Raw genomic sequence first — 141724 nt, 5'->3', positions numbered from 1 at the left:
TCGAAGATCCTGCATGCCACAACTAAGATCTAGTGCAGCCAAATACATAAATAAATACTTATTTTAAAAAACAGCTGATGGTTATAAACTGACATTCCTGTCTCAGTTATAATTCCCAGCCAGACTGAATTTTAAAACCTAAAGTATCTAGTCTTCTGTTTGCTCAGCCATTTCAGTTATAATGCCCAGCCAGAGCCAGATCTGAATGAAAGAGCTTGGAGCTTACAATTTTCTGCTTCTTCTATGCCATGGTATCTCTATCACAGCAATATTGACACTTGGGGTCCCAAAATTATTTGTGGTCAGAAGCTGTCCTCTGCATTAAAGGCATTGAGCAGCATCCACCCACTAGATCCCAGTAGCATCCCCACTCAAGGCCATGAGTGACCTCCAGAAATGTCTCCAGCCATTGCCAGTGTCCCCAGGAGGCAAAACCACCCTAAGTCGATAAACACTGCTCTCCATGACAACAAGGAATTTGGACTCTGATCCCCCTAAAGAGCAAATGAACTCATCAGAGAACATGAAGTGTATGATTTCAGACCTTCTAGATGCAAAGTTACCCACCTTACCTGCCGACTTCTCCACACTTTCATTCTTGGTTCCAACAATAACTTCTCTTTATGTCTTTTTCAGAAATCACCCCCTCAAAGACAACCAACAGCACAAAAGAGGTGAGTGGAAGCTGAGTCCTGGAACCTAGACAGGTAACAAATATTTACAAATCTCAAAGCTAGCAAATGGAGGTGAATACTATATATGTGTGCTATATGTCATATATCATATGCTTGATAATATAAAATACTTGATATGATTATGACAAATATTGTGAAGTGAAGTGAAGTGAAGTGAAGTCGCTCAGTCGTGTCCGACTCTTTGCGACCCCATGGACTGTAGCCTACCAGGCTCCATCCATGAGATTTTCCAGGCAAGAATACTGGAGTGGGTTGCCATTTCCTTCTCCAGAGGATCTTCCCAACCCAGGGATCAAACCCGGGTCTCCCGCATTGCAGGCAGACAATTTACCGTCTGAGCCACCAGGTATTAAACTATTATATTTTGATATATAATATGTATTGTATAACTGTGATATATATATATATATCATTATGTTTATCACTATATATCTCACTATAGAGACAAATGATAGATCAATACAGTGTGTATGTATATATGGGGGTGTGTGTATGATTGTGGGTGTGTGTGTGAGTGTGTGTGTGTGTGTGTGTGTGTACTACCCCCTGAAGACAGGATCTATCCCAGACCAAGAAAGAGACTAAGTAAGACTGTATTAGGATTCGCTGAGCTGCTGCAACAAAGAGACCCAAATATCCAATGGCTTTAAAAATATGGATATTTATTACTTTCTGAGTTATTAGTCCAGAGGTGAGCAATCCAGGCTGGTGAAGGAATTCTGCTCCATAAGGTCATTCGGGTACCCACGTTCTTTCCATACTGCTGCTCCAGCATCCCCTGGCATCTTGTCCTCAACTGCATAGTCAAAGCTGGGTTGCTGCATGCTGTATTCATACTGGTGGGTAGAAGGGAGGGGGAATCCAGGGCAAGCTATCTGTTGTACAAGGTGAAGGGGGAGAGTGGAGAGAGGGCCTCTCTCCTCATCTACTCACTATACAAAGTGCTAATAAGGTCAGGAGAACTTCTTTGGAAACATGTCTTACGGTGACAATCCAGAAGTTGCATATATCACAGTAAAATCTAGCTGCAAAGGAAGCTGGGACAATACTATCTATGATTGGGTGGCACAGCCCAGATAAAATTTGAGAAATTTATTCAATTATTAAAAATAGGAGGATAGAACTTCCCTGGTGGTCCAGTGGTTAAGAGTCTACCTGCCAATGTAGGAAACATGGCTTCTATCCCTGGTCTGGGGAGATTCCACATGCTGTGGGACAACTAAGCTTGCATGCCTTAGAGCCCGTTCTCAGCAGCAAGAGAAGTGACCCCCAATGAGAAGCCCGCACACTGAAACTAGAGTGTAGCCCCCCACTTGCTACAACTAGAGAAAACCCAGGTCAGCAATGAAGACCTAGTGCAGCAAAAAAAAAAAAAAAGCACAGGAAGGGAAAATGGATATTGTAGGATAATTAAGAGAGACCAAGAAAATGATTATAGGTAGTAATCATTAGTGTCCGTAAATTGACTCTGAACTTTAGCAAAGAGAATGATACATGTCTCTCAGGATCTATTGTCTAACAGAATGAGCTCATCCCTCCCTCTCGCCACTCCCCAACTTCACCCTTCTCTACTCCCAAGGGACTCTTCATGCCTTGCCCTCCCAAGCTCCACGTCTCAGATACACACCATTCTCTCTACCTAAAACTCCTCTTTCCAGTTCCTCACCTGGCTGCCTCCTTCCACTCTTCTTTACTCAAGACCCAGTTCAGGTGTCACCTCCTTCTGGATGGCCTCCATCACTCCCTCCATCTGAGTTAATATTCCCCCAATATGTTCTTATTTATTTATTTATTTGGCTGCACTGGCAAGAAATGGCAACCCACTCCAGTATTCTTGCCTGGAAAATTCCATGGACAGAGGAGGCTAATGGGCCAGTTCATGGGGTCACAAAGGGTCAGACACAACTGAGCAGCTGAGCACACACACACCGGGTCTTAGTTGAGGCCGCTGGGATCTTTAGTGGTGGTGTGTGAAGTCTTAGTTGAGAGAACTCTTGGTTGCAGCGTGTGCGATCTAGTTCCCTAATCAAGGATCAAACCCAGACCCCCTGCACTGGGTGAGCAGAGTCTTAGCCACTGGACCACCAGGGAAGTCCCCACCAGACTATGCTCTTATGGTAGGGATTTCAAATCCTAATACCGCAGTGGCAAGTGACTTGGGCAAGATGATGACCTCACAGCATTAGGGTTCTCCAGAGAAACAGAACCAATAGGAGATAAGCTGTAAAGAGAGCTGTTATAAAGAATTGGCTGACAGGTCCCAAAATCTGCAGTCAACAGGCTGGAGACCCAGAACAGTTGACAATATAGTTCCAATTTGAATCCAGAGATCTGAGACCAACCCAGGAAGAGCTGATGTTTCAATGTGAGTTTGAAGGAAAACAAGAATGTCCCAAAATTGGGTCGTTTGTAGAGATGCAGATGGACTTAAAGAGTCATACAGAGTGAAGTAAGTCAGAAAGAGCAAAACAAATATTCATGTATTATATGTGGAATCTTAAAAAAAAAAATGATACCAATGAATCTATTTGCAGGGCAGGAATAGAGACATAAATATAGAGAACAGATGTTCAGACATAGCGGGGTAAGGGGTGGGTGGGATGAATTGGGAGATTAGGTTTGACATAAATACACTACCATGTGTAAAATAGATAGCTAGTGGGAAGTTGCTGTACAGCACAGGGAGCTCAGCTTGGTGCTCTGTGATACCCTACAGGTAGGTTGGGTGGGCAGAGGGAGGTTCAAGAGGGAAAGGATATATGTTAGAAATAGCTGATTCACTTCATTGCACAGCAGCAACTAACAACATTGTAAAGCAATCACACTCCAATAAAATTTAAAAACAATGTCCAATTAAAATAAATAATTTTTTTTTTAAATAAAGCTAAAAAGCAGTGTCCCAGCTCAAGGCTGGCACAGGCAGTCAGGCAGGAGGAAATTCCCCCTTACTCAGACTTCTTGTTCTAATCAGACCCCCAAACTGACTGGATAAGCCCCAACCACATCAGGAAGGGCAAGCCGCTTTACTTCCTCCATCCATTCAGATGTTAATTTTATGTCAGACCCAGAATGACGCTTGGCCAAACATCTAGGTAACCCATGACTCAGTCTAGCTGACACATAAAATTAACCATCACACTTTTTAAGAACAATTTACTCATCTTTAAGATGAGGGTGGTGATGACACCCTTGGATAATGAGCAGGTTAAATGAGATAATACATGTATATATTCAGCACAGTGCTGAGTCCAGAGTACACATTCCATCCATGTTATCTATTGTTTTTTTTCTTTTTTTTTCTTTCTTTATTTATTTTTTTTAATTTTATTTTATTTTTAAACTTTACATAATTGTATTAGTTTTGCCAAATATCAAAATGAATCCGCCACAGGTATACATGTGTTCCCCATCCTGAACCCTCCTCCCTCCTCCCTCTATGTTATCTATTGTTATCTCCTCCAGACTGATGACATTTAAGTGGTGTGCTGTCACTCGCTAGACAGGGAGCTTCTTGAGGAGGGGAATCAGACCAAGCAAGCCTTGGGAGTTCAACATCTGTTCATTGCAGTAATGAACAAATAATCGTGTTATCAAAAGGAACATTTATTTCATTATAAAAGTCACTGTCAGGGTTCTCAAAAAATTAAACATAAAATTATCAGGTGACTCTACAATTATCTGAGCTTCCCTGGTGGCTCAGACGGTAAAGCGTCTATCTGCAATACAGGAGACCCGGGTTCCATCCCTGGGTTATGAAGATCCCCTGGAGAAGGAAACGGCAGCCCACTCCAGTAGTCTTACCTGAAAAATCCCATGGACGGAGGAACCTGGTGGGCTACAGTCCATGGGGTCGCATAGAGTCGGACACGACTGAGCGACTTCACTTTCTTTCACTTTCTACAATTCTACTTCTAGGAATAAACCCAAGTGAATTGAAAGCAGGGACCCAAACATATACCTGGACAAAAGTAGAATTCAAAAAGATACATGCATCCCTATATTCATAGCAGAACTGTTCACAATAGCCAAGACATGGTAACAACCTAAATGTCCATTGACAGATGAATAGATAAAGAAGATGTGGTACATGTATATGATGGACTATTACTAAGTCACTTTAGTTGTGTCTGACTCTGTGTGACTCAGTGGATTGTAGCCTGCCAGGCTCCTCTGTCCATGGGATTCTCCAGGCAAGAATACTGGAATTGGTTGCCATGCCTTCCTCCAGGGGATCTTCCCAACCCAGGGACTGAACCCTCATTTTTTATGTCTCCTGCATTAGTAAGCAGGTTCTTTACCACTAGCACCACCTAGGAAGCCCAATGAGATATTATTCAGGCATAAAAAATGTTGAAATAATGTCATTTGCAGCAACATGGATGAAGCTCGAGATTATCATACTAAGTGAAGTAAGTCAGAAAGTGAAAGACACGTGCCATACGATGTTGTGTATGTGAAATCTAAAATATGACACAAGTGAACTTAGTTACAAAACAGGCTCACATACGTAGAGAACAGACTTGTAATTGCCAAGGGGTCAGGGGTCAGGGAGGATTGGACTGGGAGTTTGGGATTAGCAGATGTGAACTATTATATGTAGACTAGATAAACAACAAGGTCCTACTTATAGCACAGGAAGTTCCATTCAATATCCTGTGATGATGAAAAAAATATGAAAATGTGTATATAAAACTGAATCACTTTGCTGTACAGCAGAAATCAATACAACACTGTAAATCAACTCTACTTCAGTAAAATAAATTTTTTAAAAAAGAGAGAGAGAACAGGGACCCAAATATATACTTGTACAACTATGCTCTTGGCAGTCCTATTCACAATAGCCAAAAGACAGAAACAGCCCAAATGTCCACTAATTGATGACAGGATGAATAAAATGTGGTATACCTATACAGTGGAATATTATTCAGCCATAAGAAATGAAGTTCTGATTCCCAATACAATATGGATGAACCTCAAAAACATTATGCTCAGTGAAAGAAGTCAGACACAAAAGATTACACTGTATATGATTCCACTTACATAAAATGTCCAAAATAGGCAATCCAGGGAAACAGAAAGCAGATTTGTGCTTTCCAGAGGCTGGGGGAGTGGAGAATGGGAAGTAACTGTTTAATGGGTTTTATTTGGAAATGATGGAAATGTTATACAACATGATGGACATTCTAAATTATCACTGACTTGTATACTTTAAAAGGATGAGGAACTTCCCTGTGGTTAGGACTCCATGCTTCCAACTGCAGGGGGTGTGGGTTTGATCCCTGGTTGGAGAACTAAGATCCCACATCCTATGTGGCCAAAAAAAAAAAAACTACTTTAAAAAAAGGATGTATTTTATTTTACTTGAATTTCACTTCAAAAAAACAAAATGCATTGCCAAAGAAAGACAGGTACAAAGTCATCACGTTAGATCAGACACTAAAACAGCAATTCTGACGACCCAATACTCTGGCACCTACTCTGTACAAATGAGTTTAAACCAAGAAGACTTCTGCTGCCATTTAGAAGAGAGAGAGGCGTTTTACATCAGGTGTGGCTGAGGAGGGAGCTGCCCTTTCACTAGAAAACTCAGCTCAGAATTTCCACTAACACTGGTTAGACTGAAAGAGTAGACCATTAAAAAGGCTTATTTGAACCTGATTCTGAAAGTCCCTCCAATCCTTCTTTGCATATTACTCTGCTTATAACTCTTTAGCATGATATTTTCCTATTAAAAACATCCATTTAACCCATGAACACTTACTGAGCCCCTGCTATTCACCAAAGGGGCCTCCCAGGTGGCACAGTGGTAAAGAATCCACCTGCAATGCAGGAGAGACAGGAGATGCTGGTTCAATCCCTGGGTCAGGAAAATCCCCTGGAGGAGGGCATGGCAACCCACTGTAATATTCTTGCCTGGAGAATCCCATGGACAGAGGAGCCTGGTGGACTGTAGTCCATAGAGTCGCAAAGAGTCAGAAACGACTGAAGCCACATAGCACTATTCATCAAGGACTGTTCTAGGTGCTAGGAAATAGCCGTGAAGACAAAACTCCTATCCCAATGGGACTTACAGTCTAGTACTTTGTGTGCTGTGCTTAGTCATTCAGTCGTGTCTGACTCTTTGCAACCCCATGGACTGTAGCCTGCCAGGCTCCTCAGTCCATGGGGGTTCTCCAGGCAAGAATACTGGAGTGGGTTGCCATGCCCTCCTCCAGGGGATCTTCCCAACCCAGGGATTAAACCCAGGTCTCCCACATTACAGGCAGATTGTTTACCGTCTGAACCACTAGGGAAGCCTATGAATACAGGAAAGGGTAGTCAATCTTCTCAAGGGGATCTTCCCCACCCAGGAATCAAATTGGGGTCTCCTGCATTGCAGGCAGATTCTTTACCACCTGAGCTACCAGGAAAGCCCCCTAGTACTTTGCTGCTGCTGCTGCTAAGTCGCTTCAGTCGTGTCCGACTCTGTGTGACCCCATAGATGGCAGCCCACCAGGCTCCCCCATCCCTGGGATTCTCAAGGCAAGAACACTGGAGTGGGTTGCCATTTCCTTCTCTAATGCATGAAAGGGAAAATTGAAAGTGAAGTCGCTCGGTCATGTCCGACTCCTAGCGACCCCATGGACTGCAGCCCTCCAGGCTCCTCCATCCATGGGATTTTCCAGGCAAGAGTACTGGAGTGGGTGCCATTGCCTTCTCCACCCTAGTACTTTAACATACCACAAATCCCTTAGAAGCTTGTTAAAGTGCAGGTTTGGATTCAGAATATGTGGACCGGGACCTAAGAGTCTAAATTCCTAATAAGCTCCCATGTGATGCTGATACTGCTTGTCTGAGGACTATACTTTGAGTAAAAGCATGTAGAGATCAAAATAATAATTTTTCAAATCACATATACTACAATTTTTATTGAAGCATAGTTTTTTTTAATTAGAGTGCAATTGCTTTACAATGTTGTGTTAGTTTCTGCTGTACAACAGCGTGAATCAGCTATGAGTATACGTATACCCCCTCCCTCTTACCGCTTCTTCCCTCATACCGCCCACATCCAACCCCTCTAGGTCATCACGGGGCACCAAGCTGAGCTCCCTGTGCTACACAGCAGCTTCCCACTAGCCATCTATTTTACACGGGGTAGTGTATATATGTCAGTGATACTCTCGCAATTTGACGTACAGTTATTTTACTGTTTCGGTGTACAGCAAAGTGATTCAGCTATATATAATCTTTTTCAGATTTTTTCCATTATAATTTATTACAAGATATGGGAATATACATTCCTGTGCTATACTGTAGGTCTCTGTTGTTTACCTATTTTATATATAGTAATGTGCATCTGTTAATCCCATATTTCTAATTAATCCCTCCTTGCCCTTTCTCTCTATGGTAACCATGAATTTGTTTTCTATAACAACAGTTTTAAAACTTCACCTTGACCCTTCAGTCTTCTTCAGCCACTGGCCCACCTTTTTTGCTATTTTTCATAGAACCACTATATTGTATGGCTGAAACTAACATAGTATTGTAAATCAACTATACTTCAGTAAATCGGTAAGATGGATAGATAGATAAAATGAGTTTAATATAGCTTTTAAAAAAACATACATTTCTTGATACAAAAAGGCCAGTTAGAGTTCCTTCTGAGCTATGATACTACTAAATGATTTCTCAACTTTGGCCCTATTGACATTTGAGACTGTGTCATTCTCTGCTGTGGGGGCTGTCACATGCATTATACGATGTTGAGTAACATATCTGGCCTAATTATCAGTAGAAATAGCAATCCACAGTGGTGACAATCCAAATGTCTTCCCATCTGGGGAACGAAAATTGCCCCCAGCTGAAAACCACTGGTCTATTTCTAGAAATCTTACTACTTTCCTGTTGGTAAAAGATGCTCACAGTACTAACACTTATATGATGTTTGAGCTTGCCTGGTGGCTCAGTGGTAAAGAATCTGCCTGCAATGCAAGAGACCCAGGTTCAATCCCTGGGTCAGGAAGATCCCCTGAAGAAGGAAATGGCAACCCACTCCAGTATTCTTGCTTGGAGAATCCCATGGACAGAGGATCCTTGTGGGCTACAGTTCATGGGTCGCAAAGAGTCAGACACAACTGAGCGACTAACGTTTCTGTGGTGTTTACCAGGCTAACACTGTTCTAAAAATAAAATGTCTCTTCATTCATTTAATCTTCCCCCAAACTTTATGGGGTCTTAGTACCATCCTCATCCTAAATGGAGAACCTGAAGCACAGAGTGACTGAGTGACTTTCCCAAGGTTGCTCAGCCAGTGAGAGGTGGAGTCAGTATTTGAACCAGTCGTCTGACCCCACCGCCTTCTTTCTTGGGTTTTCTTCTGACCCTTGGGATGTGGGACCTATTGATTGGAGTTTTTCTTAATTCTTTCTCTCTTCAAAGATGCAACGGGTTGTTGAGAAAATCGAATCTCATCTCACCGGTAAGACTGTATTGGGAGTGGAGAGAAACTTCACATCCTCGGTCACAGCCTTTCTCCAGAAAGTGGAATCAGATGTTCTAAAAACTGCCTTGGAAGCCCCAGACCAGAAAATCCAGAAAGTCCAATACAGCACCGTGGGTAAGAAGACAGTAAAACCTGAGACACACAGTGGGGTGGTTACTAACTGGGGTCCACGTGAAGCAATGAGAGGAGTAAATAAGGACTGTGTTTGTCCCATTTATAGGGCTTCCCAGGTGGCACTAGTGGTAAAGAACCCGCCTGCCAATGCAGGAGACATAAGAGACGTGGGTTCAATCCCTGAGTCGAGAAGACCCCCTGGAGGTGGGTATGGCAACCCACTCCAATATTCTTGCCTGGAGAATCCCCATGGATAGAGGAGCCTGGGGGGCTACAGTCCTTAGGATCACCAAGAGTCGGACATGACCGAAATGACTGAACGCACATGAACACATCCATTTATATAAAATTCTAGAAAATGCAAACTAATTTCTAGTGACACAGAGGGTAGAGTCAGTGAAGGGATGGAAAAGGGATGTAAGAAAATCTGGATAAATTGTTGGTGGTGACAGAAATGTTGTCTACCTTGACTATGATGGTGGTTTTACAGAGGTACACACGCGATGAAACCCATCCAGTTGTACACTTTAATATGTGAGATTTGCTGTACCTCAATTACACCTGCATAGAGCTATTTTTAAAAATTGCCAATGGGGGAATTCCCTAGTGGTCCAGTGGTTAGGACTTGGCATTTTCACTGCTGAGGTCTGAGCGTGTCCGGGAACTAATAATATTCCACAAGCCTCCTGATGTGACCAAAAATTTTTTTTAATAAAAATGATATTTTGTTGTTGTTCAGTCACTCAGTCATGTCCCACTCTTTGCAACCCCATGGACAGCAGCATGCCAGGCTTCCCTGTCCTTCACCATCTCCCAGAGCTTGCTCAAACTCATGTCCATTGAGTCAGTAATGAAATCCATTGAACCATCTCATCCTCTGTCATCCCCTTCTCCTCCTGCCTTCAAATCTTTCCCAGTCTTTGGGTCTTTTCTTATGAGTCAGCTTTTTTAATCAGGTGACCAAAATATTTGAGCTTCAGCTTCAGCATCAGTCCTTCCAATGAATATTCAGGATTGATTTCCTTTAGGACTTATTGGTTTGATCTTCTTGCAGTCTAAGGGACTCTCGAGAGTCTTCTCCAACACCACAGTTCAAAAGCATCAGTTCTTTGGCAATCAACTTTCTTTAAGGTCCACACTCACATCTATACATGACTACTGGAAAAGCCATAGCTTTGACTAGGTGGACCTTTGTTGGCAAAATAATGTCTCTGCTTTTTAATATGCTGTCTAGATTTGTCATAGCTTTTCTTCCAAGGAGCAAACGTCTTCTAATTTCATGGGTGAAGTCACCATCTGCAGTGATTTTGGAGCCCAAGAAAATTAGTCTGTCACTGTTTCTATTGTTTCCCCATCTATTTACCATGAGGGGATGGAACTGGCATGCTGCAATCCATGGGGTCGCAAAGAGTCAGACACAATTGAGCAACTGAACTGAACTGAACTGATGGGACTGGATGCCATGATCTTAGTTTTTTGAATGCTGAGTTTTAAGCCAGTGTTTTCACTCTCCTCTTTCACTTTCATCAAGAGGCTCTTTAGTTCCTCTTCACTTTTTGCCATAAGGGTGGTGTCATCTGCATATCTGAGGTTATTGATATTTCTCCTGGCAATCATGATTCCAGTTTGTGCTTCACCCAGCCCAGCATTTCTCATGAGGTACTCTGCATAAAAGTTATATAAGCAGGGTGACAATATACAGCCTTGTCATACTCCTTTCCCAATTTGGAACCAGTCAGTTGTTCCATGTCCAGTTCTAACCGTTGCTTCTTGACCTGCATACAGGTTTCTCAGGGGGCAGGTCAGGTGGTCTGGTATTCCCAACTCTTGGAGAGTTTTCCACAGTTTGTTGTGATAATATTTAGAATTAAATAAATACCTGCATGCTAAGTCACTTCAGTCATGTCTGACTCTTTGTCACCCTATGGACTGTAGCCCTCCAGGCTTCTCTGTCCATGGGATTCTCCAGGCAAGAATACTGGAGTGGGTTGCCATGCCCTCCTCCAGGGGAATTTCCCAACCCAGGGATCAAATCCACATCTCTCATGGCAGGTGGGTTCTTTACCACCAGTGCCACCTGGAAAGCCCAAATAAATACATGAATAAACAAAAATTGTCAATGGTTTCTAATCCTGAGTCTAGGATTCTGGCTTAAAGGTAGTTTTATTTTTTTCTTTTTTTTTAAATGATTCAGTGTTCACAGAACCTAACAGCACATGTCACGGTGATGTGACTTAAACCACCCCAGAAGGAACATCTTACTACATATTTTTTAAATAGAAATACTTTTTTTTAAGGAACTGAAAGCAAACTTTTATTTAAAGACCTCTTCAGGTCATGGTCATTTGGACTCATGGCCTCAATTTGCTGCTCAACTCTCTGGTGATTCAGATAGTAAAGAATCTGCCCGAGACTCAGGTTCAATTCCTAGGTCCAGAAGACCCCATGGAGAAGGGAATGGCAACCCATTTCAGCATTCTTGCATGGAGAATTCCATGGACAGAGGACCCTGGGGAACTATAGGCTGTGGGGTCACAAATAGTTGGACATGACTGAGTGACTTTCACTTTTGCTAGCAGAGCTCTGGCAACAGTGAAACAAATGTGCTGAATTCTTTCTAAAACAGAAATAATTTTATTAAGGAATCCCCTAGCTGTCCAGTGGTTGATGCTCAGCACTTTCACTGCCTTGGGTCTGGGTTCAGTTCCTGGTTGGGGAACTAAGATCTCACAAGCCACGTGGCATAGCCATCCCCCCCAAAAAATTTTATTATACCTGTCATATATAGTCATTATATATCCGTGTGCTGCAGATATGTCAGTTAGCTTGACTGCAGTAATCATTTAACTATGTATATGTGTGTCAGACACAACTGAGCAACTGAGCACACACACATGCACACATGTGTCAAGTCTTCATATTGGACACCTTAAATATATTTACTTTTTGTTTTTGAAAATAAAAAATAAAATGCCATAGCAAAGCCAAGTATTAAATTTTTAATTAGGAAAAAACACATACACAAAACTAAACTGAGTCCAGCAAAATCTGCCACAATTCAGTGCTCCAATCCCATACCCGTGTAGGTACATGTCTGATGAAGAAACACATATTTGTTAGGTATGTTACACTTATATATGCATGCCAAATTGCTTTCTCACTCATTACGTGACTAACATCTTTCCATGTACGTCATATATATCATCAGCTATGTTATTGTCTTCAATGGTTTATATAGTTGCCTTGAACATATAATTTATTTACACGATAATTTATTTCCCTATTCTGAGAAATGTGGGTAGTTACAAAACAACCCTGTGACAAAGACCATTAAAGTTTTATCTGTATCTATTCGTTAAATGTTTTCTTAGGATAAATTCATAGAAGAGGAATTGTTAGATCAAAAGGAAGAAAGCATTCTATGAACTTTTGATACATATCACTATTTTGGCCTCCAGAAATGCTGTTTACTGTGCTTTTTATTAGTATTCAGCTCAGAGATGCTAATGTATTTGTGTGTGCCTAACTAATCATTTCATTTTACCAACTTTCATGATAAAATACTTCATAAAAATAATCATTTTTTATAGTCTTTAATAAGATAAAATCCAGTGCCTAAACTTCTCAGGAAACCAGAATCTGGACACTTTTATTTAAAATTAAACCACATTACAAGTAATTCTTATATTTTCTGATTTGGCCAATTCCTAATTGATTTTTTGGTTTGGTTTGGTTTGGTTTTTGGCCAAGCCAGGAGTCATGTGGGATGTTAGTTCCCTGACCAGGGGTCAAACCTGCAGCCCCTGCATTGGAAGGGCACAGTCTTAACCACTGGACTACCAGGGAAGTCCCCCTCATTGTTTAATCAATGATATAAAGTACCCTTTCTTCAGTGAGCTTTCATCACCTCACCTGTAAAACGAGATCGTAATGCTGCACTCAACGCACTTAGAACCAAGGCTGGTAATTGTCATAACTTTCTGCTCTTTATAACTGCTTTCTTTAATTTTTTTAACACACTCAAAAGGAGACATAATAAGACTACTGCACCCCTCACCTACCCTCAATAATTTCCAACTCATGACCAGTCTCATATCTTCTGATTTTTAAGATAAATATTTTCATGAACTTATTGTTTGTTATTCTGTGACTTCATTTTTACTGGAAGCACGGTTCCCCATTATAGAGATAAACCATAAGTCATTTAACCAATTTCTTCTTAAACTTTAGGTCATTTCACCTTTATCATCTTTACTGCCATGGACTTTCTCGTAGCCAATTCTGCCCTCTTAGTCATTATTGTTTTCCAAGAATAAATTCCTAGAAACAGAATCGTTGCTTCAAAGACAATGTGCTAAAGAATGTTAGTTAAGAATACGGTTTCAGGGGATGTTCTTGGCAGTCCAGTGGTTAAGACTTCACCTTCCAATGCAGGGGCTGTGAGTTCAATCCCTGGTCAGGAAACTAAGATATCACATGCCTCTCAGCCAAAAAACAAAAACATAAAAAACAGAATCAATATTGTAATAAATTCAATAAAGAATTTTAAAATGGTCCACAGTAAAAAAGAAGTCTTTAAAAAAAGAACACAGAGTTCAGTAAGTTCCTACTCTTTGCCACCCCCATGGAGCCTGCCAGGCTCCTCTGTCATGAGATTTTCTCAGCAAGTATACAGGAGTTAGAGTCCTACTTAAATTCTGAATTTCAGTTTGCTTTTCTGACAGGTCCTTCATTGTGTTACATGAGGCTGCTATAAGATGGCAATGTATCAATGTAAGGCTCTTAGCCCAGTGCCTGGCACATTCTAGACCCTCAGTAAAGTTAAGCTGTTCATGTAACTACGCACATTTTTAAAACTTATAATAATGGCAAGTTTGCCCTTTGTTCTTCTTATCAGCTGTTGAAACTCAAGTTGTTACAGACAACTGCTCCAAGGAAGTCACCTTAAGCTTGAACGCCCAAGTGAACTCCATGGAAATCCATTGCAGTGATGTCATCCAGAGAAACATAAAAGGTACGTGGGGTGGCTGCTTTCAGAATCCCTAAGACATGCAGAGCAGCATCACTGTGTGAGTAGTGAGGAAAATGTCCCCCAGTAGGCTTCTCTCTAATGGGTCTGTTACCCTAATGTTACTGAACCCAGGTCCAGCTACTCGCTGCTCAAAAGTCATTAAAGAGGCTAGGTTAGTGGAAAGGAAAGTTTGCTTTATTTTGGGTGCTAGTGACCAGGGAGGAGGGTCACTAGCATCCAAACCTGTCCAAAGGCCAACAGCCCCCACCGCAACAACCCGGGGGCTAGAGCTTTTATAGACAGAGAGAGAGGGCTACATGCAGAAACAGCACAGTAGCTCAGACAGTCATCTTGAAATTGGTCACTGGTGGTCAGTTCTAAGCACAGTTAGTCTTGGTTCCAGGGTTGGTTTGTTCCCATTTCCTTGAGGCCAGTTCTTGGAACTGCGACAGTTTACGTCATGGCTACAGTCTGGTAATCATGTAGTTAATTTTTCCACCTGGTGGGGGTCTCTATCTATAAGACAGCTCAAAGGATATAGCTCAGAATATTACCTATTCTGAGAAGGAACTAAAGGTCCTTGACTTTGCTTACTGACTAAACTATTATCATTTGATCTCCTTTAACTATATTCCTTTGTTTCTTTATGTTCTCACTTCTCTGATTGAACTAACTTTTGGCTAAAGTTTTCCCACAGACAAAAGGTGGGCTGAGGACTTGGGAAACAAGAACTATAGGGTTCTGCTCCATTTCACTAAGACTGTGCCATTTGAGTCTTTCCTTAAAAAAAAAAAAAAAAAATTTTTTTAATTACAAAAAAGACATATTCCTACCTAAAATGGAGGTTTTTTGTTCTTCAGCATGAAAGAGAGACTTCTTTGTAATTTAGGGGTTGTTCTATCTGGTTCTCAGTTTGGGTTCCCTTAGAAGTAGTGCATGGATAAGTGTAAGGAGAACAAGAGTGATGATTTTATATGGGAGATGATCCCAGAAAGAATCAGTAAGCGTATTAATCGGGATTCTCCAGAGAAACAGAACCAATAGGCTGTGTATATGTAGAGAAAGAGAAACAGAGATAGAGAGAGATGGGCAGGGACAGAGAGAGATTTAAGAAGAATTTTGCTCATGCGATTGTGGAGGGCAGCAAATCTAAAATCTAGCCAGCAAGCTGAAAGACCCAGGGAAAAGCTGTTGCTGCCTGAGTCCAAAGGCAGTCTCTTCCTCAGGGGGAGCTCAGTCTTTTTCTTAACACCTTCCACTCATTAGATGAGGCCCACCAACATTAGGAACTGTAATCTGCTTTATTCAAAATCTACTGATTTAAATTTAATCTCATCTAAAAATATCCTCACAGCAATATCCAGACTGGTCTTTGACCAAATATCTGGGTCCTAAAGCCTATCCAAGTTGACACATAAAATTAATCATCCCAACAGGGAAAACAGGAAGTGAGACAAGGAAGAGAGGGCAGCCCATACAGGGATTATTATGTTAGTGAGCAGGTTACTGCTGGTGGTGACTGGGGTTCAATCCCACTAAGTTACCCCATTCAAAGAGAAGTAGCCAGAGGACTTCCCTGGCGGTCCAGTGGTTAAGATTCTGCACTTCCAATGCAGGGGGAAGGGGTTCAGTCCCTGGTCAGGGAACTAAGATCCCACATGCCACTTGACATGGTTCAAAAAAAATTTTTTTTATAATAAAGGGGGCTTCCCTTGTGGCCCAGTGGCTACGACTCTGCACTACTAATACAGGAGACCTGGATTCGATACCTAGTCAGGGAACTAGATCTCACATGCTGCAGTGAAGATCCTGAATTCCAAAACTAAAATAATAATAACAGGGAGAGGGAGCTGAGCTGAGCTCTTTATCCACCTGCTCTGATCCATCACTGGTTAAGAGCCCTTCTGGGAGTTGCAGGCAGAAGTGAACGTCTAAGCTTTTACAGCCTGCCCTGTGTACAGATCAAACATGTTCACTCCAGGGAAAGCTCCCAGACAGAGAGTCGCAGCTGCTTGCAGTAGAATCCATCAGCATGTTAAAAAAAAAAAAAAAAAAACAGAAGTGCCAAAGGAATAAAGCTATGCTGCCTACAGCATCTGCTACAGCCTGTGTAGAAAGAGAAATTGTTACTATTAACTATCCCAGCATTGCCAGACTGTCTGATTTTTCAAGAGAAACCAAACTTTGGGTTGCCTGCATGAACACCTCCAATATTTTTTTTCATTTGGCAGGAAGACTTCTGTTATAACTGCCATATGTTACAATTGCTGTAGCACAATAAATGAGGGCCTTAAAATCCAATTACATGAATGTGGGGTCTGTACAGACAGCTGGTCTGTGCTATCACCCAAAGTTCCAAAGAAAAGATGATAAAATGCAGGCAACTAAGCACATGCTGAACTGAGAAAGTCTCATGTGGCAATTAGTTTCTCACTTCCTCTCCTCCCCCAAGATGAGAACTTGAATCTGCCTTCACTGGAGGATGGGCCAGGAGGAGGATGGAAGCCAAATTCCAACCCTGTGATTTCATGCTTGCGTGCTCACCAGGTTCCCCCATTACTCACAGTGTGGAGAGGGAGACTGCAAGCTTCCAAACGTATCTGCAGTCCAGTTTGTTCCTTGGTCACATTCTGGGGTACTAGGGATTAGGAAGTCAACAATTTTTTTTTTATTTTTTTATCAGGATGTAATTGCTTTACAATGTTGTGTTAGTCTCTGCTGTACAACATCATGAACCAGCTGTATACATATGCCTCCTCCCTCTGAAGCCTCCCACCCACCACCCCGCATCCCACCCGTCTTGGTCATCACAGAGCACTGAGCTGAGCTCCCTGTGCTATACAGCAGCTTCCCACTACTTACACATATGGTGATGTATATGCTTCAGTGCTATTCTCTCAATTTGTCCCATCCTCTCCTTCACTCTGTGTTCACACATCTCTTCTCTATTTCTGTGCCTCTATTCCTGCCCTGCAAAACGGTTCATCTGTACCATTTTTCTAGACTTCATATATATGCTTTAATATGCAATATCTGTTTTTCTTTTTCTGACTTGCCTCACTCTGTATGACAGGCTCTAGTTTCATCTACAAAGAGGTATGACCTCATGCGGGCCAGAATGGCCATAACCAAAAAATCTGCAAACAACAGATGCTGGAGAGGGTGTGGAGAAAAGGGAACTCTCTTACACTGTTTGTGGTAATGTACATTGGTACAGACACTCTGGAGAACAGTATGGAGGTTCCTTAAAAAAACTAAACGTAGAACTGCCATCTGACCCAGCAATTCCATGACTGGACATACACACTGAGAAAACCATAACTGAACATATGAATTTGAGGAGAACAGAACTCAGTCCATAACAACTGTCTAGGCTGAATTGTCTACAGGAACTGCACACCTCATAATGTAAATGCATGTGTCTCGGGGAGCACTTGGCATAGACATGCCCGTGCATTCGTGCATGCTCAGTGGTGTCTGACTCTGTGACCCTATAGCCCACAAGCCTCCTCTGTCCATGGAATTTCCTAGGCAAGAATACTGGAGTGGGTTGCCATTTCCTCCTCCAGGGGATCATCCAGGCCCAGGGTTAAAATCTGCATCTCCTGCGTTGGCAGGCAGATTCTTTACCACTGAGCCACCAGGGAAGCACCATAGACATGCCCAGCAGCAGACTATTTATCTTTCCTAATGACCCTTGCGGTTTCATCTTGAAGCATTGCACTGGCTGTCCCTCTGCCAGTAATGTTAACCAACACTCCACAGGGTGGACTTTTATTCTTTCAACACAGCTCAACTTTTTCCTCCTCCATGAAGCCTCCCAGGACTGCCTATTTCCATCACAGCACTAGAGTCAGGCTTTCCCTCTCCTGTGCTCCTCCAGCACTTTGAACTTACCTTATCCTGGCATCTAATGTGTTAACATCTGTTCATCGACATGTCCCCTCCCCCACCTCGCCTCCCCCCCAGGGAGGTAAATTAGTACTTTACCAGCAGAGAATTGGAGAACAGAAATGGTCATCGAATTAAATCCACATCTAGGTTGAGGACTGAACATTCCTAAAGAAAGAAAAGAACACATTGATGGATTCATGACGAACTCATAAAGGGACATTTTTGTGTCCCTCAGGTTCTGTCTTGGACTGGATCATTCTTCATTGTAGGGAGTCATCCTGTGCCCAGTAGGATGTTGAACAACATCCCTGGCCTTAGACTAGACGTCTATAGCAGTTCCCCAGTTGTGACAACCAAAACTTCCTCCAGACACCACCCAGTGTCAGCTGAGGTGAGAGAGCAGGATAGCCTGCAGTTGAGAACCTCTGGTCTAAAGCAACCTTATAATTTATCTCCAAAAGGTGGATAATTTTAATACCAGAAGGGATCCTATTAAGTTACACCATGACACCAGGTGTGAACTGGGACTGTCACAGGTAACCCAAGACATAGAATCACATGATTCCTCTCCCTATAAACTATCTCAGAGAGCAAACCCTGGCCACAGAGGTCAACCTTGGAAACCTCAATAACCATTCTTTTCTTTTCTACTTGTGATTTGCTCTTACACCAGAATATTTCAGCTCAAAAACAAGCAATTTCCGAGCATCAGATCAGGTAGGCTGATCACCTGCTGATGCCTTCCAACCACCCACCTTTGTTTCTTTCTGATGAACAGAAACTGCCATCAACTCAGAGAAGCAGAAGTGAATCTCCTACTTCTCATCCCTCGAGAGAAGCCAGAAAAACCTGGTTAGAGACACCTGCTAGGGGATTTATTCCAGTAGGATGAACCACACAGCTTGTTTCTTATTGTTGTTCAGTCGCTAAATTGTGCTCTTTGTGACCCCCATGGACTGTAGCCCTCCAGACTCCTCTGTCCATGGGAATTCTCCAGGCAAGAATACTGGAGTGAGTTGCCATGCCCTCCTCCAGGGAATCTTCCCAACCCAGGATCGAACCCAGGTCTCCTGCATTGCAGGCGGATTCTTTACCAGCTAAGCTACCAGGGAAGCCCATGTTATATGCTAGGCTGTCATAAAATACCAGACTGGTGGCTTAAACAATAGAAATTTATTTTCCCACAGTTATAGAGGCTAGAGATACAAGATGAAGATGTTGGCCAGATTGGTCTCTCCAGAGGCCTCTCTCCTTGGCTTGAACATGGCCATCTTCACACTATGTCCTCATACGGCCTTTCCTCTGTGTGCATGGGTCCCTAGTCTCTTTTCATGCGTCCAAATTTCCTCTTATATGGACACCAGGGAGGCTGGATAAGGCCCACCCTAACATTCTCATTTTAACTTCATCACCTCTTTGAAAGCCCTATCTTCGAATACAGTCACACTGGGAAGTACCATTAAGACTTCAACATACGAATTTTGGGGAGGAACACAATTCAGCCCATAACACTATTGATATAGAAAATGTCTGCTACATATAAATCTTCAAGGTGGGAACCTGCATTCCACCAGCATCAGGCAGGAGTGAAACTGCAGCTCGTTCTCCAGCTCCTATTGCTGAAGATCCTTCAGCTCCATCATCTCACTTCCTCTCCCTCCTCCAGTCAGTAACTCTTCTTGCCTGTTCACTCGATGCCAGCCCCTGCATGTCAGCTATTGTCTTGTACTACTCTACTTTTCGAGGTACTATACTGTAAGATTTAAAATGTTTCTTTTATTTTCTGTTTGTTTTTTATATATTATTCATGTGAAAAGTATTAGAAACTTATTACAGTATGACGCAGCTGATCGTGTTAGTTGGGTAGCTAGGCTAATCTTGTTGGACTTAGGAACAAATCGGACTTGCAAACATGCTCTCCGAACAGAACTTGTTTATATGTAGGGGACTTACTGTAAGTTATGTGCATGCCTTAATATGTAATAAAATTATAAATGTATAATATAAACATATCATGTGCATATATATTTTTAGCCTATCAAACTGTTAAATTATGCCATTCCCTTGCTTAAAACCCTCCAACAGTTTTCCCACTGGCTTAAAATAAAAGCAAAATTCTCCCCCAGGCCCTACAAGGTCAACCCCCACCATGCCCTCACTTCCTCCCACTGCCCCCTCACTCACTCTGCTTCAGCCATACTGGCCTCCTTGCTGATGGGCACAGTCATGTCTCTGGGGGGGTTTTCTCTGCTATTTTCTCTTCCTAGAGCACTCTCCTCTCAGATATCCTCCTTCCTTTCACCCTGCTGCCAGAAAACTGTCTAAAATAGCATCCTCCACCTCTTGCTGTCCCCTAGCATGAGTGCTAAGTCACTTCAATCGTGTCTGACTCTTTGCAACCCCATAGACTGTAGCCCACCAGGCTCCTCTGTTCATGGGATTTTCCAGGCAAGAATAATGGAGCAGATTGCCATGTCCTCCTCCAGGGGATCTTCCTGACCCAGGGATCAAACCCACATCTCCTGCACTGGCAGGCAGCTTCTTTACCACTAGGGCCACCTGGGAAGCCCCACTGTCCCCTACTTTACTTAATTTTCTCCATAGAATTGAGCACTAATCCTATATCAGAGCAAGGTGTCTTTGATATATACCTTTGTTGAGTGGGCTCCCAACACTTGGAAATGAATTGTCCAAGGAGACCTGTGCTTGGACAGCAAGAGACTTTATTGGAAAGTGGTCCCCAGGCAGAGAGCAGCAGGAAAAGTGCTTTGCCACATGGCTCACTGTCTCAGGCTTTATGGTAATGCGATTAGTTTCTAGGTTGTCTCTGGTCAGTCATCACCCCTGGCCCATAGTCTGAGTCAGGGTCCTTCCTGGTGGCCCGAGCATCTCTCAGCCAAGACGGATTCCAGTGCAAAGGATTCTGGGAGGATGGTTGTCCCCTCCCTCTTTTGGCCCCTCCCAAATTCTCCCGGTTAGTTTTCAGGTGGTAGTACCAAGTTCCTCATTGGGACCTCCTGTTGTGAGACAACTCACCCAAGTGGTTATCATCATGCCTGGCCAAGGTGGGCGGCTTCAGTCGACGATTATCTAACACCTTTATTTGCTTATTTATGTTTGTTTCCTGCACCAGAAAGTAAGATCAATAAGAAGAGAAATTCAGGCTATTTTGTCCCCCACTGTATCCCCAGAATAATGTCTGGACACAGTAGGCACTAGAAAAAGATGGATAGGTAGATAAATAGATAGATAGAGGGCTTCCCTGATGGCTCAGCAGGTAAAGAATCTGCCTGCAATGCAGGGGACACAGGTTCAATCCCAGGGTGGGGAAGAGCCCCTGGAGGAGGAAATGGCAACCCACGCCAGTATTCTTGCCTGGGAAATCCCATGGACAGAGCAGCCTGGAGGGTTACAGTCCATAGGGTCGCCAAGAGTTGGACACAACAGAGCGAGTAAGCACATAGGTAATGATTTCCGTATATGTTATCTATATCTGGTTTATACTATATAATATATACCAGTTCAGTTCAGTCGCTCAGTCATGTCCAACTCTTTGAAACCCCATGGACTGCAGAGCATGCCAGGCTTCCCCATCCATCACTAACTCCCAGAGCTTGCTCAAATTCATGTCCATTAAGTCAATGATGCCATCCAACCATCTCATTCTCTGCCGTCCCCTTCTCCTCTTGTAACTTTATTATATATATAATATATATGGAAAAGAAATAATTAGATTTCTATCTAAAGAGATTGAAATACTTGTACCAACTACAAATGGATTTCCTTGGGTCCAGCCTCAACATTTTGTTTCATGCAAAAGAAACACAAAACCAGTTCTAAAGGTCTTGCAAAACAAGTTAGTCATTACTGAAGTCTTCAAGAGACAGCAGAGGAAGTGGAATGATATCACACAAGACTTACCCAATTTCCTTTTATAGCTGTCCTTTAGTCTCCAAGAGGGATTGGTTCCTGGACCCTCCAGACATGAAAATCCACGAACGCTCAAGTCCCTATATAAAATGGTTTATCAATAGTATTTGACATAGATGTGCATATAACCTTATGCACATGCTCCCTTATATTTTATTTTTTTTTCCCCTTATATTTTAAATCATCTCTAGATTATTTATAATACTTAATACAATGCAAAAGCTAAGAAAATAGTTGCGGATGCAAAGCAAATTCAAGTTTTGCTTTCTGAGACTTTCTCGAATTTTTTATGTTTATTTATTTATTTGGCTGCACTGGGTCTTAGTTGTGGCACGTGGGATCTAGTTCCCTGACCAGGGATTGAACCTGGGCCCCCTGCCTTGAGAACGCAGAGTCTTAGCAACTGAAGCACCCTGGGATTCCCTGGGAAGTCCCTGGGATTTTTAAAAATATTTTCAATCCAAGGTTCATAGAATCTGTGGATACAGAACCTGCAGATATAGACGGTTAACTTTACTTTCCTTTTCCTCTTTATGGCTGACCCAGTCTCTTTCCTCTCCTTCCAAATTCCACCTGCCTCTTCTCTGCCCCTCCCTCCCAATTGTTATACTGTTCATGGAGTTCCCCGGGCAGGAATACTGGAGTGGATTGCCATTTCCTCCTCCAGATAGTGGAGATAGTGGAGGACAGAGGAGCCTGGAGTGCTGTAGTCCATGGGGTCGCAGAGAGTCAAACAGCACTTAGCGGCTGAAAAACAACAATAACACAATTTTTTTTTATTTAAGTATAATTGCTTTACAGTATTGCATTGGTTTCTACCAAATATCAACAGGAATCAGCCATAGACAGCCCAGCCTTTATATCTTTTTCTCCTAAGGGTAGATTTATATCCCTTCTTATGTAAATCAGTTTAGCCTCTCTTAGTTTTTCCAGTTTCTCTTGTCTCTCTAGTCTTACCCTATTCAATACAACAAAGGATTCAGGTCCAGAAATACTTTGTATGCCTCAGAATATGAGAGGAGACACTGAAATCTTTTATTTTGACCCTCATATATGCGAGTAAGCGTGCCTATGTGCGTGTATATACGTTTGTGTTTTTGTGTGTGTATGTGTATACATCTATACCATTTTCAAAGAGATACATAATGAAAAGGTAAATACCATTTTCAAATATAAATGAAGGTACATCAAAGATCATATGAACTCCTAGGACATCCCTGGTGGTCCAGCGGTTAAGACTTCACCTTCCAATGCAGGGGGTGCAGATTCCATCCCTGGTCTGTGAGCTGAGATCCCACATGCCTTGGGATGGCCAAAAGACCAAAACATAAAAAACAGAAACAGTGTTGTAACAAATTCAATAAAGGCTTTTTCAAAGTCATGAAAAAAATTCCATCAGCTCATTAATTGATGAGGGAATCTATGAAATGTTAAGACATGCTCAGAGGCAATTCAAAGAGCAGATACACATGTATACAAACATATTGCTATATAAATCAGTCACAAATTCTGAAATGATATGCTAACTAATGCAAAAGCTGGTTAATATGCTATAGGGCGATACTACAATGCAATGTTCAGAACTATATTTTCTATAACAGAAAACTACATGTCTACCAGACAAAATGCATCTTTGTCTAGGGAAAGAGCCATTTCCACTACTATCAAGTTTCTTCATGTTATCTTCTATGCCTACAGAGTTGTGAAATTGCTTGGCAATAGAAAGTCCATAAAAGGTGAATCGCAACGCCCCATAGAATCAGATAATCCTTGATACTTAGCTCTCCATAAAAGGAAACTCGGTCACATTGTTACTGAGTCCAGGCTCGCTCTGCTTACCACACAACCAGCCAATAAATTTGAGAGATGAGGTGTTGAGACAAGGAAAATCACTTTATTTGAAAGCTGGTTTATTGAGAAAATGGCACACTGATGTCTCAAAATAACTATCAGGGTCTAGATTCCAGGTTCCTTTATAGAATAGAGATGTCGGATGGGGGTAAGGAAGCAAAGAAGAAAGCCCATTGCGTGTGTGTCTGCTCAGTGCAGGCTCCTCTATCCATGGGATTTCCCAGGCAAGAACACCAGAGTGGGTTGCCATTTCCTCCTTCAGGGGATCTTCGCAACCCAGGCATCGAAGCAATGTCTCCTGCAATGCAGGCAGAGTCTTTTACCACTGAGCCATCAGGGAAGCCCTACAAAGTCCATTACTCTGACAAATATCTCCTGGAGGATGTCTGTAGCCATCCACAGGTGGACAAGGTCTTGAACAAAGGACACTTTAGTTTAATATTCAGGCAGTAGGGCAGGGTTCCCTGTGGCAGGCCATTATGTACAAGCAGTGAACAAAAGCAACAGGAAGCAAAGGTTAAAGTAACAGATCCAACCTGGAGTCAGAATGGGCTCTTCCTTGCAACATTTTGTCCATTAACAAATCTTGGACATGAGGTGTATTTGGATGCAATATATATATACCTAGAAAAAAAATCCGTAACTTAAACAGCAGTTATCTCTAGGTGTGTATTTTTATTAAAATTTCACTTTCTTTTTTGTCCTTTTCTCATCAAAATTGCATCATTTATGTTTCCAAGAAATAAATTGTGGCATTGTTGCAGAAACCAGTACTCGAGAAACCAAGCACCACACTCGGAGAGTTGGAGAGCTCAGGTTTATTACGCTGGCGGGCCCAGAGGAGTTAACACTCCAAGCTCTGAGCCCCGAACAAAGGGATTACAGAGTTTTTATAGACAGACTATAGTGGGAAACACTAGCTGTTAATAGGCTGGTTTAAACCAAGGGGTTTTGTGTACTCAGGAACATTGGTCACGATGGGGAGGGGGATGCCTGACCTGGACAGGCATGATTAAGCAGGTTTGCAGGGGCTGGGCAACTGCAAAGAGCAGGACAAGGGTGAGTGAGACAAACTCCAGCTCCTAGTATTGCCAGTCCCCACTTTCTGAGACTATGTGACCTACGTGACCTAGACTTTGCAAGGGGCAAGCTGAGTTACAGAGGCAGAAGGAGCAGGAGGTTACGTCAAAATTTAACTTTTCCTCTTCAGCATAACATATAACGTGATGCTCGACATCACATTAATTGAATTCAACAAACTAAATATATATGTATTAATATGACTAAGGGCTTCCCTGGTGGCTCAGTGGTAAAGAACCTGCCTATAATGCAGGAGACACAGGTTCAATCCCTAGGTCAGGAAGATCCCCTGGAGAAGGAAATGGCAACCCACTCCAGTATTCTTGCCTGGAAAATCCCACGGACAGAGGAGCCTGGTGGGCTACAGTCCATGGGGTCACAAAGAATCAGACACAGATGAGCGACTGAGCCTGCACCACGAGTGTGTATATGTCAATCCCAATCTCCATTATTCTGTTTCCTCAGGTACTAGTGCAGTTGCCTTCGTTTCATACTCTTCTCTTGGAAACATCATAAATGCAACTTTTTTTGAAGAGATGAATGAGAAAGATCAAGTTTACCTGAACTCACATGTAGTAAGTGCTGCTATTGAACCCAAAAAGAACACACCTCTCTCCCAGCCTGTGATTCTAAATTTTCAGCACATGAAGGTGAGTCAAAGCTGCAATTTGTACTTGCTTGGGTTTCATGGATGTTAGGCCAAACAATTGCATATACTCCCTGTCGATGGTTCTGGACCTGCACTGTCCAGTGTCATAACCAGGAGCCAACTAGATTTATTGAGCATTTGAAGTATGTGAGTCTGAATTGAGATTTTTGAAGGGTTAGCATTTCCAGATTTAGAATTAGTATTTCCAGACTTTGAAGACTTTGTAAGAAAAACAATGTGTTAAGCATCTCAATAATTTTATAGTGATTACATATGTTGATTTATATTGACACATTCAGTTCAGTTCAGTCGCTCAGTTGTGTCCGACTCTTTACGACCCCATTAACTGCAGCACTCGGGCCTCCCTGTCCATCACTAACTCCTGGAGTCCACCCAAACCCATGTCCATTGAGTCAGTGATGCCATCCAACCATCTCATCCTCTGTTGTCCCCTTCTCCTCCTGCCCTCAATCTTTCCCAGCATCAGGGTCTTTTCAAATGAGTCAGCTCTTTGCATCAGGTGGCAGAAGTATTGGAGTATCAGCTTCAACATCAGTCCTTCCAATGAACACCCAGGACTGATCACCTTTAGGATGGACTGGTTGGATCTCCTTTCAGTCCAAGGGACTCTCAAGAGTCTTCTCCAACACCACAGTTCAAAAGCATCAATTTTTCGGCGCTCAGCTTTCTTTATAGTCCAACTCTCACATCCATACATGACCACTGGGAAAACCACTGACTAGACGGACCTTTGTTGGCAAAGTAATGTTTCTGCTTTTTAATATGCTGTCTAGGTTGGTCATAACTTTGCTTCCAAGGAGCAAGCATCTTTTAATTTCATGGCTGCAGTCACCATCTGCAGTGATTTTGGAGCCCCCAAAAATAAAGTCTGACACTGTTTCCACTGTTTCCCCATCTATTTGCCATGAATTGATGGGACCAGATGCCATGATCTTAGTTTTCTGAATGTTGAGCTTTAAGCCAACTTTTTCACTCTCCTCTTTCACTTTCATCAAGAGGCTCTTTAGTTCTGACACATTCAGTTCAGTTCAGTTCAGTCGCTCAGTCGTGTCCGACTCTTTGCGACCCCATGAATCGCAGCACACCAGGCCTCCCTGTCCATCACCAACTCCCGGAGTTCACTCAGACTCACGTCCATCGAGTCAGTGATGCCATCCAGCCATCTCATCCTCTGTCGTCCCCTTCTCCTCCTGCCCCCAATCCCTCCCAGCATCAGAGTCTTTTCCAGTGAGTCAACTCTTCACATGAGGTGGCCAAAGTACTGGAGTATCAGCTTTAACATCAGTCCCTCCAATGAACACCCAGTACTGATCACCTTTAGGATGGACTGATTGGATCTCCTTTCAGTCCAAGGGACTCTCAAGAGTCTTCTCCAACACCACAGTTCAAAAGCATCAATTCTTCAGCGCTCAGCCTTCTTCACAGTCCAACTCTCACATCCATACATGACCACAGGAAAAACCATAGCCTTGACTAGATGAACCTTTGTTGGCAAAGTAATGTCTCTGCTTTTCAATATGCTATCTAGGTTGGTCATAACTTTCCTTCCAAGGAGTAAGCGTCTTTTAATTTCATGGCTGCAGTCACCATCTGCAGTGATTTTAGAGCCCAAAAAAATAAAGTCTGACACTGTTTCCACTGTTTCCCCATCTATTTTCCATGAAGTGATGGGACCGGATGCCATGATCTTCATTTTCTGAATGTTGAGCTTTAAGCCAACTTGTTCACTCTCCACTTTCACTTTCATCTAGAGGCTTTTTAGTTCCTCTTCACTTTCTGCCATAAGGGTGCTATCATCTGCATATCTGAGGTTACTGATATTTCTCCCAGCAATCTTGATTCCAGCTTGTGTTTCTTCCAGTCCAGCGTTTCTCGTGATGTACTCTGCATATAAGTTAAATAAGCAGGGTGACAATATACAGCTTTGACGTACTCCTTTTCCTATTTGGAACCAGTCTGTTGTTCCATGTCCAGTTCTAACTGTTGCTTCCAAAATGATATTATTTTGAATATGCATACATGCATGCTAAGTCACTTCAGTCATGTCTGACTGTTTGTGACACTATGGACTGTATCCCTCCAGGCTCCTCTGTCAATGGGATTCTCCAGGCAAGTATACTGGAGTGGGTTGCCATGCCCTCCTTCAGGGGATCTTCCCGACCCAGGGATCGAACCTATGTCTCTTTTGTCTCCTGCATTGGCAGGCAGGTTCTTTACCACTAGTGAAACCTGGAAAGCCCTATTTTGAATATAGGGGGCTAAATAAAATAGGTTCCTAAAATTGATTTGATCTGTTTCTTTTCCTTTTTTAATGTGGTAGAAAATTTCAAGTTATTAATACATAAGTGATTTACATGATATTTCTCTTGTGCAGTGTCATTTTAGTACATGGAATTATTTTAGTTGCAGGTACCTCCTACATCTGTGAAATCTGAATTGAGACATAGTGTTTATTCTTGCATAGACACATGGAATTAATTACTAAGACTACATAATTCAATTAGAAGGAAAATTTTTATATAATCCATTGCCTTCTTGCATTCCCTGCCCAAACTCTTAAAGGAAGGAGGGTTAATAGCCAGACATAGCCACCTCCATTTAGAAAGTAAGAGTTGCAAGAAATCCTGCCATTGTTTCACAACATAGATGAACCTTGAGGGCATTATGGCTAACTGAAGTAAGTCAGACACAGAAAGAAATATCAAATGATCTCATCTATACGTGGAATCTGAGAAAACCAAGCTCACAGAAACAAAGGACAGATTGGTGGTTGCCAGGGATGGCAGGTGGGAGAAACAGGTAAAAATGATCAAAGGTTACAGCTTCCAGTTATAGATGAATGAGTTCTGGGGATGTGATGGAGAGAAGGATGACTCCAATTTAACAATACTGTATTGTATATTTGAAAGTTGCTGACAGAGTAGCTTTTAAAAGTTCTCACCACAAAATGCAAATTGTAATTATGTGAAGTGATGGACATTAACTACCTTATTGCAATAATTATTTTGCAGTAGATACATATATCAATCATTACATTGTATACCTTAAACTTATACAATGCTATATACCAAATCACAATAAAACTAGAAAAAATAATATTTTTTACATTTTAAGAAAACAAGAATGAAGTGAGGGAAGATGAAGAAACATAGGTTTTCTCCATCTGATGCATGAAATCTAGGTATGAAATTTTTGATGTAGGGCATGGGACAGCAGGCATGGAGTGAGATATCTAGGGATGGTCTGGCGGATTATCAAAGGAGATATGGCCCCCAAACAGGAGAACATCTAGCTCATCTCCTTGGCCCAATTAAATGATGCTCTGGACATCCTTGAGACCAAAAAAAGAGAGAGAGAAACTTAAGGCTGACTTTCTTCTCTCTCCTGGTGATGTCTCTTCCCTACACTAGCCCTGTCATCGCAAGAGCAATTACTGTGTTGTAAGAGGTCAAGGCAGAATTGATATAGAAATCAAGGAAATTTGACTTAGAGAGTACTTGGAAGAAAACTTTCAGTTCAGTTCAGTTCAGCCGCTCAGTCATGTCCGACTCTTTGCAACCCTATGAATCGCAGTACGCCAGGCCTCCCTGTCCATCACCAACTCCTGGAGTTCACTCAGACTCACGTCCATTGAGTCAGTGATGCCATCCAGCCATCTCATCCTCTGTCGTCCCCTTCTCCTCCTGCCCCCAATCCCTCCCAGCATCAGAGTCTTTTCCAATGAGTCAACTCTTCACATGAGGTGGCCAAAGTACTGGAGTTTCAGCTTTAGCATCATTCCTTCCAAAGAAATCCCAGGGCTGATCTCCTTAAGAATGGATTGGTTGGGTCTCTTTGCAGTCCAAGGGACTCTCAAGAGTCTTCTCCAACACCACAGTTCAAAAGCATCAATTCTTCAGCACTCAGCCTTCTTCACAGTCCAACTCTCACATCCATACATGACCACAGGAAAAACCATAGCCTTGACTAGATGAACCTTTGTTGGCAAAGTAATGTCTCTGCTTTTCAATATGCTATCTAGGTTGGTCATAACTTTCCTTCCAAGGAGTAAGTGTCTTTTAATTTCATGGCTGCAGTCACCATCTGCAGTGATTTTAGAGCCCAAAAAAATAAAGTCTGACACTGTTTCCACTGTTTCCCCATCTATTTTCCATGAAGTGATGGGACCGGATGCCATGATCTTCATTTTCTGAATGTTGAGCTTTAAGCCAACTTGTTCACTCTCCACTTTCACTTTCATCAAGAGGCTTTTTAGTTCCTCTTCACTTTCTGCCATAAGGGTGGTGTCATCTGCATATCTGAGGTTATTGATATTTCTCCTGGCAATCTTGATTCCAGCTTGTGCTTCTTCCAGCCCAGCATTTCTCATGATGTACTCTGCATATAAGTTAAATAAGCAGGGTGACAATATACAGCCTTGACGAACTCCTTTTCCTATTTGTGTGGGTCTTATACTCTTTTTTCTATTTGACCCCCATGGTGGAGGACAAAGTCCTGAAACCAGTAACATCTTGCAAAATTCTGACTCCCAGAGAGAGAGATGAGCTTGTTTTCTGTTATGTGGAATCCCAGTAGAACTGGGATTCTGGGGGCAGGTATATGGTGGTCATCTTCTTCACTTAAAATAGAAATCAGCTGATCCTCTTTAACCCATGGTGTCACCAGCCAAGGCTGACATGTAGAGTTGTCCGTCCCAAGGAACGACATGAGGAGCCTGTTCTATTTTCAGGTGAAGCCCGGGGTCAAGAAGATCTTCTGCGTCTACTGGAAAGACACAAAGGAGGGCGGCCACTGGTCCAAGGATGGCTGTGCTCTGGAACAAGCGAACAAGACTCACACGATATGCAGCTCCACTCACCTGTCCAGTTTCGCTGTTCTCATGGCCTTGCATGGCCAGGTAGGATGTAACTATTGAATTCCTCTCGCTAACCCCTTTTGAGGCCCTGCTAGGTGGCCCTATGGTAAAGAACCTGCCTGCCAGTGCAGGAGATGTAACAGACGTGGGTTTGATCCCTGGGTTGGGAAGATCCCCTAGAGAAGGAAATGGCAACCCACTCCAATTCTTGCCTGGAAAACCCTATGGACAGAGGAGCCTGGCGGGCTACAGTCCACAGGATCACAAAGAGTCAGACACAGCTGAGCAACTCACACTACTACACTACTGGGTGGCCATCACTGCTATAAAGAAAAGTTTAACAGATCAAGTCTGGAGTGATAGGAGAAGCATACTGCTTTAGACAGAGTGATCGGAGGAGAATGAGCTATTCAAGCTGAAATCTGAATATTAAGTCAGCAGTGTTACAACGTGGATGAATCTCAAAAATACCACGCTGAGTGAAAGATGTTAGACACAAAGGACCATATACTGTAGCGTTCCACTTACATGAAATGTCTAGGATAGGCAAATCTGGCCTTCCCTGGTGGTCAGTGGTTAAGGATCTGCCTTATACAAGGGACACCCTTGGGTATAAGACATTCTTACACAGGGTTTGATCCCTGGTCTGGGAGGATCCCACATGCTGAGGAGCAACTGAGCTTGTGCTCTGGAGCCTACTAGCCGCAACTACTGAGCCCACGTGTCACGAGTACTAAAGCCGACTCGCCCTAGAGCCTGTGCTCTGCAATAAGGGAAGCCGCCACAGTAAGAAGCCCTCACACAGCAACAAGAGAGTCGCCCCCACCCGCCACAACTAGAGAAAGCCCACAAGCAGCAATGAAGACCCAGCACAGCCAAATATAAAATAAACTTTAAAAATAAATATTTGGAATAGGAAATCCATGAGACAGAGCACACAAACCCAGTGGGTTCTAGAAAGAATAGAGTGAATGAGAGGGAAGTGGGAAAAGTCAGGTTTGGAGAGAAGGGAGCAGAGGAAAAGTGTCAGACCACAAATGCCATAGTCAGGAGTTTAGATTTCATTCAAATTGCAGTGGAGAGACAATAGAGGATGTGCATCAGGGATGCTACAGATTTATGTTATTAGAAAGTATCTCTGGCTCCTGAGTCAAGAATGGTCAGCAGTGCAGCAGAAGTAGCCCGGCAGAGAGATGATGGTGCTCAGGATTTGGATGGCAGCTGCAGAGTTGGTGGGAAAAGGTCACCTATATATATATATCCTAAAGGTGGGTTCAGAGGACTTATTGATGACATCGGCTGGGTGACAGCACACAGGAAGTCTGCACCCCTCCCCTCATTGCAGAGATATAGGTGGTCTGCCTATTTTGGGATGCCAAATTCCAAGGGGTGGGAGAATATAATCCCAGGGCAGGAAAGCATGACTGTGGTCCCCTCTCTGCTGGGTCCCAGGAGGAGGATCCCGCACTGACTGTGATCACCTACGTGGGGCTGAGCCTCTCCCTGCTCTGCCTCCTCCTGGCGGCCCTCACCTTCTTGCTGTGCAAAGCCATCCAGAACACCAGCACCTCGCTCCACCTGCAGCTCTCGCTCTGCCTCTTCCTGGCCCACCTGCTCTTCCTCACAGCCATCGACAGAACTGAGAACAAGGTACTTATACTGTCCCAGAATGTGCCTGCCTCAGGGGATCCTGAATTCATGGGGCCATGCTGCCTCGGACCCCTCAATAAAATAGCCTAGGGTCCTAGATGGAGGATGCATGGTGAGGTGAGCAGTGCTGGCATTATCAACCATCTTTACTTTCAACGACCATGATCTAATAGCAGTGCTTCTGAACTCAATGCCAGTATTAAGGAGAGGTCCTGGGGCCATTCTCCACCCTAACAGACCCTCCTGGTGACACCTTCCTCCTCCCCCAGGTGCTGTGCGCCATCATCGCAGGTGCCTTACACTATCTCTACCTGGCCTCCTTCACCTGGATGCTGCTGGAGGGTCTGCACCTCTTCCTCACTGCACGCAACCTGACGGTGGTCAACTACTCCAGTATCAACAGACTCATGAAGTGGCTTATGTTCCCAGTGGGCTATGGAGTCCCAGCTGTGATTGTGGCCATTTCTGCAGCCTCCAGGCCTCATCTTTATGGAACACCTGATCGGTAAGATTGACTCTCACCCTCTGCCATGGACAGATTTGAGGGCAGTGTTATTGGCAATGATTCGGATAAACACAACAAATGCACTCTACTTTCCCTTTGAGTGTAAGGGCTCTAACTTCTTTCCCAGTGAGGCAGGGAAAGATGATGTGGAAAATTTTGCAGTTAGGTCCCAGCTTTATCCTTCCCATAATTTGTGACCTCAAGTCCTCAAGTCTCATGCTCAGTTGCTAAGTCATGTCCAACTCTGTGATCCCATGAACTGTAGCCTGCCAGGCTCCTCTGTCCATGGCATTTCCCAAGCAGCAATACTGGAGTGGGTTGGCATTTTCTCCTTCAGGGGATCTTCCCAACCCAGGGATCAAACCCATGGCTTCTGCCATGTATCCTGCATTGCAGGCGGATTCTTTACCCCTGGGCCACCTGGAAAGCCCCCTCGAGTCTCAGTGCCCTTGTTACTGAAACGGGGATAATAGTCATCTCCATGGTTCACCACCCTCGAAATACTGGTATTAAAATTCAACAGGTCTGTGCTTGTAAACTGTTTCATGTAGCAGTAACACATGGAAGCAAACAATCAAAGCCTGCATTGTCATCAGCTGACATTTTCAAGAAACATTGGGAAAGTTCTCTGTTATAAAAAGATGTCATTTCGTGTCCATTTCATGTGCTTTCTTTGATCTCCCTTCGTGTTCCTTTTCCCATTGTTCCCAGATGCTGGCTTCACCTGGACCAGAAATTCATCTGGGCTTTCCTTGGACCTGTCTGTGCCATTATCTGTGTGAGTGAATACGTGGCTCCAGTGTTCCTGACCTAAGCAGAAGCACCAGACATGCTGGGTGCAGAATAGAACAGGGACACGCATTTTCTCAATTATATGGTTTGATTTTTCCACCTGCTACCAATTCAAACCCATGTGCTGGGAGGTAGGGGTCGTGTGCAATCTACAGCAGACATGGTACATTTTGTTTAATGGCTTTTCAATTTTTTTTCAGTATAGTTGTTTTACAATGTTTTGTTAACTTCTACTGCACAGCAAAAGGAATCAGCCATACATATATGTATATATGTCCCTTCCATTTTGGGTTTCCCTCCCATTTAGAAGACCACATTGTGCTCTACAGTATGTTACCACAAATTGAATAGACACAGTACATTTTAACTTGTATTCTCCATGGTCTGTGTCACTCTTGCAGGTGAATTTTGTATTTTTTGTCATGGTTTTTTGGATTTTGAAAAGAAAACTTTCCTCTCTCAACAGTGAAGTGTCAACCATCCGGAACGTAAAGTAAGTTAAGGTATTTTCTAAATAAAATGGTATTTTCTAACCCCCTTTTCTTCTACTCACTTCTTACTGGTCCCTCCTACATATCCACAGAGACATAGATGCACAGTCAGCCTCTAGGAACTAGCAAGATCACTGCCGCCTTCCACTGCCACAATGAGAAGCTATATTCAATTACCGGGACTCAAAAAAAGAAAGTGAGATAGATATTATACATGTTATAAAATTTTTAAAAAATTAATTAAAAAAAAAAGTGAGATAGAAGTTTATATTACTCTCATGCCACAGAACAGAGCTCCACAGAGCGATCCAGGACTCAAGCTCTTTCTATTTTTGTTCCTCCGCCAGCCCGTAGGATGTTATATCCCATCCATGGGAAGGAAGTGACATGCAATTTGCCAAGTTCCATATTTACTCATACCCCATTGGTTAGACTTTGGTCATGTGGTGACACCTAGCTGCAAAGGAGGCTGGGAAATGTAGTTCCTAACTGGGCATGCATGTGTCCTTGATGAATCTCAGAAAGGAAAGAGATCTAACACTAAAAACAAGAGGAGGGACTTCCCTGCTGCAAAACACAAGAGGCAATAGTTCAGGAAAGATTTAGGTTAAAATATATTTTGTATAATACTGTTTCCAAAAATTGGGGACTATGAGTATTTTTTTTATTTTGCAGCATCCATCTTTTTTTTAATTTATTTTTAAGTGGAGACAATTGCTCTTCAGTGTTGTGTTGCTTTCTTCCATACAACAATGTGAATCAGCCATGAATATACATATATCCCTCCCTCTTGAACCTCCCTCAACCCCCCGCATCCCACCTCTCTAGGTCATCACATTGAGCTGATCTCCCTGTGCTATACAACAGCTTCCCATTAACTATCTTACCCATGGTAATGTATATGTTTCAATGCTACTCTCTCATTTGTCCCACCCTCTCTCTCCTTCCCCTGCTGTGTCCACAGATCTATTCTCTATGTCTCTGTCTCTATTCCTGCCTAGCAAATAGGTTCATCAGCACCATTTTTCTAGATTCTATATATATGCCTTAATATATGATATTTATTTATTTGTTTGTTTTTCCCTTTCTGACTTACTTCACTCTGTATAACAGGCTCTAGGTTCATCCACTTCAGTTCAGCTGACTCTCATTTGTTCCTTTTTCTTGCTGAGTAATATTTCATTGTACTTTTGTTATGTATGTACCACAAATTGTTTATCTATCCATCTGTCAACAGGTTGCTTCCATGTCCTGGCTATTGTAAATAGTGTGCACCATCCGTCTTAATTTGAACTTGTAGTTTGCTGAGGTTTTCATTGTAATCACAAAAACAGCACATTTGTTACTTGTTTATTATTTGTCAAAAGTTTTCAAAATATATAAAGTTAAAAGTGACAGCCCCTTGCTCCCAGTTTTCCTACTACTTTACCTACCAGAAAATCCAGAGGTAAGAAACTGTATGATATGATGTATCTGATATTTTCCCAGGCCTTTTTCTGTGCATTTTCTATAGAACAGAGCATACATACAATAGCATCACACTACACAAATTGTTCCTCAACTAGCTTTTCTCAGTTACATACTATATTTTAAAATTAGAGATATATAGATATATAAATAAGGTGACCTTGCATCTCAGTTTTCCTGGAATGGTCCCAGTTTATGTTTGCTGATGCATTATGTTTTAATAACATCCCTTTTTTATTGAAGCATAGTTAATTTAAAATGTTCTGTTAGTTTCATGTGTACCACAAAATGATTTGGTTGCACACACACACATATATATTATATATTCTTTTTCAGATTCTTTTCTATTATAGCTTGTTACAAGATAATGAATATAGTTCCCCTGAATTGCACCCCTTGTGATCTCAAAAGCCTTCCTGCTTGAATAACAAACTATAAGACCTTCCCATCTATAAGTGATATAGACAGAATGAGACAAAGAACTTTATAGTTTTAGAATGTTCTGCATGTGTATGGTACTAATTTGGGTGGCGCTAGTGGTAAAGAACCCACCTGCCAATGCAGGAGACACAGGTGATGCGGATTCGATCCCTGTGTCAGGAAGATCCCCTGGAATAGGAAATGGTAACCCACTCCAATATTCTTGCCTAGAGAATCCCATGGACAGAGGAGCCTGATGGGCTACAGTCCATGGGGTTACAAAGAGTCGGACATGACTGAAGCAACTTTGCATGCACAATTTTGTTCTACGTGCTGTCCTAAATATGTCCCATATGTTAAGTCTCAATATTTTCAGCAACCCTATGAAATAGGACTATTACAAATATTAGAGAACTGAGTTACAGGAAAGTAGGAAAATTCCCCCGCAGTGCAGGGGTTAGGACTCATCGCTTTCACTGCGATGGCCCAGCTTTGACCCCTGATCAGGGAACTAAGATCTCCCAAGCTGCATGATATGGCCAAAAAAAAGGTGGGAGGGGTGGAAAGAAAGCCAGAAAGTAACTTTCCCAAGGTCACAAAGTTAGTTAGTGCTGGCTTGGATTTAAAACACAGGCATTTTAGCTCCAGAGTTGCTCACCATTAACAACTATGTTGTAGGAATGGTCACAATCATTATCAGGTTTCTTTACATTATCAATTATTCCTACCCAGGATGCTGACACTCAAAGCCACAGCTCAGCTCTTCATCTTGGGATGCACGTGGTTTCTGGGACTCCTGCAGGTGGGACCGGCTGCCCGCGTCATGGCTTACCTCTTCACCATCATCAACAGCCTGCAGGGCGTCTTCATCTTCCTGGTGTACTGCCTCCTCAGCCAGCAGGTAAACAGTGGCCTCTTTCTTTGTATATATATAAATTAGTTCTGTCTGTTCATTTTTCTAAGTCTATTTATTTTTGGCTGCATTGGGTCTTCACTGCTTTGTGTGTATGGGTGTGTGCGGGCTTTCTCTAGTTGCAGAGAGCTGGGCACACTCTACACTGGAGGAGTTCCTCATCACGGTGGCGTCTCTCATTGTGGAGCACAGGCTCTAGGGTGCTCGGGCTTCAGTACTTGCAGTACGTCGGCTCAGTCGCTCCATGGCACGTGGAATCTTCCCAGACCAGGAACTGAACTGATGTCCCCTGTATGGGCAGGTGGATTCCCATCCACTGTACCACCAGGGAAGTCCAGCAGATGCTGCTGATGGCCCCCTCATAGCCCTTTGGCATTCTATTCTACATGCCCATGATTGTTTATTATAAACACCTGTGCCAGTGCCAGTGGGCTTCTTACTGCCCACAAGACATGCCTGGTTCATGTGCAGGGAAAACTGGTATTTTCAGAGAATAGTGACCCTTGAAAGCAGCCTCAACCAATGACTGATGGGTGCTAGTAGACGGATGCCCCAGCTCCCTTGTCTCTGAGGTGAATAACCCTGAAGTATGTCCTATGCTCTCTCCAGAACCCCACCCCCCCCGTGACACTGAACCCCAGCTGTCCACAGTGGAAACACAGAATGAAGGGTTATACATCTTTTATTAGCTGTCTTTCTTTCCCTGTCTCACTTTTGCACAGATCTACTGGTGTTTCTTGGGTGTACCTGTGTGCTCAGTTGTTCAGTTGTGTCTGACTCTTTGCAACCCCATGGACAGTAGCCCACCAAGTTCCTCTGTCCATGGGATTATCCCAGCAAGAATACTGGAGTGGGTTGCTATCTACTCCTCCAGCAGATCTCCCAACCCAGGTATCAAACCTGCATTGACAGGTGGATTCTTTACCACTTAGCCACCTGGGAAGCTCCTCTGGGTGTTCGTGTTCATGTTCAGTTGTTCAGCTGTGTCTGACTCTTTGGAACCCTATGGACTGTAGCCTACCAGGCTCTTCTGTCCATAGGATTTTCCAGGCAAGAATACTAGAGCACGTTGCCATTTCCTACTCCAGGGGATCTTCCCAATCCAGGAATCAAACCCGTGACTCTAGTGTCTCCTGCATCGGCAGGTAGATTCTTTACCACTAGTGCCATCTGAGAAGCCCTGAGAGCTAGATTGAGGAATTTTCTTCCTCAATTTTCTTCTATCTTATTCCTTTGCATATGCACATTTTGTTAATTTTCTATGACAAATGTGTATCCTGTAATATGAAAAAAATTATTGTGGTAAATTATACATAACAAAATTTGTCATTTTAACCTTGTTAATTGTACAGATCAGTAGCATTAGGTACATTGACATTGTCATGCAACCATCACCACCATCCATTCTAGAACTTTTTGATCATCCCAAACTGAAACCTCGTATCCCTTAAACAATAATGCTGTATTCTCCCCTGCCAAGCTCCTGGTAACCACTACTCTACTTTCTATCCCAGTTAATTTGACTATTACAGGTTCTCAACATGTGGAATCATACAGTAGTTGTCCTTTGGTGTCTGGCTTATATATTTCCTGATGGCTCAAATGATAAAGAATCTGCCCTCAGTGCAGAAGACCTGGGTTCAACCCGTGAGTTGGGAAGATCCCCTGGAGAAGGAAATGGCTACCTACTCCAGTATTCTTGCCTGGAAAATCCCGTGGACAGAGGAGACTGGCGAGCTACAGTCCATGCGGTCTCAAAGAGTCAGACACAACTGAGTGACTAACAGTTTTTTTAACACATACATTTCACTCAGTGTAATGTCTCCAAGGTTTATCCATGTTGTAGCCTGTTTCAGAATTTTATTCCTTTTTAAGGCTAAATTACATTCCATTGTATGCATATATCACATTTTGTAGGAAAAGGTTTTTCATAATGTTCCCATCCTCTTCCTAACTCACTGACTTTTCTCTTCTCCAACATTAACAAAAATAATCCTGGTATTTTCTTCGATGTTCCAGGTCCAAAAGTGGTTTGGTGAGATCATCAAATCTAAATCTGAGTCTGAGGCTTACACACTTTCCAGCAGGTTTGGTGCTGACTCAAAACCCAGTGAGGTAAGACTTGGGGTTTATTCTAATGTGCCACGCCTTGACACACCAAACTTCCTTTCCCTTGTCTTAGAACAAGCTCCCTTTCATGCCGAGTGTGGGGAGGAGTCCTTTTCCTGATGACTTGGTTTGCATTCCTCATTCCCATCATATTGTTTCTCACTGTTTCTTTCTTGCTCACTAATAGTGCCTAACCTGGCTGTTGTATGAATATATATTCTCATCATTCCAAGTGGGGGATAGTTAGGGAATTTGAGACTGACATGTACACACTGCTGTATTTAAAATGGATAACTAACAAGGATCTACTTATTATACAGGGAACTCTGATCGATGTTATGTAATAACCTAAATGGGAAAATGATTTGAAAAAGAATAGATACATTCATATATGTAACTGAATCACTTTGTTGTACCCCCGAAACTAACACAGCATTGCCAATCAACTATGGTAGTGGTGGTGGTTTAGGGGCTAAGTCATGTCCGACCCTTTGTGGCCCCTTGAACTCTAGACTGCCAGGCTCCCCTGTCCATGGGATTTCCTAGGCAAGAATACTGGAGTGGATTGCCCTTTCCTTCTCCAGTTGATCTTCCCAACCCAAGGATTGAACCTGTGTCTCCTGCTTGGCAGGTGAATTCTTTACCACTGAGCTGCCTGGGAAGCCCCAATATAAAAATAAAAGCTTTTTAAAAAATAAATAAAATAGATAACTAATAAGAACCTGCTGTATAGCACAAGGAACTCTACCCAATACTCTGTAATGATTTATGGGAATAGAATCTAAAACAGTGGATACAGGGACTTCCCTGGCGGTCCAGTGGTTAAGACTCCATGTTTCCAATGCAGGGGCCATAGATTCGATCCCTGGTCAAAGAACTAAGATCCTGCATGCCGCATGGCATGGCCAAATTTTTTTTTTAAGTGGATATGCTGAACAGGACAAATAAACACAACATTGTAAATGAACTATAGTCCAATAAAAATTAATTTTTTTTAAAGTATGGGTAAAACATATCACCAGCACCACTACCATCTAAAGTAGACTCCTTTAGGGGGAGACTTACAATCACAGACATAGCAGAGTGGTCATCATCCCTCGAAATATGGCTGTTTCAAAAAGAGGTGGACTTGAGCCCCATGGAAGTAGTGGATACTACAGAAAGGGATCCAGAAGAGGAAGCCCACCCCAAATGTTCTACATAATTATAGAGGAGGAGTGCATGTAATAATGGGACCTTCCTGGGAGAGGAAATGGTCCTGTTAGAAAGAGAACCTCTCTGGAACTTGGTTGTTGGTTTTGTTTGTTCTTTCATTGAGCTAACTCAGGATTGATGGCATCAAGGAATGCGCTCCAAGTACTACCTGAGACTTCTCTCCACAGTTGTCCCCTAACTGATCTTTTATAGAAATGAGAGGACATACTTGTAAGAAGGTATGTCACTAGACAGGCTCCAAAGATTCTAATCCATAAAAATTCTCCCAATCTCATTTGGCTTTATGTCTTCCATGTACATGCCTACCACATCTGCTAACCAAAAAGCCTTAGAATGTGTTACTTTTAAGCGAACCAAAATTGAGAAATTTCTGAAACACTGTTTCTACATTTCTTGAGAAAATATGGAATTTTCTTCAGCAGTGGAAATATTGAGGTCACTGAAGAAACAGTGACCTCCAAATTCTTTCTTGGGGGAAGGGAAGGGGAATTCATTCTAAACCTTTCCAAAAGGACCAAGAAGAAAATGGAACCAGGAAAAAGTGTTAGGGCAGGCATGTCAAATGATCAGAACATTTCTTTTTGGAAAAATTTTTTATAAATATTAAGCTTACAGAGAATAGAGCCAATCAAGTCATAAGAAAAAATATTAAGTTTAATATTCTCAATAAGAGTAAAATTGTTATAGCTGCTAACCACTGGCTGTGACCTTTGAAATGTTTCCCAGATAACCCAAAAGAATTCCTAAAGCTGCCAGCACTCCAACTACTAGTTTCCCACAATGAATAAGGATACGTTGTTGTTATTATTATTATTGCTTAACACTATGGAAATTGAATGAGTGTATCTTTAAAAAAGAAAGGATACATGATATATTTACATATTATATATTTATGATATATTTTATATGTAGCTACATTTAAGAAATATAATTGCTTTAATTAGAAGAATTTCTGAAGTTTTTCCTTTTTTTATGCAGAGAGTATGAGTAAAAAGCTAACAAAACCCTTTGTCCTTTATAGACAAACTTGATCTTGGGTTAACTTTCTAGCTCTGCTCCCCACAAACTTGATAACATTGGAAGGTCGGTTGTATAACCAGGGAATACTGCTTATGGGAAAGTCTTGCTCAAGCACAAGAAATTCTGCAAATGAACAATAAATACCAGGAGGGAAGGCATAGCTTTGGACTTCCTGTAATAACAATCAGGAATCCTATCTTCGTGGGCAGCTGTAGGGAGATACTTGTGGAGCCTGAAACTTCTAAACCAAGCTACAACTTGTAGGCGGCAAAGAGAATATTTATTGAGTTCTAGAATATGTCCAACAGTAAAGGAGAAAAGGAAAGATATAAACATCTGAATGCAGAGTTCCAAAGAACAGCAAGAAGAGATAAGAAAGCCTTCTTCAGTGATCAATGCAAAGAAATAGAGGAAAACAACAGAATGGGAAAGACTAGAGATCTCTTCAAGAAAATCAGATATACCAAAGGAACATTTCATGCAAAGATGGGCTCGATAAAGGACAGAAATGGTATGGACCTGACAGAAGCAGAAGATATTAAGAAGAGATGGCAAGAATACACAGAATAACTGTACAAAAAAGATCTTCATGACCCAGATAATCATGATGGTGTGATCACTGACCTAAAGCCAGACATCCCGGAATGTGAAGTCAGGTGGGCCTTAGAAAGCATCACTATGAACAAAGCTAGTGGAGATGACAAAAGTCCAGTTGAGCTATTCCAAATCCTGAAAGATGATGCTGTGAATATGCCAGCAAATTTGGAAAACTCAGCAGTGGCCACAGGACTGGAAAAGGTCAGTTTTCATTCCAATCCCAAAGAAAGGCAATGCCAAAGAATGCTCAAACTACCGTACAATTGCACTCATCTCACACGCTAGTAAAGTAATGCTTAAAATTCTCCAAGCCAGGCTTCAGCAATATGTGAACTGTGAACTACCTGATGTTCAAGTTGGTTTTAGAAAAGGCAGAGGAACCAGAGATCAAATTGCCAACATCTGCTGAATCATCGAAAAAGCAAGAGAGTTCCAGAAAAACATCTATTTCTGCTTTATTAACTAAGCCAAAGCCTTTGACTATGTGGATCACAATAAACTGTGGAAAATTCTGAAAGAGATGGGAATACCAGACCACCTGATCTGCCTCTTGAGAAATTTGTATGCAGGTCAGGAAGCAACAGTTAGAACTGGACATGGAGCAACAGACTGGTTCCAAATAGGAAAAGGAGTTCGTCAAGGATGTATATTGTCACCCTGTTTATTTAACTTACATGCAGAGTACATCATGAGAAACGCTGGACTGGAAGAAACATAAGCTGGAATCAAGATTGCCAGGAGAAATATCAATAACCTCAGATATGCAGATGACACCACTCTTATGGCAGAAAGTGAAGAGGAACTAAAAAGCCTCTTGAGGAAAGTGAAAGTGGAGAGTGAACAAGTTGGCTTAAAGCTCAACATTCAGAAAATGAAGATCATGGCATCCGGTCCCATCACTTCATGGGAAATAGATGGGGAAACAGTGTCAGACTTTATTTTGGGGGGCTCCAAAATCACTGCAGATAGTGACTGCAGCCATGAAATTAAAAGACGCTTACTCCTTGGAAGGAAAGTTATAACCAACCTAGATAGCATATTGAAAAGCAGAGACATTACTTTGCCAACAAAGGTTCATCTAGTCAAGGCTATGGTTTTTCCTGTGGTCATGTATGGATGTGAGAGTTGGACTGTGAAGAAGGCTGAGCACCAAAGAATTGATGCTTTTGAACTGTGGTGTTGGAGAAGACTCTTGAGAGTCCCTTGGACTGCAAGGAGATTCAACCAGTCCTTTCTGAAGGAGATCAGCCCTGGGATTTCTTTGGAAGGAATGATGCTAAAGCTGAAACTCCAGTACTCTGGCCACCTCATGCGAAGAGTTGACTCATTGGAAAAGACTCTGATGCTGGGAGGGATTGGGGGCAAGAGGAGAAGAGGACGACAGAGGATGAGATGGCTGGATGGCATCATTGACTCGATGGATCTGAGTCTGAGTGAACTCCGGGAGTTGGTGATGGACAGGGAGGCCTGGCGTGCTGTGATTCACGGGGTCACAAAGAGTCAGACACGACTGAGCGACTGATCTGATCTGATGGTAAGCCAGGAACATACAAAATTCAACAATACCAACACAGTAGCTGCCTTCAAGGAACTTAGAGTCTAGCCCTTCTTTATGGACAAAAAAACCAACATCCCAGGGGTTGAAATTCTAGAGTGGGATACTATAGCCACACTTTTTTTTTTCCAAAAAAAGAATTCTTCATCCTGTAGAAGGGGAATCTAGGGGAGAATGGATACATGTATATGTGTGGCTGAATCTCTTCACTGTTCTCTGGAAACTATCACAACATTTTTAATCAGCTATACCCCAATACAAAATGAAAAGTTAAAATTAAAAAAAAAATAGTAAGTGAATCTGGGTAAAAGATTTTATTTTTTTTTAGCCCCGGCCCGGCCCCCGCGCCCGCCCCCGCGGCCCGGCCGGGGACCCCGCCCCGCGCTTCCGGGAGGGGTAGGAGGCTCGCGGCCGCCCGGAGCCCTAGGCCGCAGCCGCCCTCGCCGCCGGCCGGGCCGGGTGGAGGTAAAAGATTTTAAAAAAGAATTCTTCACCCTGGATTTTTGAGAAGTCCTCCCACTATAATCTAAAGACGTGCAAAATGCTAGGATTTCAAGCCATCCTTGCCTGCTGAATGGAGCTTTCTGGCTTTAACCCACTCCAACTGTTCCTGTCTGTTTTGTTGTTCATTTCTTTGTTTTTTATCCTGACACCTAGCTTTAATCTAAACATCTTTGGGGTGGGATGTTTTCTAGGCCAAGTGAAGAGAAAATACTATAAGTGGAACATTCAGCTCTACACGTCATGCATGTGGATCTGGTTGGTATCATGAAGAATGAAGGTGCAGACAAGGAGAATCATTATACATGTCATTCCTGGAGAGGAAAAGTTTGACCTTTACTTCCTGAAGTGTTTGTTCTGCATAATGGAATCTCAATAAATGTGCATTCAATTGGATTTCTCTTCACTACTGTTTTCAATCAATGCTTATTCCTGGATACCCAAATCATGACCATTGCAAATACTCCATGGACTTTTTGTGAATGAGGGAGCCCTTGTCAAGGCCTTTTTCTCAAGTTCTTTCTCTTATCCTAAACGTGCTTTTTAAACTCAAACCATCAGCTTCTTCCGAACCATCACCTCTACCTCCTTTCTTATCCAGGCTAAATCTCATGATCACCCAAGTCGAATGATTCTCCCTCATACTTTCAACACCTTTGCTTCCTCATTCTGATTCCTTACTTAGTTTTGCTATTCAGTCCCCAAGTGGTGTCTGACTTTTTGCAACCCCATGACTGCAGCACTCTAGGCTCCTCTGTCCTCCACTGTCTCCTGGAGTTTGCTCAAATTCATGTCCATTGAGTTGGTGATGCTATTGAACCATCTCATTCTCTGTCACCCCCTTCTCCATTTGTCTTCAATCTTTCCCAGCACCAGGGTCTTTTCCAATGAGTCAGCTCTTCACATCAAGTGGCCAAAGTATTGGAGCTTCATCATCAGTCCTTACAATGAATATCCAGGGTTTATTTCTTTTAGGATTGACTGGTTCGATCTCCATGTAGTCGAAGAGACTCTCATGAGTCTTCTCTAGCACCATAGTTCAAAAGCACCAATTTTTCAGCACTCAGCTTTCTTTATGGTCCAACTCTCATATCCATACATGACTACTGGAAAAACCATAGCTTTGACTATATGTACCTTTGTCAGTAATGTGATGTCTCTGGTTTTTAACACACTGTCTAAAGAATGTTCAAACTACCAGACAATTGCACTCACTTCCCATGATGGTAAAGTTATGGTCAAAATCCTTCTAGCTAGGTCTCAGCAGTAGATGAACCAAGAACTTTTAGATATACAAGCTGGGTTTAGAAAAGGCAGAATAACCAAATTACCAATATTCGCTGAATCATAGAGAAAGCAAGGGAATTCCAGAAAAACATCTACCTCTGTGCAAAAGCCTTTGACTGTGTGGCTCATAATAAACTGTGGAAAACTGTTAAAGAGATGGGAATACCAGACCATCTTACCTGTCTCCTGAGAAACCTATATGCTAGTCAAGAAGCAACAGTTAGAATCTTATATGGGACAACTGACTGGTTCAAAATTGAGAAAGGAGTATGACAAGGCTGTATGCTGTCATTTTGTTTATTTAAACTTATACAAGGAACACATCATGCAAAATGCTAGGCTGGATGAGCTACAAGCTGGAATCAAGATTGCCAGGATAAATATCAACAACCTTAGATATGCAGATGATACCACACTAATGGTGGAAAGCAAAGAGGAACTAAAGAGCCTCTTGATGAGGATGAAAAAGGAGAGTGAGAAAGCTGACTTAAAACTCAATATTAAAAACTTAGATCATGGCATCCTGTCCCATAACTTCATGGCAAATAGAAGGGGGAAAGGTGGAAGTGACAGATTTCCTCTTCTGGGGCTCTAAAATCACTGCAGATAGTGACTGCAGCCTTGAAATTAGAAGACAATTGCTTCTTGGAAGGAAAGCTATGACAAACCTAGACTGTGCTAAAAAGCAAAGACTTCACCTTACCGACAAAGGTCCACATAGTCAAGTCTATGGTCTTTCCAGTAGTCATGTACGGATGTGAGAGTTGGACCATAAAGGAGGCAGAGTACTGAAGAATTGATGTTTTCAAACTGTGGTGCTGGAGAAAACTATTGAGAGCTCCTTGAACAGCAAGATCAAACCTGTCCATCTAAAAGGAAATCAACCCTCAATACTTTTTCAAAGGACTGTCGCTGAAGCTGAAACCCTAATACTTTGGCTACCCGATGCGAACAGTCAACTCATTATAAAAGACCCTGAAGCTGGTAAAGATTGAAGGCAGAAGGAGAAGAGAGCAACAGAGGGTGAGATGGTTGGATGGCATCACCTATTCAATGGACATGAACTTGGGCAAACTCTGGGAGATAGTGAGGGACAGGGAGGCCTGGTGTGCTGCAGTCCGTGGGGTCACAAAGAGTTGGATACGCCTTGGCAACTAAACAACAACTAGTTTTGTCATAGCTTTCCTTCCAAGGAGCAAACATCTTTTAATTTCGTGGGTGCAGTCACCATCTGCAGTGATTTTGGAGCACAAGAAAATAAAATCTGTCACTACTGCCACTTTTTTCCCTTCTATTTGCCATGAAGTAATGGGACCAGATGCTATGATCTTAGTTTTTTAGTGTTGAGTTTCAAGTCAGCTTTTTCACTCTCCTCTTTCACCCTCATCAAGAGACAATTTTCTCTTCACTTTCTGCCATAAGGATGCTGTCATCTGCACCCAGGACTGATCCAATCATAGGAGGCACTGTGGATTATTGCCATCATTACATGTTCCTTTTTAATAGAACCTTGATTATTTTAATATTTAGGACAGCAACATACCTGGTCCCAAGGGTCAGTAGAGATTGATTTCAGCCCAGTGATTCTGAACTGGAGATGATTTATCCCCACCATTAGCGACATATGGCAATGTCTGGAGACATTTTTGATTGCAGTAACTTGGGCAAGGGGGGATGATACCGGCATCTAAGCAATAGATGTCAGGGATGCTGCTAAACAGCTGCTAGACAGCACTCACATACACAGCAGAGTTATCCATCCCTAAATATCAGTAGTGATGAGGTTGAGAAACCCTAGTATAAACTAGCCATAGTGATGTCCTTCCCATTTGCTAGAAATTGGTTTAGGACCATTTGGACCAGTTCTAGCCACTGAAATGTAAGAGACACCTACTGGAACATACTTTTTCTCCTTGATAAAAAACAGACACTTTCCTGGAGTCCCAAGCAAGGTGTGGGAAGGAAGAAGGGATCCAAGTCAGAGCCCCGGGGCTCCGTGGGGCCCGACCCACTGTCTGGAGTCCGCCTTTCCAGACCATGTCCGGGCCCACCTGGCTCCCCCTGAAGCAGCCGGAGCCAGCTCGAACCCCTCTGGGAGAGCACTCCCTCGAGGGGCCGAGGGGCCTCCCCCGCCCACCGAGCAGTGCTCCAGCCCCACCCCTGGGTCAGTTTTTGCCCCCTCCCATCTGAGCAGTGTTACCAGACCCCCGGGGGACCGGAGGACCGGGGGCTGGCCTGGCTGGGGTGCCACGGAGCACCCCAGCACTCGCAGGGCCTCCTCCCAGACAGGGGAGGCTTGCGCCCGGGAAGTCTGGATGCTGAGATAGACTCCCTGACCAGCATGCTGGCTGAGTTGGACGGGGGTCGAGGTCACGCCCGTGGCAGCCTGAACGGCAGGCTTACGAGCCCCCTGAACCCCCTGCCTACCGCTCAGGGTCAGGCCCCTTGAGGCCGAATGGAGGGGCGCTTCCTCCCCCGCCGCTCCCAGGGTCCCCCTATGGGGGCCCCACTCCGGCCTCCTATGCTACGGCCAGCACCCCCGCCGGCCCTGCCTTCCCTGTGCAAGTCAAAGTGGCACAACCCCTGAGAGGCTGCGGCCCTCCCAGGCGGGGGGCCTCTCAGGCCTCCGGGCCCTCCCCGGGCCCCCATTTTCCTCTCCCAGGCCGAGGTGAAGTCTGGGGGGCTGGCTACAAGAGCCACCGCGAGCCAGGGCGGGGGGTTAAGGAGGAGGCCCCGGGGGTCTCCGGCCCTGCAGGCGAAAGAGGAGGCTGGTATGGGTCCCAGGTCCCTCTGAGCCAGCCTCCCGAGAAGGAGCTTGAGAGGCTGACCAAGAAGCTGGTGCACGACATGAACCACCCGCCCAGCTGGGAGTACTTCGGCCGCTGTGGTGGCTGCGGAGAAGACGTGGTCGGGGACGGGGTCGGGGCCGTGGCCCTGGATCGCGTCTTCCACGTGGGCTGCTTTGTGTGTTCTGCGTGCGGGGCCCAGCTCCGGGGCCAGCATTTCTACGCCGTGGAGAGGAGGGCGTATTGTGAGAGCTGCTATGTGGCCACCCTGGAGAAGTGCTCCACGTGCTCCCAGCCCATCCTGGACCAGATTCTGCGGGCTATGGGGAAGGCCTACCACCCGGGCTGCTTCACCTGTGTGGTGTGACACCGCGGCTTGGACGGCATTCCTTTCACTGTGGATGCCACGAGCCAGATCCACTGCATCGAGGACTTCCACAGGAAGTTTGCCCCAAGATGCTCAGTATGTGGTGGGGCCGTCATGCCTGAGCCAGGTCAGGAGGAGACCCTGCGAATCGTAGCTCTGGATCTCAGTTTTCACATTGGCTGTTACAAGTGTGAGGAGGGTGGGCTGCTGCTGTCCTCTGAGGGTGAGTGTCAGGGCTGCTACCCACTGGATGGGCACATCTTGTGCAAGACCTGCACTGCCTGGCAGATCCAGGAGCTCTCGGCCACCGTCACCACCGACTGCTGAGTCTCCCCAGGAGCACCTGCTGTGCCCTCCCTTCCCATCCACCACCTTCCCCAACAACTACCTTTATAACTTTGTCACCAAATGTTGTCTCCTCGTTCTGCAGTCATGAAATAACAACCCTGCCAGAGTTTACAAAAAAAAAGACAAATTCAAGGAGAGCTTGCCAATTACTACCTAGTTTTAGCTGCTATCATATAATAATATGATGCTTACAAAGGAGATAGCATGGAAATCCTAAGGATGGAAGAGTGGAAAGTCAGAATTAAGTTGGGCCTTATGATGTTGTTAGGTTATGACTGTAACCAACCCTTGAACTTTTCAATATGTAAGACAAATGAACTCCTTTTGTTAAGTCACTTTGGGTCAGGTAATCTGTTACTTGTAGCCTAAAGCATTTTTCCTTATGAACCAACCATTTTTCTTCTCCACTCTCCATCAAAGCAGTGAGATCCCAGAATCATTCATCTAGGAGCCATTACAAATGTGTGCTTTCTGGGCTAAACGAGACCTCTCAGGCTACCTGGAACTCACTCTTCCTATCCCTCGTCAACTTCCCCATGTGTGGAGTTCCAGTTTTTCAGTTCTTTCTTCAATCTGCATCCCCTTTCTCTATATAAGGTTAGAGACCTCATTTCCTACTTCTCAGAGAAAATAAACAACAGCTGATGGAAATTCCCTCAGCCTTCTGACATCTCTTACAGATATACCTACATCCATACTCATCTTTGATTCCTTCCCCCATTGATGCTCATCATCTCCTCTCTTCTTCCACAATGGCAGAGGGGTCCCTCCTCTTGTTTAAAACTAACCTCCCCCTCTGTGCTTTGGATCTTGTTCCCCTGATGCCTCTTTGGGAACCTCTCTCCACCGATTATCTCCCCCCTCTCCTGAGTCTTTCACCTTTCTCACATCCTCACCTTCCTCGGGTGAGGAAAGATGCTCTTTGCTCATGCTAAAGATGGATGAGCAAACTTTTTCTAGATTTTTCAGGCTAAATCCAGTGATAGATAGATGATATACTTGTGCTCTGTTGCTTCAGTCTTGTCTGACTCTTTGCAACCCTATGGACTGTAGCCCGCCAGGCTCCTCTGTCCATGGAATTTTCTAGACAAGAATACTGGAGAGGGTTGCCATGCCCTCCTCCAGGAGATCTTCTCGACCCAGGGAAGAGACCTGTGTCTCTTGCGTCTCCTGCATTGCAGGCGGGTTCTTTACCACTGAGCCACTGGGGGATCCCAGAGGATAGCATAGACAGTCACAGATCCATTTGTGTGATGTATGTATAAAGGGTTATATGTGTACATCTCTTTAGAAACGCAAAGACTTTCTCTAGCTCAATGACCATATAAAAACAGGTTGTGGGAAGGATTTGACAGCCCCATCCCAAGCTATGGGCTTCCCTGGTGGCTCAGACGGTAAAGAATCTGCCTGAAATGCAGGAGACCTGGGTTCAATCCCTGAGTCAGAAAGATCCCTGAAGAAGGGCTGCTGCTGCTAAGTCACTTCAGTCGTGCCTGACTCTTAGTGACCTCATGGACCCCAGCCTACCAGGCTTCTCCATCCATGGGATTTTCCAGGCAAGAGTACTGGAGTGGGGTGCCATCGCCTTCTCTGCTGGAGAAGGGAATGGCAACCAATTTCAGTACTCTTGCCTGGAGAATCCCATGGACAGAGGCTACAGTCCATGGGGTCACAAAGAATCAGACATGACTGAGTGATGAATGTTTTCACTTTCACACTTTCCCAGGCTATAGCTTGCTGGACCCCATGATAAAGAGAGAAAGATGGCAAATTATAGGAAAATGGCCACCTGCACCTGTCTCAGTTCCCCTTCACTCTCTACCTTAATATATCTGCCTCTTTGAACCCAAAATCTGCTGGGACCCATAGCAGATGGGTGGGCATGAGAGAGATATCTCGGGGGGAAGCCCCAAAGGGAAATCTGGGGTTGAAATGTCTTCCCCATGCACCAGGTGGAAAGTTTCAAGATAAACTGAAGAGAACTCTGGGTGAAAATTAGACATAGTTCATCCTATGAAGAGTTTGACTCCTCAGGGTCCATGAACCTCCTGGATAAGGTCAGCATCATTCGTGTGTGTGTGTGTGTGTGTGTGTGTGTGTATCTCTGATCCATCTGGATCCCAAGAACTTCAAGAGGAGCTCTGCTCCTGAATCTAGAAGCAAGCAAGGAGATTGGGGAGCATGGAGGCGCCTCTGCACACCTGCCTAGTATACATATGGACCCCCTTGGGTGAAGAATCCATCTTCTTTCATCACTTGGGAAACTGTCACCACTCAGAGTTCTCAATTCCCAAGTCTGAGTCCCTAAGAAAAATGACAGCCCTTGAAAAGACTCAATAGGTGGAAAGAGTATGGTCAACATAATTGTCACCCAGCAAAGTTGAGCTGCTGGAGTAGACAGAAAACAACTTTAAAAAATAATAATAGGGCTTCCCTAGTAGTTCAGTGGAGAAGGCAACGGCACCCCACTCCAGTACTCTTGCCTGGAAAATCCCATGGATGGAGGAGCCTGGAAGGCTGCAGTCCATGGGGTCGCTGAGGGTCAGACACGACTGAGCGACTTCACTTTGACTTTTCACTTTCATGCATTGGAGAAGGAAATGGCAACCCACTCCAGTGTTCTTGCCTGGAGAATCCCAGGAATGGGGGAGCCTGGTGGGCTGCCGTCTATGGGGTCACACAGAGTCGGACACGACTGAAGTGACTTGGCAGCAGCAGTAGTTCAGTGGTAAAGAATCCACCTGCCAATTAGGGAGACACAGGTTTGATACCTGACCCGGGAGGCCCATGTGCCGCAGAGCAACTAAGCCGGAGCACCACAACTCCTGAGCCTGTGCCCTAGAGCCTAGGCCCATACTCCACAGAGGAGAAGCCTCTGCAATGGAAGCCCATACACCACAACTGGAGAGAAGCCCCCACTCCCCACAACTAGAGAAAAGTCTGAGCAGCAACAAAGACCCAGCACAGGCAAAAATAAAATATGTAAGTGAATCAAATTTTTTTTTAAAGAATGATAAAAAAGAAGGATGCAAAGAGATTCAAGTTCAGCACCAAATGTTCTATGGAAATAAATAGAATAAATAAAAAGAGTCATTTTACTGGATGAATCAAAGAAGATGATCACTGTTAAGAGACAAATTAATGAGTTAAAAGACCATGTGGAAGAAGCATTTCAAAAAAAAAACAGAGCACAATTCCAAAAGATGAAAACCATGAAGGGAAAAAATCAGCCTTGAAGACCCAGGAGATCTGCTACGGGAATAAGTGGGGGTAGGGGCTGGAAGAGTATGGAGCACCCATGTTCAGGTCTCTTCTACCCCCAGAAGTTCTCTCTGCTACAATAACATTCTAGTTCTCTTCATAGCCAAAATTGTAGAAAAACTGTTTACACACTGCTGTCCCCACTTCCTCCTACCCCCTCACTGCTCAGCCCACTGTAGTCGGATTTCTGTCCCCAATACATCCAAGAATGGCTCAATGTCCCAAATGCTCCTTCAGTACCAAGTCCACTGACTGCTTCTCAATTTTTCTAACTTGACCTTTGGGTCACATCTCACTCTGTTCACCCTCATTTCTACTTTCTTTTTTGACAACCAAATATTTTAGGGGTTTTTTCCAGCTTTATTGAGATTTACTTAACAAATAAAATTTGTATATATTTAAGATGTACAATATGATGTTTTATCTATATATGCATTATCCCCTTTCTTTTTTTTTTTTTGTTTTTTGTTTTTGCTTTTGTTTGTGGCTGTGCTGGATTGTTGTTGCTGCCCACAGGCTTTCTCTAGTTGCAACGAGTGTGGGCTACTCTCTCGTTGCGGTGCATGAGCTTCTCATTTCAGTGGCTTCCCTTGGTACAGGTCACAGGCTCTAGGTGCACAGGCTTCAGTAATTAATTGTGCCTCTTGAGCTGTAGAGCTTGGGCTGAGTAGTTGTGACACACCAATTTAGTTGCCCCACAGCTTGTGGGATCCTACTTCCCAGACCAGGGATCAAACCCATGTCCCCTGCATTGGCAGGCAGATTCCTGACCACTGGACCACCAGGGAAGTCCCCCCTTTCCTTCTGGAAGCACTCTCTTCTCTTGGCTTCCCAAACACGACGGTGGTCAACCTATCCCAGCTTGCCCAGGACTTCGCCACCTCTGGCACAGAAAGTCCTGCATCCCACGAAGCACTCAGTTCCAGGAAAACCAGAAACATGTTGCAAACTCATCTTTCTCCTTTCCCATGGTGTCTTAGTTTGGGCTCTCCCAAGAGAAAACTCTGAGACGAGGATTCTAGTGCAAGTAATTTATTTTGGAGGTGATCCTGGGAAATACCAGCAGGGGTGCAAAGAAGTGGATCAGGGGCAAAAAGACAGCAGGTACAAGGTGGGGGCTTAATCCCAGCAGGGACCGCTGGGCAATAACTGGGACAAGGATCTCAGAGTCATCTCACCTGAGAGGTGAGGGAGCTGGGACATGTGTACACCAAGTTCAAGGTTTTGGTTGAGGGTTGTTCCAGGAAGCGTTTTCCCCCAACACTTCTCACCTGCCATCTGCCAAATAAGGACTCCAGTGGCAGCTGCTGGCCATCGGAAGTCACTGAAAATGTGAGGACCAAGGATGTAAGTTGGATGTGACCACACCTGCTACACACAGGATTGTATCCTTGGGGTTTCCCTGGTGTCTCAGTGGTAGAGAATCCCCCCACTGATGCAGGAGATGTAGGCTCCATCCCTGGTCCCCGAAGGTCCCACAAGCCCTGGAGCAGCTCAGCCTGTGCTCTAGATCCAGGGAGCTGAAACTGCAGAGCCCATGTGCCACAACTACTGAAGCCTGAGCCCCCTAAAGTCCATGCTCCACAACAAGAAACACCACCATGAGAAAAGCACATGACAGTTAGAGAGTAACCCCTGCTCTCTGCAACTAGAGAAGAGCCCTCACAGCAACAAAGATCCAGCACAGCCACAGAAATAAATATCTAAATAAAAAAAATTTTTTTAAGATTCTACCCTTGACCCAAGAGAGGTTCTTAGAATCTGGCAGAAGTTCACAAACCACCTAAATGTAAATGTGTTGTTTGCATGAGCATTTTTTCTTCCCCATCTCTAGTAACAGTAACTCCTTCTTTTCCATGATTTGAGCGGAAAACCTTGGAGTCATTCTTCACCCTGCTCTTTCTCTCACACCGAGCGTACAGTTCATCAGCAATCCCACTAGCTGTATCTTCAGATGTAGAGTTCTTCCTGCTTTTGCCATTAGCTCCCGGGTCCCCATCACCCCTCACCCGCATTATTATAACAGCCCCAGAAGGGCCACAGAGGACCATCAACAGAGCCAGAGCCCAGTTCCTTTTCTCCTACCCCAATCCAGGATGTCTGTTCTACCACATCACATTGTTCCTTTCCTAGAACTGCAGTCTGAGGCAAGAGCTACAAGGTTAGAGTTTTCAGGGATAATTCAGGTTTGTAGACAGCCCTTTGAAAGGCAGAAAGTGATATAGAAAAAAATCAACCATGCAAGGCACATTGCTTTGCCAACAAAGGTCCGTCTAGTCAAAGCTATAGTTTTTCCAGTAGTCATGTATGGATATGAGAGTTGGACCATAAAGAAAGCTAAGCACTGAAAAATTGATGCTTTCGAACTGTGGTGCTAGAGAAGACTCATGAGAGTCTCTTTGACTACACGGAGATCAAACCAGTCAATCCTAAAAGAAATCAACCCTGGATATTCATTGGAAGGACTGACGCTGAAGCTGAAGCTCCAATACTTTGGCCACCTGATTCGAAGATCTGACTCACTGGAAAAGACCCTGATGCTGGGAAAGATTGAAGGCGGGAGGAGAAGGAGACAACAGAGGATGAGACGGTTAGATGGCATCACAGACTTAATGAACATGAATCTGATCAAACTCTGGGAGATAGTTGAAGGACAGAAAGCCTGGCATGCTGCAGTATATGGGGTTGTAAAGAGTCGGACATGACTGAGTGACTGAACAACAACAAGAAATGCAGAATCCAAATCCCAGCTCTGCTCCTTATCCACTAAATGACGATTGACAAGCCATGAGCCCCCTCTGAGCCTCAGTTTTCCCAGCTATAAAATAGGGCTGGTGATTATTCCAAACTCAAAGAACCATCATGAAGATTAAATGAAAGCTACTCCATCTATCTAGTGCACAATATATGCTTGATAAATCATGGCTTTTTTATGGCTGGTTTGCTTTTTTATGGCTGGTTTGCATTTTTGTGTGGCAGAAACCAACACAATACTATGAAGCAATTTGCCTCCAATTAAAACCTATGGCTTATTCATGTTGATGTTTGGCAGAAAACAACAAAATTCTGTAAAGCAATTATCCTTCAATTTTAAAATAAATAATTTTATTTTAATTGTGGCTTTTTTTTAACCACCAAGAATGCCCAACCTTTGGTCCCCTGGACCCAAAGTGTTAAAGAAGACCTCCTTCATGTTGTCCTCACTACCTGAAATTGGACAATGGTGAGAGATGCAGAAGGGAGATAGTTCCACTGTGAACCACTCCCCAACAGTGTGACTCAGAAAAGTGACCACAGCCCCCTTGTTTCCCCATTTCTCAACACACGTTTTGGAAGAAACTGGACCTTCCTCTTCTGAGATGGGCGAACTTTCCCTGACCCCAGGTAAACAGTTGCTTGGGCCAATGGTCCCCTGGGTGGAGAGCTTAGAACAGGATGCCCACCCACTCTGAAGTCCTGGGCTGTTGTTGTTCAGTCGCTAAGGTGTGTCCGACTCTTTACAACCCCATGGACTACAGCACGCCAGCTTTCCCTGTCCTCCACTGTCTCCTGGAGTTCAAGTTCATGTCCACTGAGTTGGTGATGCTATCTAACCATCTCATCCTCTCCCGCCCTCTTTTCCTTTTGTCTTCAGTCTTTCCCTACATCGGGGTCTTTTCCAATAAGTCACTTTTCGAATCAGGTGGCCAACGTATTGGAGCTTCAGCTTCAGCAACAGTCCTTCCAATGAATATTCCTTTAGGATTGACTGGTTTGATCTCCTTGCAGTCCAAGGGACTCTCAAGAGTCTTCTCCAGCCTCAGAGTTCGAAAGTATCAATTCTTTGGCGCTCAGCCTTTTTAATGGTCCAACTCTAAGGGCTGTGTAGAGCATTAATTTTGATACTGATGAGCTAGGGGCAGGTGTGAAAATGGGAGGAGACAAGTACAGAGGGAATAGGAAGTGAAGTGAATGCCAGTCCCCTACCCGCTACTTCCCCTGCTCAGAATCTGCTTGCCTTAATCACTTGCTCTTAGTCATAACAGGAATGATTGTGCTAACTCAGGGCACTTGTTGACCAATACATTGATTGGTTTATACCCACCCCGATACAGGGACTATCTGAAGAGATTGATGTATTGAGCTGTGCTCAGCTAGGGGTAGTACCAGCTCTCTGGGGGAGGGGGGCTGATTGCCACAGTGACTAGGAGGGGCACCTCTGGAATTTAATGGGTGTCACAGGCTGAATTGGGTCACCCCGAATTCACTTGTTAAAGTCCCAACCCCCGACATCTCAGAATGTTAAAACATTGGAGATAGTGTTCAAAGAGATAATTAAATTAAAAGAAGTCATCAGGGTGTGTTCTAATCCAGTATGACTGGGGTCCTTAAAGGAAGAAGAGATTATGACACAGAATTTATAAAGGGAAGACCTCCTGTAGACATAAAAGACAGCCACAGACCAGCCATGGAGAGAGGGCTCACCAGAAATCAACCATGCCAACACCTTGATCTCAGACTTCCAGCCTCCACAACCGTGGAACTTCCCTGGTGGTCCAGTGGTTAAGAATCCACCTTCCAATGCAGGAGACTCGGGTTCAATCCCTGGTCAGGGAACTAAGATCCCACGTGCCTCTGGGCTACTAAGTCTGACTGCAGCTACAGAGCCTGTACACTCTAGAGCTGGTACATTGCAACAAGAGAGATGCCCACGTTCAGCAACGAAGACCCAGTGCAGCCAAAGATTTTTAAAAATAAAAATACATTTCTGTTGTTTAAGTCAGTTTATGACACTTTATTATGACAGTCCCAGCAAACTGACACAGTAGGCAAGGACCTCACAATGAACCGATAGTTTGAAAAGATCTAACACTGCAAGAGGGCTTCCCTGGTGACTCAATGGGAAAGAATCCACCTGCCAATGCAGAAGATTCGGGTTCAATCCCTGGATAGGGAAGGTTCCCTGGAGAAGGAAATGGCAACCCACTCCAGTATTTCTTGGGAAATCCCATGGACAGAGGAGCCTGGCGGCCTACAATCCATAGGGTCACAAAGAGTCAGAGATGACTTAGCAACTAAACAAAAACATTGCAAGAGCTATTGGAGACAGTAGCATGGAAACATATATATTCCCATATGTAAAATATGTCAGCGGGAATTTGCTGTATGATGCTGGTGCTCTGTGACAACAGAGGGGTGGGATGAGGTAGGAGGTGGGAGGGAGGGCCATGAAGGAGGGGAAATATATATGCCTATGGCTGATTCATGCTGATATATGGCAGAAACCAATACAATATTATAAAGCAATTATCCTTCAATTAAAAATAAATAATTTTTTTAAAGAGATAATAGTCCAAGAAGATCCATCCATAGTAAAATGAATTACTTCATCAAAGAGCTTCACAAACCACCTAAAGGCACAAGAGGGTAGGAAGATGTCTCCATTATTGTCCTGAGGATCTCACAAAGTCATGGCCTGGCCTGGGTGAGGAATTTTGACTTTCAGCTGGTCTGCCTTTCTAGAAGTTCCACAGCTCAAGTCTTGGCAGAGGTCTGATTCCACCAACTAGGTTGGGCAAACCTCACTCAGGACATGGAAACAGCTGCATGTCAGGAATTATTGCCCTTATGCTTCCTAGAGGGAAATGGTAAACCAGTCCAGTACTCTTGCCTGGAGAATCCCATGGACAGGGGATTCTGCAGAGTCAGACACGACTGAGCATTGAGCATGGCACAGCTTCCCAGAAGTTGGTTCACATCAGGTAGACAGCAAAGGGTCCGAGTCCCATCACATTATGATCATGGTCCAAAGGAGCCATAGTGCTTTCAGTCCCAGCTCAAATAATGTCAGACCTGGAGCTCCTGAAGTCCATACGGTTTCCTAAGAGCCATGATCAGGGACCCAGTGAGTGTCCTCCAGACCCCAGAACTGAGAGACCATTACTAAGACCTGGTGTCGCTCCTGCTCATCTACTCTGGACGGAGTTGTGTCCCACCAACCCCGCCCCCCCAAAAAAAAACTTCCATGTTAAATCCCAAACCCCAATGTGATGCTATTAGGAGGTAGGGCCTTAGGGGTGATTAGGTCTTGGGGTAGGTGGAGCCTTCATGAAAGGGATTAGTGTCTTTAAAAAAGGGACCTCAATATGATTATGACAGCCCTTGTATGCAGAATCTAATAAGAAATGATGCAAATGAACTTACAGAACAGGAAGAGACTCACAGACTTAGAGAATGACCTTAAGGCTGCCTGGGAGAAGGATGCAGGGGAGGGAGAGTTAGGGAGTTTGGGATGGACGTGTACACTCTGCTCTATTTAAAATGGATAACCAACAAGGACCTACTGTAGAGCACAGGGAACTCTGCTCAATGTTATGTGGCAGCCTGGATGGGAGGGGAGTTTGGGGGAGAATGGATACAAGTGTATGTATGGCTGAGTCCCTTCGCTGTTCACCTGAAACTATCACAGCATTGTTAATCGGCTATACCCCAATACAAAGTAAAAAGTCTTTAAAAAATAAAAATGGACCCCAGAGAGTTCTCACCCCTCCCAGCATGTGAGGACACAGTGAGAAGATGACATCCATGAGCCAGGAAGCAGGTCATCACTAAACACTGTATCTCCCTGAGCCTTGATCCTGGGCTTGTCAGCTTCCAAAACTTTGAGAAAAAAAAATGTCTGTTATGTATAAGCCCTCCAGTGTACAATATTTTGTAACAGCAGCCTGAACAGACTAACACAATGCGACTGAACACGCCCCCAAGTCCTCACCCCAGAAATGATCTGACTTGCACCCCAGAGACCTTGCTGCATCCAGGCTGCTGATTCCACCTTTGGTGCTGTCAGTTCCCACTGTTCGCATCAGAAGGGCAGGAGGTTCTCACCTCCAAGAGCCGAGGGGCATGGGGTACGGATGGACCTCCACCCAGCCTCAACTCTGGGGTTCAACAGGAACATTTCCGCTCACAAATCCAATATGTAGTTTTGTCACAGGAGAGGTCATTCCAGGTGCCACCTTTGTTCATGCTGGCACAGTTCTCATTATTATAGAGGTTGTTGGGTTCCTGTGGGTCCCAAAAGCTGGATAAAGGAGAAAGTGGATATAGGGTGAGGTGAATAAATGGAGCACAGCGGATTTTTCAAGGCAGTGAAACTACAGTTCTATATAATACTGTGATGGTAGATACATGACATCATGAGTTTGTCAAAACCCATAGAATTTTGGGAAGGTCCGATGGCTCAGCAGGTAAAGAATCCACCGGCAGTGCAGGAGCTGCAGGAGACATGGGTTCGATCCCTGAGTCAGGAAAATTCCTTGGAGGGGTATGGGCAACCCACTCCAGTATTCTTGCCTGAAAAATGCCATGGACAGAGGAGACTGGTGGGCTACAGTCCAGAGGGTTCCAAAGAGTCGGACACTACTAAGCAAGCATAGTATTTTACAGCACTAAGTGTGAACCTTAATCTGACCTATGGACTTAGGTTCATAATAATGTGTCTATATTGGTTCATCAATTGTAACAAAACTATGCTAATGCAAGATGTTAATAATGGGGGGAAAATGTGTGCAGGAGAAAAGGGATGTGGGAAACAGCGCTCTGCACCTTCTGCTCAATTTTTCTAAAAAATAACGCACTACTCAGCCATAAAAAGAATGAAATTTTGCCATTTGCAACCACACGGGTGGACTTGGAGGATATTATGCTAAGTGAAGTAAGTCAGAGAAAGACAAAGACTATACGATATCACTTAATGTGGAATCTGAAAAATACAACAAAATAGTGACTACAGCAACAAAGAGGCAGACTCACAGCTGTAGAGCACAAACTAGCGGTTACCAGTGGGGAGAGGAAGGGAGAGAGGGGCGATATAGGATTAGGCGGGAAAGTGGTGAAAAGTATTAAGTATAAAATAAGGTACAAGGTCCTTGTTGGTAGCACAGGGACCTCTCCTCAATATTCTGTAATAATCTAAATGAGAAAAGAATTTAAAAAAGAATAGGTATACTTATATGTATAACTGAACCACTTTGTGATACACCTGGAAAGCAAATGTAAAGCAACTATACTCCAATATAAAATAAAAGTTATTGGGGACTTCCCTGGCAGTCCAGTGGTTAAGACTTCACCTTCCAATTCAGGGAGTGTGGGTTCGATCCCTGGTCAGGAAGCTAAGACACCACATGCCTCAGTGGCCAAAACACAAATCAGAAGCAATATTGTAACAAGTTCAATAAAGACTTCAAAAATGATCCACACCAAAAAAAAAAAAAAAATCTTTAAAATTAAATAAAAATTACTTTTTAAAAGTAAACAATTTTTAAAATAATAAAATTTAAAAATAGCTTTAAGGATATATTGTACAACATAGGGAATATATCCAAGATTTTATAACTTTAAATGGAGTATAACTTTAATAATTGCAAATCACTATGTTGTACGCCTGTGACATATAATACTGTTTATCAACTATACTTCAACTTAAAAATAGCGATAAAAGGAAACATAAAGTCTATTAATTTAAAAAATATATATCAGAAAAAAGAACAAGAAAAGCCTTAATGGCTCAGGGCTCTTTCTTCCACCGAATCATTCCTTCAGCCTTTCAGAATTACATGAAAATGCTGTGCTGTCCCCGTAACCCCAGCAGCTTGTCTGTGCTAACTCAGCCCCATCTTCCTGTTCACCAGGAATTCTCCAGGTTCCTGAATCAGTTTCCTGCATCTGGTCAGTTTCTGTTCTCTTCCAAAAAACATTTTTGTGAAACCACGTCCCTCTCAACCTTCCAAGTAATGTAGTGTTTTAGGTCATGTTCCCTTTTTTTTTTAATTGGAGTATGATTGCTTTACAGTGCTGTGTTGTTTCTGCTGTACAGTGAAGTCAATCAGTTATATGTACACATATATCCCCTCCCTCTTGGACCTTCCTCCCACGCTATCCCCCGTCCCACTCGTTCAGGTCATCAGAGGGCACACAGCAGAGCTTCCTGTGCTTTATAGCAAGTTCCCACTAGCTATCTGTTTTACACGTGCCAGTGTATACATGTCATTTGTTTGGTTTGTTTTGTTCTGCTTTTATCTCACAATTTGTTCCACCCTCCCCTTCCCCTCAACCACCACTGTGTCCACAGAGCCAAATTTGGCAATTCAGGTGCATGGGATTTATTAAAGGGTGTTCTCAGGAGAGGGGGATGGAAAGAAGAAGGATGAGGCAGGGGATAGAAGTGAGCAAGGGTATGGGTTTAGCCTGGTCTAGACTCCGCCTGAACCCACAGGGAGCTCTGGAATTTAAATAGCACAACAGAGTTTTTCCAACTTGAAACAAGGGGTCCAGGCAGCTCTTAGCCTGTCATTGTCTGTGGCATGACTTCAGTGGGAGTGGAGTAACCTTCTAGCTGAACAGGCTTCCATTCAGCTGAGGTCACCTCTCTGGAGAAAGTGTAACTGTGAGCCTTTAGCAGCCAATGCCCCCTGCTGGGGGGTGCCTGCACCAGCCCCCAAAAGGGATCTGAGCTGAGGACCTGCAGTGACACACCATCCCATGCCATCTCTATTTACAGAATTCTACCCCGCTCCAGGAATCTTCAATAAAAAAATAAAACCCACAGACAAAACACTAATATCTCTAATATATAAAGAGTTCCCCGAAATCAATAAGAAAAAGACCAAAACTCCAATATAAAAAACACACAAAAATCTTTCCATGTGCTGCAAGGAAAGATCCCATGTGCCACAACTAAGACTCAACAAAGACCAATAAATAAATATTTATTTAAAATACACAAAAGATATGAATAGATAATTCACAGAAAAGGTAATACATATGGCTATCAAACATATGAAAAGACACTCAACCTCAAGCATAACAGAAATGCAAATTAATACTACATTGGCCTCTCAGTACCCTGTAATGACCAATATGGGAAAAGAATCTTAAAAAGAGTTAATATACATAAATGTATAACTGATTCACTTGCTGTACAGCAGAAACTAACACAACATTGTAAATCAACTATACTCCAATAAAAATTAATTTTAAAAAATACTGCATTAGTATTCCATTTTTCACCTATGATTAAAACAACAAAATTCCAAAAGTTTGATGAGCGTGTGGGGAAAAAAAAAAAATGTAAGTCAAGCTGGTGAGAGAATAAATTGGTATAATCATATGGGGGACAATTTGTTAATATTTACTTAAAATACAAATACAGACATGGCTGTATTTATATTTTAAATAAATACAAATTTAATACATACAGTATAAATAAATACAAATTTTCCCTGGTGGCTCAGTGGTAAAGAATCTGCTTGCCAGTGAAGGACACATGGGTTCGGTCCCTGGTCTAGAAAGATCCCATATGTTGGGGAGCAGCTAAGCCCGTGCACCACGCCTACTGAGCCTGTGTTCTAGAGCCCAGGAGCCACAACTACTGAAGCCCTCACCCCCAGAGCCTGTGCTCCGAAACGAAAGAAGCCAGTACAATAAGAAGCAGGCGGACTGCAACTAGAGAATAGCCCCCACTTGCCACAACTAGAGAAATCCCGCAGGCAGCAACAAAGACCCAGCACAGCCAAAAATTAATTTGTTAATCAATTAAATTATTTTAATAAATAAAATTAAGTACAAATACATATTCTCCTTAAGAAGATAAAGCATGATGGCTGACAGCATGGACTCTGAAGCCCGGGTGCGTGGCACTACCACCTGCCAGGTGTCTGACCTTGGGACGATCACGTAACCTGTCTGTGCCTCTGTTTCCATGTCTTTAAATGGAGAGGATAACAGTACTTTCCTTATAGAATTACTAAGAAAATTAAATAAATCAGTTAATATAAAGAATGCTTCCACAAATGAGATCCTGCTCATTCTTTTGGCAAATCAAAAATCTTCCTCTTGGGACTTCTCCAGTGGTCAAGACTCTGAGCTTCCACTGCAGGGAGCACGGGTTTGGTCCTTGGCCAGGGAACTAAGACTCCAAATGCCATGTGGCATAGCCAAAAATAAATAAATGAAAGATCTTTAAAATAAAATTAAAAAGCATGCATCTTTAAAAAAAATAATCTTCCTCTTCCTCTTGTCCTATAGCCATGGCATGTTTTCTCTCTTTTTTTCCCCTCAACCATTGGTCTGGGGACTCGATATGTTTGAGCAGTTGTGCTAAAAGGCTGAGATGTTTTAAGGAGGAAAAAAATGTTCAGGCACCAGAAACCCTACCAGAAAAAAAGCACCCTTGTGCTTCCCTTGTCCAGCTGTGCCTGGGATGTGTGTGTGTGTGTGTGTGTGTGTGATTGCTTTTGTTTACTGTTTTAATTTTTAAATTTATTTTTAATTGGAGGATAATTGCTTTACAATATTGTGTTGGTCTCTGCCATATATCAGCATGAATAAGCCACAGGCATACATATGTCCCCTCCCTCTTGAACCTCCCTCCCACCTCCCGCCCCATCCCACTCCTCTAGGTTGTCACAGGGCACCAGGTCTGAGTTCCCTGAGTCACAGAGCAAATTCCCACTGGCTAGCTATCTTACATACGGTAATGTATATGTTTCTACACTGCTTTCTCAGTTCATCCCACCCTCTCCATCCCCCACTGCCTCCTCAAGTCTGTTCCCTATGTCTGCATCTCCATTGCCGCCCTGCAGATAGGTTCATCAGTTCCATCTCTCTAGATTCCATATATATGCATTGATACATGAAATTTGGTTTTCTCTTTCTGACTTACTTCACTAGGTATAACAGACTCTAGGTTCATCCACCTCATTAGGACTGGCTCAGATGTGTCCTTTCTTATGGCTGAGTAATATTCCACTGTGTATATGTACCACAATTTTTATTGAGTGTAGTTACTTTACAATGTGTTAATTTCTACTGTACAGCAAAATACATCAGCTATACATATACATATATCCCCACTTTTTTGGATTTCTTTCCCATGAGGTCACCACAGAGCACTGAGTTCCCTGTACTGTGAAGTAGGTTCTCATTAGTTATCGATGTTATACATAATATCAATCCCAATCTCCCAGTTCATCCCACGACCCCTTTCCCCCTTGGTATCTGTACATTTGTTCTCTACATTTGTGTCTCTATTTCTGCTCTGTAAAATAAGATCATCTATATTAAGTTTTTCAGATTCCACATAAATGCGTTAACATATGAATTTGTTTTTCTCTTTCTGATTTACTTCACTCTGTATGACAGTCTCTAGGTCCATCCACATCTCTACAAATGACCCAATTTCGTTCCTTTTTATTCAACCTGGGATTCTAAAGAATCTGCTGGTTTAGACTTCACAAAGACCTACAAGGAAGAGAGACCCAATAAGCCCTGGATACTTGCCTCAGTGTGACAGGTGACCCATCCAGCCACCTCCAGTCCCCTTCGACATTTCTGTCATTCAGCCCCAGCCAGTACACCCGTGGAGATCCGTGAGCCTTGGCCACAAAGTCCTGCAAGTACAAATAGCATTCAGCTGTCAGTTCTTCTACGTATACCCTGCTTGTCTCACATATATTCAGGGCTTGTGAATGCCACCCCAGTACCCATCCCAAATCCCCATGGCATACAGAACAAGATCAAAACCTTCCTCCCACTTGAGCACCTGCAGTGGGAATAGTCATGCTGCTTTTTTGAAAAACCTATGAGCCACTCTGTGCCTCAGTTTCCGCCTCGGTAAAATGGGATAATAGTAGCTACCTCCTTATAGAGTTATTGAGAGGATTGAATGGATTAATATGCATAAAGAATTCAAAACAGTGTCTGACATGCTGCAAGTCCTGTGACATCTTATTTCATGGGAGTATAGTAGATTTTCAACGTTGTGTTAGTTTCTCCTGTACAACAGTGAATCAGCTATATGTATACATATATCCCTTCCCTCTTGAGCCTCCCTCCCACCACCTCCATCCCACCCTTCACAGAGCAGTGAGCTGAGCCCCCTGGGCTCCCTGTGCTGTACAGCAGCTTCCCACTAGCTAGCTGTTTTACACACGGGGGTGTATATATGTCAATGCTACGTTCTCAGTTCATTGCACCCTCTCCTCCCCACCCTGTGACCGCAAGTCCGTTCTCTATGTCTGCATCTCTATTCTTGCCCTGCAAATAGGTTTGTCACTACTATTTTTCTGTATTCCATACAGTACTGCAACATCTTAACATTTAACATATATTTAAGGAACAATTCTAATAATAATAACTGATATCTTGGATTTCCTGGTACTTTCACACTCCCAACCCCTGCAGTCCTAAGCGACATCCAGGCAGAAAAGGAATTCATTGCTTCAGAAAAAGAACGTGGAGGAGGGGAGAAATAGGAGATTCCCAGCTTTTGTATTTCATAAGCCCAGGCCTTTGGGAAGAAAGAAAGGACTTGGATCAAAGACGAGAAGAAAACATCATGATTTAAAGCAACTCCTGGAGTTCCCTGATGGTACAGTGGGTAAGAACCCGCCTGCCAACATAAGGGACATAGTTCGATCCCCGGTCCAGGAAGACCCCCACCTGCCGCAGAGCAGCTAAAGTCCATGTGCCACAACTACTGAGCCTGCATACTGCAACTACAGAAACCCGCGCACACAGAGCCCGTGCTCCACAACAAGAGAAGCTCCCGCGATGAGAAGCCCCCGCGCACACAGAGCCCGTGCTCCACAACTAGACGCTCTCGCGATGAGAAGCCCAAACGTCACAACGAAGAGTGGCCCCTGCTCGCTGAAACCAGAGAAACCCCACATGCTGCCATTTGCTGGAACGTGAATGGACCTAGAGAGTGTCATACTGAGTGAAGTCAGACAGAAAAGGAGCAAGATCGTATGACATCTCTTATACATGGAATCCGTAAAGAAATGATACAAATGAACTTACAAAACTAGAGACTCACAGACTTAGAAAAGGAACTTATGGTTGCCAAAGGGAAGTGACAGTTCAGGAGTTTGGGAAGGTGATGTATACCCTGCTATATTTAAAGTGGTAATCAACAAGGACCTACTGTATAGCACAGGGAACTCTACTCGATGTCATGTGCCAGCCTGGATGGAAGAGGGGCTTGGGGGAGAATGGACACATGTATACGTATGGCTGAGTCCTCTCACTGTTCCTTGCACCTGAAATTATCATGCCATTGCTAATCGGTTATACCCCAATACAAAATAAAAAATTAAAAGTTTGAAATAAATCCATAAATTTTTTGAAGAGAACCAACATAGCCAAAAATAAATAAATAAAAGTTGAAAAATAAAGCAACTCCTCTCCAGGCAAACTGATCTATGGTAAGGAAACCAGATGTGTCAGTTTCCTGGGATAGGCGGGGGTGACTGGAAGATGGCATGAGAGAACTCCCTGGGCTGTGGAAACATTCTAAATCTTGGCTGGGTTGACAGTTACACAGATGCCTACATATGCCAAAACTCAGTGAATGTACACTTAAGATCTGTGCATTTTACTCCATGCAAATCATATCTCACTCACTCAATCTTATTCAAGACCAAGATTTCCTAAAAGGTAAAGACAAAAGATGGCAATGGGAAAGAAGCTATGGAGATGTAGGCGTGGTGGGTGCCAGGAAGAGGGCTCTGCATTTCATTCTCTAGTAGAGCCCGAGGTGATGGCCAAAACCCCAGATGGATATGAAAACTCTAAAAATTAGAGGGACTCTGGACCTTGTTTCTTGGGTAAAACCCCAGAGAAGTATCAGGAAATCAGAAAGAGCAAAGTGCTGCTCAGCCCATCAAATCATCATAGTGCCCTGAAGCTGAAATTCCAATACTTTGGCCACCTGATGTGAAGAGCCAGCTCTTTGAAAAAGACCTGATGCTGGGAAGGATTGAGGGCAAGGGGAGAAGCAAGCAGCAGGAGGTGAGATGGTTGGATGGCATCACTGACTCAATGGACATGAGTTTGAGTAAACTCCGGGAGGTAGTGGAGGACAGAGGAGCCTGGCATGCTGCAGTCCATGAGGTCACAAAGAGTCGGACGTGACTTAGTGACAAGATAACAACGACAACTAGCACATAGGAGGTGTTCAAGAAATGTTGATTGAAATAACAAGTTAATAAGTGACCTACACAGGCTCCCCAGGTGGCTCAGCAGTAAAGAATCCACCTGCAAATGCAGGAAACACAGATTCAATCCCTAAGTCAAGAAGATATCCTGGAAAAGGAAATGGCAACTCTCTCCAGTATTCTTGCCTGGAAAATCCCATAGACAAAGGAACCTGGTGGGCTACAATCCATGGGGTCACAAAAGAGTCGGACATGACTTAATGACTAAAAAATGAGCTACACACTTTGTATAGGTCATCTCATTTGATCTTCATGGTAACCCACTGAAGCAAGGATTGTTAACCCCATTTTACAGATGGGAAAATTGAGGCACAGAGCAGTTAAGTAATTTGTCCAGGATCATTCACCCAGTGGATGTCCCAGTGGATACCAGCTTGGAACAAAGATGTTGAGGACCAGATATGCACTCCCCTCCACCTTGACCCCATATAAGCCATCCCTACTCAGAAGAAAAACAGATAATCCCAACTGATTGAGATGAAATCTCCACCACCTTGGTATAATAGGAGCTCAAAGAGGAAGGAAATGAGTTATTTAAAGCAAAGTTATATTTCTTAACTACCTGAGTTTAGTTGTTGTTTAGTTGGAATATGACTTACACCTGCCCCATTCACATCATCTAATCTAATCTCCAAAAAAAAACCCTGTATTTATTCAATACAAATGATGCTATGAAACAGAAGGATTTTTTTAAAACAGAGAAGATACAGAGGGAAAAAATAAGATGGTAGCCTAAATCCAACCAAATCAATAATTACATTAAATGTAAATGATCTTTTGCTGGGTCATAGAGAGTTGGACTGTGAAGAAGGCTGAGTGCCGAAGAATTGATGCTTTTGAACTGTGCTGTTGGAGAAGACTCTTGAGAGTCCCTTGGACTGCAAGGAGATCCAACCAGTCCATTCTGAATATCAGCCCGGGATTTCTTTGGAAGGAATGATGCTAAAGCTGAAGCTCCAGTACTTTGGCCACCTCATGCGAAGAGTTGACTCATTGGAAAAGACTCTGATACTGGGAGGGATTGGGGGTAGGAGGAGAAGGGGATGACAGAGGATGAGATGGCTGGATGGCATCAGTGACTCCATGGACGTGAGTCTGAGTGAACTCCAAGAGTTGGTGATGGACAGGTAGGCCTGGCATGCTGCGATTCATGGGGTCACAAAGAGTCGGACACGACTGAGCGACTGAACTGAACTGACTGATGGCAGTTTTTCCTTTTTTTCTCTTTTTTTAATATTTAATATTTTTATTTATTTATTTGGCTGTGCCAGATCACAGTTGTGGCATGTGGGAATCTCCAGTTGCAGCATGTAGGATTCAGTTCCCAAACCAGGGCTTGAACCCAGGCCCGTTGCATTGATAGCATGGAGGTACCACCAGGAAAGTGAAAGTCACTCAGTCATGTCTGACTCTTTGCCACCCCATGGACTATACAGTCCGTGGAATTCTCCAGGCCAGAATACTGGAGTGGTAGCCTTTCCCTTCTCCAGGGGATCTTCCCAACCCAGAGATCAAACCCAGGTCTCCCTCTTTGCAGTCAGATTCTTTACCAGCTGAGCCACCTGGGAAGCCCAAGAATACTGGAGTGGGTAGAAGTTCCCATATGGTAGTTTTAGTCCTAGTTTTTTAAGGACTTGCCACGTGTGTGAATGCTCAGGCATGTCCAACTCTTTGCAACCCCATGGACTATAGACTGCCAGGCTCCTCTGCCCATGGGATTTCCCACGCAAGAATATTGGAACAGGTTGCCGTTTCCTACTCCAGGGGATCTTCCCGACCCATGGATCAAACCTTCGTCTCCTATGCCTCCTGCATTGGCAGGCGGATTTTTTTTTTTTAATTTAAATTAAATTTAAATTTTAATTTAATTAAATGAATTTAAATTTAATTTAAATTTTAATTTAAAATTCCCACTGAGCCACCTGGGAATTGCCATACTATTCTCCATAGTGGTTGTATCAGTTTACACTCGCATCAATATTGTAGATAAATGGATAAAGACAATGTGGTACATATGTACAATAGAATATTACTCAGCCATAAAAAGAATGAATTTGAGTCAGTTGCAGTGAGGTGGATGAACAAAGAGTGAAGTAAGTCAGAAAGAGAAAAACAAATATCATATATTAATGCATATATATGGACTCTAGAAAAATGGTACTGATGAACGTATTTGCAAGGAAGGAATGGAGACATAAATGTAGAGAATGGACTGTGGACACAGCTGGGGAGCAGAGGGTAGGACAAACAGAGAAGGTAGCATTGACATATATACACTATCGCACGTAAGACAGTGAGAAGTTGCTGTGTAACACAGGGAGCCCAACCTAGAGCTCTGTGACAACCGAGAGGGGTAGGATGGGAAGGGAGAGCGAGGCCCAAGAGGGAGGGATATATTCATATAGTTATGACTGATCTGGGCTGCCCTGATAGCTCAGTCGGTAAAGAATACGCCTGCAATGCGGGAGACCTGGGTTCAATCCCTACAGAACCAACACAACATTGTAAGGCAATTATCTTCTAATTAACAAATTTTTAATATCTGTAAATGATCTTATAATACCAATTAAAAGCCAGAGATTCAAAGATTGAATTAAAAAAAAAATAAGACCCCACTATATGCTGTCAACAAGAAATCTTAAAATAATGACATAGGTTGAAATTAAAAGGATAGGGGAAAATAAACCTGGCAAACACTAATAATCAAATAGTGCTGTGAGTTTTATGGTCAAGAACAAAACTAGCTTCCTGGGCTCCAACCCCAGCTCTGACATTTACTAGTTGTAACACGCAAGCTGCTTGAGTGAAACAAGCCTCAGCTTTGTTCTCTGTGAAGTGCTGATAGGTAATGATATGCACAGCTTTGGTAGTATTAAGTCATTAAAGTTATCTACACTTATTTCAATTCTCCTCGTACATACACACAGATGAAACTGTCTCTTTCTATAACTTTAAAACATAACAGTGCCCATCTGACTTTCTTTGTGAGTGCGTGTAGGTAGAAATTTTGCCTCATACACTTCCACCATTGAGCTATAGGGACTGGCTGTCATTTTAACGTAACATAGCCTCTCCTGACCCTCACCTAATTTATAGGTCTGTTGTTAGAATTATGTTAATGCGTGTAAAATATCTGGAATACAGCCTAGAGAATAGAAAGTGCTACCAAAGAGATAGCCATTATTATACCTCCATGTAAGAGAGGAAACTGAGGCTCAGATTGGATAAGTCAACACAATCGGGATTTGAACTCAAGCAGTAACCTCAGTACTAAAAGTTCTAGTGATTCAAAAGCAATTCCAGTTTCTTTACATTCAGGCCAGGGAAGGATGTGTAAATCCTAGGAGAGAGGCAGGCTGGCCCTGCTGGTTCTCAAGGGTGTGGAGGGGACAGCTCACCTGTTCATCAGAGTTACTGATGATGACCAAGTGAGAGTAATTCTCCTGGCAGAACTTCCGGGCTTCATCCCATGACTTGGTGCTTGGAGAGAAGTAGTAACACTTACCCTGAAAAGGGAGCCAGCCTTCAGGACAGGTGACCCTGGTACAGTCTGGGGACAGGATAGGATTCTGTCAGAGTGGCCCCAGAACCAGAGTAATGTACATGGTATGCCATGTACAGGTGTTCAGGCTGGGCACTGCTCAACTCTAGCGGGGGTTGGGAAGGAACCATTCACATAGATTGCACTGAGAATCACTCCCAAGGATTTGTGCTCTGTACCGGCTCCACCATGCTCCCCCCCCCAACTCAGGGAAGTTCCCCAAGTCCCACTTACCTAATAAGCCCCGAAGTTCTAGCAGGGACTGGTTGGTGTCAGCTCTTATGCGCTCAATGTCCTTCTTCAGGCCAGCTAACCCCATCATGCCAGTCACTGTTAGCAGGAATGGGCTGAACGGTTAGAGACCCAAACCCCCATCTACCCACCTACCAATCACTGACTGCAGACACACCAGACAGAGGCAAGAGTTGTGCTCCCCACCACACCCATGTTCTAGTGGGTGAAACTCAAAAACAACATGGTCAGTGCCCAAGAGGAGTCCTAGAGTTACTCAGAGGAGAGATTAATTCCTGAGGCTTGAGGGAGAGTAGAGATGGTGGACTTCCTGGAGCAGATGGGTTTTAAAGGGAAATGGTGGTTCTGTATTAGTGAGGAGGCTCAATAGTCAGGGGTCACCTTGCCACCTTGGAAGCAAAGATCCAGAGGCAAGCATGTTGAGAAAGGCTTGTACAGTAAAAGTCAAGGAGAATCTCACAGGAGCTTGAGCTCCAAGTGCAACGAGGTCTGGCATCTGGGTCCTTGAATGCCAAGCCAAAAGTTTTGCATTGGACTCTGGGCAGTGAGAAGCTGATGGTTTCTGAGTGTAAGAGTGGCTTGGTCTGAAGTGTGGGGTTAGGGAGTGTGGAATGGAGCAATTTTCAGACATCACCAATCATAGTGAAGGCCTCTTCTACAACTACTGTGTTCCCACTACTCTCAACAAATTGGCCCTCCGCCAATACTCCCCAGGGCCATCAACAGATGATGCTTCAATTAGACAAAATAGAAATATTAGATAGATAACTCAATAGGTAGGTAGATAGATGATCTATAGATGATTGATAGATAGGTAATAGATAGATGCTGCTGCTGCTAAGTCGCTTCAGTCGTGTCCGACTCTGTGCGACCCAATAGACGGCAGCCCACCAGGCTTCCCCGTCCCTGGGATTCTCCAGGCAGGAACACTGGAGTGGGGTGCCATTTCCTTCTCCAATAATCTATCTGTCAATCATCTATCTATTATCTATTTATCAATTGTCTATCATCTACCTATCTAGTTTTCTATCATCAATTATCTATTTCTTCATCATCAATAGATAGATGATTGATGAAGAAATAGATAATTGACAATAGAAAACTAGATAAGTAGATGATAGACAATTGATAAATAGATAATAGATAGATGATTGACAGATAGATAATAGTAGACAGATAGATAACATATATGTTATCCTTGACACTCTTTCCTCGCACCCACCACCATTCCCACTCACCCATCCCCAGGGTCAGTCAATTTTACCTCCTAAACCTTTCTACTCTACCTACTTCTCTTCAACCCCACAACCACAACCCTCAGCTAAGCAACCATTCTCTCTCAACTACCCACCCTCCTCCCTGTACTTAAATGTTGCCTCCTACTACAGGACCTCTGCATATGCCTGAGATTCTCAACTCCTTACCTAGTTAATTCCGTATTTCCTGAGTCTAACGGATTCACTGCATTCCCTGCCCTCATTGGCCATAAGGTTCCTGATGAAGCAGACAGTTCATCACATAACTGACTTATGATAAATGTCATGAAACAGAAATTCAAGAGGAAGGAGAGACCATAACAGGGTCTGAGCCTCAACTGGAGGTGTGGAAAGGCTGCCCTCGCTATGGTAAGTTAAAGACGGCTGCAAATTCTTTGCCCTTCCCCCAAGGAGTGACAGGATTACCTACCCTCCTTCTGAATCTAGGCTGGTCCTGTGACTAATTCTGACCAACAGAGTGCAGTGGACCTGTGGCTGTGTAATTTCTGAAGCTGAGCCCTAACACCACCATGCTATGAGGAAGCTCAAGTTACACATGTGGGTAGAGGCACAGCCAGGCACCAGCCACATGAGTTAAGCTTTCTGGGACCTTCCAGCCCAGCCCAGCTACCCAGTGACCCCAGCTCACCCCACAAAGAGTGGATGTACCATGCTGAGCTGTTCTGAATTCCTTCCTTGTAGATTTGCTGGGACTATAAGTGACAACGCTGGGAGGAAATAAAATCCAAGTTTCTTTGCAACCACCCCCCAGAAAAATGACCACATTTCCAGCACTTGACAACCACAGTGACTCCTGGCCACCATATTGGAAAACAGTGGAGGTCTAGATACACGCATGTACACGCACACACACACACTCCACAGGGACAGGGACTCTGTCTGTTGTGTTCACCCCCCTATGTACCCATCCCCCACCCTGGGACCTAGCACAGTGCCTGGCAAACATGGGGTTGGGGTTGGTGATGAAGCTGGATTTGACAGTCATGTTGGTGCTCAACGTGGCTTGAAGGGATGATTGACACCACTCACCATTCGCTCGCCATGCCATCTGCTGAAAGGTCAACATCCTCAGCTCTTCCACCACCTCCTGGTCTATGAGAAGGAGTCCAGCTTGAGCCCAAGTTGGACTACATATCCTCCCATTTGTTGTTGTTGTTCTTGTTTAGTCACTAAATCATGTCCGACTCTTTTGCGACCCCATGGACTGTGGCCCCCAGGTCCTCCCATACCCCTTTCCCAGTTTCTCTGCAAGCCCCTTTCTCGCCTTACTCACACTTGATCAGGGTCACAACCAGACCGGTGCAGCCCATGAGCAGTGACACCACCACCAGCAGACACAGGCACACCATCAGTCTCTCCTGGTAACACCTAAGACCTCCGAACTTCTGACTGATCCAGGGCACTGGAGTTGCTGTGGGGTGGAGACGGGGACAGGGACACTGACGCTGATACTTCAGTGAGGAAAGGACCCTTGAACTTTTCTCCAAGAGTGGGGATGGGGTGGAAGGGGGCAAAAGATTAGGGTCATGGCTATATCATCAGGTGGGGTCAGCAAGAGAATGTCAAACACAGCAAACCCTGAAGAAGCCCGGAACGTTTGTGGAATACAGTCTATGGGCCCAGCATTCTGTCACACCCTTACTATCTTCTTGAATCCTCACCCTTATGACAGAGCTTTAATTGCTCCCAGTAAACTGAAGGCTTAGAGAGGTTGTGCATAACCTGGACCCAGTTCTCTTTTTCATCCTTTTTTTAAATTGGGGTATAACTGCTTTACAATGTTGTGTTAGTTTTCTGCTGTACAGTGAAGTGAATCGGCTATACACACAGATCAGTATATGTACAGTATATACATCTCCCTTCTCTTGAGCACCCCCCACCCCCCATCCCCACCCCTCTAGGTCATCACAGAGCACCGGGCCGAGATCCCAGTGCTATACAGCAGCTTCCCACTAGCTGTCTATTTACACAGGGTAGTGTATACACGGCAGTGCTATCGCTCAATTCATCCCACCCTCTCCTTCCTCCACTGTGTCCACGTGTCCATCTTCTACACCTGCGTCTTTATTCCTGCCCTGCATATATCTGTACCATTTTTCTAGATTCCATGTATATGTGTTAATATGCAGTATTTGTCCTTCTCTTTCTGATTTACTTCACTCTGTATGACAGACCCTAGCTCCACCCACATCACTACAGATGACCCAGTTTCATTCCTTTTTATGGCTAAGTAATATTCCAGGATATATATGTACCACACCTGCATTATCCATTCATCTGTTGATGGACATTTAGGTTGCTTCCATGTCCTGGCTATTGTAAATAGTACCCAGCTCTTCTCTTTAACATTTAGGATGTATCGTCTTTTATGCTCCAGCAGCCCCCCACCCAAGTTGCTCTGCAGGGGCCCAAACTATGGACACTTGCATCCCCTAACTTACATGCAAACAGGAGGTAGGGCTCGAGGAGTAACTGGTAGCCATCCTGGGTCCCTATGGGTCTGGTCTAGACTTAAAAAGGCGGAGCTTCAGAGAGGAAATGTTTCTCTCCCAGGGTCTAACTCCAGAGCTCACACACACTGGCCACCGTGGGAGGGGAGACAGAGGCACACCCAAAGGACTTACTGGCTACGGGCGGCTGGGATGCAGGATGCATCAGATCAGTGCCTAGGAGAAAGGCAAGAGACGTTTATTCAGAAGTTACTGAAAGACTTTGTCTTCCAAGATTAACAACCTCCCCCAAGCCCTCTGATTTGCTCTTTGGTTAGAATTGGGGAATGGAGGGGACTTCCCTGGTGGCACAGTGGTTGAGAATCCGGCTGCCAACGCAGGGGACATCGGTTCTATCCCTGGTCTGGGAAGATCCCACATGCCTCGGAACAACTAAGCCCGTGCACCACAACTACTGAGCCCATCTCTAGAGCCCAGGAGCCACAACTATTGAGTCCGAGTGTGCCAGCTCCTGAAGCCCACGCACCCTGGAGCCCATGCTCCAGGGCAACAAGGGAAGCCCACCCATCTCAACTAGAGAGTAGCGCCCGCTCGCGACAACTAGAGAAAAGCCTGGGCAGCAAAGAAGACCCAGCTGAAAGACTTTGTCTCCCAAGATCAACAGCCTCCCCGCCAAGCCCTCTGATCTGTTCTCTGGTCAGAATTGGGGGCTGGAGTAAGGACTTCCAAGTGCCCCTCTAGGACATCGTAATGGGTATTCCTATGGCTTACCCAGATGAGGAGTCAAGCTGGTGACAGGGGTGACGTTCAGGCCTGGAAGGGATCAGAAAGACAGCAGTCAGGCATATCAGGACCTCAGCCAAGGGAACAGGATGCTCCCGGCCCTGGATCCTCACCCGTGTTCTTCGGGAGCTTACAGGGAAGTGGGGGTCTCTCCGATTTCTTTCCTGAGGAGGGAGGAACGGTTGCTCAGGCTCAGAGCAGGACCAAGCCAGCACTGGGTCTCTGATACCCCCAGCCCCAGCTCACCTGCCCTGGGAGGTCTTGGTGGAGCCATCCAACCTGGAGAAGAGAAGCTCAGAGTCAGGGCTGGTCCAAGGATGGGAATGGGGTGGAAGTCAGTGATGCAAACAGGAGTGAGATTGCAGTGGAGGGTTAGGGATGGGGTTGTGCATGAGAATGGCTCTGGACTTAGGGATGGGGACAGGGTTAAGATGCAGTGACCAGGGACTTCCTTTGTGGTTCTCCCAATGCAGGGGGCCCGGGTTCGATTCCTGGTCAGGAAACTAGATCCCATAAAAGAAAGAAAAAGGTGAAAGTGTTAGTTGATCAGTCATGTCTGACTCTTGAGACCCCATGGACTGTAGCCCACCAGGCTCTTCTGTCCATGGAATTCTCCAGGCAAGAATACTGGAGTGGGTAGCCATCCCCTTCCCCAGGGGATCTTCCTGACCAAGGGATTGAACTCGAGTCTCCTACATTGAAGGCGAATTCTTTACTGTCTGAGGCACCAGGGGAACCCACAAAGATTTGGCTTGATGAAACTAAAGAAAGATCCCCTGTGCCACAATTAAGACCTGGTGGAGCCAAAAAAAAAGAAAAAGATACAATGACCAGCCATTCTGAATTACTAGGATGTTCCTAATTTTAAAGCTGGAAGTCCCAGATTCCAGGAAATCTTTCATCCCTGGATAAACTGGGACAAACTTGATTACTCTAAGTTATAGACACAGGTGAGGTTGAATATGGGAATAGAGTAAGGTTAAGGTTGGGGGTCTTCCTTGGTGGTCCAACAGCTAAGACTCCATGCTGCCAATGCAGGGGGCCAAGGTTCAATCCCTGGTCCGGGAACTAGATCCTGCATGCCACAGCTAACTGTCACATGCCGAAACTAAAGATCCCATGTGCTGCAACTAAGACCTACTGCAGCCAAATAGATAAATAATTCTTTTTTTTTAAGGTTAGGGGACTTCCCTGGAGGTCCAGTGGTTGAGAATCTGCCTCCCAATGCAGGGGATACAGGTTAGATCCCTGGTCAGGGAACTGAGATCCCACATGGGGCAGCTAAGCCCACAGACTCTAGAGCCTGAGCACCACAAGGAAGAGACCCGCATGCCTCAACTAAGACCCAACTTGGCCAAATAAATTAATTAAAAAAAAAAAAAGGTTAGGATTGAGATGAGGGTTTGGATTGAAATGAGGATGGGGCTGAAAGAAGGCTCATGGGAGTAGGGTGATCATGATTCAGGATGTGGTTGGGGGGAAGAATGCAGTTGTAGCTGCATTTGGGTAGGGGAGAAGCTGAAGCTGGTTTGTAGTTGTGTGGGGACTGGTGACAGCTTTGGATCTGGACATAGAGATGGGACGGAGCCAGGCCTGATTTTGGAGATGATGGGGTCTAAATCTGGGGAAGAGGTGACCCTGAAGACAAGGATGGGGGACTTCCCTGGCAGTCCATTGACTGTGATTCTGCACTTCCACTGCAGGGGGTGAGGGTTCAATCCCTGGTCAGGGAACTAAGACCCCCCTATGCCACATGGCACAGCCAAAACAAATAAATGCATTTTTTAATTAAAAAAAAGACAGGTATGGGTTGGGGGGCATGGAGTTGGGCTTGGAGATCATCTTGGGACCAGGCTGGAGTTGAAGACGGACAGTAAAGAGCCAAGCCCAGGGCACCTCCCAACTCCTACTGAGCCCATGGTGCTCTGGGACCTCCCAGGCTGACTGCCCTCTGGACTCATAAGTGGGGGACGTGGATCCACCTGGAATGCCAGCCGACCCCCACCCCATCCAAGGACATTCAGGGGCCCTGGTAGGAGTTGCTTCAGGGAAACCTCAAAGCCTCCACTTCATTTTTTTTTTTTTTTTTTTGACTGCACTACGTAGCCTTCAGGGCTTCCCTGGTGGCTCATCGGTAAAGAATTCATCTGCCAATGCAGGAGATGCAGGTTCAATCCCTGAGTTGAGAAGATACCTTAGAGAAGGAAATGGCAACCCTCCTCAGTATTCTTGCCTGGGAAAATACATGGACAGAGGAGCCTGGCAGGCTACAGTCTGTGGGGTCACACAGAGTCAGACACGACTAAGCGACTGAGCACACGTACGCGTAGCTTTCAGGATCTTAGTTTCCCAACCAGGAATTGAACCCAGGCCAAAGCACCAAGTCCTTACCACCACACTGCCAGGGCCTAAAGCCTCCACTTTTATATACACTTATCAGACTCTTATTGAATCCCCAGCCGGGTGTGGATCACTCAAGTCTAATTTGGGTCCTGGGTGTGAATGCAAAGAGATTGGAAAAATACTGGTCCCTGCACAGCTTCTAAAACCCTGGCACTCATGTCTCAGGGCTTTGCATCCACCAGTTCTTTTGGGAGCTTCTTTCCTTAACAAACTCCTATTCACTCCTCAAGTCTCACTCCAATGACCCTCGTCTGACCCCCAATCCTCCCACTAATGCAGGCAGAGCCCTCAGTTACCCTCAGGATTTCCCCAATTTCCTACTCCCTCCCCTCTCTGACTTGCTCACCGAAGACTGTACACAGAACTGAGGGTGTGTGTGTTAGTTGCTCAGTCGTGTCTGACTCTCAGCGACCCCATGGACTGTAGCCCACCAGGCTCCTCTGTCCATGGAATTCTCCAGGCAAGAATACTGGAGAGGGTTGCCATTCCCTTCTTCAGGGGATCTTCCTCGCCCAGGGATAGAACCCAGGTCTCCCGCACTGCAGGCAGATTCTTTACCATCTGAGCCACCAGGGAGACCCCTGTGCACAGAACTGCCTCCCCTGTCAGACTGAGAGACCCTCAAGATGGAGGCATGGACGCTCCCACCATTGCGGTGCCCAGCGTGAACAGGCTGACTGTGTGTGTCTGCTATGCCCAGCTAACTTCCCCTGGGGAGTCTGCTCCTCGCGCTTCATCCCTCAGGCTGCACATCTCTTCAGCCGGCCTCAGAGAGGTCCTCTTACCTGGCTTGGGAGGAAGGTCCTTGTAGGGTGGCGTCATGTTCTCATAGTCATCGTCATCATCTTCTTCCCTGGACCCTTCTAGAGGAAAGGCACGTGAGAGCCCAGCCCACCCTCTCCTCTGTCCCTCACACCCTGGTCTCCAGCCCCAAGGTGGGGACACTGCAACCTGGGTCCTGACCACCCCCGGCCCCCACTCCACGCCTGGCCAGGGCCCTACCTGGCAGGTCCCGGCACCCGGCGTTAGTATACAGGGCGCACATGGCTGCAGCTAGCGCCAGGAGCCTGACGGAGCAGGCAAAGCCTGACAGCTTCTGCTCCTTGTGTCCCCAGATCAGGTGTCTGGGGCTTTTCTCAGTTCCTTTTTTCTTTTTCTTTAATAGTCAAGAACATGCAAATCCATCTGGAGGGAAACACCCCAGACCACACACACACACACACACATACACACACACTTGTATTTCCCCCCAGTTTGAATTCATGCATAGAAGTAACAATGACAACAGCCCCTGCATTTGAGTTCCCACAGAGCACCAAGCCCTGGGTGAAAAAGATGGAGAAGCTCCTTTCTACATGGAACCATCAGTTGAGACAGGAAAGACGATACACCTGTAAAGAAATACAGAAATAAGCGATACAGTTTGTTTTTTCATTTTATTTCCAGTAGTAATAAAGTATTATTTTAACATAACATAAAATAGGGTCAAGGGATGGGATGGGGGCTAAAGTAGAGAGGTGATCAGGGAAGGCCTCCCGGAAGCAGTGACATTTGCAACAAGATGTTAAAGTGATCGGTGCTAAGTACTCCCACATTCCACAGTGAAGTTCTAGGCTCCCTATTGCTACAAAAGACATAACCCCAAAACTTCATGACTGGGCTTCCCTGGTGACTCAGTGGAATCCACCTGCCAATGCAGGAGACACAGGTTCGATCCCTGGTCTGAGAAGATCCTACATGATGGGGAGCAACTAAGCCCGTGTACCACAGCTACTGAGCCCGCATGCCCTAGAGCCCATGCTCCGCAACAAGAGAAACCCTTAAACAGCAACTAGGGTACCCCCCATTTGCCACAACTAGAGAAAGCCCAGCTCAGCAATGAAGACCCAACACAGCCAAAAATAAATAATTTTTTTTGAAAAGCAAAAAAAAAAAAAAAGAAAAAGATGTCCCCACTGAAGCCTCAGACAGACAGTGGTCCTGCTGACCCCTTGGTCTCAGCCACATGAACCAATTTTGAACTTCTGACCTCCAGAACTATAAAAGAATTCATTTTCATTGTTTTAAACCACTACATTTGTGATGATTTGTTTCAGTAGGCATAGCATATTACATACCCCAGAGGGCAAGACCCCAATTCCTCTTTTGAGGGGCTTTCCACTAAAAGTTAAAGGAAATGCAACTCAGATTGGCTTAAACAATAAGGAAACCCCGTCGGTCACATCCTTGTACATGTTAGGATATTGGGCTGGGTGGTCATAACAAAGATTCAGAACAAAAAGGTGACTTAAATGAGGTGGAATTTACTTCTCACCTCACGGTCTCAGAATAAGCAATTCACAGTCTCCGCCAGCGGAAACTCTTCACCGGCACATGCCCAGGGGGATGGCCCCAGCCCTACTTGAGGTGGGAAGGCGGCAGCCGACCGGACCCCCTCTCCAAAGAAAGCTCACCCCAGGGGCTGGACTTTCCCCTGTTTCCATGATGTCACACACAGAACCTCTCCCATCTACCTGAGGTGTAGGTGGGCTGTTCCCATTCTATGGATGGGGAAATGGAGGTTCACATGAGAAGGAAGACCCTGTCTGCCCAGCAAATACCCACTGAGCAATGAGTATCAGATTCCAGATGGATATGGGGGGTCAGGGTGGAGGGGTAAGGAAGGGATGGGCTGGAGGCACCAGCCAAGAGGACAGCGAGGATCTCTGGCCATCAAGAGCATCCTTTAAGGAGTGTGAGCCTGGGGAAGGTAAATAAGGTGAAGGCCAGATGGTCTCACTATGCGAGGGTGATGTCCACACAGCCAAGGTCCTGCCTTGAGACTTGACACACAGCAGATATGCAGGAACTGGTAGTGAAATCCAGTCCTATCAACTGGGTATAATGTAAAGCCATGGGCTCAGGCTGACCCAGCTCTGTCCCTCTTGCTGTGTGACTTCAGGGGAGTAGAACAACATCTCTGAGCAAAGGTCTCCTGATATGTCCAATGGAAATTGGGAACATTTATCCATTCAACGTTTATCCATTCATTTATCCGTTCAACAGATGTGTATTGACCACCTACTACATGTTAGGCTCTGTTCTAGGAACTAGGGAGACATTGGTGAACAACAATAACAACAAAAATCCCTACCTTTGGGAGTAGTTGTTGTTGTTCTGACTCTTTGTGACCCCGTGGACTGTGGGACGCCAGGCTTCCCTGTCCTTCTCTATCTCCCAGAGTTTGCTCAAACTCATGTCCATTGAGTTGGTAAATGTAGGGTAAGGGAGTTAGAGAAGACAAGGTTCGGAAAAAGAACGAGACCGGCACTTTACAGGAACAGATCACCTTTAATGAGGCGAGAAGGGGCAGCAGTCAGATTAGTGAGCTGTTGCACTAACCCAAGAAAAGAGTAAGTATATATAGGCATATACGTGGAAAGCTACTGTCTTAAGGGAGCCTGTTCTTCTCCAAGGTTGTTCGGAGTAGTTATCTCTTAAAGGGCTGGGGCAAGGAATTCTGGACATCGGCCAGAGGCTGGACTGGCTGGGAGCTGGGTGTAATCAACCTTAAAGTCCTTTTTTTTTTTTCTTCCTTCGGGTGAGAGAGGTCTTTGTTTTGCTTAGAATGGTGGGGAGGACCTGGAGGGGAGTTTCAGCTCCAGGCTATTTCGAGCCATGTAACTTCCCTTCAGTGATGCCATCCAACCATCTCATCCTCTGCCACCCCCTTCTCTTCCTGCCTTCAACCTTTCCCAGCATGTCAGTAAGTCAGCTCACTGACTTAAGCTGGGAGTCATAAATCAGTGAGTCATCTCTTCGAATCATGTGGCCAAAGTATTGGAGTTTCAGCTTCAGCAACAGTCCTTCCAATGAATATTCAGGGTTGATTTCTTAGGGGACTGATTGGTTTGATCTCCTTGCAGTCCAAGGGACTCTCAAGAGTCTTGGGAGTAGAGATAATGAATAAAATAAATTAATAAGATATCTTGTATCAAGAACAAACTAGTGGTCACCAGCAGGGAGAAGGAAGAGAAGAGGGTCAAGATAGGGATAGGCGATTAAGAAATAGAAACTACTATGAATAAAATAAATAAGCAACAAGTATATATTGTACAGCAACAGGAAATATAGCCAGTATTTTGTCTTTTTTTTTTTTTTTGGCTGCACTGAATCTTTGTTGTTGCTTGAACTTTTCTCTAATGACAGCGAGCAGGGGCTACTCTTCCTTGTGGTTCGCAGGCTTCTCATTGCGGTGACTTCTCTTGTGACGCACAGGCTCTAGGCGCACGGACTTCAGTAGTTGCGGAGCCTGGGCTCAGGAGCGGCAGCTCAAGGGCTCTAGAGCTCAGGCTCAGTAGTGTGGCACACGGGCTTAGTGGCCCCGAGACATGTGGGATCTTACCAGACCAGGGATCGAACCTATGTCCCCGGCATTGGTAGGCGAATTCTTGGCCACTGGACCACCAGGGAAGTTCTGTTATAACTTTAAATGGAGTATAATCTATAAAAATGTTGAGTCACTATGTTGCACACTTGAAGTTAGTATAATATTGTGAACCATCTATACTTCAATAAAAAATATATCTTAGAAATGTTGTTAGATAGGCATAAGCAGAAAAAAGAAGAAAAATAAAGCAGGCAAGAGGAATCGAGTGTGCATAGTGGTGGGGTGCATGGCAATAGTAAGGAAGATCACAGAATATAGATCACACAAAACATGGTCTTGGACCACAACCAAACTACACTAGAAATCACAGAACAAGAACTGGAAAATCCACAAGTAGGTGGAAATTAAATCTCACCCACAGAGTCAAACAGAAAGTCAAAACTTGAAAATATCTTTAATTAAATAAAAGTGAAAACATACCATACAAAAATATGTGGGGTGTAACTAAAGCAGTGCTAAGGGAAAGGTAGGGAATTATACACGTTTAAGGTGTTCCTTCTTAATCAGGGGCGTTCCCTGGCAGTCCAGTGGTTAGGACTCCAACTGCCATGGCCGAAGTTCAATCTCTGGTCAGGGAACAAAGATCCCACAAGGTGCATGGCACAGAAAAAAGGAGAAGAAGAAAGAAGCAGAAGGTGGTGACTGGGTATATCTGAAAGTTGGTAAAAGAGTAGATGTTTTTTCTTTTCTTTTTTTCCTCAAGTAACACTCATAGGAACATCTTTTTTTTTCACCTGCATTTCTAGACATTTCTCTACATGCGTTACAGAATTATCTACATATCCATTCACTAAAGTAAAACTGTTCACAACTGGATGAGCAAGGAACACTCAAAAAAACATGGTTTTTGATTCTTTGTTTTTGGACACACCATATGGCATGTGGGATCTTAGTTCCCTCACCAGGGATCGAACTTGTGCCTCCCGCATTGGAAGTTTGCAGTCTTAACCACTGGTCCACCAGGAAAGTCCCCCCCAAATACATTTTTATACATGAGTTTTTAAATATACTTCTACAAGCAATGGGCTTCCCTGGTGGCTCAGAAGATAAAGAATCCATCTGCAATGCAGGAGACCTGGGTTTGATTCCTGTGACAGGAAGATCCACTGCAGAAGGGAATGGCTACCCACTCCAGTATTCTTGTCTGGAAAATTCCATGGACAGAGGAGCCTGGTGGGCTACAGTCCATGGGGTCTCAAAGAGTCAGGCATGATGAGTGACTTTTTTTTTTCACTGTATTTCTCCATGCAATAAAAAATGGTCAGCACATCATTTACTGATGTAATGCCCTTCTAATCTTGCTGAACAATTAGCACTCTTAGAACCACATTTTTTACGTGTCTATATGTGTATTACAGTATAGCACATCCATGCCTTGAAATAATATCACTTTCATTGAGTAAGCAGTTCTTATTACAAGAAATGTACAAGTATTGAGAACAAGAAAGTTCTCATTACAAGAAAATAAGAAGTGTAGCTATGTGCTGTTATGGATGGATGTTAATTAGACTTTATGCAGTGATCATTTCACAGTATATACATATATCACATCATTATGTTTATACAAAAAACTAATATACTATCATATGTCAATTACATGTGCATGCTCAATCGCTCATTTGTGTTGGGCTCTTTAAGACCCTACGGACTATAGCCCACCAGGCTCCTCTGTCCATGGGATTATCCCAGGCAAGAATACTGGAGTGGGTTGCCATTTCCTTCTATAGGTGAGCTTCCCAAGCCAGGGATCAAATCCCTGTCTCCTGTGTCTCCAGCAATGGCGGGCAGATTCTTCACCACTTCACCACCTGGGAAGCCCATGTCAATTATATCTCAGTTTATAAAGAAGAAGAAGGGAGGAGGGGGAGGAGAAAGAGGAGGAGGAAGTGGTGAGAAGGAGGGGAAGAGAAGCTGATCAGGAAACACCTGACAATTGAAATCCACAGAAGGAGGTGGGGGGAAGGCCCTGTAAATATATGGAGAAAAAGCATTCAAGTCTGTGCAAAGGCCCTGAGGACAGCAAGCTTCTGGTGTCCTGCAGAAACTGGAAGTCTGAGATCCAATGTCTCCCTCTCAGTGAGACTTTATAAAACTCAAGTTGCAAGACTGCCCTTTTCCATACACTCCACTCATTATGTTTTTCCTCAACAGGTATCACCATCTTGTCACACATTAGGTGTCCAATAAGATGACTGTTGAATGAATGAGTGACCGTCCAGCCTACCAAACCCTGACTAAAGTCAGGCCCCTCCGGGCTCACTGATTCCTCCACTACCAGCCAGCCTCCTTCCACGTAGGCGACAGAATTCCAGGGCAGCTCATGCTACAACTGTTGTTGATGTTCAGTCCCTAAGTCGGGTCTGACTCTTTGCAATCCCATGCACTGTAGCACGCCAGGTTCCTCTGTCCCTCCACTGTCTTACGGAGTTTGCTCAAACCCATGCTCATTGAGTCAGTGATGCCATCCAACCATCTCATCCTCCATCGCCCTCTTCTCCTCCTTCCCTCAATCTTTCCCAGCATCAGGGTCTTTTCCACTGAGTTGGCTCTTCTAATCAGGTGGCCTAAGTATTGGAGTTTCAGCTTCAGCATGAGTCCTTCCAATGAATATTCAGGGTTAATTTCCTTTAGGACTGGCTGGTTGGATTTCCTTGCTGTCCAAGTTACCCTCAAGAGTCTTCTCCAGCACCACAGTTCGAAAGCATCAATTTTTCAGCATTCAGCCTTCTTTATTGTCCAATTCTCACATCCATACATGACTACTGGAAAAACAATAGCTTTGACTACACGGATTTTTGTCAACAAAGTGATGTCTCTGCATTAAATACGCTGTCTAGGTTTGTCATAGCTTTTCTTACAAGGAGCAAGTGTCTTTTAATTTTGTGGTTGCAGTCACCATCCACAGTGATTTTGGAGCCCAAGAAAGTAAAATCTGTCACTGTTTCCACTTTTCCCCCGTCTATTTGCCATGAAGTGATGGGGAGCGATGGGACCGGATGCTCTGCCCTTATTTGGCTACAATTACAGGCGCCCATCTGGTCGGTCTTGGGCGTCTCCTCGGTGCCTGGCAGGAAGCGCTTTTCACGCACCCATCAAACTGAGGCGAGGTCTTCCCCAGGGACTGTCTGGGACACGCTGACTTATTTCGCCTCCTCCTCCGGAACTGAATTACCCAGAGCTTCCGAACTCCCATCCAGCGGACCGAGGCGAGGCTCAGACTCCACCCAGAATTTTCTCCCCATTCTTGGCCCCACCTGGGGCCTCTGAGGCCGACCTGCCCACAGTTCTAATACAGCCCTGCCTGGTGCCGAGTGGGCGGGGTGGCTAGCGCCGCCGATGAGGAGGCAGGAGGGGCGGGGAAGCTGTGCGCTCTGATGCAGGGAACACGGGCGAGGAACACCGGAAACTCTCCTCGTCAGATGGCTGGTAGAGAAAAAATAACAGGAAGGCTGTGGGGCACGGGTGACTGAGGCCCGGCCCCTCCCTCACCCCTTAATACCGCAGTCACTCTAATATGATCCCCCCCAGGTCTCCAACTCTGCGTATAGACAAACCGGGCTGAAACATTTGAGTCCTGGGCCTGCAGGACAGAATGGTCCAGAGTCACCGCCCCCCCACCTCCCCCACCGCCTCACTAGGACCTCCTCATTCTCTAGTGAGACGACTGGTCGTGTGAAGTGAAGTCTCTCAGTCGTGTCCGATTCTTTGCGACTCCGTGGACTGTAGCCTACCAGGCTCCCCCGTCCATGGGATTCTCCAGGCAAGAGTACTGGAATGGGTTGCCATTTCCTTCTCCAGGGGATCGTCCCGATTCAGGGATCAAACCCGGGTCTCCCGCATTGCAGGCAGACGCTTTAACCTCTGAGCCACCAGGGAAGCCTAGTGGCTTAGTTAGAGAGTGAGCGCCAAATTAAAATAATAAGAATGATAGAACTTCCCTGGAGGTCCAGTGGTTAAGACTCCGCACTTCCAACGCGGGGAGGCGGGGAGTGCGCTTAGAACAACCAAAAAAAAAATGTTTTAAATAGAAAAAGTTAATAAACACTTTGATAGATAATAGTAGTGAGCGTGTTTGGGGCACATCCTAGATGCCTGACAGGAAACTTTCCACACGGCCATCAAACTGACTCCTCCATACGACCCTGTTCATGTATTCCTGTGTTGGTTTTGACAACTACTTACTAAGCACCTACTGTGTGTCTGTTCCATTCCTGTGTTCCAGGAATATAGCAGTGAACAAATCAGATGAAATTCCCTGCTCCTCAGAGCCGATATTCAAGAGAAGAGAACAACAGGAAACGAGATAAATAAGTCAAATGGATCTCAGGTTAGAGGGTGCTAAGTGCTAACAAGGAAAATAATCATGAAGTGGGGAGGAGCTGTTTAGTAGGGACCCATTTTTCAGGAGAGTAAACTGCATCTTTGAAAGGGAAGTCACTTCCCAAGATCACACAGGGAGAGTGAGCTGGGCATGTGATTTGCCCCTCTGGGTCTCCTTCCTGCTCTGGCCGCTGAATGAGCAGAGAAAGGGAGTCAGAGGAGACACATGGAACCGGACGGCCTGGTACAGCTGTGGAGGCTGTGCACTGCACAACTCCAGGAGTGCCATTCACGAAGACCGGAGTGGGAATGCTGCCCCCTGGCGTCAGGAAGTGCACGGAATCACAAATCTATGCCATGTTCTGGAGACAGGGCACTGGTGGCCCTGGAAAGGAAGTCTCAGTCACCCACTGGACTGTCCTCTATAGCTTGTGTTACTGTACTAGGTTTGTCGGCCTGACACACAGCAAGCCAAGCCTGAAACACCAAGATTTGTAGCAGAGAAAGGGTTTGCTCACAAGGCAGCTAAGCAAGGAGAAGGGGGAGCAAATCTCAAACCCACCTCCCTGAAGGTGAGGGGCTCAGGATATTTATAAGAAACAGCTGAGGCTTGGGGAGCGAGGGAAAAGGGATCTGAGATTTTTTTCATATTTATTTATTTATTTGGTTGCACTTGGTCTTAGTTGAGACCATGTGAATCCTTACTTATGGCATGTGGGATCTAGTTGCTTGACCAGAGATGGAACCCAGGCCCCCTGCATTGGGAGCACAGACTCTTAGCCACTGGACCACCAGGGAAGTCCCTGGAGCCAAAGAATTAAATTAAATTAATCCAAGACAATCTCATCTCAAGATCCTTAATTACATTTGCAAAGGAATGTTTTCCAAATAAGATCACATTCACAGGTTTCCAAGATTAGGGTATGGACATACCTTTTGGGGCACCATGATTCAACCTGCTGAAGGTCGTATTTAAAGCCCCACATAGGACTGAGTGTGCATGGAGATAGACGCCATCCAGCCCCACTCTGATCTTCTTGTTCACCTCTGTGTCCTCAAGGTCTGATGCAGCTGTTCATAAAAGAAAGATGTAGTAGTAATAAGTAACACTTATCTAATGCTTTGCCAAGAACTGGGCTTCCCTCATGGCTCAATGGTAAAGAATCTGCCTGCCAATGCAGGAGACACAGGTTTGATCCCTGGGAGGGGAAGATCCCCTGGAGAAGGAAAGGCAACCCACTCCAGTATTCTTGCCTGGGAAATCCCATGGACAGAGGAGTCTGGCAGGCTACAGTCCGCGGGATTGAAAAAGAGTCGGACACAACTGAGCGACTAAACAACATGCCAAGAACTGCTGTAAGTACTTCACATAATTAACATTCAATGTTGCAACATAAAAATTGATATTTCATCTTACAAAAAAGCTAAATAAACTCAACCAGGCCACACAACTAGCATTCTAATCCAGGACACCTGTTCTCTCAAATAGAGGAAAGCCCCTTGGCCAAGTGGAGGGATCTGGCTTGCGTTAGAGAACCACACATATTACAAACACAAAGTAAACTTACTGAAGGATGCATGATGCTGCTGTCACCTGAGATCTTGCAAAGGAACCTGCATAGAACAACCATAAGTCTAAACATGACATCTATGGGAATTCCCTGATGGTCCAGTAGTTAAGACTCTGTGCTTCCACTGCATGGGACACAGGTTTGATCCCTGGTCAGGGAACTAAGACCCTGCATGCTTCGGTGTGGCCAAAAAACAAAACAAACAAATAAAAAACACATGACGTGTCTTGGTATCAATGTCACTCAGGCCCCAGGAGGGCCCTCCTGGGTGTGAGTGTGGTTCTGCATCTGCCAATGCTGGAAACAGGCTGCTTAGGAATGTGAGGAGGATTTAGGCACTAGACAAGTTTAGGTGTTAAGTTTCTCTGATGGCTCAGTTGGTAGAGAATCTGCCTGCAATGCAAGAGCCGTGGGTTCGATCCCCAGGTCAGGAAGATCCCCTGGCGAAGGAAATGGCAACCCACTCTAGTATTCTTGCCTGGAGAATCCCAGGACCAGAGGCACCTGGTGGGCTACAGTCCATGGGGTCGCAAGAGTCAGATATGATTTAGCAACTAAACCAACAAACCAAGTTTAGGTAAGAGAAAAGACAAATGATTGTGTGTCTCCATGTTCTAAGGCTGCCATAACAGGGTACCACAAAGCAGGTGACTTAAAACAAGAAAAAATTACAGTCTCACAGTTCTGGAGGCTGAAAGTCCAAAACAAGGTGTGAGCAGGGCCGTGCTCACTCCCAAGGCTCTGGGGGAAGAGCCTTCCTGGCGTGGGATCCTTGGTGTCCTAGGCTTGTAGATGCATCACTCCAGCCTCTGCCTCCAGCATCACATGATGTTCTGGGTGTATGTCTGCTTCCACATTTCACTCTCAGGGCTTCCCTGGTGGCTCAGTAGTAAAGAATCCCCGTGTCAAGCAGGAGACGTGGGTTCGATCCCTGGTCCAGGAAGATCCCACATGCTGAGGAACAACTAAGCCCATATGCCACAACTACTGAACCTGTGCTCTAGAGGCTTAGGGCTGCAGCTATTGAAGCCTGTGCCCCCTACAGCCTGTGCTCTGAAACAAGAGAAGCCGCTGCAATGAGAAGTCGGTGCGCCACAACTGCTGCAACTAGAGAAAAAGCCCACAGCAAGGAAGACCCTGCACAGCCAGAAATAAATACACAAAATTACAATTTAAAACATTTCCCTCTTATAAGAAGGGCAACAGTCATTAGATTGGGACCCACCCGAGTCTGCCATGACCACATCTTAACTTGATTACATCTGCAAAACCCTGTTTTCAAGTAAGATCACATTCGCAGCTTCTTGGTGGTTAAGACTTCAACGTGTATTTGACAGGAGGTGGGGGATCAGAGGGTGGAAGATAGTTCAACCCACAGCACCTTGTCAAATGAAATCTAATCTTGCACAGCCAAGTATCATTTCCCAACACTGACAAGCATCCAGTGAAAATTTTTTCTTTTGTGTTCCAATCCTGTGCTGAGATTCCAGAGATAGTAACAAATTAACACATCATTTGCATTTGTTACTGCTGCACATGGAGGCAGGATTTGGCCGAGAAGTATTAAGCAATATATATGTGTGTGTGTATATTGGAGAAGGAAATGGCAACCCACTCCAGTGTTCTTGCCTGGAGAATCCCAGGGACGGGGAAGCCTGGTGGGCTGCCGTCTCTGGGGTCGCACAGAGTCGGACACGACTGAAGCGACTTAGCAGCAGCAGCAGCATATATATATATATATACACAAAAATATATGTGTGTATATTTAAAATACTTTTAATCTGTTAGGTTAACACTTCTATATGTGCTAACCTAACAGATGTGAAATGTAATACCAATTCTTTACAGTGGCAAGTGGAGGAATACTAGAATCACAACTTGCTTCATTTTTACAAAGTATTCAGTAGGATTTATTTAAAAGCTCAGTTTAATAGGAACTTCCCTGATGGTCCAGTGGCTAAGATTCTGTGTTCCCAATGCAGGGGCCCTGGGTTTGTTTCCTGGTCAGGGAACTAGATCCCACATGCTGCAATTAGGACCTGGCACAGCCAAATAAATAAAAGTATTAAAAAAAAAACTCAGTTTATAAATAGTGTATTGATAAATAACTTTTATTTGCTTATTTAAATTAAAATATTTAAGTAATTTTATTTAAACCTTTTATATTCACTAATATCAGCAACTGTGCAAGCGCTTATGAAAACTTTGAATGTTTTAGAATAAAACTTTTTAAAATTATGATATAAAATATATTTTTCCTTCGTACTCTAGCTTCAGTAGACCAGTGGAGCCCAGGGAGGGTGAGAGGAGACCCCAGGCTCCTGTGGTCCACCCTTCCCGAGCCAAGATATATTTTCCGAGGCAGGGAGGCTCCCTCTGGCGGTAGCCAGAGTAGGGGGTACGCGCCTTGCTGTCCTCTCCTGGCCGCTAGGCGGCGTCAGAGTTACATGAACCCCTCTGGAGTCATTCATCTCTATTATCCCTGCGGCGGCGCAAGCAACCCGGAAGCCGTAGCTGGCCTAGGGGGAATGCTTCCGGGTAGGAATTAGGTGACCCCGGCTGCCGCTGGAACCTGCGGTGACAGCAGCCATGGGGGCTCACCTGGCCCGGAGATACCTGGGCGATGCATCGGTGGAGCCCGATCCCCTGCGGATGCCCACTTTCCCGCCCGACTACGGCTTCCCCGAGCGCAAGGAACGCGGTGAGGCCCAGTGCGCAGGAGCGGCCGGCGGGAGTGGGGCACGGGTGCGGGAACCCCTGAAACTCGGAGTCTCCACTGCTGGGCTCGAGCATCGTGCGCTGTGTCTGGGTTCAGCCCTGACTTCGGCCCGGAGAAATTCAGAGGACGTTCGTGACCTTGCCGGAGTGTGGAGGCATTGCAAGCAGAGGGGGCTTGTTGTTTGAACAAAAAGCCTAGGGGGCAAGAGAGCAGAGATGCGGGGCTAATGAGGCGATCGAACCTGGGCTTAGTCCTGGAGTGAGTGGGGAGCCATGGGAGAATTTAACACGGAAGAGATGTGCTCACTGTACCTCTGGGTAGATGTCACTGCTCTTTTTAGGTATGCCCGGGAAAACAGAAGGGGGGTGGCGGGCGAGCGGCGGGGGTACTCAGGTCGCACAAGCTGTCCTGCACTTTGCTTTTTTTAATGAGTTAATATCACAGACATATCGGGCGCCAATCCTGGACCAAGCCAGTTTGGGCACAGAAGACACAGCAGGCACTGACTGAAGAGAACTCACTGTCCTGTAGGGGAGACCGTGGAACCTGGGGGGTCTTCATGATGGTGCCTGGGAGTATCATGGCGGGCTTCCAGGGTGGGGAGCTATAACTGGAAGCTAGACGTGAGGGAGTTGCAAAAGAGCTGACCACACCGAGACTAAGGAGAGGGGCTCTCCCCTTAGTGCTTCGTGCTTCTAAGCTGAGGAGCCATGCGACCTGATTTGTTTTGTCAAAAGGTCACGTTGTTGGCTGCCTGGTGGGCGATGATGACTTGGAGACAGGGAGACCCCTAAGGGAACGTGCGTGGTGCAGAGAAGTTGGGATTTAGGACAACGTTGAAGGGTACACTCCTCTCGATTCCTGGTAGTCCCTTCAGCCCCACCAGAACCTGTAGTCCATCAGTACGCCCACCTCCATGTCAGTCTTTCCCACTGCTCCATACACCCTTCTTTCCCTTGATGTTTTGCAGACACCCAGAGCCACCCCCACTCTGCTCTCTCTGGCTTAACAAGAGCCCTGGTTAAGGCCAGCTCTCCTCCTTGGCTCCTGTCCCTCTGCAGCTGAACATCACGGGAGAAAAACACTCAGCCTCCCTGACGTCTCCTGATTGCTCCCCTACTTGTTCCCTAATGCTACTGGTTTTCTTGTCACATTCCCTGGCCTCTGTTCTCTCTTGCTCCCCCCTCGACCACAGTGTCAGGCCGTCTCTCTCAGACTCCAGCATCTCCTTTCAGCTTGTCACTTGGCATCCTCTTAAGAAAACAGATGCAGGGACTTCTCTGACATGCCAGCAGTTAAGACTCTGCACTTCTAATGCAGGGAACGAAGGTTCAATCCCTGGTTGGGGATCTAAAAATTTTAAGAAAACAGATGCAGCCAAAACTCTCTTGGGCTCCCTTCATCTCTGCTTCCTGCTGGACTCCACCTTCTCTCCCGTTACTCAATCTGCCCCAGCTTCAGCTAAACCTCTGCTCCAGTTGAACTCTGATGCCCTTCATCCCATCCTCTCGCCCACCCAAGCACTGTCCCAACCAGTCTCTCCTCGTTGGACATTGGTTTTCCCATCAGCATGCAAATACACTGTTATTTCTGCTGTTTTTAAAATATTCTCCTGCCCCGCCTCCCCATCCAGCTGTCTCCCCCCACTTCAATGACCGGGCTCTGGTCAGGCTTCCTCCCCACCACCACTCTACTGTATTGCCAAAACCCATTGTCAGATTCTTAGTTTTAACTCCATTACAGCGGCAGCAGACACAGCCCTTCCTGGGGGCTCTCTTCACATGGTTCCAAGACCCAACAACTCCGTCCCAACTCCCTGCCTTGTAAATGCCCAATATAAATCCACACTGCCTTCTGTCTCCACTCACTCTCACCCCTCCCTGGGGGTCTCTGCTCATCCCCTGGTTTCAAAGGGCTTTTGTGAGGGCTGGAGTTTTTGCTTTGTTTTTAATTGGAGGATAATTGCTGTACAGTGTTGGTTTCTGCTGTACAACGTGAATCAGCCATAAGCGTACATATGTCCAGGCTACCCAGGTGGCACTGGTGGTAAAGAACCTGCCTGCCGACGCAGGAGACATGAGAAATGGGTTATTCCCAATCCCTGGGAAGATCCCCTGGAAGAGGGCATGGCAGCCGAATCTGGTGTTTTTGCGTGGAGAATCCCACGGACAGAGGAGTCCTTGGGGTCACAGTCAGGCACAGCTGAGCATGCATGCCCACGTGCAGTATTGAGCATTGCCAAGCATCTTACAGCATTTCTACCTGTTTGTTCAGTGTCTCCCTCCCAGAGCAGGATCCATTCTTGCATAGCATGTTCCCCTGTGGGTCCCCAGCACCTAGCACCCAGTGGGTGCCCCAGAAATTCTGGCTGCTGACCGATTATGCCGAAGCATCTGGTATGAGTGCCAGCACACTGACGTGGAAACCATCCAGGGCTGCAGATGGACACGAGGCCTGGGGCTCAGACAAGTTGAGGGTGGAGGGCCCAAGATGGGGTCTAGGTTACAGATTGGAGACCAAAGCCATGAATTAGAATGAGCAGAGAGATCTTAGCAGGAACCACCAGAAGCCATCGCTTCAGGTTTGGGCATAAAATGTATGGACAGCCATAGAGATGGGAGGAAACCTGGGGAGAATATGGTGGAGATGAGGGCCACGGGAAAAGAATGTTCGAGAAAGAAGCAAGAGGCTGAGGAAGCATGGTGCCCTGGGGTCCCGAGTGGCTCTGGAAAGAACCAGCGTGTGGGCATTGCTGGGGTAGAGTGTGGACGCTGGTGGGTTACAGACTCGGGGCCAGAGTGAGACAGAAACTCGGCTGGGAAGCAGAGGGGAGAGGAGCCAGTGGAAGTGGATTGCAGGTAAGCAGTGGACACTACTGCTTGTAGTGATGCTACTTGTGAGGAGACCTTCTGAGACAACAAAGATGCTGGTGTAAGCTGGGAGAGTGGTTCCCTTGATGCAGGAAGGCTGGTCCTGAGCGCCCCCTGCCAGAGGGCGCAGCTCAGGATCACCCGCACAGCGGGCACAGGCAGGGGTGTGCGCCTACTGTTTCTTAGGGCCCAAACCAGCCCCAGTTGAATGAAGGTTTATTTCATCCAGGTCAGGTTTTCCGGGTGGGTGGGGCAGCAGGACCTGAGGGTTATTAGTTCAGCTCTCCAAGAGGCGGGCACTTCAGCACTTTACATGTAGTTGCTCAGCTCACTTCGGAGCCAAGTCTATGCAGTAGGGGAAGAAGCTGAGGCTCTGAGAAGTTACAGCTCCAACAAGGGCGGAGCTGGGATTCAAGTCCCACAGGCAGCCTGCCCGCCACCCTCCCCACACACACCGGGTTGTGCCCAGCAGAGGGGAGTGCAGGCTTTGCTGGTAGGACTGTCTGCAGAGTGACCCTGGGGGTGGAGCGGCAAGAATCTCGTGTGGGTGTTGAGGGCAGGAGAGGGACTCTGCCCTTGTTGCTTTTGTGTACATCAGAAGGATCCTCCCACCCTGGCTGAGCCTCCCTGGTTCCCCCTCCACCCGCAGAGATGGTGGCCACTCAGCAGGAGATGAACGACGCCCAGCTGGTGCTCCAGCAACGCGACTACTGCGCCCACTACCTCATCCGGTTTCTCAAGTGCAAGCGTGACAGCTTCCCCAACTTCCTGGCCTGCAAGCACGAGCGGCACGACTGGGACTACTGCGAGCACCTCGAGTGAGCCCCAGCCCGCCCCACACCCCCACCCGGCGGGGCCCTGGGCCCACGACTCCGGAGGCAGAGGACCATGAGCTCACACTGAGTTTCTAGCCATGCCCCCCTTAGTAGAAAGAGGAGGCCGAGGGGGCTGTTGGGTGGGCGGGCCTGGAGGAGTGGCCCAGCCCGGTTCCAGGTGGGAGACCAGTCCTTGCTCTTGGCTCAGTGGTGTCAAGGTGGGGGGTGAACCCCAGACCTAAACCGCAGGCACATGGGTCTTCCCTACTTGGGGAGAGTACCCCCCCCCCCCCAGGCCCATCAGCTCCCGGACCACAGGACGGTTGTGTCCTGACATCCCTCCTTGTGCTGTGCCTGCAGCTATGTGAAGCGCATGAAGGAGTTTGAGCGCGAGCGGCGGCTGCTCCAGCGGAAGAAGAGACGGGAGCAGAGGGAGGCGGACATGGCCAAAGGCCTGGGGCCCGGCGAGGTGGCCCCCGAGGTGGCCCTGTAGCGAACCTGCCCACCACTCTGTGGACCAGTCAAGAAATAAAAGCCTCCAGGCCCCTCGGCCCAAGTTCCGCCTGCCTGTGGTGTGCTGGTCCCTGAACCAACCCCCCAAAGAAACACGGCCGAGTCCGAGTCCAGCCGGGCAGGCAGCTTTTATTCCAGACCCTGGAGAGCAGTGGTCCCCACTCTTCCTCCAGGAGTGGGGGGTGGGACGGGAGCCGGACCTGGCTGGGCCCAGGTGTGGGGAGCCGCTGTTCAGAGCAGGAAGGGGATAATGGGCATGCGCAGGGGCGGGTAGTCCCGGAACTCCTTCAGGTAGCTGCGGTGCTTGCCTTTAGCCCAGATGGTCATCTGGGTGAAGCCCACCAGGGAGAAGAGGGCCACTGTGGGGCGGAACCGGGAAGTCAGGAAGAGCGGGCTGCACACGGAAGGGACCAGGGGGACCCCAGAGAAGGACGGGGCCAGGGGCTCACCTGGGAGACACTGGGTCATGATGGCAAAGCCAATCCAGGACCCCACCTGTGGGCAGAACGGCCAGGTGAGGGCGGGCAGGGGTGTTCTGTTGAGGCCTCGCCCACCCTCGGGGCCACTGGGGATGGGAACCGACCTCCTGTGCTGGAGCAGCCAGCAGTGAAGTGGGGGCTGCACGGTGAAGCTGCCCAGCCTGACAACCGCCCACCCTAGGCCCCAAAAGGCCACAGTCTCCCTCGCCAAATGTTAAAGTTCAAACTGCAAAAGCAGCTACAGAGCCAGGCAGCACGCCCCCCACCAAAGGTAGCCCTCCCCAGGGAACCCCAAGCCCAGCACAGACCCTCACCTCATAGGTGTAGTTGGGGCAGGACACCAGCAGGAAGAGCCAGGTGAAGGGGTTCCTGGTGGGGTACGGGATCTTCCTGGTCTTAGACCCTGGGAAGACAAGGCAGGAGCAATGAGCCCCCGAGGGCCTGCTCCGGGGGCCACACCCCTGCCCGCGCCGGCCACTCACCAGCCGGTCGAAGGTCCCGCAGAGCCATGTGGATGGAGAAGTTGCCAAGCTGGCAGATCTGAGAGAGAGACCGGGTCAGCTCAGAGCACCCCCCCACCCTGCCCCCCTGCCCCGCGACTCCCCCCAACCCCGCTGTCCATCCTGGCCTACTTACCACAAAGATGGCGAGCGCCAGTTTAACCTGCTGAGCTCCGTACGCTGAAGAGGAAGCCGAGAGGAGAGGCCCGTGAGGGGAGAGCCTGGGGGGGAGTGTGTGTGTGGGGGGGGGGGGGGGCGGTGTTCACAGCGGGAGCAGGGTCCCCGGCCACTTACTGGGGGGTGTGTAGAGAGGGTGGTTGATGTAATAGGCCATCCACGCAGCGAAGCCCCAGTAGTAGGTGCAGTTCTGAAAAAGTGGGGCGGGATGGAGGCCCCGTGGAGGGCAGGACCCAGGCGAGGGGCACCAGGGAGGGCGGGGCGGAAGGGCCTGGGCCGATGTGCAGCTGGGGGCTCACCTTGAAGATGTTTCGCAAGGGCATGGTGCCGTGGGAGAAGCGGTGCACGAAGAGCGTCTCCAGCAGGCGCTTGATGTAGTGGAATGAGTGGCAGATGCAGGCGAGGCTGGGGGCGGGGAGCCAGCTCAGCGCAGGCGGGTCCGGCGGGCCCCCCACCCCACACCTCCTCCCAGCCGGCCCCACTCACTGCACCACCGTGTGCCGACTGGACGTGAAGTCGTATTTGCGGCCGTAGATGAAGGGCACCCGGAAGTAGAAGAGCAGGTAGATAAAGAGGGGCCCGGCGTACTCTGTCAGGAAGACCTGGGGAGGGGAGGGCGAGTCACCCGCGGGGCACCGGGAGGCAAGACTGCAGGGGAGGAGGGCTCGGCACTCACCGTCACCCAGCTGATCTGGGCCCCCAGGTCCCGGAAGTAGAGTGTGGCCGTGGTGCCCACGGGCAGCTTCTGCAGGACATCCTCATCCTTCAGGGACTTGCCCTCTGAGGAGAGTTGGGCCAGGGCTCAGGGGCTGCTGGGCCTTCGCCCACAGCCACCCTGGAGCCCGGGGGCAGCCCAGCAGACAGCTGTACTCACTGGGGTCCAGGCGGAGAGACTGGCGGGCGGGGTACCACTGTGGATCTGTAGGGAGAGTGGGGTGTCACGGCACACAGCCTGGTGGGCTCCTCTGGGCCCCGGTGTGGCTCCGGGACACGGACCGGAAGCGCAGGAATAGCGGGATGTTGTCCTTCCGGAAGCCCTGCAAGGGCGTTCCTGCGGGTGGCCACAGGGGGGCGGCGGCCCCAGGCCAGCCCCGAGAGGCTTGGGCCACACCAGGGGCATCTCTGCAGGGCCTTGAGGGAGAGGCAGGCAGGATGGGGTCCCATCTGGAGGCCCCTGCCCAGAGGGGTCACAGGGGGCCGTGTGTCTGGGCCCTGGACTTACGGGTCTTGGTGAAAAGGTTCTTGATCTCGGCAATGGTGGCTTGGGGCTCCACCTGGGGGAAGCACAGGCCGGAGACAAGTCAGCTGTGGCAGGGAGTTTGGAGGGCCAGGGGCCCAGGATCTCTCTTGGTGAGGTGGGATGGACTGGGGTCCTAGGCAACTGCTATGGGAGGGGGAGGGTTGGAGACCAGGCCCCCCAACCCATCCAGCCGACACCACAGCCATGGGCCGGAAGGCCATTTTAACCAGGCAGCCAGGACGCCTCTGGACCAGCTGGGGGATGGTGTGAGCATGGAAGCCAAGCCTGCTTTGCCCCTCCTCTCCACCCCACCCACAGCTCCTCCCAGAGTGAAGGCCCTCAGTCTGTTCCAGCCCTCCCTGGGATGGGACCACCCCCCTCCCCTGGCCTGGCCTCAGAAAGGGGCAGGTCTCAGGACCCCACCTCCTTCCCAGGCCCCAGAGCCCTGCAGGGTCCACTGAAGCTGCACGGCCTCCTCATGCACCATGAGCTCCAGACCACACCCAGGGAACAGGGCGCTCTGCCCCCAAGGGCCAGGCGGCAGGGGCAGGCCCAGGCACAGGGACACACCCGTCCTGCACACCCTGAAGGGCAGGGGGTGGGTGTCAGGACACAGATGGAGGGGCATATGCATCTCCCTGGGGGCCAAGAGCTCAGGAAAGGAGGGGTCCCAGGCCCAGCACCCTCGGGCCCACGAAGCTGGCGCCATGGCTGGTCCTACCTTGTCCAGGAAGCACAGCTTCTCCCGGGTCTTGGCGTCCAGAATCTCCACCTCAAAGAAGAGAACGGCCTTTTTAGGTTTCTTGGTCGCTTTGGGGGGCGCAGGCCGGGGGAGGCCGTTGAGGCCAAAGCCGGGGCTGAGGCCCTGGCTGCTGTCCCTGGCCGCCAGGCTCACGCTCAGGTCCATGCTGCCCCGCTCTGCCCGCAGCAGCCAGAGTCCCCAGCTGCCGGCCGTCAGCCCCCACCACAGACCTCCCCACGCGAGGCGCTCTGGGCCGGGCCAGCGCGATCAAATTCTGCCGCGGTGCTGGAAGGAAGCCCGTGCCTGCCCTGGCACTGCCAGCTTCTGTGCAGATGTAACCTGAGTGGCCCAGCAGCCACGGCCCAGCTAAATATAAAACTGCCCCACACGGAGTCCCCCAGGAGCCACGCCGCAGACCTCCTGGGGAGGAGGGACCTGGGAGCAGCACCCCCCCCAGGCCTGGGGGGCTCCAACTGTAAGACTTTCCAGTGGACATGGACCCCCAACAGCACGGTGGGGAGATGCCCAGGATGGGCACCGAGGCGGGTCCCAGCCCAGTGCAGAGCAAGGGCCAGTCCACCAGGAGGAGGGGGAGAGGTCAGCGGGCAGCCCAGGGCCCAGCACAGCCCTCAGCGCTCCCTGGGCTTGGAGAAATCCCAGCTATTCTGAGAATCTGTGAGATAGATCATCCATTTCCCCTTCTGAGCTGCAAGGGACACTATGGATTAGTTTCCTCGTGCGTTCGTGTTCCCAGGGAAGGTGACAGATTCCAGGGTTCCCGGTGCAGAGAGCCTCGCTCTAAGTGTGGCAAGGGTCTGGAAATGCAGAAGCTTCCAGCAAGCACCCCCAGCCAATACTGAGACCTTGACCCCCACCTCCCTGGCCCCCCTCTCCACCTACTTCTCATTAGGTCCACCCAGGCCTCATTCAAAGCCACCACCAGGGCAGTCCTTCCACCATGCCAGCCCAACACGGCATCTTTGTCCAGGCTCTGAGCCCCCAGAGCCCAGAGCAGACATCCCAGGCACCCCCCAGTCTCTGAGCCCCAGGCAGGGGTGCACGGGGGCAATGCTGGGAGAGGCAGGGCTCCGAGGGGGTCTGACCCAGCCACCCTAAGCAGGCAGGCAGGAGAAGGCATGCCAGCCAGCAGTGAAGGGTGCAAACTTGGGGGAGCTGGAGTGAGGCCTAGTGGCCCCAGCCCGTCATGAAAGGTCTGAGGGCCCCAGGGCAGGGCTTGGTGCGGATCTTCATCAGGCACCGGATGCGGCAGGCAGGACTGGGTCTGACCCCGTCAGCCCTTCCCACCTGGTAGGCCCTCGTCGGAGGCAGCATGGAGAAAAGGAGTAGGACGTGGAACCCAGGGCAGGGCCCTGGACGAGGCTCTCTGAGGGCACACCCACCCACCCAGAGACCCCCACCCAGGGAAAGGGTTTCTCTCTGACACCCCCCACTGCCAGTAGGAGAGGCAGGGGGCACAGCAGGCGGCACACAGGGCTGATCCCAGGCTTCTCTCTCGGTCCCAGCCTGGGGGCTGGTAGGAAGGTGTGTGCCTTGAGGGGCTGGCATGGTGCCTGACAGACCAGACATACCCCAAAACCTCAGGACATGAGGAGACCCTGAGGGCCTGCAAAGAGGGAAAGGGGATGGGCCTGGGTTCAGGTCCCAGCTCCCCGTGCCAGCCAGGGGTGGCTGTAGGCCTGTGAGCCATCCATGCTCCACCTGTCCCTCGTCACGGAGCCAGGGCAGGAGAGTCCAGAGCCCAAGAAGTGCTGGCCAACATTCTTGTTACCATGCTAGAGCAGGAGCCTGCCATCACCTGGGGCACGTTACTGAATGCCTTGGAGTCACACAGATGACACAATCAGACAGAAGGGCCAGGAGGAGGGGGCTGGTTGTGCCCCCCAAGCATCTAGCCCCACCCAGGGGACTCCCGGCAAAGGGGAGGGGCACAGGCGAAATGTGCCAGAAAGGGCACTGACAGCAGGTCCCCGGGCGGGCAGAGGGCCCGCAGCCCCGGGGCTGCAGACATATTAATAGTTGCCGGGTCCCCGGCGGGCAACACCCACATGTCTTCGGGACCCGTGTGGTCTGCAGGACGGCTGCACCACGTCTCCTTGGAGAGCAGGCCTCCAAGTTCCTGCTGAACCACTCAACAGCTTAAAATACAACCAGCCCCTCTCCCGGCCGGCCAGCTGCTGGGGGAGGGCTGAAATCCTACCCTCTCCCCAAACCCGGGCACCAGACCAGGACCCAGGAGGAGACAGTGGGCTGTAGAAGCCCCAACTGGCTGCTGGGAAAGGAAGCAGGGCAGCAGGAGGGGGCAGCGGGGACAGGGGCCACCCCTCCCAGCGGCCGCCGCTGCAGCTGCCGCCACCACTGCCACCGCAGCGACCGCACCCGGGCTGCAAGGAGCAGCGGCGCCCTCGCGGAGGTAAGCCCGCCCGGGGCGGGGGGTGGCGGGGGGGCAGCAAGCAAGGCCCCTGGCCTGCTGGGGAGGGGGCGGCCCCAGCTCAGGGCCACTGTGGCTGGTTGTGTCCTCCTTTCTCATGTCCTGTCCCCAAACCTCCACCCCAGAGAGGTCTGCAAGGCTCTGGGAGGGTGGGCGGGGGCTGGAGGGGTGGGTACCTATTTTGCAACTGTCTGTGCCTCTGCAATTACTTCAAGAAAGGTAAATTTTTAAAGTTTAAAAGCCAGGTAGGAGAATACACACACACACACATGCACACACACGTATGCCAGGTAGAATACAGACACACACACACACGCATGCGCACACACACACGCACACACACGTGTGCCAGGTAGAATACACACACACACACGCCAGGTGAAAAAAGCCAGATACAAAGGGGTCGCCTGTCCTGTGAAATGTCCAGAACAGGTAAACGGAAGCAGACACACAACAGAACGGTGGGAGGGGGAGGGGAACGTCAGCTGATGGGGACCTGTCTCTTTCTGGGGTGACGAGAAAGCTGTGGAATGAGACAGAGGCTGCCCAACACTGTGAATGTACTGAATGCTGCCAAACCACTTACTTTTTAATGGTTTACTGCATATTATGTGAAATTCACCTCAATAAAGTAGGGTTTTTTTGGGGGGTGGGTGTATAAACCAGTTCTAATTACCCAGAAAAAGAAAAGGTAAGAGACAAGGAGCAGCAAAGGCTCCCCACGACCCCGCCTCACCCAGACTGAGGGCCTAAATGTGGTGAACCCCACCATGCACTTCCAATCTTCAGCCCCTGAGTTACCCCCCACTGCACCCCTCCCCACCCTCTGCTCTGTGCCAAGCACGCACTCACCCCCATGCTTGTCACATACACACCCCAGTGCCCGGGCCTGAAGCCAGCCTGGGTGGGGGCCCAGGACTGGGGTGAGGTGACCCGGGCGGCTGCCGAGCAGAGATCCTGAGCACGGAAGAGAAGGCTGCAGGCTCAGGACGCTCCCCGCCAAGGGAGAAGGCAGGCTAGGGACAGGGAGGAGTGAGTGGCAGAAGTTCCTGAAGGGGTGGCGTCTCCTTCTGTCCCCCATGGAGGGAAGGGACTGGGGGGACGTGGAGCAGGGCAAGAGCTTGGAGGATGAATGAAACAAAGCCCATCAGGCTGACCTGAAGTCTGGGCACTGGTGAGGCGGAGGGTGTGGCCCCAAAGCCTCGGGCACCATGGCCAGGCAGAGGACAAGGGCAGGGCAGGAGTCTGGCCTGGGGCACAGGGGACAGCTCAGCGATGGCGTCACCCAGCCCAGGAGGATTTCTCGCTCGGAGGCCCCAGGCTCTGGGCTCCAGCCAACAGCGACTCATGGGAGCACAAGGTCAGGGCTGGTGGGAGGGCAGGGTCGGACAAGGGGCAGGGTGCTGCCCACCCTGCAGGAGGGGTGGGGGGGGCGGGCTGCAGACTTGCCCCACCCCAGGGGAGTACCCAGAGACACTGCCAGGCAGTGGGGCCCGCCATTTTCCCCGCCTTCGTGGAAATGGGCAGATGCCGCTGATCAAGGCTCCATTGTAGAAAGGGGCACCCACTCCTTGAGCACCTGTTTCAAGCTAGCTCGAGGACCATAGCCTCAGGGAGGCAAGGCTCCCGGGGTGATCCCCACGTGGCAGATGAGGGAACCGGGCTTGAGAGCAGGACAGACTCGGGGCCTTTGCACATGCAGCTCTCAGTACCGGCGCTGCTCTCCCCCAGACCCCACAGGGCTCTCCCTCGCCACCTCAGCAAGGTCCCTCCTGACCATCACCTTAAAATAGCAACGCAGACATTTACCGTCTGCCTCCCACTGGATGGTCAGCTCCAGGGGGCGGAGACTGTCCTGTCCTCGGCCCTTCCCTGGCACCTAGAACACAGCCCGGGAAGAGCCGTGCTCCAGAAACACCTGCGGGAGGCCCCCTGCCCAAGGCCACGGAGCTGGGGCATAAAGCCCCTTCCCCACCAGCCTCTGAGCCAAGGCCTTTCCCTCACCCCTCCGTCACCATACTGGGGGGCTGGGGGGCCTGCCCACCACGCCAGACCCCAGAGCAGGAGCTGCTGCGGGGAGCTTTCCCCAGCCTCGTTCCAAGGAGGCCTCTGTGAGGCCTGCAGGCCACGGCCCAGCTCCGGCGACCCTGCGGGGCCCAGCATTCTGGCCGCCAGACCCTCCTCCCAGGCCCTGGGGCACCACTGACTGAAGCAAAGGGTCAGCAATGAGCCTGCTTTGGCTCCAAGGGAACCCTCTATTTTCCTTCACCAGCACCCCCAACACAGAAGGGGTTCCCCGCTGACAGGCTCCACACACCCTGCCTGCAGGCAGCACCACAGGCCCAGCAGCCCCTGACAAGGAGGCGCTGAGGTCAAAAAGACTCACCTATTTTCGGGCTGTGTGGCGCTGGGCAAGTTACCCAACCTCTCTGAGCCTCCATTTTCTCAGCTACCAAGTGGGCCGCCCTCACCTGCTATCTCACAGGATTACTTTAAGACTTACAGATAATCAGCACCACCATTCTAGTCTGTATGTGCTTGTGGGGGGGCGGTGAGGGGCGGGGGGGGGGACAGACAACAGTGGCAAAGTTTATAACAAGAGATAAGGGGAAAACAGAGAACCGGGGATCAGGAGTGGGGAGGACAGCCATTTTAGACAGAGCGGTCAGGGAAGGCCTCCCTGAGAAAGCACACAAACATGTCCGGTCTAGAATAACTCTCACAGAAAAGTAAATGTTATCAGACCGATACTACCAAAATACAAGTGGCAGACACACGGGGTGCCAGGTCTCTTTCCTGCAAAACCTGACGATGACCCTGAAGGGGCCCGACCACACCAAGGTCAGAGGGGTGGTGCGAGGAGCTGGTGACATTGAGCCCGAACCCTAACAATAGCAAGACACGTGCTGATGGCGGAGGCGGGGCGGCACCAAGCGTCCCTGCTCTAGCTCAGCACCAGCGCTCGAGTCAGCAGCCGCGGACGCTGCCGCGCTCTCCACTGCCCCCTTGCGGCCACGGCCCGAAGGGTGCGCACAGCGGCCGGCGCTCCAGGTGAATGACCAGCGTACCTCCGTCCACGGCAGGATGAGATCAGGAGAATGTGCACTAACTGTTCTCCCACTCACCAGCCAGACGGCCTTGGGGAGCCACTATCTCACGCTCATTCCTTCATTCGCGTATCCTTTCCCGCCTCCCCACTTCCCGCGGGCACTGCCATGACCTGCATGCGTTCTGGCGAGGGCAGGGGACAGGGAGACAGATGGTCAATAGTGGCATGTTTTAAACCAAGAGTTGTGGAGAAAAACAGAAAGGAGGCGGGGTGGGGGAGTCAGGAGCGGGGAGGATGGCCACTTCAGAGTTGTCAGGAGGCCGGCCAGTGGAAGTGGGAACACACCATGCACATGGCCACGTAGACAAGCGTTCCAGGCAGCGGGAGCAGCAAGTGCAAAGGCCCTGAGACTGCACCAGCATGTTTAACTCATTGCTGACCGAGGGGGTTTTGCAGAAACTAACGCCTGTGGCTGGTGACCTGTTATGTAAGTGATACTCATCTGTCTCTGATCAATAACAGGCAACAAAAGCCATATTAATATGTCCCTGACCAATATAATGCAAGCAGCAGACCCGGTGTGGCAGAAGCAGTGTGTGGAGGGGGAGAGCAGGAAGGCACAAATGGGAGTGAGGGGGCTGATCACAGCGGGGGAGGGAAGGCGCAGGCACTGTGTGCCACAGGAGGGACTCTGGCTATTACTGATGCAGGTGGGAGCCACGGAGGGTTCTTGAGCAGGGGAGGGGTGTGACCTGATTCAGTTGTTCAGAGGCACCCCCTGCAAAGTGAAAGACCAGGGCAGAGGCACCAGTGGGGGCAGGAGCAGGGAGGTGACCATGGAGTAAGAAGTGGACAGACTGCGAAGACGGAAGTGACCAGATGTGCTGAGGGTCTGGATGTGGAGGTGAGAAGGGAGGGACTCTGAGGTTCTGACCTGGGCCTCAGAAGGGAGAAGCACCAAGCAGGAGGGTGGCAGGAAGGGGAGGCACCACCTAAGCCCGGGCTGGACGAGTCTGCAACTGCTGCTTTACCCCGTGGGAGCTGCCACACAGGGCCCAGGCGCCAGTTCCCAGGAGGGCTCCCGAGCCAGAAGCCAGACCCCACTCCAGCTTCCATTTCCCCATTTTCACTCACACAGCCGGGCCCAGTGTCCCTCTGGCCCCTCCTGGATGTAAACAAGACCCAGGGGCCCCAGGGCAGTCTACATCCCAGGCCCAGGCCTGAGAGTCAGCGTGGACTCCAGGTCACCTTTATCACCACCCAGTTCTGTGTGTCCTACAAGGGAACCCTCCCAACAGGAGAGGGTAAGAACTGCAGCTGTTACCCAGACACCTCTCCTCACCCCCCTTTATAGTCCCCAAGGCGGCCGAGGGAGCAGGCGCCATTAACTCCATCTCACAGATGGGGAAGCCGAGTTCCGAGGGGTGCTCCCAGCTCATGCAGCAGTAAACTGACCCCAGACTGCCCACCACACAAACTTCTAGAGCTGTGCCCCAAGCAGGCACATGCCCTGGGGAGACCCCCAGGCAGCAATGGCACAGGCCCCCTGTCTAGAGCAGGCTCTCGGGGACCCCACAGGGGCTGCCTGCCAGAGAAGGGCCCTTCGACCAGGCTGCCTTGTGCTGGGCAGCCTGGCACATCGCAGCCGGTGCCAGTGCCTGCACCAGGCAGGACTGTCGGGGTTGGCGGTGGAGGGCTCCTGAGGCTGGGGTGCAAGAGGCCTGTGGTGGGCGCAAGCCCTGCTCAGTGCAACCTCAACTCCGGATAAAGGGGCAGAGGGCCCCATGGGTCCCTCAGCCACTGACCTGGGCTCTCCCGGCCCCTACAGGCCCCACACAGGGCACAAGGGCAGCCACACTCACAGGATGGATGGAGGCCTGGCCCTGAGCAGTGTGGGCCCAACCGGCTCACCCCATTCACTAATGCAGAGTCTTCAGCACGTTCACCTAGACTCGGCAGCTCAGCGCTTTCGGCTCCCTCTCCCTTCCACTTTCCAGAAATGTCGAAGTCACACTACTCCTGCCAGGGCAGCTGAGAAAACCTTGGGCTCAGCTGCCAGGAAGCCAGCACAGGCCGCACCTGCTGGGCCAGAAATACCTCCTTCCCCGGTGGCTTCAGCTCTTGACCCCATTTCTCCAAGGTGCCTGGGGGCACTGCACAGCCTCCCTGAAGTGCTGCAGTGGGGAGGCGGGGAATGTCACCCAGGGTAGGAAAGGCAGAGACTGACCACCCACTCCTAGGGCCTCAAGCGGCCAGACGTCCCACCCCTGCTGGCCAGACGATTAATGGCAGGGTCTGAATGCCAATGTCCCTGGGCTCTGGGATCCAAGGCCAGAAGCTGGTGGAGCCCCCCCACAGGCCAGTAGTAGCCAGCCTTGCAGGGCATTCTCTGGGCACCCAGGTGCCCTGGCTGGTTGCTATGACCACGGAAGGCCCAAGATGAAGGAGCTGGAGCAACACAGCAAGACTCTGGGTCTGGGGCCCAAGAGGGCCACCACACTCTTTGACCAGCAGCCCACTGGTTCCCATGGCTCAGACCCCTCCCTGGGCAGTTACAGGCCTCCGGGGCCTCCAGAGGGCGCTGTCCTGGACACAGCTGCACCGTGAAGGCCCATTTCATTGGCAGTGCCGCCTCTAGTATGGTTTATCAAATGCATGCTTACGTTGTGCTGAGATCTTTACCTGCACAATCACCTGGGCCTGTACACTAAAGACTGCAACCCCAGCTAAGCAGCCCAGAAAACCAGGGCTGGGAAAAGAGGTTGCTCTTGCCTGAGGCACAGAACTAGGTCAGAGCCAGCCAACTTGGGCCGAAAGAATCCCACTGCCCACCCTCACACACACACACACAAAAACCACTTGCATTCTGGAGAACAGGACTAAACGCTAAATAAAGAAAGGGGGAACAAAGCCTGGACCTGATTATCTGGAAAGCACCCAGCTCCTTGCTGATGTTAAGTTCCAGAGGTTTGGATTCTGCATAACAAGTCACCTCCCCAGGGAGTGTCCTTGGGAGGCTTATCTGTTCAACTCCGGGCCCCCGTTGAACCAGGCCATGCCAAGGGCAAAGGGCCTGTCACCCCAACACCACCCAGAGGGGCGCAGGCAGGGTCAGCAGCTGTTTTGCTGTTTTCTGCCACAGGCTAAAGCCACCAATGAGCTTGGAAAACCAGTGCCATGGGGGCAGAGAGCTGCAGAGACCACAGCCAGACCAGCCTCTGTTCCTGCCCGCGCCCTGACACGGGAATGCTCGCAAGAGGGCCTGACAGAGCGCATCCCCGTGGGAGGTGTGGCAAAGGGCCCCGCCCAATGACCCTGAATCCTGCCCACCTACAAAGCCCACCTCAAGAGCCCTGACCTGGACAATGCAGATGAGAAAATAGGGACCTCTGATGGAGTCAGGCACCCACAGCTTCGAAGTTCCCAGCGACAGATGGAGGTGGCCAACTCACCCTGGGCTGCCGTCCTCAAATAGGCTCTTGCCCTTTGGACAATGCTCCAAATCCTTATCATGACAGACAGACTGCCTGACTGACTGACATGCCCTCGGTGAAACTCTCAGCCAACCCCCCTGCCCCAGTCGCTCCCTACCCAGTCCCTGCCCCCTCCCTCAGCCGTCAAGCAGGGTGCCAGCACCCAGCCTCCACCAGCTCGAGCTGGCCTTGTCACCCCACTTTACAAACAAGGCAGCGGAGGCTCAGGAGTCACAGGCTCCAGGGGCAGGGCCCCATCTGTTTTTGCTCCGTAGAACTGAATGCTCGTCCTCCAGAACCGTCCCTGACCCCAGACTCTGGGAGGACGGCCCAGACCTGCAACCCTGCACACCCTGGCCAGGTCAAGGTTGGTGATCACATCTGGTCTCTCTGCATCTCTGGCAGGAAAGCGCTGTCGGGCCAGGGAGCTGGAAGAAGGGACGCTGGAGCCCTGTGGACACAGGCTGACAACACGCTGACAACAGGCTGACCAGCAGGGGGCGCTCATCCAGGCTGACTCCCGACCCGCGCACAGCACGCCCAGCTCCACGTGCAGCAGGAAGGTCAGTTTTGCGCGCGACAGCCCAGTCTGAGACCCATGTGGCCGGCCTTAATGCCCACAGCAGCAACAACAGCTAACACCTCCTGTATACTCCCAACGTGCAGGCGGGGAGGCAGGTCCTGACACAAATTATCTCCTTTACTATTACTCCCCTCTTCCAGGTGAGGACACTGAGACTCATTCCACTGTAAAAGCAGTGACTGAATAGTGACTAAATACCTACTACATGCCAGGCACTGTTAGGGACTCTGGGGAGTTCAGCCCTGGAAGGACAGCCCGGAATCCTTGCCCGTGTGGAACTGCCACTTTAGCAGGGAACACAGACCATAAAATAGTTATAGGGACTTCCTTGACCTCCAGAGGTTTAGACTCCATGCATACACTGTAGGAGACATGGGCTTGATCCCTGGTAAGGCAATGGCATCCCACTCCAGTACTCTTGCCTGGAAAATCCCATGGACGGAGGAGCCTGGTGGGCCGCAGCCCACGGGGTCACTGGGAGTCAGACATGACAGAGCAACTTCACTTTCACTTTTCACTCTCATGCATTGGAGAAGGAAAGGGCAACCCACTCCAGTGTTCTTGCCTGGAGAATCCCAGGGATGGGGGAGCCTGGTGGGCTGCTGTCTATGGGGTCGCACAGAGTCGGACACGACTGACGTGACTTAGCAGCAGCAGCAGCAAGGGAACTAAGATCCTACATGCTCTGTAGCATGTCAATAAATAAATAAAACGGGACAGGGAGTGGCAGGTGAAGGGAGCCGGCAGTTTCACATAAAGTGGTCAAGAAAGATCTCCCCCGAAAGGATGTTGAGCCAAGCCCTGAAGGTGATTAAGGAAAGGGCAGTTGAGAGATCGGAGGAGAGCGTCCACGCAGAGGAATGCCCTGTGCAAGGGTCCTGAGGTGCCGCCTGCTCGGTGTGCTTAAGCAACAGAGCCAAGGCTTCTGTGGCTGGGGATCAGGGTAGTGGGGGGAGGAGAGGAGGTGAGGACAGGGAGCTGATGGGTCATGCAGGGTCTCCCAAGCCCGGTGAGGACTATGGCTTCTACTCTGACTGAAGTGGGAGCCATGGGGGTTCTGGGCACCAGAGGGATGTGACATGACGAGTTCTTAAAGGACCCCTCTGAACTATATATGGGAGAATAAGGATGGAACCCAGAAGACCAATAAGAAGTTATCAAGATAAAAAAAAAAAAAAAAAAAGAAGTTATCAAGATAAAGGATGGCTTAAACCAAGAGGCCAGCAAACTATGGCCCACAGGTTAATTCTGGCCCACCACCTGTTTTTGTACAAGCTAAGATGATTTCTACACTTTTAAGTGGTTAAGAAAAAAATCAGAAGCCTATTGCATGGCACATGGGAATTATATGAAATTCAAATTTCAGTATCCACAAAGTTCACTGGAACGCAGCCATGCTCCCGGGTTGACAGATCGTCCAGGGCTGCTTCTGTGACAGCCGCAGGGTTGAGAAGCCGTCAAGAGGCTGTATGGCCAGAAAAGCCTTGGGCTTTACCATCTGGCCCTTCCCAGGTAGAGTCTGCCAATCCCTGGCCTGGGCCTCATGATGGCAGCAGGGTTGATGAGAAGCAGTTATATTCCACAGGTATTCCCAAGGCAGAGGTACATTATTTGCCAATTCCTGGACATGAGGCGTGAGGGAAAGAGGTGAGTCAAACAGCCTGGGGCCTGGTGATGAGAAGACTGGAACTGCCATTAACTGGCAGGCGTGGGTGTGGGGAAGTGGGAGTCACGCAGATCATGCAGGCTGAGGTTGGGGTGGGGGGTGGGGGGGAATCCAGGCTCAGTTTTGGACATGTTAAGTCTGAAATGCTGACTGAACACCCCAAAGAGATTCAGCTCACTGAGAAACACCACTCCTCCTTCCTGTAATCACATGGAAGCATCTGTGAGCAATCTGGGTGCTCTATGAACACGGGTCATGTATGTGGCTTCCCAGGTGGCTCAGTGGTAAGGAACCCGCCTGCCAATGCAGGAGTCCCAGGAGACGTGGGTGAATCACTGGGTTAGGAAGATCCCCTGAAGGAGGAAATGGCAACCCATTCCAGTATTCTTGCCTGGGAAAATTTCATGGACAGAGGAGCCTGGCAGGCTACAGTTCATGGGGTCGAAAAAGAGACTATGACTGAGTAAATGAGCACGCACACATATCCCTAAAATAATTTTGCTGACTGAATGTATCCCCCAACACATTTTTAAGTTGACAATACTTTTTCACCTGAGCTTGAACAGTTGCAAAAGATGTCATTTCTGGCCTACTGCAGATATTGCAAATTCTATATAAAATTTATGGGGCTCTGTTAAATCTCACCAGGGTCTAAATACCTAAGTAGCTTCCTATCTACCATCATTCCACTTAAAAAAAAAGGCTATAAACAAGCTCCTTAATATTTGCTCCTTTTTTGCCTTGAAGTTGAATTCTATTCGCTACCCTCCTGCATTGAATTTTATTCAAATACAGGATCGTGATTGAAGGTTTGTGGGGTGTTTTTTTTTGGCTGTGCTGGGTCTTCATTGTGACTCACTAGTTATCTCCAGTTGCAGAGCACAGCAGCTACGCTTCGTGGTGCTCGGGCTTCTCACTGCAGCGGCTTCTCCTGTTTCGGAGCACGGGCTCTAAAGTACGTGGGCTTCAGGAGTTGCAGCACATGCGCTTCCTTGCCCCCAAGGCATGTGGGATATTCCCAGACCAGCGATGGAATCTGTGTCCCCTGCATGGCAGGCTGATTCTTAACCACTGGACCACCAGGGAAGTCCCTGATTGAAGGTTATTACTGAGCATCATATCTACTGCTCAAATTGAAATTTCTTACAAACATTTTCATGACCTAAGGTTCTAAGTGTAAAGAGAAAATCCTTCAGGATGAGTTATCATTACATTATCAGCTAAACATAAACTATGAATCAACAACCATCACTAAACATTAACCATAAACAGCAGGTTATCAGCACTGCATCTCTAGATGGCATGGATGTACCATTTTCCCAATCAGGTCATGTAGCCAAGGTGACTATTTCTTATTGCTAGAATGAGATAGAGCTTTTATTCTGACATTTCTTTATTCAAGTAAACACTAAGAAGCCATATTCACATAAATAAGCAGATGAGTATAGACAGGGTCTTGTTAAAGCAAAAAAGTCCCCAATTCTGTGAACTCCTTCTGAGTTACTGGCCCAAAGTCTCACGGTGACCTAGTCTCAGAAATATCTGTAAGGTCTTCCAGCTACCGTTAGGCACCACTCCACTGTTTTTCTGAAAGCAGTGACTCGTGACCCGGTCCCAGGGCCTGGCGTTGCTCACTTTCTCAGCCCCGCGCAGGTCCCCAAGAACACACAGTACGGCAGCCACTGCCCAGTCAGGGTGTGAAAGAAAGAGTCCGTATCCCAGTCCAGTCTCAGCCCCAGGAGCTGCCCAGCTCCCAGGCAACACGTGGCCCAGAGGAGCTCCGAGCAAGCCCATCAAACCTTCCCATACATAAGCCAGAGGGCTCTGCCCCACAGCGATCCCGCTCCCTGTGCTCCTTGCAGACGCCTGGCCCAGGCCAGGGAGCCCACAGAGCCCTGGACCCTGTGTCCAGTGCCCAAGCAGAGCAGGAAGGGGTTCCTACACAGAGACCTGCGAAGGGCTCAGCCACATATGGAGGGCATCTCAAACCCCCAAGAACCCCTTTTGCTGGCTGAGAAGTTCCCGTTCTTCATCTGCTCAGGCAACACTGACTGAGACCCTCACTGCGCCAGGCCTGTGCAGGGTGCTAAGCTCGATGATGAACAGAAAGACCTGTGTGCAGCATGCCAGGCACTGGCCCAGATGCTCGGATACCATGGCCAAGTGCCCCCTCACCCCCCGCCCCAGCCCACTGGGTCTGCTCAGGCTCAAGGGGAATATGGGCAAAGAATCTATTACATAACACGAGGTCAGGATGAACCAGCTGCTGGGAAGAAAAGAGCTGGGCAGGGAGCCCAGAGGACCACAGGAGGCGGTCAGGAAAGGCTTCTCTAAGGATGTGAGACTTGAGCCAAAGTGATGGCCAGCATGAGGCTCCCGGAGGAAACTGCAAAGGCCCTGGGGCAGCACACAGGTCGGCAAGGCTCGGGAACATCCAAAGACTGGATGCAGCCCAGTGTGCTCAAAGGCACGCAGCTGCGGAGCAGCCTTGGAGTGGAGGCCGAGACGAGTCCTCCAAGTGTGAGTCCCGGGAGCGGCAGTGGCTCAAGTGCCACAACCCGGTTTGGTTTGAGAAGGAACCCTCTTGCTGCTCGGGACAAGCGTGGAAGCAGTGACCGTCTTGCAGACAGCCCAGGCCAGAGACCCTGGCGGCTTTGATGAGAGCATGAAGGTGGCAAGCACTGAGAAAAACGCCCTAATTCCTGGATCCTTAAGTGTCACTGACTCAAAACAAGCTGCTCTTTTTTTTTTTTTTTTTGAGGGGGGACACATATGCCAACATTAGATAAATGGGTGGACAGATACAAATCATAAGATGCATCCCAACTTCAGGAACATGAAAATGCTGAGGGGAAAGATGTACATCGTGGAACAAAGAGAGGAGAGTAACTACCAAGTGAAAGAAGACTCTGACGGAGGAGGGCAGGGTTTCTGGAATACTGAACAGGCCTAGCCACGTCCATAAAGGGAAAGGTAGTTTAACAGAAAATACTCAGCTACAGCTATTGCAGGAGGGGCACTGGAAGCTGCCCTTGGTTGCCTGCCCCCGTCCAGTGCTGCCTCTGAGCAGCTTCACAGGTCAAGACCCTCAGAGCCTCCCCCAACCCCACAGGGCTCGGCCAGCTCGGCTCCAGCAGAGAGAGTGAAATGAAGCAAGAGGAAATGAGCCCCGGAGTCTTCAGACACCGCTCCCCACGCTTTCTCCCCAGATGGTGCAGGTTCGCAGGCCCAGCTGGAGAGACGGGAAATGCTGCAATCTACCGAGGCCCCCGGGGAGCCCGGATGCAGTGCTCAGAATGCGTAGTCGCGGGGCCCACTTCTCAGATGGCGCCTGGAGGAGCCTGGCAGGAAACATTACTGGGGCCTGCCCATCACGGTTAGTGCTTCCTGTAGAATTTCCATGTCATCCCTACATGAACATTCAGAGTTCAAGCAACTTAGAGTCAAAAACAGGGGGGCAGAAATGGCCAAGTTCCAAAGTACCAAAAGATAAGCAGGCGCCCACACTAACGCACCAGAGCTACAAGTGCCCTCAGTTAAATCCACCAGTTCCAGGGAACTGCCAGGCACCCCGCAAGCTGGAGGGTCCTCCTGATCGCTGGATGTGGGACAGTTTGGGGGGAGGCATGGACGATGCAGCTAACTGCCTGAGCCCGCCCAGCCTGTTCCCGTGGGTCTCTAACAGGCAGGGACACAATCACTTGATCCACAGCGGGTGTGACAGAGGACAGCCTCACACTAACAGCTCTCTGAAGCTGCTAAGTGCCACTCGGAGAACCAAAACAGGAGCGGCGAGAAGGTGACAAGTGTGGCCTGGGTGGCTCAGAGGGAGCCTTTCGGAGGAAGTGACATTCAAGTTGAGACCTGAATGATGGGATGTGAGGATGGGACGAGCAGAGCTACCTCTCTGGAATCTGGCCCAGCACTGGGATTTCCCGGCTCAACCCCAGCCTGTCCCTCTGTGGATGCCACCTCCAGCCAGGAGACTGCAGGAGATCTGATTCTCCAGAGTGGACTCAACAACACACTGTTCCAGGCTATACGTATCTTCCCGAGAATTCTGCTGTTACCCTCACCACCCCCCACCAGAGACACGCTCTGCCAACCGCACCTCCTGAGAAGCATCAATTCGGCAACTCCCCCAACCCACCCCTCTTCTTCTAGATTAGCTTCCTGAGGTGTCCTGGGAGACAGCTTCTCCTAACAAGAAGACCAGAAGCTACAGCTCTCGGACCCGCTCCAGTTCAGCCTGCCTCCGGTTACTCTATGAAGCCCCAGCTGCTAGTGTTAAACTGTGTGTGTACTCAGTCTGACTCTTCAACCCCATGGACTGCAGCCTGCCAGGCTCCTCAGTCCATGAGATTTTCCAGGCAAGAACACCAGAGGGGGTTGCCATTTCCTCCTCCAGGAGATCTTCCCGATTCAGGGATCAAATCTGCGTCTCCCGTGTGATTGGCAAGCAGATTGTTTACCACTGCCCTCCCCACCAGCTTGAAAGGCCCACTCACACCCAAAGGCCAGGTAACGTTCCCTCAGGCCCCTCACACAATGGGCATGGTCCCCAGCCATTGCTCCCTGGTCCTTTTAAAGAGGAAAACAAGAATTCAGAAGGCCCTGAGACCAAGAACTCTGCAGTCTCCCGGGGTACCTGAATGGCCCATGAGCTCTGCTTACATAAGAGACTGGTTCGAGCAGGGACAGGGCAGGGAGAGGGCTATGCCAGCCTGCCAGTCACCACAGGCTACTGAGAGGCCCTTTATCCCCCAGAGGACTGAGAGGCTCGTGGCCCATCTCTAACCACTGGACTGGGGGTGGGAGCAGGGAGTGCTGAATACCACCCACAACACAGTTGTCAGTAATAAGGAACAACTACTCTCACATGTTTATATAACACACACCACAGTGGGAGCACTCTCCAAGGACTCAATAAACTGCTCTCTGAAAGTTAAGCTTTTGGGCAACATCAACAGGAAAAAGGACCTCCATCGCCAGTGAGTCCACAGATATCGTTGCAAAGCCTGGCCTGATCAGCCCCATCACTCATCATACAACCACTTAGCCTGGCCTCCAGACCTCTGCCCAAGCTGAGCTCCTCCCTTCCCGGAAGACTTCTTTCAGGCTTCGGCTTAGACGAAGAGACCCTGAAGGTAGAGTCCACTTTCCTGGCATACAATAGGTACAGAGAAGAAAAAAAAAAAAAAATGTCAGAAGGAATGAACTAGTAAATAGACAATGGAGGACTTCTCTTGTGGTCCAGTGGTTAAGAATCCACTTTCCAATGCCCGGGACCTGGGTTCAGAAAATAAGACCCCACATGGCTCGGGGCAACCAAGCCCACTCACTGCATCTACAGAGCCCGGGTGACACAACAAAGACCCAGGACAGCCAAGGGGGAAAGAAAAGGGAGATGGGCTGGAGAACAGGTGATTGGAGCCTGCACGGCAAAGTGTCCAGACCAGCAGGAGCTGCTAGCAACCTGTGCCAAGACGAGGAGCAGGCCCACAGGCCGGCTTGGCAGGTCCTGGGCTCGTCATGCCCAGGTTCCAGGAGGAGGGGGACAACAGGAAACAGTGGCCAGGGTGGACCCAGGGCTTAAAACCACCTGTAAAGCCAACTTCCCTTGGTAGGAACCATTAAGAATGGGTCACACGGGGCCATCTCAGCCCAATACACGCAACACTGGACTCATCCAGTGCAGCAAGAACCCACTCGCCCTTCTACACCCGGTGGGCCTGACCCCAGGCAGAAGATACATTCACCCACCCGTTCACAAACCTCCCTCAATCGTCCAGGTGCCAGGGAAGCTGCAGGAACAAGACACCAACAGCCCCTCCCCTCACGGAGCTCACTCTGTCCAGGTAGGAAGGCCATCAAGTTCCCAAATGAAACCACAACCACAGCCCAGGGAGGGCCAGAGGAGAGGAACAGGCTGCAGCGGTCCCTCTCCAGCAGGACAGTCAAGGAAGGCCTCTATGATGACAATGAAGGTAAGCTCTCAATGAGAAGAAAGCAGGCACAGGAAAAACAGAGGGAAGAGCATTTCTGGCCGGGAGAAGGGCTTATGTGCAAGGCAGGAATGTGGCGGTATATGTTCAAGATGAAACCAGCCCAGCAATGAGTGAGGTCAGCAGAGGGCAGAGGACAAGAAGCTCTGAGGGTGGTGTTCTGAGGTGCAGAGTGCTACGATCCTCCCTGCCCCAGAGACCCTCTGGCTGCTGCTGGGCGAGGGCCAAGAACAGACACAGTGGTGCGCCTGTAAGGAAGGAGGTTGTGACAGGCATCAGAGGGGACCAGGCCCACTCTGGGCACCTGTTTCCTGGAATGGTTCTTTCTCTCAATGTTAGAAAGTGGGTTCTGACTGTGCTGTGACTTCACTGACAGTCCTCCCACAGAGAAGGACAGAACAGCTCATTCCAAAACGTGGCTTCAAGGTGTGTGACATCAGAACCATCATGGGCTTCTGGGCTTCTTCCTCCATCTCTGGGCATACTGTTTGGCACAACTCCATCTCCAGGAGCCCGCTGCGTCTTGTTCATTAACACATCTGGAGATGTTCTAGAAAGAACGCATGCAGAAAGTATTCCAGGTAGCCTCACTGATACAGCTCTGTCCTTGACCACCTAATGATCTGGACCTTGACCCCGGACCAGTGTGCTGACACTTCAGATGGCCCAGGGGCTCCATGAGACAGGTGTCTTTTTAGTGGGGGAAAAAAAATATTTATTTATTTAGCCATTCTGGGTCTTAGCTGCAGTACACGGGATTGATGATCTTTGTTGCGGCATGCAGGATCTTTGGTTATAGCAGGTAGGATCTAGTTCCAGACCAGGGATGGAACCCGGGCCCCCTGCATTGGAAGCATAGAGTCTTACCCACTGGACCACCAGGGATGTCCCAAGACAGGTGTCTTTACCCTGGCTTCACGGATGAGACAACTGAAATGTTCTAAGACAGTCAAGTAACTGTCCTGAGGGTAGAGCTGGTGGCCTGCCTTTAAAGGGCACGGCCACTGAGCCACACTTCATTCCTTCCACAACGCGTGGTCGCTTGGGCCCACCCACAGCAAAGCCCACTTTGGGTCTAGTAGAATCCAGGCCCTGCCATTCACCAGCTGTGAATTCACACTGCTTCCCTACTCTGGGTCCCAGTTTCCCCATCTCTCAAATAAGGGTAAGAGTACCAGCTTCACAGGTTCATTTTGAGGAGTCGATAGATAAAAAGCACTTAGAGTAAGCACTGTATCAGTAGTGACTTTCCTCACAATGCTCTGGCTGTGGCCAGGTATTAAAACATTCTCAGCTGCCACTGTCAATATCAGCAGGAGGGTGTTAAGATCTAGCTTGAACTTGACCAACCAGCCCAAGGTCTCCGGGCCTTTCTCATCTGGCCAAGCCTGTCAATCAAAGTACAGGGCTCCCCACCAAACTCAATTGCATTAACAATGTTACCACACGCACAGCTGTCAACTCTCCACCTTTCTCACTGCTCAGGAACCAGTTACTCAAGAGGGTCTGCCAGGCTCAGGGTTCCCCATCCCCACTCGAGCCCCTCACCATTCTCTCCAACAGCTGTCCCACCCTGCGCCCAGCTGCCCACCCACCACCACCCGCCACCTGTACTGCCACCCTTACCACTTTGGTTCTTCCCACCCACCTCCTCACCTCAGCCCCGCCTCCTCCCCCAGGCCCCGCCTCCTTCCCCCAGGCCGCGCCTCCTCTCCCTCTCTCAGGCCTTAGGACCACGGTGTAGTTCAGCTGCTGCTAAGTTGCTTCAGTCATGTCTGACTCTGTGCGACCCCATAGACAGCAGCCCACCAGGCTTCCCCGTCCCTGGGATTCTCCAGGCAAGAACACTGGAGCAGGTTGCCATTTCCTTCTCCAATGCACGAAAGTGAAAAGTGAAAGTGAAGTCGCTCAGTCGTGTCCGACTCTTAGCAACTCCATGGACTGCAGCCTACTAGGCTCCTCCATCCATGGGATTTTCCAGACAAGAGTACTGCGAGTGGGGTGCCATTGCCTTCTCCGGTGTAGTTCAGTAGAACTAGTTAAATGTTAGCTGCTGTGCTGCACCCATCTAATGCTCACCAGAGCAGTAATTCCTTGAAGGGATGACCTGTGAGGTAGGGCCCATGGTGCCCAGCGGTGTGCAGGTCATGAGTAACTTGGGACTGGAGAAGAGGGAGGGTCTGCCTGTAGCATCTGCCTCAGTCCATGGTGTAAATACAACCCCTACCCACGCCCTCTGCTGATTTCAAGCTTAGCAACCTGATGTCCCTGAAGGCAAGGTTGGGAAGAATGGAGCCAAAGTCAGCCACCGAGGGCACACCACCACCAGGATCCCCATTTTATAGATGAGAAAATTGGCTCGAGAGGCTACAGAACCTACGGGCTCCATACTTCGTGCCGGGCAGTTATGGATCTGAACCTAGCCCTGACCCAAAGCTTGGTAGGCTTTTCTGTCTTCCCAGGGAGGATACCACCCCACCCTGTGTGGCTCTGGGGAAGCACCCCTTATCTGAGAGTTCTAGAACTCACTGAGGCCTGGGGGCAATGAGATTCCAAGAAGCAAGGGGGTGAGTAGCTGAAGTGTAGAGCCACAATTCTAATGGTCAGAGAAAGGGGCTCACCAGGAGAATCGCCAGTGTAAGCCTCCACCTGCTCAGAGCCTGCAGGGCATAGAAAAGCCTAAAAACCACCCCAACCCCACAGGCTCCTGGTCTGACACACGCTAACACAAGAAAGGTCCCAAAAGCTCACCATGATCTGAAGCTACCCCATCCCATCTAATTCACCTCCGGAACTCCAAGGGGCAGCCCATCCAACGTGAGGGCAGAGGGGCTCTGTCTGTCAGAGGACCCCACAGGGGCCCTCCCATCCTCCCTCCAGGGATGCTGGGTACTCAGAACAGCACAGCACAGCCACCAACCCAACTAGCATCAGCAGGGAATCATCACAGGGACAGAAACTGGAGCCAGGCAAACAAGAGACCAAGGCCCAGCACCACTGCTTGCTGGTTCCGTGACCTTGAGCAACTTAACTGACTTCTCTGGACCTCAGTTTCCTTCCCTGTTAAGTAGAAGTAACACTAATGCCCACCTGATCAGGTGCTCACAGGCCTCAGCAACCACCGGTGGCTCTTACTACCAGCACTGCCAGCATCCCCAACATTACCATGGCTCTGGCTCTTCTACAGACAAACCTAGGTCTGGATCCTGTCTCCACCACGATGTGACCTTGGACAAGCTCCTTCACCTTTCCAAGCCTCAGGTTCTTTATCCACAAAACGGAGGAAGGAGGAGTATCCAACTCTCAGGGGTTTTGCAAGGACACAAGAAATGTGACCTGCCCCTGGTATCCGGCAACAAAAAGGAGCCCAGGGGCTTCCCTGGTGGCTCCGTGGTAAAGAATCCACCTGCCAACGCAGGGAACACAAGTTTGATCCCTGATCTGCGAAGATTTCACATGCGCTGGAGCACCCATTGAGCCCGCATGCTGCAACTACTTAAGCACAGGCAGAGCCTCTGGTCTGCCACAAGAGAAGCCACTGCAATGAGAAGCCTGTGTGCCACAACTTGAGAAAGTCTGTGAGCAGCAATGAAGACCCAGCACAGCCAAATAAAAAGGAAAAAAAAAGTGACCCAGAAAGAGGCGGATCATAACCAGGCTCCCCGCCCCCCCCCCCGCCCCCCCGTCTGTAATTAAACAATCAATCCCAAAAGCGTTTTCGGAAGGCCTGCTGGATGCAGCACACAGCAGGGTGTGAGTGAAGAGATCAAGCAGGCCCCATCTCAGAACACAATGCTGCTGCTGCTGCTGCTGCTAAGTCGCTTCAGTCGTGTCCCATAGACGGCAGCCCACCAGGCTCCTCCGTCCGTGGGATTCTCCAGGCAAGAGTACTGGAGTGGGTCGCCACTGCCTTCTCCGTCAAAACACAATACCTTCCTACAAACAGGCACCAAATTTAATGTGCAGAAGTCAGAAACCTGCATGTTAACACAGCGCTTGATGGCTACAAAAACCCAAATTATCCCTCACCTTCTACTTCAAAGGGACCCAAGGATTCAGAAGGAAAAAAGTACATGAGACAGCAGACACTTAAGATCCCACCTCCCAGGTTAAACAGATTTATATTTCACTCTATTTATTACAACAAATTCCTTAAAAAAAGAAAAAGACATATCTGTAGCCCTCACTATGCCTTTTCCTCCCGTTCCATCCCTCCCCAAGCAATGGTTCCTCTTACTGTGTAATTCCCATACATTTCTAACCTCATATTACAATTTATCCTTTAATTAGGTGTCTATCCACAAAAAAAACACATATAAATCTCATTTGGTATGTTTTTTTAAATTTAAAAAACCTTTTGCTATTTGCTTTTTTCTACTCAACATGATGTCTGGAGATTTATTAAAAGTGAAGTGAAGTCGCTCAGTAGTGTCCGACTCTTTGCGACCCCATGGACTGTGGCCCACCAGGCTCCTGAGTCCGTGGGATTCTCCAGGCAGGAGTACTGGAGTGGGTTGCCATTTCCTTCTCCAGGAGATCTTCCCAACCCAGGGATAGAACCCAGGTCTCCCACATTGCAGGCAGGCACTTTACCATCTGAGCCATCAGGGAAGTTTAAAGGACCAAGTAAATCAAACTAAATTGCTTTTCATGTGAAGAAATCATGCACAACAGTTAAAATAAATGAACCAGTGCTGTGTGCAGCACTCCTCTTTTATAAACACCCCTTATGATATAGTTCCAGCAATTTCATAATGTTATTATTGGCCTTTTCTGTCACAATTATTTTGCTCCGAGGAGCTCAGAGAGATTAAGTAATCTGCCCTAGGCTAGTTATTTAGTGAGTGGCAAAAATCGCCCCTCCAGCCGGAATCCTAGCTGCCTCAAACATCAGATATCAACCCTCATTCACTTCACTGTGTCACTGAGCGAGTCCCGAACCTTTCTGAGCATCAACTCTCTCTCTTGTAAATTACACTCCATAGTCTCCAAGGGCTCTATCCCAGTCAAAAAGGTCTTTCTGGTGGGTGTTAATCACCCAGTGGTTTAGGGGTTGCTTTGTTGGGGGGGGGGGGGGTGGCGTTGGGCAGGTGGAGGGATGTGGAAGAACACACTTAGTCCCAAATAGAAATACAGTCTTTCTCAAGGTGTTAAATGTGAAGGAAAGAATCTCTGCTATTTTTATTGATCTGCAACAAACACCTGTAATAGAGTTGATCAGCCTGCTGTGCAAACTGGGCTGAGAGATATTTTACCCTTGTACAGCAACCCTGGAGCTACCACCTCAGTGCTTATGTGTCAAATGTCAGCAGAGAATGATAACACAGAACATGGAAATATAACAACTTTATTTTTTTCCTCCAAGGTCACTTTGAACAGTGGGTTTGAAGCTTCTACTTCCAGGAGGGGCAGGGTTTGAGTGTCCTCCTGATCAAGCCATGACCCTAAGGCTGTGACAAGCTTGCAGAACAAAAGTGTCCACCCCAAGGATCCTTAGGGGCCTACCTTATCTGCCTGCCAACTACTAAAACTAACTCCATTTTGTCAAAGGCCACATGTATCTCCCATCCTCCGTCTTTCAAACTGAATGTGGTTTTTTCTCCAGGGTTACAGAGAGGCTTTGAAAGGTAAAACTGTATTAGAAGAACTGTATTAGAAGAATTTCACTCTACAATCATAAAGTTGAAAGAGGCATAAGAGATTACTAAATTCTACCTCCTCATTTTTGTGCCACGTCAAAAAATCATTAACAACTTCTGGGTTAAAGGTTTCAAAAGATTCTGGGTAAATTACCACAGAAAGTAATAACAGTAATAGTAGCAGTAGTAAAGGGAGTGGGCAGAAGCAGTGGTATTTCACTAGCAAACAAAAATCAGACTGTCTCCTTACACTTATATGAACCACCTAACATGATTAAATTCAAAGAGACAGAAAGTAGGATGACAGTTGCCAGGGGCTGGGCAGAGGAGAGAAGGGGGTTAGTGTTTAATGGGTAGGATTTCTGTTACACAAGATGAAAACAACAGAGTTCTGGAGGTGGATGTGGATGGTGGTTATGGTGGCACAACAGTGTGAATGTACTTAATGCCATTGAACTGCACCCTTTAAAATGATTAAGACGGTAAATTTTATGTGTATTTTAACACAATTTTTTAAACCCGGGAAGGGGAAAAAAAAGTTTCTCACCTGGCTAATTTTCATTTGGGGACCAGTATGGCAAAGTGGTTAGCAACTGACACTCTGGAGTCCTGAGTTTTTCTCTGTCCTGCATTTACTAACTAGCTGGGGACCTTTGAGCAAGTCATTTGACATCTCTGAGACTGTTTCTTCATATACAGAAACAATAATAAGTCTCCTATCTCACAAGGCTGTGAGGCTAAGAAAACAAGGTAACAGACACTCACTGGCAGAAACGTAACACTCTCTAAATTATTATTATGAACTTTAATAATAAATTAATCATTTAATGCTACTTATAAGCCAGCAATAATGAAATTATTAATATTATATTATCAGCTAGGTTGATAAGTTCATCAGAACACTTCGTTTTAAGGGTAAAAGAGGCCCCAGTTAGGAGTCAGAAGCCCTGAACCTCAAAAGTGGCTGTGGGTGTGAGATTCCTCCTCGGTGACACGCAGGACTTGACGGAGATGATCTCTTAGATTAACAGAAAGCAAAGATCAGCTTTGCTGTTCAGCAGGAGCCAGCATTGCAGCTACACCTCCTTCACCGCCTAAGCCGCTCAGGGAGCCGTCCCGGGCGAGGGAAGGGGTCCAAAGGTCATGCCAGAGAGGACAGACTGCAAAGCCCCTTTCTAAGCCCGAGGCGAAGGCACGGTGCAAGGTTTGTGCAAGACACCCTCAAGAGTGAGAGCAAGGGTTCCACACCCTCGTTCCTCCCCTACCTACAATTCATCCTGCATGGGGAGCTGCGAGGAACCTGCAAGCTTCCCAGGTCCTGCAGAGACCCCAAGAAAAGGCACCCCCAAAACAGCCAGGGTTGCAGAATTATAAATACCTCCCCCGCACATGCGCACTGAAATTTACGAGTGGTCCTGGGCACAACGCGTGCCTACTGCGCCTGCGCCGTCCGGCTCCTTTTCTGGGCACAGGACGTAAAACGGGGAGCCGATTGTCTCACGAAATCGAAAAATAAGGTCTGCGGCAGTCGCTCAATCCCCGTTTTCTCTTTTCTTACCTCATAGTGCTTCATGGCTCCCCCGCACGGCAGCTGGTTCTCCTGCTACCTGCGCACGCTACACCACAGAGTACCTCACGCGGTGACGACCGCCGCGCGAGACTAACCGCGGACCGGCATCCGCCCCGCCCCTCCCTGCCGCTCGCGCCCCTCCAGCCAATCAGTGCGCAAGGCGCCCACCTTCGTCCCCGCCCCGCAGAGCCGGTCTGCGCAGGAACTAGCCGCTCTCGCCACGGGGCTAGCCAATCAGCTTCCGGGACCCACCGTTGGGGGCGGAGTACGGGCAAGAGGGAGGAGGATGGAGGAAAAAGAAGGGTCTTGGCTATCCACCAATCAAAGAGGGCCTCCGGTCGCACGAGCCCGTTGCCCCGCCCCTTAGTGGCGTCTCTGTGGAAACCAAGGGAAGCGACGGTTATTGCAAGACTGGGGGAGGGAGCTAGCAGTTGAGTGACAGGGAAGGCAACATCAACAGGGCCCGCAGCTCGACTGGGTGAATTCGGAGGTGGGCGGCCCCCGGGGAGTACCGGGGAGCAACGGGAGATAGCAAGGGGTTGGGGGCATGGGCTGGGGCACCTGGATGGAGAGGCTGCTCCGGCGAGGGAACCCCTGTCACGAATGGGAGGAAAGTAAAGGGGAAAGAGGTGGGGAAAGCTCTCAGGCACACACCCCGCGACTTACATGTAACCTGAGCTCTCTCATTATTCTGGGGGTGTCTTCACTGCCCTTTCTAATGCACGCCCCCGGCCCACCTTGCTAGACCCCATAGGCAGGGAGCCCACTTTTGTCTCTACCTGTACTGCCCGGTATGGTCACCTCTGGCCACATGTGGCTACTGAGTCCTTGAAACGTGGCTGATCAAAATTGAGATGTGCTGTAAAGGTGAAACACACAGAGACTTAGTATAAAAAGGAAGATGTAAAAAAAAAAAAACCTCATTAATCAACTTTTATGTTGATTAGTGCTATTATTACTGATGATATTATCAACAATAATATTATTAGTTATGTAACTAATGGTATGCTGAAATATTATTTTGCATATATTAGGTAAAAATACATTATTAAAATTAAATTCCTGTTTCTTTTTACTTCTTTGATATGCCTATTGGAACATTTAAAATCAGACACAGCTTGGATGTGGCTGGCCTGGCAGTTGTGTGTCTCACACTGGACAGTGCTGGTTTGGGGTCATGTCATGCTTTTGTTCCATTGATTGATATAAGCAGGCTGGGGAGGTTGGTTGCCACTACACACACATACAGACTCAAGCAGACACTTAAAACAGGACTTGGCACCCCTCCTTACCTTATCTCCTTTCTCCTGGTTCCAGACCCCACCCCTGAGCCTTCTTCAACTGTTGAGCGCTCCAGAACTCAGAGGCCTGGCATCAGAGACATGGTGAGAAGTCCTCAAAGACAGATTGTTGGTTCACAGGAGAGCAGGGCGGGGAGAAGGTGAGTCAGTGCTCAGCACTTACTCATCCAGGTTAGGCTCTAGAAATTTCTAAAGCTACAACTTTTGGGGACCCCTGTCTCAGAATAAAGGAAGCTAGGTCATTACCTTTTTCTGGACTTCCTTGGTGGTCCAGTAATTAAGACACTCTGCTTCCACTGCAGCAGGCCCAGGGTTCAATCCCTGGTTACTGAAATAAGACCCCAAGAAATTAATTACCTTTTTCCTCGGGCCTATCTGGGCAAAACAGAAGGATTTTTTTTTGTCTTGGCTGCGTGGGTCTTCGTTGCTTTGTGCGGGCTCTCTCCAGTTGCAGTGAGTCGGGGCTACTCTTTGTTGTAGTGCTCAGGCTTCTCACTGTGATGGCTTCTCTTGTTGTGGGGCATGGGCTCTAGGTGCATGGGCTTCAGTAGTTGTGGCACACAGGCTCAGTAGTTGTGATGCACGGACTTAGTTGCCCTGAAGCATGTAGGATCTTCCCTGATCAGGGATCAAACCCGTGTCCCCTGCATTGGCAGTTGGATTCTTATCCACTGCGGGAAGTGTTTTATACCTGTACTTTCCAAAGCACAGATCTTTTCCTGTTGGCAATTGTGGAGCTCATAGTATCAGGAGAGCCTTTGTGTACCAACAGGCCTTGTTTCCTGGCTTCATGGAGAAGGGTAGGAGATTACTCACTCAGAAGCCACAAGTTTAGCGACTTCCCTGGTGGTCCAGTGGCTAAGACTCCATGCTTCCAATGCAGGGGACCTGGGTTCCAATCCCTGGTCAGGGAACTAGATCTTACATACTGCAACTGAGGCCCAGTGAAGCCAAATAAATAAATGTTAAAAAAAAAAAAAAGAACAAGCCACAAGTTAAAATCCTACCAGGTTGAGTTACTTGAAGCATCTACTTCTGAGATGTTGAGGGGGGAGGGTTGAACCCCTAAAATCTAGCCACGTTTTGCTAGCAATTTCCAGGTTCTCCAGTGTGGTCTGAGTAGGTATGTCTTCCCTACGGCTGGGTTCCAGCTAGGTAAGGCATATGGTGTCCAAAAGGATGTCATTTTTGGAGATTCCACACACATTCCTACAGGCTTGGGACATTCTGGAATTTCCCTTTGGAGGCTGCTTTCCTGAGCCCTGAACTCACTCAACAGGCACCAAATAATTTTGTGAACTGTGTGCCAGCTGGGGCATATGAATAGTTTCCACCCGCCTCCTCACCTACAAGAAACTGATAGAAAGGCATGATCCAGCCTGCAGAGGGGAAGTCCTCTTTGGTTTTGATGGGTATTACAGGTGGAGGGGTGGATTTCCCAGGTGGCTCAGTGGTAAAGAATCTGCCTGTCAGTGCAGGAGACGTAGGAGACTCAGGTTCAATCCTTGGGTTGGGAAAATCCCCAGAGGAGGAAATTGCAACCCACTCCAGTATTCTTACCTGGGAAATCCCATGGACAGAGGAGCCTGGTGGGCTACAGTCCATGGCGTCATAAAGAGTCAGACATGACTGAGTTCCTGAACACACACAAGTGTGAGGACCCCTTGTTGGCCTCATCTGGCTTCCAGTAATCAGGCTGCCAGCACGAACAGAATTCATCCTCGGAACAAAGCCTGACCACTTTGTTGACACCATACCATGGCTCTGTCTGTACCTGTTGATAGGGACAGCTAGTTTCCCCAGCACACTGGCTGATTCCTAATGGTGACAAGTAAATACGTTTGGTATTTGCTGAGCCAAATGTAACAGGCCCCTTAAAGCAGTTTCCAAAGGGGGAATTCCAGAAAGGTCTTATGCTGTGGCACTGTTGAAGAGTGAGCAGGGCCTCCTTAGGTCTCAGATTCAGGCGAACCCATGATCGTTTGGAGCTGGAAGATCTGGTGTGTTTGGTTGTGTCAGTCTCACAAATTCTTTTTCTTTTTTTTAATTCCAGAGTAACTGCTTTACAATGTTGTGCAGGTTTCTACTGTACAACAATGTGAATCAGCTAAAAGTATACATATATCTCCTCCCTCTTGAACCTTCCCCATAACCCCCATCCCAGCCTTCTAAGTCATCACAGAGCACCAAGACAAGCTCTTTTTCTATTTCCCAGGTGCAAGTAAGATAGGATCTTGATTCTTCCAGAAACCTGGCTTGGCTTGTTTTGGGGTTTGTGATCAAACTGGTTCAGAGCTGTGTGAGGGAAGGTAGAGCCTACAGTAGACAAGCCAGGGCTGATTTGCAACTTTCCCCTGTGTCAGGAGCCCCGGAGAGAAGTTTCCCAACCTTTCTGCCTTTTGAATTTTTAAATTCATGGGATGGATTTTCTTTCTTTTTATTAAGATATAGTTTACATCCAGTAAAAATCACCTTTTCTGCTATACAATTCTGAATAAATACAGACATGTAACCACCATCGCAGTCAAGATATGGAACATTTCTATCATCCCCCCAAATTCCCCTGTCTCCCTTTGTCAAAGATCCCAGCCCCTGGCAACCACTGATCCAGTTTCTGCATCAATACTTTTACCTTTCCCAGAAGTACCTTAAAATGGAATCACACAGTGCACAGACTTTTGAAACTGGCTTCTTAATATAATGCATTTGAGGTTCCTCTGCATTGCTTCCTATGTCAATAGCTCAATCCTTTTTTATGACTGAATAGTATTCAGTTTGTTTACATTTCACCCATGGAGGGACATTCAGGTTTTAATGGCTGTTGGTAATGACAAATAAAGCCTTGATAAGTATTTGCTCACTGGTTTTTATGTGAACATAGGTTTTTATTTCACATGGGCATTCTACCAGGGCAGATTGTTAGCTTATATGACTGTAATGCTTTTGAAGTTCTTTTTGATGAAGAGAAGAAGAGTTGAAAAGAGTGGTGATGCTTTAAAAAAAAAAAAATTAAGGCTTTATCATCATCTGAATCACATCTTACACAAGATTACCATAAACACTCAATATGCTAAACAGTTTACACCTCAGCATTTTATTCACTAAGTGGCCTCAGGCAAGTCACATAACCTCCCAGAGCCTTGGTTTCCCTACCTGTAAAACGAGGTAATGACAGGCCAACCTCATAGGATTATTTTTTTAAATGAAGTTCTTTTTGGCTATGCTGGGTCTTCATTGCTGCACTTGGGCTGTCTCTAGTTGCAGAGCTTTGGCTTCTCATTGTGGTGGCTTTTCTTGTTGCAGAGCATGGGCTTTAGGCACAAAGGCTTCAGTAGTTATGGCTCTCGGGCTTAGTTGCCCCACGCACGTGAGATCTTCCCGGACCAGGGATGGAACCCATATTCCCTGCACTGGCAAGCAGATTCTTAACCACTGGACTACCAGTGAAGCCCGTCACAGGATTATTGTCAGGATTAAATGAGTTCATACACATTGAATGTCTGGAACCGATTTGACACAGAGTAGGACCTTGTCAGTGTTAGCTATTATTATAAGGTTTATTGCCTGGGCCCTCTCAAATTCACATAGCAACCCTGGGAGGTAAGATCTACTCTTATCCCAATTTTATGGAAGACATACTTAGCAATTACAGAGAACAAGTTGTGCAAGAGCACATGGGCAGTAAATAAGCAAACAGCAGGTCCAGGTTTTCAACTAAGGCTGACTGACTCCAGACTGACCTGCTTAGTTCTTATATTCTTATATTCTTAGTTCTTAGTTCTACCAATGAAACGGAAGCAATAGGATATATGTGTTTGTGAGTGTGTCTGTGTATTAAGAGACTTGTTTCAGGCATTGGCTCTGACAGTTGTGAGGGCTGGCAAGACAAGTGTGAAATCTGTAGGGCAGACCAGCAGGTCTTGGCCAGGAACTAATGCTTCATTCTCAGGCAGACCTCCATATTTGCTTTTAAGGTCTTTCAGTGTTTGCTTTTAAAGCCTTTCAAGTGACTGAATGAGGTCTACCCACAAAATCAAGGGTCATCTCCTGTACTTAAACCCAACTGATTATAGATGTTAACCTAACCACATCTGCAAAACACCTTCACAGCAGCAGTTAGATTAGTGTTTAATTGAATAACTGGGTACTATTGCCTAGCCAAGTCTGTGTATACAACTACCCATCACATCGTCTCCTCTTCTCTGAGTTGATAGCTCAAACCTCTGCCAAGTTTCTGTGAAAGTCACTTTTCCAGTAACATTCCAACGTGCCTGGTGAGGGAATTCCCTGGAAGTCCAGTGGCTAGGACTCTGCACTTCCATTGCTCAGGCACAATCCCTGGTCAGGGAACTAAGATTCCACAAGCCACTCAGCCTGGCTGGAAAAAATAAAACAACAGTGCCCAGTGAGTATGTGTCCAGGTCAAAGAGCATAATAAGAGAAGTTGAGTTTGGGCTCTTTTTTTTTTTTTTTTTTGGTGGGGGTTGGGGGTTAAACAATTAAAACTTCTGAGTATGATCCAGGCTTACTCAAGGAAGAGAGATTTCCCAGCCCTAAGGTTGCCCCCAAATACAAGGACACCCCTTGCATGATGTTTTTGGTCCACCAGAGCTATGTGAAGACCTTTAGAGGCCTCAACATCTGTTAACTTTTTTTTTTAGGGTGGGTTTATTAGTGGCATGTGGGATCTTAGTTCCCCGACTAGGGATCAAACCCACGCCCCCTGAAGTGGAAGCAGGGAGCCTTAACCACTGGACCACCAGAAAAGTCCCCACATCTGTAACTCCCTTTTTTTTTTTAATTTTTGGCCACACAGCATGTGGGATCTTAGTTCCCTGACCAAGTACTGAACCCATACCCCCTGCATTAGAAGCAGAATCCTAACCACTGGACTGCCAAGGAAGTCCCCACATCTGTAACCCTTAAATTTATAAGTGTGAAGAAATCCACAAGCTCTGGGTTTTTTCCCCCATTATGACTCCCCCACTATCTCTTTATGTAACTTTATATAAAAAAAAAAAAATCAAACTCCCTCCCCTCCATGATTAGTTCAGGACCCCTGCAGTGCTGTGCCCCTGGGTATCCAGCCTAGACTCATCCTCCCAGGTTGGCTGGTGTGTGTGGCTTAGTCCAGAGTCCTTTGATGGTGGTGGTTTAGTCACTAAGTTCTGTCTGACTCTTTTTGACCCCATGGACTGTAGCCCACCAGGATCCTCTGTCCATAGGATTTTCCAGGCAAGAGTACTGGAGTGGGTTGCCATTCCCTTCTCCAGGAGATCTTCCTGACCCAAGGATCGAACCTGGTTCTCCTACACTGCAGGCAGATTCTTTCCAAATGAGCTACCACGGAATCCCTTCCTGACACGGTTACACTGGGGTCAGGGAGTGGCCAGGGATGGCCGGAAGGCCATGGCGTCTTTCTCAAGAGTTCCAGTTTGCACAAGGACAGTGGTTACCAGAAATGTTTTGTTGTGTCCTGCCAGGAAGGGGGATCCTCAGCAGCCCACCATTCAACTGGATGGTTAGTCACCCCTTTGACAGAACTTCCTCTAAGCTAGGTCTGTCCCAGGCACTTTACAAATGTTGACTCAATGCCAACTTCAAAGCCCTATGAGGCTGGTACAACTACTACCCCCATTGTACAGATGAGGACGCTAAAGGCCCTAGAAGGCTCAGTAACCAGCCCAAGATCACACAGCCACAAAGTGCTAGAACCAAGAATGAAACGTGACTATTTGGCTCCAGCACCAGTGTCACACCGCCCAGACTTCCCAAGCAGTTCTTCCAAGAACCTTTCCCCACTGTAGGCCGCCACCACCTACTCCCCTCTTCCCTTCTCAGGTGGTACCTCTTTCTGAGCCTCCTTTCCACGTCAGCCCTGTCCTTGACCACAGACACACCAGACTATAGGAGCCAAAAGGGATCATGTTGCCCAGAGATGAAGATACTGAGGCCCTGAGAGGTGTATTGCATGCCCATGTCTCCCCCACATCATGAACGTAGTGGGGCGGGGGTAAAGAACCAGGTGCATTAAAAACAGCCAGGACTTTTTAGTCTGCGGAGGGAGAGGGGCAATTGAGTCTGGCCTGGCCTGAAAGGTCGGGCAGGTGGAAATCAACGAGAACTTGCCCGCCAGAAAAACATGAAGAAATCCCAGGAAATTAGTAAGGGAAAAAGAAAAGAGGATAGCCTGACTACCTCTCAGAGGAAGCAGCGGGACTCTGAGATCATGCAAGAAAAGCAGAAGGCAGCCAATGATAAGAGTCTATGCAAACAAGAGAGAAATAATGACTATGTGGAAAACCTGGGTGCTACTGCAAACTAGTTGTATCATAAGCTCTATGATCAAGATTTTGTAGAGTGAACAGTCAGTACTTGCTATGCTAAGTCACTTCAGTCGTGTCCGACTCTGTGCGACCCCATAGACGGCAGCCCACCAGGCTCCCCCATCCCTGGGACTCTCCAGGCAAGATCACTGGAGTGGGTTGCCATTTCCTTCTTCAATGCATGAAAGTGAAAAGTGAAAGTGAAGTCGCTCAGTCGTGACTGACTCTTAGCGACCCCATGGATTTCAGCCTAACAGGCTCCTCCGTCCATGGGATTTTCCAAGCAAGAGTACTGGAGTGGGGTGCCATTGCCTTCTCCGATGTTATACCTTATAAAACTATTTTAAACTTTTCCTTTCAACCTGACTTAGTCTGATGTTTCAGAACCATTCTTCAAAGAATAAAACACTAACCATACATTTGAAAAAAAATAAAAACAGCCAGGAATATTTATGAAGCTTTGGTTCCAGACACTTCCTGGCACTGGAGACTCAGCAGTGACAGGACCCAGTCCCTGACCTTATGGTGATTCCAGGCTAGGAGTGGGGGAGACATTTAACATGAAAACCAAGGAACAATTTCAGATTTCAGTGGCAGGTGTTCTTGAGAAAACGGTAAAGTGAGAGGCTTGAAGGGCTGAACTGAGAAGACCTCTGCAGGGAGGTGAGCTTTGGCTCCCGGTGCTCACCTCACTTTGCAGGGTCCTTTATGACTGAGGACGCAGATAATACTGGAGCTCCCACCTGCATTCTGCTCGCAAAGAGTTGGATATGACTGAGCATACACACACAGCTGGTAGAACAGGGCGGGTGACTATTTTTATTTCCAGAAGGAAGCGGGTATCTGGGGCTGGGGGAAATTAGGCAACTCCTGGAGACACCTGGCAATAACTCATTCCTGGCCCTGTGAGATAGGGGCGGGCATATTTGCATCTGCTAGTGAAGGGGCTAATAGATGGGGAAACAATGGAAACAGTGAGAGACTTTATTTTCTTGGGCTCTAAAAATCACTACAAATGGTGACTGCAGCCATGAAATTAAAAGATGCTTGCTCCTTGGAAGAAAAGCTATTACCTACCTAGACAGCACATTAAAAAGCAGACACATTACTTTGCACACAAACGTGCATCTAGTCAAAACTATGGTTTTTCCAGTAGTCATGTATGGATGTGAGAGTTGGACCATAAAGAAGTTGAGCACGGAAGAACTGATGCTTTTGAACTGTCGTGTTGGAGAAAACTCGAGAGTCCCTTGGACTGCAAGAAGATCAAACCAGTCAATCCTAAAGAAAATTGGTCCTGAATATTCATTGGAAGGACTGATGCTGAAGCTGAGGCTCCAATACTTTGGCCACCTGATGCGAAGAACTGACCACTGGAAAAGACCCTGATGCTGGGAACGATTGAAGGCAGGAGGAGAAGGGGACAACGGAGAATGAGATGGTTGGATGGCATCAACCACTCGATGGGACATGAGTCAGAGCAAGCTTCGGGAGTTGGTGATGGACAGGGAAGCCTGGCGCGCTGCAGTGAGGTCGCACAGAATGGGACACGAATGAGCGGCTGAACTGAACAGTGAAGGGGCGGTGTCTTCCCCAGACCCGCCCCTTCCTGGAGTAGCGCGTCGTAACCTATTGACCCAAACAGGAGGCGGGCCGCAAGGCCGGCCTGGTTGCAGGAAGCAATAAAACATGGTCGCTATTGGTGCCCGCTGAGGGTGGGCGGGGCCTCCGTCGCCCGGGGTGCGCGCCGCTGAGAAGCGTTGCCCGGGAGGGGGCGGGGCCGCGCGCAGGCGGCCGTTGGCGGCACGACCCCGCCCCGGATGTCGCGCGTCGCAGCCTGGACGACGGGGATTGGCCAAAGCCGCGTGGGGGGCGGGGCGGAAGGTTCTGGAGGGGGCTGGCGGGCTCTGGAAGCTTCCGCCGGACGGGTATATAGAGTCCGGGACGGGGCGGTGGCGGAGCCGGGGGACGGCGACAGCTGGGTGGCGGGCCGCAGGCGGGGGCAATGGGAAAGGACTATTACCAGACGCTGGGCCTGGCCCGCGGTGCGTCGGACGAGGAGATCAAGAGGGCCTACCGCCGTCAGGCGCTGCGTTACCACCCGGACAAGAACAAGGAGCCCGGCGCTGAGGAGAAGTTCAAGGAGATCGCCGAGGCCTACGACGTGCTCAGCGACCCGCGCAAGCGCGAGATCTTCGACCGCTACGGGGAGGAAGGTGCGTGCGCGCGCGCAGCCGGGGGCGCGCCCTCGCCGTTTGACAGGCGGAGAAACCGAGGCAGGGCGGCCTCGCTGCAGCATCTCCGGGGGGCGTTTCGGACGCAGGGGTTGAAGCAGCCCCTGTCCTCTGGCCACAAGGGCCTCCGCCCTCGGATTGGCGGCCGCCCGATGGGAGGAGGGGCCCTGGCCGCGCTGCTTGTTCAGAAGCTTCTAGTATGTCTGGGGCTGCCCCTCCCTGGGCGCTCGCCTCCACCCACGTCCGAGATCGGTCCGGGGGTGCGGGTGCGGAAGGAGAGGATTCGGAGGCCTAGCTTGGCTGCTGGCGTTGCGGGCCTGGGCTCACCTGGGCGAGGTGGGAGGCTCTGCCACCCCGGGGTTCAGGGCAGGGCCTCTGGCTGAACCCTGGGCACAGGCTGCGAGTAGTGAGCCTGCAAATGAGGTGCCAATTAGCGCCGAGCGACCTTCCGCGCCTCTCCGAGGGTGGAGTGAGGTAATCCTTGTAAAGTGCTTACCTAGTCGGCCGTCAAGGTGCAAGGAACAGTGGGGCCAGCCCTCTTCAGGGTAAAAGAAAGAAGCTTTCTTGTCCTGTCTCCCATTGATGACTCAGGCAGGTTGCTGGGCTTAGTCCTCAGGAAGAAGCGGCTTATTATATGAGAAAGGGGGCAGTTAGTGCCAGGGTGCGAGAATTTGAAAGGCTGCATTTTGCAGTTTAACGTTCCTTTTACTCTCCCACACGTCTCTAGCAGTAGGGGATTTAAGAGTAAGCATTTAGTGAAAACTGATCGGGGGTTAAGCATTTTTTTCATTGGATCTCTTAGTGAGTTTTTCGTACTCATTGTAACAGTGCAAGGGGAATGAGTTACTCAGATGTGAGGACCTGAGTGGCCCCAAGAGATGCCTGTCTCAGAGCTTGAACCCTTCACCGCTGTCTTGCCACAGTGGACTACCTGCCATAAGTGGGTGGGGGTTCTGTTTCTGCTGCTGCAAGTGGGAGGTAAAAGCTTGGAGTTCTTCCTTGTTCTTCCCTGACAGGCTAAAAAAAATTTCTCCCCCAATGGCTCCTAAGCTTTTTTCCTTGAAGGAAAGTTCCTGGAGAGTTAAGTTCCCAGCCCGCCATCTGATTTCTTCTGCTTTTGCTCCTCAGGCCTGAAGGGCAGTGGCCCCAGCGGTGGGAGCAGCGGCGGTACTAACGGTACCTCCTTCAGCTACACATTCCATGGAGACCCTCATGCCATGTTTGCTGAGTTCTTCGGTGGCCGAAATCCCTTTGACAACTTTTTTGGGCAGCGCAACGGGGAGGAAGGCATGGACATCGATGACCCGTTCTCTGGCTTCCCCATGGGCATGGGTGGCTTCACCAACATGAACTTTGGCCGCTCCCGCCCTGCCCAAGAGCCCACCCGAAAGAAACAAGATCCCCCCGTCACCCATGACCTTAGGGTCTCACTTGAAGAGATCTACAGCGGCTGTACCAAGAAGATGAAAATCTCTCATAAGCGGCTGAACCCCGACGGAAAGAGCATTCGCAATGAAGACAAAATCTTGACCATCGAAGTGAAGCGGGGGTGGAAAGAAGGGACCAAAATCACCTTCCCCAAGGAAGGAGACCAGACTTCCAACAACATTCCAGCCGATATTGTCTTTGTTTTAAAGGACAAGCCACACAATATCTTTAAGAGAGATGGCTCTGATGTCATTTATCCAGCCAGGATCAGCCTTCGGGAGGTAAGGCACTAGGCAGGGCAGCGTCTGGGGAGGGAGAAGCTGTTTTGTGATGCCGTTCAGTGTTTGCTTGACAGATGTTTCTGGGCATTTGGTGCGGCCAGGCTTGGACAGTGCAATGGCGACAAGACCGTCCAGGGCTCTGTTTTTACGGAGCTTCTGTGCTGGTGACCTGGGTAGATCTTAAGGCAGGGTCTTAGCTGCAGAGGCCTGATGGCGCTTACCCTCCAGTCAGCAGCCTCTGGGCAAGATGTGAGCTTCCTAAGCTACTCTTTCTAATGCTGTCCCTTTGCTTTCCAAGGCTCTGTGTGGCTGTACAGTGAATGTCCCCACTCTGGACGGCAGGACCATACCCGTTGTGTTCAAAGATGTCATCAGGCCTGGCATGCGGCGAAAAGTTCCTGGAGAAGGCCTTCCTCTCCCCAAAACACCCGAGAAACGCGGGGACCTCATTATTGAGTTTGAAGTGATCTTCCCTGAAAGGATTCCCCAGACGTCAAGAACCGTTCTTGAGCAGGTTCTTCCGATATAGTCAACCCGTGTTCCCCAAGGACTGACCAGGGACCTTTCCAGAGCTCAAGGATTTCCGGACCGTTCCACCAACTGTGGACCCGCGAGAGGGCGGGAGGGCCCAGGGAGGGCTTTCATACTGCTGAATGTTTTCCAGAGAATATATTACAATCTTTCAAAGTCGTGCACTAGACTAAAGTTGTTTTTCGAGCGGTAGGGCGGCAGGTGGTGGGGACAGCAAGCAAAGGCAATGCAGTCTGCCCCACTGGGTCCTTGCAGCCCTCCTGGGTGGGCAGCACCCGCCTCCTCCCTCTCCAGGCCCTGCCCAGAGGGAGAGGCAGACCGCAGACCCACAGTTGGACTTGATCCCCGTGTTGTAGTCCCTCCGCTTGTAGACGTCCTGTGGTGTGGACCTGCCTTCATGGTTACCAGACCCTGTACACTCCTCAGTTTCTATTGTGTGATCAGTTTGTGTTTTATTTTGTATTTGTCTCCCCCATCTTGCCCTTCTTCTAAGAAACCCTGTCTTCTCTTTTGCCATCTCAAATTGAGAATCTCAACTCTGGTTGCTGAACTGCCTGGCCAGCTCCCACAAGCAATACCTCCCTTGTTCCAGCAGGACCAAGGGAGCCGGCCTTCACTGAGTGAGTAACTTGTGCAACTGCCTCTCCCTCAAGGGTCGGGGACCTTGGCTGGAGTCCTGACCCTGGGCTCCCAGACAGAGATCTTCGCCTTCCTTTGCTGTGAGGCAATCTTTTGGCACACCTGGGATTTCCCCATGACCCAGGTCATTTTTTTTTTGTTCAACGGACTCTGGACTCTCAAAAGGATCTGATCCTTTTGAATTTTGCACAGCCCTAGCTATAATCCCTTTTGATAAAAGGGTCTTTGCTTCTGATTACAGGAGCACTGTGGAACGTCTGTAAATATGTTTTTATAATTCTGTGTAAAGTTGGTGTGCAGTCAGACGAAACCGGTCCACAGCAGCTGCTGCTCTCTGTATAGGGCCATGATGGAACTGAGAAAGAACCTGGGGGCCGGGGGGGTGGGGGGGATGTTGGAACAAGTGTTTGTTCCTTGCAGGTTAGTCTGGTGCTCAGACTTTTAGACTCATTGTAAGTTGCCACTGCCAACACAAGACCAAAGTGTGTGACTTGTCAATGTGCAGCGTGACAGCATTAAAGACTGATGCTAAACCTCAGGGGAGCAGTCCTGCGACTCTGTTTGAGGGTTCTGCTGACGGGATGGGGTGGGGTCCGGGCAGCCCTCCAGAGGCTGCCAGGGTGGGTGGGAGGGAGGGGCAGGCAGGAGGTAGGAGTCCTCTGCAATGGAAAGAGAAGTTGCCCTCCTGAGCTAAATGTGGGGTGAACAAGAGAAACCCGCCGGACTGGATCTGGGCATCAGAAGAGCCCAGTGGATTCAGAGCTTGTTTTTTGGTGAAGGTTGGGGCCAAAGTTAAACAGATCCCTTCCCAGTCTTGTAAGATCTGGTTGCTAGGGCCAAGGAGATGTGTGTGCCCTACTCTCTTAATCTCCACCCACCCCCCAACCCCTGCTTTCTTGCTAGAACAAGCTGGTGTCAGGCAGGCCCTGGCCAAACCAGATTAGGATTCCAGCCCAGGGCCACCCCACCCTGGTTAGGACCTATTTCCTGCCCTCCCTTTATTTACAGGCCACTGAAACTGCTTTTACTTTGTAACTTTTTTTTAAGGAACTGGTTTTATTATAAGGTAAGTAATTACACAGGCCAAAAACCGCATTGCTATTTTGCTACAAGATAATCTGGGTGTAGAAACTTAAATAACTATATTTAACATAACCTTGGAGGGCTTTCCCTTCCCACTGAAACAGTTTAACCACTGGAAGCAATCTAAGTCCAGTGCTGTCCCAGAGAACCTTCTTCAGGGATGGAAATGTTCTTTTTAAAACAAATTCTTTAAGATTCAACAGAACACAAGTTGCTTAGTAGCTACAGGCACATTTCAAGTGCTCAGCACCCACCCCTGGTGGCTAGCAGTGACTATTGGACAGCACAGATCTTAGACGGCTTTTCACCCAAACCTAAGCCATGGGTCTCTTAGAGGAGTAGCTGCTTCAAGCCCAGAGAGGCCATCCTCGTTCGGAGGTGACCCCTGGAGTATTAGAGCCAAAAGGAACCCTATCACCACTTCCAGGATGAGGAATGATATTTACTGCAGAATTGGCCCTGGCCTCAACTGGGGTCACAGACCGCCTTGAGCTGCCATCCGCCTGCCCCAGCCTTCCTCATTAACATAGCTGGTCTGTATGGGGTTCTTACCCAAGGGCTGTGGGCACAGATGAGCACAAAGCTTCAGTGTGTCACACGCAATCCTGGTAAGTTGGAGAAATAACCTTCCTGTGGTGGTGGATGGGACAGTGTCACTCTTGAGGAAAATGACAAGGACCCTAGTAAACAGGCCTGTCCCTCGGATGCACAGCCTTTGCCGACACAACTTTGCTGCACATGGGTGTCACGTGTTTGGTTTGTCTGCAAGCTGGCTTCTCCCCTCGCTCCCTTAGCTCCCCTTTTAATGGATTTATTTTCCCACGATGCCTATCTGACCACATTTCGTAGTTTGCTCCTTCCACAACAGTGTGAGGGGAGCTGCCTCTGTTTTGCACCCACCTCATGGGGTCGCAAAGAGTTGGACACGACTGAGCAACTAAGCACAGTATCTTTATCCATCACACCAGGAGCGCTGCATTTTTCCCTGATTCAAACAATAGAAAACAAAAATTCACATTCAGCCTGTGGTGAGTAGTTTCCTCAGGACCACTGTAGACAAGCCATGGCATTAGAAATTTTTTTTTCCTCTTTTAAAAATGTTTTTTTGTGCAGCCTCCTAGAGACAATCTGCTTATATAAGCATAAACATAATTTCTAAATTTTCAGTTTCGATTTTTGGCTATATAATCACAGTACTGAATTTGTAAGGGCATATAGAGTTAAAAATTCTCCTTCCCATGCTGCTTTTGGGTCCACCGCCAGGAAAATTTTCCCAGTTTTCTCCTGTGCCTTTCCTTCTGCGATGTTGCATGAAGACATTTTTCTTTTTTTACACAAGTGGTACATACTGTATGCTCTGCCCGCCCCCTTTTTCTCTTCTCACATATGGAAATAGCTTCTTCTCTTCTGTTTTTCCATATGTTGATTCTACCAGACACGTGCAGGTGGATGTGAAAATCTAGTTTCATGTTTGGTGGCTTCTATCTCTCCTCTATCATTGCTCCTGCTTCCAGGTTTGAATCTCAACCACTTTGTAGCTGTGTGATCTTGAGCAAGTGACTTGACTAATCTGTACCTCAGTTTTTTCAACTGTAGAATAAGCACAAAAATTGTACTTCTACGGTCGTGAGGATTTTCAGGTATAGATACATGGAGGCACACAGCAGAGCCTGACACAGAACAAGTGCTGTGTGTCAGTTACTGTACCCTAATGTGAAAACACCCCTCAGCCCACTCCAAAGAAACCTCTGAGTTGTGTCCACGGTCTTTCGGGTCTGTGTTCCTGGCTAAGCTCCAGGAACCAAACCCCCAGGCAAGCCCCTGAGACCCACAACTCCACCCTGGCCTTCACCCCATTTGAGAAGGCTCACTCCGGGAATTCTCTGCTGGTCCAGTGGTTTGGGCTCTGTGCTCTCACTGCCAAGGACCTGGGTTCAATACCTGGTCGGAACTAAAATCCCACAAGCCATGCAATGCAGCCAAAAAGAAAAAGCAGGCTCACTCCCATACTGTTTGGTCACAACCTGCTCACTTGACACCAGCAGTGGAACAACAGGCCCTAGGACTGAGCAGCCTGGGTTTGAGTCCCAGCTCTGTCACTCAGCTGCTGTGTGTGTTCTCGGGCAAGTGACTTCGCTTCTGTGAGTCTCAGTGGCCACCTTTGAAAACAGGGGGACTGAAGTTACAGACTTCATAGAGGTATTGTGAAAACTGGGCAAGGTAGGGCACTGGGGAGGCAAAAGAACATGGCATTAAGAACTTGGTTTCCCAAGACTTCCTGGTAGTCCAGTGGCTAAGACTCTGAACTCCCAACTGAGGGGGCCTGGGTTCCATCCCTGGTCAGGGAACTAGATCCCATATGTGACAAGACCAGGTGCAGACAAATATTTAAACAAAGAACTTGGCTTCTGAACAGTGACCGTGCTGAGTTCAAGTTCTGCTCACTGCATTCCCTTGGACAAATGAGAAACCTCTCAGCCACTGTTTCCTCTTATGTGAAACAAGACTAAGCATAGCCACTCCCACCTTCTCACAACCCCAGGGCCACAACTCAGAAAGCTAACCCCTGCCTGAGAATTTGACACAGGCCCACACAGGACAATTGTGAATTAACATGAGGAAAGAAATACTAAGGAACTTGGGGAAAAATTTGCCCCAGGTCTCCTTCAATATTGGTTATTCTCATTAGCTGTTAATTATTGAAAAACACAGTATAATGCCTGATACGTAATAAGCATTGTCCATTCAATAAACATTTATTGAATGCCTCCAGTGTGTCCAGTCCTGTTCTTTTTTTATTATTTTTTTCTTTTTTGGCCATACCCTGAGGCATGTGGGACCTTATTACCCCGACTGGGGATTGAACCTGCACCCCCTGAAATGGGAGGTGGATTCCCAACCACTGGACCACTTAGGGAAGTACCCTGTTCAGTACTGCTCCTGATGCTGAGGAGACAGTATTAGACAAAACTGGCAAAAATTCCTGCCTTTGCAGAGCTGACAGTCATGTGGGGTGAGAAAGAATAAAACCAAAAATAAATGGTGGTGCTAGTGGTAAAGAGGGCTTCCCTGGTGGCTCAGACAGTAAAGAATGTGCCTGCAGTGTGGGAGACCGGGGTTCGATCACTGGGTCAGGAAGATCCCCTCTAGGAGGAAATGGCAACATACTCCAGTATTCTTGCCTGGGTAATCCCATGGACAGAGGAGCCTAGTGGGCTATCCATGGGGTCGCGAAGAGTTGGCAGAGAGTGATGGAGAAATATGGAACAAGTAGGTAGAGAGTGTTGTGCTGTGTGCTTAGTTGCTCAGTTGTGTCCGACTCTTTGTGACCCCATGGACTGCAGCCCACTAGGCTCCTCTGTCCATGGGTGTTGGGTGCAGTTTTAAGTGACACGGTCAGTGAATGCCTCACCCTGAAGGCAACATTTGAACAAAGAGTTGAAGGAAATAAGAGGAGAGCCACGTGAATACTGAGGGAAGGACTTTTCAGGCAGAGGAAACAGCCTGTGCAAAGGCGCTGAAGCAGGAGCCTGAGTTTAAGGAACAGCCAGGGGACTTCTAATGCAGGGGGTCTGGGTTCCATCCCTGGTGAGGGAATTAGATCCCACATACCACGATAACAACAACAAAAGATCCCACATGCTGCAACTAAGATCCTGCACAGCCAAATAATTTTTTTTTAAGGAACAGCTGGGAGTCCAATGAGGCTGGACAAGAGTAAATGAGGGGTGCTGCTGCTGCTGCTAAGTCACTTCAGTCGTGTCCGACTCTGTGTGACCCCATAGATGGCAGCCCACCAGGCTCCCCCGTCCCTGGGATTCTCCAGGCAAGAACACTGGAGTGGGTTGCCATTTCCTTCTCCAATGCATGAAAGTAAAAAGTGAAAAGTGAAAGGGAAGTCGCTCAGTCAAGTCTGACTCTTTGCAATCCCATGGACTGAAGCCCACCAGACTCCTCTGTCCACGTGATTTTCCAGGCAAGAGTACTGGAGTGGGGTGCCATTGCCTTCAAGTGGGAGGCAAAGGCAGACAGTACAGGGCCCATGGGCCACTGGAGACTTTTGACTTTTCCTGAGTGAGGCAGGAGCTTGCAAAGATTTGGGGTTTTGTTCTGTCTTAATATTCCTTCCGGAGGTGGGGGTGGGAAGGGGAGAGAGTCATTTGATTATATAACAACTAAAAGTACCTGAGCTATATATATGATCAGTCTCTTGAAATTTCAATGCACCAACCTATTTCCAACTAGCATAACACAAGCAATAAGCATCTATTTTCTATTAAAATCTACTCCTTAAAGTACATGTTCCCCCCACACAACCTGAGAATTCTTTCACAGTCTGCTGATTCCATGCTTGGTGGCGGAGAGGAGTGTGGTGGTGTCTGATTTCTTCTGAGTTCTGAAACTCTCTTGATTACTCAGATGATTTCCTCTTTGTCATGAAGAGAGGAGAGAGCCTCAGGAACACTTCAGAAGATTCTCCTCCTGAGCAACCCCAGTTTCCTTGAGGTTACTGGGTCTGACTCTTTGTGACCCCAAAGAGGTCACTCTTTGTGACTGCCAGGCTCCTCTAGGGGTTTTCTAGGAAAGAATACTGAAGTGGGTTGCCATTTCCTTCTCCAGAACATCATCCCTACGCAGGGATGGAACCCATGTCTCCTGCATTTACAGGTGGATTCTTTACCACTGAGCCACCTGGAGAGTCCAAGGTCACCTACCATGCCCTAATAATTGTCGCATCACTGGTATCCAGGGTAACACTTGACCCAGAGCTGCCCCTCTGAATGTTTGTTGAAAGAGTAATTGAGTGACAAAGTGATTCAGACAAGAGGACCTGCAACATTTGCCCTGTCACCGCTCATGTCAGGGAGTGTGCCAAGGAAGAACAACCCAGCCTTGAGGTCTGCTGGTGGTTCCCCCAAGAAAGGGGTCCCCCACACCCCACTGCCTCCAACTCCCACCTGGGAGAAATGGATATTCTGTCTGGCTCCAGGAAAGGCCCTCTTTCCTAGGATTCTGTTCCTACAACACAATTCATGCATCAGTCATTGGGCACAGTTCCTGAGGGCCAGCTCACTAGCCCCAGGAGATCCAGCTAGAGGCAAACAAAGCAGTTGGGGAGGAACTCGTGGAGCTCATAGTCTGCCAGGAAACAGAGACTTCTGTTTTAGTTTCCTGCGGCTGCTGTGACAAAGTACAACGAGCTGGGAGGCCTAAATCAACAGGATTTATTCTCTTGCAGTTCAGGCAACCACAGGGCCAAAACTAAGGTCTCAGTAGGGTTGGCTTCTGCTTTAGGCTCTGAAGGAGCCTAAAGTGAGTTCCACACACCTCTCCCAGTTTCTGGGGGCTGCCAACAATCCTTGGCCTTCCTTAGCTTGTAGCTACCTCACTCCAATCTCTGCCTCTATCTTCACAAGAAGCCATCTCCCCTTCCTGTCTCTGTGTTTTCTTTTTTTTTTTTAATTTTATTTATTTATTTATGGCT

General features: G+C 47.7%; 5 protein-coding genes, 1 long non-coding RNA gene and 2 pseudogenes across 11 annotated transcripts in view; 6 read left to right on the top strand and 2 right to left on the bottom strand.

Moving 5' to 3' along the window:
• ADGRE3 (adhesion G protein-coupled receptor E3) overlaps positions 1-44213 on the top strand; it is a 62369-nt gene extending 18156 nt beyond the window's left edge. For both annotated transcript variants that reach the window (XM_027548024.1, XM_027548025.1), the window contains 12 exons: positions 637-674; positions 9114-9291; positions 14189-14305; positions 25523-25707; positions 30457-30624; positions 32035-32232; positions 32502-32737; positions 33449-33515; positions 33931-34022; positions 36640-36808; positions 38840-38935; positions 44012-44213. In XM_027548024.1, coding sequence (XP_027403825.1) covers positions 637-674; positions 9114-9291; positions 14189-14305; positions 25523-25707; positions 30457-30624; positions 32035-32232; positions 32502-32737; positions 33449-33515; positions 33931-34022; positions 36640-36808; positions 38840-38935; positions 44012-44020 — 1553 coding nt within the window. In that variant the 3' untranslated portion in view covers positions 44021-44213. The remainder of the gene's footprint in view (positions 1-636; positions 675-9113; positions 9292-14188; positions 14306-25522; positions 25708-30456; positions 30625-32034; positions 32233-32501; positions 32738-33448; positions 33516-33930; positions 34023-36639; positions 36809-38839; positions 38936-44011) is intronic.
• A 2928-nt stretch (positions 44214-47141) lies between these two features.
• Positions 47142-48637, top strand: LOC113896647 (annotated as a pseudogene).
• A 9695-nt stretch (positions 48638-58332) lies between these two features.
• Positions 58333-78652, bottom strand: CLEC17A (C-type lectin domain containing 17A). Its single transcript, XM_027548585.1, has 13 exons — positions 78610-78652; positions 78393-78470; positions 75451-75483; positions 75318-75368; positions 75193-75234; positions 74596-74637; positions 74413-74463; positions 73245-73382; positions 73001-73063; positions 70677-70772; positions 70300-70451; positions 64185-64294; positions 58333-58926 (listed from the first exon to the last, which is right to left on the bottom strand). The coding sequence occupies exons 1-13, from the start codon at positions 78650-78652 to the stop codon at positions 58791-58793; spliced, it is 1035 nt and encodes a 344-aa protein (XP_027404386.1). The 3' UTR covers positions 58333-58790.
• Positions 78653-90430: 11778 nt separating this feature from the next.
• On the top strand, positions 90431-94891 carry NDUFB7 (NADH:ubiquinone oxidoreductase subunit B7). The gene is made up of 3 exons (XM_027548017.1): positions 90431-90628; positions 94166-94334; positions 94692-94891. The coding sequence occupies exons 1-3, from the start codon at positions 90517-90519 to the stop codon at positions 94822-94824; spliced, it is 414 nt and encodes a 137-aa protein (XP_027403818.1). The 5' UTR covers positions 90431-90516; the 3' UTR covers positions 94825-94891.
• Positions 94892-94953: 62 nt separating this feature from the next.
• TECR (trans-2,3-enoyl-CoA reductase) lies at positions 94954-122725 on the bottom strand. The gene is made up of 13 exons (XM_027548016.1): positions 122405-122725; positions 97962-98012; positions 97223-97274; positions 96875-96919; positions 96677-96780; positions 96487-96602; positions 96300-96405; positions 96118-96190; positions 95960-96003; positions 95806-95863; positions 95638-95726; positions 95294-95339; positions 94954-95203 (listed from the first exon to the last, which is right to left on the bottom strand). The coding sequence occupies exons 1-13, from the start codon at positions 122417-122419 to the stop codon at positions 95076-95078; spliced, it is 927 nt and encodes a 308-aa protein (XP_027403817.1). The 5' UTR covers positions 122420-122725; the 3' UTR covers positions 94954-95075.
• Positions 98174-120916, top strand: LOC113896051. Of its 3 annotated transcripts, XR_003511985.1 has the most exons (5): positions 98174-98457; positions 100225-100413; positions 107359-107516; positions 114995-115189; positions 120573-120916. It is a non-coding gene; the product is annotated as an uncharacterized LOC113896051 (long non-coding RNA). The 3 variants fall into 3 exon arrangements; XR_003511986.1 differs by lacking the exon at positions 114995-115189 and having other exon boundaries at positions 98177-98457; XR_003511987.1 differs by lacking the exons at positions 114995-115189; positions 120573-120916 and adding an exon at positions 110075-110174 and having other exon boundaries at positions 98177-98457.
• A 42-nt stretch (positions 122726-122767) lies between the features above and the next one.
• DNAJB1 (DnaJ heat shock protein family (Hsp40) member B1) lies at positions 122768-135694 on the top strand. 3 transcript variants are annotated; one of them, XM_027548015.1, is made up of 4 exons: positions 122768-122906; positions 123734-123801; positions 133406-133986; positions 134285-135694. In XM_027548015.1, the coding sequence occupies exons 3-4, from the start codon at positions 133495-133497 to the stop codon at positions 134513-134515; spliced, it is 723 nt and encodes a 240-aa protein (XP_027403816.1). In that variant the 5' UTR covers positions 122768-122906; positions 123734-123801; positions 133406-133494; the 3' UTR covers positions 134516-135694. The 3 variants fall into 3 exon arrangements, with proteins under 3 accessions (XP_027403816.1, XP_027403813.1, XP_027403814.1); XM_027548012.1 differs by lacking the exons at positions 122768-122906; positions 123734-123801 and adding an exon at positions 131951-132259; XM_027548013.1 differs by lacking the exons at positions 122768-122906; positions 123734-123801 and adding an exon at positions 132457-132751.
• LOC113896380 lies at positions 129309-130020 on the top strand (annotated as a pseudogene).
• Positions 135695-141724: the final 6030 nt, after the last annotated feature.

The sequence above is a fragment of the Bos indicus x Bos taurus genome, chromosome 7 (genome assembly GCF_003369695.1).
Source record: "Bos indicus x Bos taurus breed Angus x Brahman F1 hybrid chromosome 7, Bos_hybrid_MaternalHap_v2.0, whole genome shotgun sequence".
Lineage (NCBI taxonomy): Eukaryota > Metazoa > Chordata > Mammalia > Artiodactyla > Bovidae > Bos > Bos indicus x Bos taurus.
This window is presented reverse-complemented; position numbering and strand designations above follow the sequence as displayed.

What these genes read in the sequence shown, in the direction of transcription:
- TECR (XM_027548016.1), bottom strand. An exon ending in GAACCTTTTCACCAAGACCC is followed by an intron (nt 96,920 to 97,222) that starts GTAAGTCCAGGG and finishes CTCTCCCTACAG; the next exon opens with ATCCACAGTGGTACCCCGCC. An exon ending in CCCTCTCTACACACCCCCCA is followed by an intron (nt 96,004 to 96,117) that starts GTAAGTGGCCGG and finishes CTTCCTCTTCAG; the next exon opens with CGTACGGAGCTCAGCAGGTT.
- CLEC17A (XM_027548585.1), bottom strand. Translation starts at nt 78,652, where the DNA reads ATGTGCGCCCTGTATACTAACGCCGGGTGCCGGGACCTGCCAG. An exon ending in ATCCCAGCCGCCCGTAGCCA is followed by an intron (nt 74,464 to 74,595) that starts GTAAGTCCTTTG and finishes CCAGACCCATAG; the next exon opens with GGACCCAGGATGGCTACCAG. An exon ending in GGTTGTGACCCTGATCAAGT is followed by an intron (nt 73,064 to 73,244) that starts GTGAGTAAGGCG and finishes TCCTTCTCATAG; the next exon opens with ACCAGGAGGTGGTGGAAGAG.
- NDUFB7 (XM_027548017.1), top strand. Translation starts at nt 90,517, where the DNA reads ATGGGGGCTCACCTGGCCCGGAGATACCTGGGCGATGCATCGGTGGAG. An exon ending in CCCCGAGCGCAAGGAACGCG is followed by an intron (nt 90,629 to 94,165) that starts GTGAGGCCCAGT and finishes CTCCACCCGCAG; the next exon opens with AGATGGTGGCCACTCAGCAG. An exon ending in GACTACTGCGAGCACCTCGA is followed by an intron (nt 94,335 to 94,691) that starts GTGAGCCCCAGC and finishes CTGTGCCTGCAG; the next exon opens with CTATGTGAAGCGCATGAAGG.
- DNAJB1 (XM_027548012.1), top strand. Translation starts at nt 132,049, where the DNA reads ATGGGAAAGGACTATTACCAGACGCTGGGCCTGGCCCGCGGTGCGTCG. An exon ending in CGACCGCTACGGGGAGGAAG is followed by an intron (nt 132,260 to 133,405) that starts GTGCGTGCGCGC and finishes TTTGCTCCTCAG; the next exon opens with GCCTGAAGGGCAGTGGCCCC. An exon ending in CCAGGATCAGCCTTCGGGAG is followed by an intron (nt 133,987 to 134,284) that starts GTAAGGCACTAG and finishes TTGCTTTCCAAG; the next exon opens with GCTCTGTGTGGCTGTACAGT.